This window comes from Sarcophilus harrisii, chromosome 3, assembly GCF_902635505.1.
Source record: "Sarcophilus harrisii chromosome 3, mSarHar1.11, whole genome shotgun sequence".
Lineage (NCBI taxonomy): Eukaryota > Metazoa > Chordata > Mammalia > Dasyuromorphia > Dasyuridae > Sarcophilus > Sarcophilus harrisii.
Window position 1 is genome coordinate 597,944,399 of NC_045428.1, and position 123,869 is coordinate 598,068,267.

At 34.5% G+C, this 123,869-nt stretch overlaps 4 protein-coding genes across 4 annotated transcripts in view; all 4 read left to right on the forward strand.

Moving 5' to 3' along the window:
• Window positions 1–14,337: 14,337 nt before the first annotated feature.
• LOC100916364 (vomeronasal type-2 receptor 26-like) lies at window positions 14,338–31,352 on the forward strand. The gene is made up of 6 exons (XM_031961711.1): window positions 14,338–14,561; window positions 16,258–16,549; window positions 17,083–17,886; window positions 24,117–24,344; window positions 27,940–28,063; window positions 30,451–31,352. Exons 1-6 carry the CDS (start codon window positions 14,338–14,340, stop codon window positions 31,350–31,352), a joined length of 2,574 nt encoding a protein of 857 aa, XP_031817571.1.
• Window positions 31,353–39,908: 8,556 nt separating this feature from the next.
• On the forward strand, window positions 39,909–49,565 carry LOC116422907 (vomeronasal type-2 receptor 26-like). The gene is given in 7 exon segments (XM_031963316.1): window positions 39,909–40,163; window positions 40,705–41,072; window positions 41,074–41,213; window positions 41,216–41,457; window positions 44,101–44,328; window positions 46,407–46,530; window positions 48,661–49,565. Coding segments are annotated over 7 exon segments (2,262 nt in total).
• A 19,421-nt stretch (window positions 49,566–68,986) lies between these two features.
• LOC100923774 (vomeronasal type-2 receptor 26-like) lies at window positions 68,987–78,801 on the forward strand. Its single transcript, XM_031961712.1, has 5 exons — window positions 68,987–69,256; window positions 69,781–70,584; window positions 73,451–73,678; window positions 75,721–75,844; window positions 77,861–78,801. Exons 1-5 carry the CDS (start codon window positions 69,002–69,004, stop codon window positions 78,799–78,801), a joined length of 2,352 nt encoding a protein of 783 aa, XP_031817572.1. The 5' UTR covers window positions 68,987–69,001.
• A 21,735-nt stretch (window positions 78,802–100,536) lies between these two features.
• The window catches only part of LOC111720229 (vomeronasal type-2 receptor 26-like), a 31,590-nt gene continuing 8,257 nt past the window's right edge, over window positions 100,537–123,869 (forward strand). Inside the window, exons 1-2 of the mRNA XM_031963330.1 lie at window positions 100,537–100,824; window positions 101,374–102,177. Coding sequence (XP_031819190.1) covers window positions 100,570–100,824; window positions 101,374–102,177 — 1,059 coding nt within the window. The 5' untranslated portion in view covers window positions 100,537–100,569. The remainder of the gene's footprint in view (window positions 100,825–101,373; window positions 102,178–123,869) is intronic.

Below are 123,869 nucleotides of genomic sequence, written 5' to 3' on the forward strand. Positions count from 1 at the left end.
GCACCAAGACAAGAAAAGACAGGACCTAATGTATACCATGTTGGGAAGCATTGATATTCAACAGGAATTAGAAATTCCTTCAATATTGAAACTGTTACCCAAAAGCTCAATACCCTGGAATAGTTCCAAAACCATGCTACTACATGGAATACTACAAAGGAAATGGAATCATGATATAGTCCCGGTAAAATACACTGGAGTTGGGAAAGAGCAAGAATCTTCTTAAGACTTCCTAGCAAGTTAGTGACAAAGAAGATCTTATCCTTGCCTGCACAGAATAACAAATAACTATTAGACATTTACAGGATCTCCGGGTCTATTCAGAGCATACTGATTATATTTAATTCTCATGGGTTTATACCTAGACAAATGTGGTGTCTCCTGGATCATTAAGATGAAGAGTGCTGAGAAGAAAACTGTAATGACTAACTTCATGCAGAGCTGTAAATCTCCCTCTATTCCTATCAATGTAAAAAGTTCTCCAGAGATCCTGGTTGTATTTGCTGATCTAGTTACTGTGCCAATTGATAATGAGATAAATGAAAACTGATTTGAAGGATGGATCTGTCCTAAGAATTTTATTCAACTAGAATCCTATGTCTTGTCTGTAGGTCATAGTACCTATACCTTACAGATGATCTCTTTACGTGAAAAGATTTCTAATGGAGACAAGGCTTATCATTGTGCTCAGTGAGGTCATGATTCTCTCTATAAGGTGATCACTAGACATTAGAATATTTGTGCTGTCATTAAGGCTTCTAAAAATACTGATTATAAAAAGGGCTTTTCTTAGAGGTTATACTTAAATGTACAACTGCGAAAATAAAACTTAAGAATCTATGAATTCAGACCTCCTGCTGCAGCCCTTCATTAGCCCTCCCAATAAAAGTGAAAAATTGCTGGGAAAATTGGAAAGCAATATGGCAGAAACTGGACATAGACCAATTTTTTACAAAGTTTTACAAAGTAATGATAAGTTATTAAATACAATTTACAAAGATAAAAATAAATACATGATCTAGATATAAGGAGAGATTTTACAAGAAAATATTTGTATTTTCATAGAACATATTGCTTATGAACTTGTGGATGAGGAAAAATTATGAATAAATAAGAGAGAACAAGATTATGTATAAAATGGATAATTTTTAAAAATACATTACACTAACAAAATTTTTTGATCAAATAAAACAAATATACCTAAGATCAGAAGAAAAGCAGAAAATATGGGGAAATTTTTGTGGACCTTTTCTCAGACGAAAACATAATGAACTTTGTCATATCTATAAGAGGATGAATCATTCCCTAGTTGATAAATCATGAGAGGATATGAACATGCAGTTGGACAATGAAGAAATCAAAACAATTTTATAATAAAAAAGGTTCTCAATAATTACATATTAGAGAAATGCAAATTCAAACAACGTTAAGGTATCACTTTACACTGATCAGATTGGCTAAAATGATGGAAGGGGAAAGTGACAGAAGTTGGTATAGATGAGGAAAAAATGGGCCACTGCTTCATTGTTGGTAGAATTGTGCACTGATCCAACCATTTTGGGGAACAATCTGGAATTATGCCCAAATATTTATTAAACTACCTTTACCTTTTTATCCAGCAATACTACTACTGTGTCTATTTCCAAAGAAGATTAAGGAAAAGAAAAAAAAACCCTCATATGTTCTACAATACTTATAAGTACATTTGTGGTGGCAGAGAATTAGAAATTCCAGGAATATCCATCAATTGGGTAATCCCTGAACAAACTGTGGTATATGATGAGGGCCTGCCATGGTAGGTAGTCCTAATGCTAGTGTCTCTCATGTCATGCAATCACTTTTAAAGTTCATGAGAGACCTTGAGAATCTTCTTGTATTACTCCACCCTTCTCCTATGAAAACACTTTCAAATGAGATCTTATCTATAAACTTAAGACCTATACAATAAACCTAAGCAATAGACAGTTAGAAGCTAATGTTGCTGAAAATGTCTCTTGTCTTATTAAATCTTCAGAAGATTCCATCTCTGGGACAGGTTCACATAGGACAGGAACCAGGAACAAGAACAAGTTTCCAGCTCTAATTGGAGAGCCAGAGCTACGGGAGAACAATGGAGACCTTGTAATTCTGCCCCTTAGACCTATTTCCTATTCCCTTTTGTTTTTGTCTTGGAAGCAGTTTGGCATGGAGTGCAGAGAATCTGAAAGTCTGGTTACAAATCCTATTTTCTGATACATACTGGCCATATGACCTTGTGCTAGGGTATTCATCTCTCAGTGTCCCCAAGAGGTCTATAATGTTACTTATCTTATGTACAGTAATCAAGAAAGGCTAGCCACAAAGGTGTAAAGAATAGAATCAGAGTAATAAGAAGCTGTACAGTAAGCTGTTTGTGCTCACGCTCCACCCCCCAAAAAAATCTTCAATCAGATTTAGAAGACAGAAAAATCCCTGATGTGGGAAATCCATTAAAAATTCACAGAGAACCAGTTTTCCAGATTAACATATGGAGACAGATATCAGAGCCTGTAAAATGATGTCTGGCCAAGTGTTCTCCATGCGAAGCCAAGATAGACTGTATATCTGGGCAAGAAGAAATCCCCACTCACACTGGCACTGCCAATCCCAGGAATATTTGTCACCAACTACAAACCATTCAGTAGACTGAAAGTGAATCTGGGGTCAGGAAGGCCTGATTTCAAAATGTGCTTGTGATCCTGGACTGTTGGAATCCTACTGTCAACTCTGGACAAATCGCTTAACCCCTGTTTTTCTTAATCCACATGCGAAGGAAATAGGAAACCACTCTATAACTGCCAAGAAAATATAGTTAGAGGTTTACTTTCTCAGGGGTAACATTCTTAGAAAATGCTCCCAAAAATCAATGTTGATAAATTAAATCTAGAACATAGTTTTGGCTTCCCTCAACCATCAAAATCTCTGGCTAAAACTACTGAAAATACACTTTTATGTATATAAATTTTACCACAAAACATTAATTCTGATGTGTACTTACCCAATTCTGATATGTACTTACCTAAATACAATAACCATGAAAGATACTTTATAAAATAGAGGACAAAAAATACAAGTTTTAACAGGCAAAATGCTTTTCTTACTAAAATTCCCTAGCATTCAGGAAATTTTTCTGCTCCCATCTCAATGAAGAAAAAATAACATGATTTCAGACAGAATTCATTTTTCATGATACACAAAATCTGCTTTGTCACAAAAATAACACAGAAAGACTTTTAAAAGCATTGTCTCACTTGAGCCAAAGGGAAACATAGCCTAGAGAGAGAAAGAGAAAAAGAGAGAGGGAGAAAGAAAGAGAAAGAGGGAGAGAGAGAGGATGAGAACAAGGGGGAGGGAGAGGCGGATGGGGAGAGGGAGAAAAAGACGGGGAGAAGGAGGGTGGTAATGGAATGAACCTATACAATGTTTTCAAGAAATCATCAAGGAAAACTACCCTGAAATCCTAGAATTAGAAATAGGGTAAAATAGTCATTAAAAAATCCACTGGTGATCTAAAAGATGCCACATAAAGAAAACTCCAAGGAACAGTGGAGTTAATTTCCAGAATTAACAAGTCAGGAAGAAAACATTGCAAGCAGCCAGAAAGATATAGTCCAAATATCAAGAAGCCACTGTCAAGATTATCTGGGATCTAGCTTCCATATTAAAGGATTGAAGCGACTAGAATATGACATTTCAGAAGACACAGGAGCTTAGACTACAGCAAAAGTGAGCATTATTTTTCAGGGAGGGAAATGGACATTCAATGAAAAAGAGGTTTTCAATCATTTCTAATGAAAAGATCAAAGCTGAAAAAATAATTTGATTTTCAAATACAAGACTTGAAAAAGAATTGTCTCACTTGAGCCAAGGGGAAACATAGCCTAGCACAAGTTCGATGCAGGATATCTAGCAGTAGATTCTTGGTCAAGGCCAAAGATCAGCAGCAAAGGTCACCCTAGAAGGGTAAGCAGAAAAGGAAAATATATGTTATTTGAAAATTACACTGTTTATATTCTTATATGAAAAGATAATAGTTGTAACTCTTGAGAATTGTATCTTTGCTAGGGCAGATAAAAAGGAATATCAAAATGGAGGTGTGGGTATAAGTTGACTTTGATATGATACTATAAAAAAAATTAAGTGGTGGGAAAAGTTTGTACTAGAAAAGGGAAGGACATAAAAAGGGGTAAATTAAATGGTATGAAGAGGCACAATGAGACCAACCCAAGGACTTCATCAAGAAGGCATGACACAGGAGAATGGGATAAACTCTCCCATAAAACAGAAGCCAGTAGCAGAGTGAAGTAAAAGCCAGAAAACTACAATATGTGGTCTACAAGAAACACTTTTGAAGCACAGAGACACATAAAATAAAAGTAAAAGACTGAAGCAGAATATATTATGTTTCAGCTGAACTATTAAAAAAAATAGGGGTAGCTATACTTATCTCAAACAAAACAAAAACAAAAGTAGATCTAATTAAAATGTATAAGGAAGGAAATCACATCTTGTTAAAAGGCTACCCTGGAAAATGAAGTAATAGCAAAACTAAACATACATGCACCAAGTGATATAGCATCCAAATTTTTAGAGAAGCAAAATGAGTTGTAAGAAGAAATAAACAGAAAAACTATACTAGTAGAGGATTTCAACATATTTTATTTGGAAACATCCTTTGGAAGTATTGGTTATCCTTCACTATTCATATTTATTCTAAGATTTTTATTTTTGTCCCTTTTCCACTAAGAACCTTTCATTAATTGAAAAAATATATAATTTAAATTAAAAAGGAAGGTGAGAATACAAGAAACCATTGCAACTCTATCAAGAAGGCATACAAAACAAATTATTTTCTCTCTTCAAAAAAGTTACTAAATAGATATGTATTGAATAATCAATCAAATCAAATGCTAAGTGGTTACTGTGAATTAGGCATTACCACACAAACTGAATATATCAAAATAAAGTGAAAAGAATCACTGCTTTGAAGGACATCATACTGTCATCATATATGTTGTAATTAATGTGAATATTGTAGAGAGTTTTTTAAACAAAAGAACCAGAAAAATTATCCAGAAATAGAAATATTAGTCTTTATCAATTATGAAGACATGGCTATTCTATTTTATAAATGATGCACAGTTCCAAAGGATTCATGATGAAAGATATTCTTCACTTCCAGAGAGAGTGATAAATTTTGATGATGGAATAACAATAAATACTCAGACATATTACATTTGGAAATGACAAATGGATAACTTTGTTTTGCTTTACAACACATATTTGATGCAAAAGTTTTTTTTTCTTTCTTTTCCACTGGGGAGAAACAAACTACAGCTCTCTCAGTGAAAGAGTTGGATATTCCAATGGACTGCAGTTCAATAAATATCAATAAACAATAGGGTCATATGACAAGCCATATCATTTTCTGAATTATAGTAAGAAGTGCATTTTTGAAAAATAAGATGATAATCTAATGGTTTGCTGTGATAATCAGACAAATTTTGCAGCACTGAGTTCATTTTTAGTGCCACAGTTGAGATTGAATATTGATAAGTTAGAGAAAGTCAGTAAGAGTCCATGTAGGATACTGCAGTGTCCTGAGTCCAAGTCAAAGAATATTGCAAAGACATAGATAAATATTTGAATAAGGCATAGGTTCTAAGAAAAAATTGATGTTATGCTCTTTAAAAGCATGAAAATGAAGATGTAACAACTGAAATTCTCCCATTAAGTACTTCCCATTATTGATCCATCCAAAATAGTGGAACAATAACTCATCAATTTAATTCTTTCAAGGTGGAAGTTAAAGATTGTTAGGCTCAGGAATTTTCTTCAGAAAGTTGTCAAATAAATCACACTTAACTAAGTTCCACTTTCATTGGGAATGAAATACAATTAAATGATATCTCAGGAAAGAAATACAGTTTCCCACAGAATGGTAACTAAAGCAAGTTGTGTCAAAGTGTCTCTTCAGAGTAAGTCAAAGATAGTAATTAAAACTAAGGTATCTGAAATCTCTCTGAGTTAATTTACTCTCTGAGTTAATTAAATTTGAACTCTTTTGAGAACACTACAACTAGCTGAAGGATTAGAATGAATGTCAATGTGTTATGCTGGCAGAAATATTGAATTTGAAATCTAGATACCAAAATTTGTATTCTAACCTAGGGTATAGGATGTGTTCAAGAAAGTCTAAGATTTCTAACATGAAGGCTGCTAAGCCCTTTACAGAGATAATTTCCATCTTTTGTGTCCATCCAATCCATCTAACTCTTACCTTTGGCTCCAAGAAACTAATATGCACAATGGCCACATTTTGATAAATCATTTCATCAGATGGGCTAAACCAGATTGAGGGTAACCAAAGGGTCTCACACCCTATAGTGATTTAGGGGCGTGTCTACTCTAGAATATGTAAAGATTTTCCCTGGTAGAATTGGTGAATGAGAACAATTTGTTCCAATGATCATGAAGGAAGATGAAGCAGATGTTGTGGAGCACTTAAACTTGGTTAGACATCGAAGACAACAATGTCATCCACTCCCATCTCAAGGCATCACTAGTCATTTTGACTTTTCCTGCCAATGGACTATGGTGGGTTAAGAAGAGGGAGAGAGGCTGATGACATCATGCAACTCTGCCTCACTTAAATCCAATTTATGTATGAATCAAAAGACATCACACATATAATTTTATCATTTCTACTGCTCACTTTCATATGTGAAGAAAGGGTTACAAAAGGTGCCCTAAAATTATCTTGCCCAATTTCCCAATCCTGACCTCATTACCTTGGCAGGCAGGGATCCTGCTCTGCAATCAAGACACTAAAAGATGTACAAACCTTCTGGAAATTGACTCCTCTCCCTATTGGTACATGGAATGTGCATACACTTATAACAAACAAAACAAACAAAATCTAGTAGACCTAAAAGAACAGCTCTTGTGAGAGAACTTGACAGAGCCACCTGGAGTGAAACATGGCTGGAAAATTTAAGGCCACCTTACTGAAGAGTTAGATACAAATGCTTCTGTTAGTGGCTGCAATGAAAGTGAGCACCATGCAACTGGTATAGATTTTGCGATCAAAACTCATCTAGTAAAAATGCTTGCATGCCTACCAAAAGGAGTGAACTACAAGCTCATGACAATGCAATTGCCTCTTGCAAGAAAACACCATACAATCATCATAGCCTATGCTCCCATTATGATAAACCCTGACGAAGTCAAAAAATATTTTTATGAAGATCTGGAGAAACTTGTCATCAATATGCCAAAAGAGGACAAACATAATTCTGGATGATTTTAATGCTAGAATAAGCTCAGAGTATCAGACATGGCAGAGAATTCTTGGAAGAAATGGAGTTGGAAACAGTAACTGCAATAGCCCCTATGTGTGGTGTTCTCTTCTTTTGTAAAATATATGATGGTTCTGTGAGAAGGTTTCTCGGGGGAGGTTTTCTGGAGGCAGCCTTAGTTTCAGTTCAGAGTAATAATCACTTCAAATGCAGCCAGCTGATAAAATCCAAACATTTATTTTCTCCTTTCAAGTCTTATCTCCTTCCTTGGGCCCGGTTAGCTTTCTTAGAGGCTTATCTCACTCCTTGGTTCCAAAAGCTCTTGCAGCTTGTCTTTTAGCTCTTCCAGCTTCTGCCTCTAGCTCAACTCTGACTCGTAGCTTCTCAATCTCAAACTGACGCTCCCCTCTCAATCTTTTCAACTTGAACTCTCCTGACTGAGCTTAGCTGTTTTTATGCTCTTTTAGAGGTATAAACTCAAAGGTTGATCCTCTGAGAGTGGGATTATGGGAGGTGTAAATTTGGATATCTCATACTGAACCCTGAACTCTTCCAAACATGTGAACTAATGTGTGAACTCTCAAAGGTGTTAACTTAAGCATTGTTTCTACCAATTCCATTGAGTTATCACCTTGTTTCAAGTTCTGGCTCATAACAACTATGGGAGACTGTAATGTTCTCTTTGGTTTGGTTTTTTGGGAGTCTTTGAGGGCAGCCTTCTTTTCAGTTCAGTAATCACCACACAAGTAGCCAGGGGTTAAAATCCAAATCCTTTATTATCTCCTTGCCTGGGGCCCGGGCCAGCTTTCTTGAGGTCCTCCTGAATATGTATTGGTTTTTGTGGGGGAGGCAGGAGGACCACCATGATCTCCGTCTTCCCTAGTTCTGATTCTGGCTGAATTTGTCCAAGCTTATATGCTCTCTTATCATAGGTGTGAATCTTATAGAACTATATTAAGTACTAATTAAGTACATGTACTGAACTAGAGACCTATTAAGTCAATTCCACTGACTTAATGCCTTGTAAGAATCCTTTGCTCCAAGTTAAGAGTTCTGGCTCATATCAGAAGACTTGTGCATCTCATGACCTTCTCAACAATACTGTATTCAGATTATCTAAATGCAATACAACTTTGTGGATAATTTAATAGATGATGTAATCATAAGAAGAATCAGACAGAATGTGAGAGTGACCAAGGCAATATGTATTACAGTGTGCTGGATCGATCATAGACTTATCTTCTCTAAACTGAATATTCACATTCAATAAAAGTGACTACCCAAGGCAAAAAGACTCCTAAAAGAATTAATATTAACAGATTATAGTGCTTCTCTGAGAGGGAACAGTTTGTTGCCAACTTCAAGGGTAAATTGACCTAACACATATATGGCAACAGTGAAGCAGAAAGAATTGGCAGCTTTCAGAGATTTGAACAGCATTGCATTTGCTCAGCTCATCTGATTCAAAACATGCAAACATCAAGAGTGGTCTGATGAAAATGATAAGGAAATTCAGAAGCTGCTAGGAAAAGGAGAATTCCATAGGATGTACCAGCAGGATGATTTATCTATCTCTAACAAGGGTAGTATTCAATTTCATCAAAAGTAAAATACAATTGAAACTTAGCGAGAGAGAGTCAGAATTCTTGGCTCAGTAAAAAGGCAGATGAAATTCAGTTTTATGCTGGTAGTAAGAATCCAGTGCACTGAAGGCTATTTATGGGCCAGAGATTTATGTGTTTTCCAATTACTCAGTACTTATTGTGTCACACTGATTGAGTGATAAGGACATGATCTAGAGAGATGGGCTGAACGTTCCATAATGTTCTCAGCAGACACCATCAATGTTGAAGCTGTTGACCATTTACCTCAAGTTGAAATCATTCACTCCTTAGCTGAAGTTCCTACTGAAAAAGAGGTTTTGAATGCTATTAGGCTACTTTCATGTGGTAAAGCACCTGGTAGTGACTCGGTTCCAGATGAGATTTACAAGGTTGGGGGGGAGGGCAAGGCATTGCTCATATAAAGGCTGACTGAAAATTTTCAGATTATATGACAAGAGGAATTGATGCCCCAGGAGTTCAGGGATGCTGATTGATTGCCATTGTCTATTTTTATAGAGTTAAAGGGAATAGATTGTCCTGTGACAATCACAGGGAGGTCTCTCTCTTAGTCATTGCTGACAAGATTTTTGCCAGAGTCCTCCTAAATAGGTTGATCCTACACCTTGAAAAATGTCATCTACTTTAGAGCCAATATGGCTTCAGAAGGGACCGAGGAACAGTCAATACGGTGTTTACTGCCTAATTGTAATATCTGGGCTAGCTCTCTGGAGGGCCTCAGGATCATTCAGAATCAGGATCAGTCAAAGTCCTTGGTCTTTAGGAGGAGAAGTGAAGGAGCCAGGCAAGCTGTAACGTGGCTTGTCAAAAATGGATCCTGGACTCTGGAGTCTGGAACCTGGAGTCTTTCCTGCTGAGCATGCTGTGGCAGAGAGGTTCTGAATCTCTCCCTTAGCCCTCTAATCCTTCCCTACAATTATCTGACCACAACACATTCAGCAGGTGCCAATCCTGAGGAGAAGCATCACATTACTATTTCATCTAAGTAGAGCCATTGTGTCACATTGGGTAGGTACTTAGCCTTATGTACTCTGCTATCTTAGATTCAAGTACACCTTTTCAGAGTTCTAGCCCTCTGCAATCTTTCCAGCCCTCTATACCTGATAATTAACTCCAAAATAAATTTCAGGAGCAGAACAGAAATCTATATACAACATTTGAAGATTTTCCAAGGCCTTTCATATTGTCAGTCATGAGGGATTATGGAAAATTATGTCAAAATTTGATTGCCCAGAGAAGTATAGGAGGTCAATTTCATGATGGCATGCATGTCTGGTTTCTAGACAATACACAATGGTCTCAACCTTTTCCAGTCATCAATGAAATAAAACAAGACTGTGTGCTTGCTTCCCTGCTTTTTAGTATGATGTTTTCAGCCATGTTGTCAATGATATGGAATTAAAGTCAGCTACCATACTGATATTAACTATTTCAACTTGAAAAGGCTATGAGTAGGAAAACTGTTAGCATAATTTGCTATATCAATAACCAAACTAAAAATAATCATATGATTATCTCAATAGATGCAGAAAAAGCATTTGATAAAATCCAGCACCCATTCCTATTTTTAAAAAAACTAGTGTATAGGAAGAAATGGACTTTTCCTTAAAATGATCAGTAGCATCTATTTAAAACCATCAGCAAGCATCATATGTATTGTGTACAAACTAAGACCATTCTAAATAAGACAGGGGTGAAATAAGATTGCTTACTATCCACATTACTATTCAATATTGTATTAGAAATGGTATCACTAAGGGAAGAAATGAGGAAAACAAATTATCACTCTTTGCAGATGATATGATGTATACTTAGAGAACCCTAGAGAATCAGCTAAAAAACTACTGGAAACAATTCATAACTTTAGCAGAATTGCAGGATGCAAAATATATCCACATAAATCATCAGCATGTTTAGATATTACCAACAAAGTCCAGAAGCAAAAGATACAAAAAATTCCTTTTAAAATAACTGACAATAATATAAAATATTTGGGAGTCTATATGGCAAGGCATCTCAGATCTGTGGAGAAGGAAGGGATTTGTGACCAAAGAAGAATTAGAGTTCATTATTGAACACAAATTGAATAAATTTGATTTTATTGTTAAAAAATTTTTTTTTCAAACAAAACTAATTCAGGCATCAAAGGTTCTAATAAAGACCTAATTTCTAAAATATATAGGCAACTGACTCAAATTTATAAGAATTCAAGCTATTCTCCAATTGATACTGGTCAAAGAATATGAATAGACAATTTTCAGATGAAGAAACTGAAACCATTTCTAATCATATGAAAGCTTTTCTAAATCACTATTGACCAGAACAATGCAGATTAAGACAACTTTGAGATATCACTACTTATCTCTCTGGTTGACTAAAATGAAAGGAAAAGATAATGAGAAATGTTGGAGGGGATGTGGGAAAACTAGAACACTAGCGCATTGTTGGTGAAATTGTAAACAGATTTAACCATTTTGGAAAGCATTTTGGAACTATGCCTAAAAAGTTATTAAACTGTGCATACTCTTTGATCCAGCAGTGCTTCTATTGGACTTATATGCCAAAGAGACCTTAAAGGAGGGAAAGGGGCCACATGTGCAAAAAAGTTTTTGGCAGCCCTTTCTGTAGTGGTTAAAAACTGGAAACTGAGTAGATGGCCATCAGTTGGAGAGTGGCCAAATAAGTTATGGTATAGGAATGTTATGGAATAGTATTGTTATATAAGAAACAATCAGCAGAATGATTTTGGAGAGGCCTGGAGAGACTTACATGAACTGATGCTAAGTGAAATAAGCAGAACCAGGAGATCACTGTACATAGCAACAACAAGATTATATGGTGATCAGTTCTGATGGACATGGTCTCTTCAACAATGAGATGATTCAGGCCTGTTCCATTGATCTTGTGACGAGAACCATCCACACCCAGAGAGAACACTGTGAAAACTGAGGGTGAATTGCAACACAGCATTTCACATTTTTGCTTGTGGTTTGTTTGAATTTTATTTTCTTTCTCATTTTTATCAGATTTTTCTTGTGCAAGAAGATAATTTTATAAATATGTATGTCTATTTTGAATTTAACATATATCTTTACCATGTTTAAGATACATTGGATTACATGCCATCAAGGGGAGGGGTGGCGAGAAGGGAGGGAAAAATTGGAACATAAGGTTTTTCAAGGGTCAATGTTGAAAAAGTTATCCTTGCATATGTTTTGAAAATAGAAAACTTCAATAAAAATAATTAATGTCAACAGATTAGAGACCTTCTCTGAGAGGGAACAGTTTGTTGTCAACTTGGAAGATAAATTGAGTTAACACACAGTTGGCAACAATGGAGCAGAAAATGAGTAGGCAGCTTTCAGAGATCTGGTGAACAGCAATGCATTTACTCATCTGAGTCAACACTCGCAAATATCAAGACTGGTTTGATGAAAATGATGGGCAAATTCAGAAGCTAATAAATGAAAAATGAGAACTCCATAGACAATAACAGCAACTGTAACTTGACTCTAACATAGTGTTGTCATTTTGGTCCTCTTCAAGTACAAATGACAACAACCATCCAATCTATTATGGAAACATGGACAAGTTCTTTCTCCCTTCTGTGCTTAGTTATTTTATCTTTTAAATGAAAGTGGACTGGTATGGAATAAACCCATTATACAAAAGTACTGTAGAAATATAAATCATTTCATTTTAACTTTGGCCTTCCTGTTTCTTGTTTTTAAGCTCCCTCTTCTTCCCTTTCTTCTACATCTTTATGCTTCTCTACATTAGTATAATCATCACAAACATCATTATTCTGCCAATTTTCTACTATTGATCTTCTATTCCTTCTCATTTTCTTTCTAATTTTCTTTTCTTTCTTTCTTCTCTTTTTTTCCTTTGCAGAGATTATTCTCTTACCCATCTTATTTATCATTATATTAGCTATCCTATCTAGCTTTGTAAAAAAGGTACTTCCAACTACAAGGGGCACAATGCTCCTCATCAAAACTATGTTGTGACATGACTCCTAAGACTAAATATTATGGGCACATCCACAACTTTAGTAGAAGAGAATTCTCACTCAGTGCAGTAGGGAAATATATGAAATAACTAGTGTGGCCTTTCTATCCCAATTGGTTTGAAATTTCAGACATCATCATAGCTCCAAATGGGAAAACATCTATTATTTTCTTACAGCTTTGTTCACAGTAGAATGAAAAATCCTTTAGGAAAGGAAATATTGGGATTTTCATTTTTGGATTCCCAGGATTATACAATTTAAGATTAGTCGCTAGACTTATAATTTCATTGGTATAAAGTCTCTATAGAAAAAAATCCATCTACCAGTACAGTAGTAACTTGTTAATAAAATTTTAGTTTACTAAATTGTCAAGTTCAAGTGAGTCATTTCATTGTACCACTGATCTTCAAAGTACATAATTTTATGGCTCTTATGTAAATGGATATTTATGAGCTTGTGTTTCCTGGAGTAGAATTGAGACAAGACGCTTGCTTCAAAATTAGGCACTGAACATTAATGGACTACTGGAGTAAAAGATGAGTTCTACAGCAGAACTTGTTAGAAATCACCCCTCCAGTGACCAAGTGGAGAGAGGTGTGAGGCAATAAGTGCCAAAAATAATTTTCTATGTGCTGTTGGAAGAACTAGTGACAAAATAATTTGTCCAGGACATATGTCAGAGAACATTATTTAGAGAATAATTACAGGCTGCAGTGCTTCCTGATTTAAGGATATGGGGAAAAGAAGCTTGGTCACTTAGTCAGTACCACTTTCTGACCTTGTCACCTGTCATGGACACTACTCTGATGCACCGGAGTGGTTACCCAGGTTCCTACACAGTTTCTGACATGTTATCAAATTCTCTTGTTTTTGGAAGTATTACAGGGTCTCTTACCCACTTGTTACCAATTCTCAGTGCTGATAACAGAGTTTGGAAGGGGAACTGAGAAAAACATATTTTTCACTCAGACACAGGGACACAGGTGCAGAGTTGCAAGCAGCAATGTCCCAAGAGTCCATCATGGACTAAGGTCCCTCTCCTATGTTGAGAGATGAAAACACAGGATCCTATCCAAATAGATTAGCAAAGACATTTTAATGATCCTTTAACCAGGGCAAATCGCCATAAATACACTCTGGCATGGCCAGCAATGTCTCTGTTTTAGATATGAGCCAGAGCCATATTACATGCTGTCTCAAAACTATGAGGGTCAGAACAAAGCCTGAACAGTTGCTCAAGAAAGAAACTGTTCTGCAGGAAACTTTTCTCTTCCCAAGACACCTGAAGCTGCTACAGATGCTGCTGCCCTGCTTCCTTCACAGCACAGCACAAACTTGGCTGAAAAGCAGGTGTACCTTGAGTAGGAGCTGGAGAACAGTCTCCCTGATGTTCTTCAGGCTTTTCTTCTTTCTGCTTTTGCAGCTGCCATTGTCTGTGGGCAGGGAGCAAGGGACTCCATGCCACCTAGAAAGGTCTTTCAGCCCCACATACTTCAGAGATGGGGATCTTGTTGTTGGAGGATTTTTTCCTTTACTCATACATAAAGTGCCCACATTTAAATATTGGAAAATGTTTTGGTTTCGTCCTCAATATAATAATGAAGATTATAAGTAAGTATTTAATCTATTTTTAAATAACTTTTTCAATTATCAAGTATTTTTTCTCTGTATCACTTCTTACTGGGAAAAAAAAGAAAATTCCTTGTAACAAGTATAATCAAGGAAAAAACTTCCAGAATGGTCAAATCTCAAGTGAATGTGTGATTTTATACATCAGTCCATCAGCTTTCTATAATAATATTGAAACCTTCTTCATAATCAGTCTTCTGCAATCATTGTAGATTATTGCATTGCTGAGAGTTTGTAAGTGTTCTGGAGATGTTTGTTTTTTACATTATTGCGGTTAAAATATAAATTGCTCTTTTTATTTTTCTCTCTTCATCTACATCAGTTCCTACAAATCGTGTGATGTTTCCATGAAATCATATTGCTTCATTTTCAGTAGAATAATGGCATCAAATTAGATCTACATATCACAATTTAATCAGCCATTCCATAATTAAAAGGCAGCTCTTTCATGTCCAGATCTTTGACACTTCTCAAAGAAATGCCATTGTTTTAATTATACTCCTTTCTCCATTTCTTTTTTTAATTCTTTGAAGCACTATTTCTACAAAAGATATCTATAACTCAATGACTTTTGGGCCACAGATGGAAACTGCTTTCCAGAATGCTAAAATAATGAATAACAGTACAATAATCAATTAACAGTACAACAATGTGACAATTGCCTTACTATTTCTCTCTTTTCTGGTAATTATGTCAATCTATTGGTTGCAAGGTTGAGTTCCAGAATTGGTTTTCTTTTTATTACCATACTTATTTGCCATTTTGAACATTTTTATAAATCTTAGGATACCTTGAATTTCTTATTTTGATACTATTCAAATTCTTTGACAGTTCATCAAATGAACAACGGTACTAGTTTTTTAAAACAAGAAACAATTTCTTTTATATTTTGGAAATAAAAACTTTTTTAAAAAAAAGCATAATAGAAATACTTTTCCACTTAACTCTTTAGCTTCTAGTCTTGGTTTTAGTGGATTTGTGGGGGGCAAAAAAAGATTTATTTAAAATTTTAAATAACCAAATAATCAACTTCTCTTCTATATGCCTTCTTTGATCATAAATTCTTTTCAATGCTCAAAAGTAATTTTTTCCTTAGGTGCCCAATTTTTATAATGTTGTTTTTATATATTAATTATGTATCTATTTGGAGATTATTAAGATCAATTAATAATAATAATTAATAAAAACACATGAATGACCTATTTCTATAGAATTGATGTCTGGTTTTCCCAACATTACTTGTCTTATTTTTTTCATTTTTTTGTTACTCCATTTTTTGAAAATTGATTTTAAATTTGTCTTACTTATCTAAAGAATTTGGTAGTTCTTAGAGGAACTCCTTATGATGTTTGGAAATGAACTAGGAGCTGGGAGATAGCTGCTCTGGTGGTTTAAATGTGTTGATAATTCTGAATGAAAGTGGGAGAAAATTTCTCATATATATCCTAATGCCCTCAGGTCCAAATACAACAAAGCTGGTAACTGAGATATTGCTAGCAATAGAGTGAAATACTCAGAATATCTTAATATGAATACGAAGATAATAAAAAGGTAGGTTGACCTAAAAATGAATCTTCATATGACTGGTGATATTCTTCTTTGAAAAATTCCAATTCCTTTATAGGGTTGTAAGAACCAAAAATATTCCTTGTCCCTGATAATCTCCCTCCTACTTCAGGTGGCAGCTCAAACACTATTATCAAGTCCTGGCTTTTATGTTTGCTATAGAAGAAATCAACAGGAACCCGAATCTGTTGCCCAACATTTCTTTGGGATTTCATGTCTACAATGCTTATCACAATGATGAGAGAGCCTTGGAGAGTTCCCTCATGTGGCTGTCAGGCCAGGGACAGACCATTCCAAATTACAGCTGTGAAAGGCAGAGAAAGTCTGTAGTGGTGATTGGAGGAGCCACTAGTGAAATGACTTTCTCCATGGGAACTCTACTGGAGCTCTATAAGCTCCCACAGGTAGGAAATCAGAGGCTTAATTTAGCTTATGCTTGTTGGAGGGCAGAGGCAGGTCTTTGAGGATCTGCCACTTGAAATGCAAATGTCAACTATCTTTGGGAAATTCTGGTGTCTAATTTACCTTTCTATTGACTCTCAGAGATGAAAAAGATAATGCAGAGTTTGAGGACATCAGATTTATTAGCTTTATCATATTAGATTTTTAAAAATAATGAAATGAAATCTTGAAAATATTTATTAAGCATCTAATATTTTCAAGTCCTTAGAATCAATGGTAGGGATAAAGGAAGTAAAAATACAGAACAAGCTTACACCTGCTTCAGTGAGGTTAGGTTTGATGAAGGAGATGACCCTTGCATGGAGGTCTGTATGATCAGAAATACTTTACAGACAGAAATGAACAATGAGTCCATTCTAGATAGAGGAATATGAGGAGACTAGGTTCACATGGGGTGGGGGAGGAGAATCTTTTTTTTTTTTTTTTACAACAAATGCATTAAAATGAAAAATACCCTTGTTTGGTTCCTTTTCAGATCAGCTATGGTCGCTTTGATCCACTCATAAGTGACCCACTTCAGTTTCCTTCTGTTTATCAGATGGCCCCCAGTGACACCTCTCTTCCCCTTGGCATGGTCAGGTTAATGCTTCATTTTAAATGGACTTGGGTGGGTCTTGTTGTCTCAGATGATTCAAGAGATGAGAAATTCCTCAGGGACCTTCAAGAAGAAATGGCCAGAAATGATGTCTGTGTGGCCTTTATAGAAAAGATCTCCACTAGTTATTCATTAAATGCAAAATTGTATCAAACTTTTATATTCAGGATATTTCGTTCTACAGCAAATGTGCTTGTCATTTATGGAGATACAAATTCACTTCTGAGCCTGATGTTTACAAAAAATCCTTATGTCCTTGTAAGAAGAGTGTGGATCACTACCAGTCATTGGGATGTTGCCAAAAAACCTGGTTATATCTATTTTGATAATTTCCATGGGGCTCTGATATTTTCAGATCAGACAAGTAGGATTCCTGAGTTCAAACATTTTCTGAAAACTGTTAACCCTGCCAGATACCCAGAGGATATTTTCCTTAAGAACTTTTGGAACTCGGGTTTTGGATGTGTATATAAACATGGAAAGGAAGGTGAAGGTATCTGTTCACTAAATGCCTCTTTAGACACAATACAGCTGAGCTATTTAGACATCACTATGTCTGACCAGAGTTATACTGTCTACACTGCTGTGTATGCTGTGGCCTGGGCCCTTCATGAGATGTTCTTGGTGAGATCGGAAATGGAATCCAATGTAGATAGGAACAACAGAATTGTTTCCCTTCATAAGGTAAAGTTCCTCCCTTCATAACAGTGATACCCAAATCTCTGATTCTTGACTTGCAATGTTTATGTATTTATTTGTTTGCTTGTTTGTTTTTTTAACTGTTTTTTTTTAAATAAAACTTTTAATTTACAAAACACATGCATGGGTTTGGATCCATTTACAGTTCCACCAACAATGTATCAGTGTCCCAGTTTTCCCATATCTCATCCAATATTTGTCATTATCTTTTCCTGTCATCTTAGCCAATCTGACAGGTATATAGTGTATCTCAGAGTTGTCTTAATTTGTATTTCTCTGATCAATGGTGATTTGGAACACCTTTTCATATGAATACAAATAGTTTCAATTTTTTCTTCTGAAAATTGTCTGTTCATATCCTTTGAACATTTATAAATTGGAGAATGGTTTGATTTTGTATAAATTACAGTCAATTCTCTATATGTTTCTTTATCAGAATCTTTGAATGTAAAAATGTTTTCCCAGTTTATTGCTTCCCTTTTGTTCTTGTCTGCATTAGTTTTGTTTGTATAAAATTTTTTTAACTTAATCAAAATTATCTATTTTGTGATCGATCTCTAGTTCTTCTTTGGTCATAAATTCCTTCCCCCTCCATAGATCTGAGTGATAAACTATACTAAGTTCTTCTAATTTCTTTATTATATCATTCTTTATGTTTAGTCATGAACCCATTTTGACCTTATCTTGGTATACGGTATTAGGTGTGGGTTAATGCCTAGTTTCTGCCACACTATTTTCCAATTTTTCCAACAGTTTTTGTCAGTGAATTCTTAATCCAAAAGTTGGGGTCTTAGGGTTTGCCAAGCACTAGATTACTATTGTCATTTATTATTTTATCCTTTGAACCTAACCTATTTCACTGACAAATACTCTGTTTCTTAGCCAGTACCAAATGGTTTTGGTACTCTGCTTTATAACATAGTTTTAGACCTGATCCAGTTAGGTCACTTTCATTTCCTTTTTTTCATTAATTCTCTTGGAATTCTTGACCTTTTGTTCTTTCAGATGAATTTTATTGTTATTTTTTCTAGGTCAATAAAATAATTTCTTATGAGTCTGATTGGTATAGTATTAAATAAATATATTAGTTTAGGTCATATTGTCATCTTTATTATATTTGCTCCATACTATACAAGAGTACATGAAATTTTTCCCATTGCTTAGATCTGATTTTATTTGTGTGGAAAGTGTTTTAAAACACTTTCTAATAATATTTTTATTTTATTTCTAATAGTTTTTTTAGTTAATTATCTAGGGTTTTCTAAGTATACCAAAATATCATCTACAAAAAAGTGATAATTTGTTTTCTTCATTCCCTACTCTAATTCTTTTCATGTCTTTTTCTTATTGCCAAAGCTAGCATTTCTAATCCAATATTGAATAGTAATGGTTATCAGGGTAACCTTGTTTCACCCCTGATCTTATTGGGAATGGTTTTAGCTTGTCCCCATTACATATGATGCTTGATGATGGTTTTAAATATATTCTATTGATTATTTTAAGGAATAATCCATTTATTCCTATACTCTCTAGTGTTTTTAATTTGAATTGATGTTTCATTTTATCAAATGTTTTTCTGCATCTATTGAGATAGTCATATTTTTTGTTAATTTGGTTATTGATACAATCAATTATGCTAATAGTTTTCCTAATATTGAATCAGGCTTGCATTCCTGGTATAAATCCTACTTGGTCATGGTCTATTATTTGGGGATGATTTTCTGTAATATTTTGCTAATATTCTAGTTAAGATTTTTGCATCAATATTCATTAGGGAGATTGGTCTATAATTTTCTTTCTCTGTTTTCATCCTACCTGGTTTAGGTATCAGTATCATGTCTGTGTCATAAAAGGAAGCTGGTAGGAGTCCTTCATTCCCAATTTTTAAAAAGTTTATATAGTATTGGAGTTATTTATTCTTTCTATGTTTGGTAGAATTCACATATAAATCCATTTGGTTGTGGGGATTTTTTCTTAGCAAGTTCATTAATAGCTTGTTCTATTTCTTTTTCTAAAATAGGACTATTTATGTAATTTATTTCCTCTTCTGTTAATCTGGGAAATCCATATTTTTTGTAAATATTCCTCCATTTCACTTAGGTTATCAAATTTGTTGGTATAAAGTTGGGCAAAGCAACTTTTAATTATTGTTCTAGTTTCTTATTCATTGGTGGAAAGTTTTCCCTTTTCATTTTTGATATTAACAATTTGAATTTCCTCTTTCCTTTTTCTAATCAAATTATCCAAGGTTTATCTATTTTGTTGGGTTTTTCATAAAACTTTTAGTTTTATTTATTATTTATTTATTAATTCAATAGTTTTTTTACTTTCAGCTTTATTAATATTTCCTTTGATTTTTAGAATTTCAAGTTTAGTATTTGATTGGGGTTTTTTAATTTGTTCTTTTCATTGATTTTCTCTTTATTTTATGCAAGTAGTCCTCTGGAGATATAAAATTTCCCCTTATTATGCTTTGACTGCATCCCACAAATTTTGTTATGTTGTTTTATTATTATGGTTCTCTTGGATGAAAACTGTTTTCCTGTTTCGCCCATCCATTCTTTAGAATGAGATTATTTAGTTTCCAATTACTTTTTGGTCTATTTTCACCTGGCCTTATATTGCAGTGATTTTTATTACATCATTATCTGAAAAAATGCATTTACTGTTTTTGCCTTTCTGCATTTGATTTTGAGGTTTTTATGGCCTAATACATAGTCAAATTTTTCTATATAAGTTCCATGAACCACTGAGAAAAAAGTAAACTTCTTTCTGTCTTCATTTAATCATATCCAAAGATCCATCATACCTAACTTTACTAACATTATGTTTACCTCCTTAACTTCTTTCTTATTTATTTTGTGGTCCAATTTATCTAGTTCTGAGAGAGCAAAGTTGAGATCCTCCACTAGTATAGTTTTGCTGTCTATTTTTTCTCGCATCTCTCTTATGTTCTCCTGTAGGAATTTCATTATCTATCATACCCTTCACTAAAATATAGTTTCCTTCCTTATCTCTCTCTTAATTAGATCTATCTTTGCTTTTACTTCATCTGAGGATTTGCTAATCCTGCTTTTTTTCTTTACCTGAAGCATAATAGATTCTGCTCCAGCCCTTTACCTCCACATATCACTATGCTTTAAATGTGTTTCTTGTAAACAAAACATTGTACAATTCTGGCTTTTAATCCAGTCTGCTATTCACTTCCATTTTGTGGAAGAGTTCATCCCATTCACATTCACAGTTAAAATAACTAATTCTGTATTTCATGCCATCTTATTTACCCGAGGTTATGCTTTTCTCTCTCCTCTCCCCCTTCCCTCCTGCCCAGTAGTTTACTTTTGATGACCATCTCCCTCACACAGTCCCCCCTTTGTAGCCCCTCCCCTTTTTTATACTTTTCCCCTAATTCTTCTGTTTTCCCTCCTATTGGTCTGTTCACCAAATGTCTCTTTAGAACACTGCATTTGAGGTATTTAGACATCACTATGTTTGACCAGAGTTACACTGTCTACACTGTTGTGTATGCTGATTTGCATTCAGAGACAGAACTGTGGGGACTGAATATGGATCACAACATAATATTTTCTTCTTTTTTGTTGTTGTTTGCTTGCTTTTGTTTTTTCTCATTTTTTCCCTTTTTGATCTGACTTTTCTTGTGCAGCATGGTAAGTGGAAATATGGATAGACTTGCACACAGTTAACATATATTTGATAACTTGCTGTCTAGGGGAGAGGAACAGGGGGAAGGGAGGGAGAAAAATTTGTACCACAAAGTTTTGCAAGGATGAATGTTGAAAGCTATTTTTGCATATATATTTTTTAAATAAAAAGCTATTATTTAAAAAAAGAATTAGGATCAGTGTTGGATCTCTGTGACAGGACGCATGACTGAGAATCCAGATCAATTGATTCTTGAGAATCTTTGATGAAGAAGATGTAAGGGAAGGGAAGAAGCATCAACACTACAGGTGCCATTTCTGCACCAGGGCCTGAGGAAATCAGAACCAGGTGTCTCTATTACCCTGTCAGCCTTAGTGATTCCATGGCATCTTAGTATAAAGGAGAGAACTCTTGTTCTAGTCACAAAAGCTGGATTCAAATCTTGCTTCTGAAACTTATTCCTCAAGTGCCATTGAACAAGTAAATTTATTTTTCTAGGAAAGTTGAATGAAATAGCCTCTGAAGTCCTATCCAGATTTACAGCTAACTTTTTTTCTTTTTCTTTTGCAAGGCAATCAGAGTTAAGTGACTTGCCCAGGGTCACACAGTTAGTAAGTGTCAGCTGTCTGAGGCTGATTTAAACTCAGGTTTTCCAGATTTCAGGCCAGTGCTCTAGCCACTGCACCACCTGGTTGATCCTTTCAATGTAAAGTTGAAGGTAAAAAGTTAAATCTCAAAAGAAAGATTTATATATTGACTTTTCTAAAATATAAGCTCCTTCAAAACAAATATTTCTCTTGTTTTGTGTTTAGTCTCCAGTACTAGCATGATTTCTAGGCTACTTGGGAGGCACTTAATAGGTGCTTCTTGATTAAAAAGCATCATAACTGTCGTATAGATTCTTATTTCTTCTATCTCACAGTCATCATTTACTGAGCTGCCAATCAATATACTAATAGACATTTAGAATGGTCTATCAAAGAAAAGTATTATGGTATACAATAGATAGATGAACACAAAGATTAAAAAAGGCTTTAGTCTCAAAAACTTAACAATAGAAGAGGTAACAAATATAAATGTATATATATGCATATTATTATGTAGACATATATAATTATATATAGTGAATATATTTACAAAATAAAGGCCTCATATATCGATACACACTATTTTAACTATATGTACAAATTATGTATATGTACAAAATAAATATAAAAATAAATAATACAAAAATATAAATACCAATAAATACAAGAAAATTAAGGAAAGAAGTCAATTATCAGTAAAACAACTTTCCTAAAGAACAACACATTTTGTCAATATGCTGAAAGAATTGCTTGTGTTTAACCTATAATGTATTGCTTGCTGTTTTGGGGAAAAGAGAGTCAATGACAGAGGGAGAAAAATTTGGAATACAAGGTTTTGCAAAAGTAAAAGTTGAAAACTCTTTCCTTCTATTTGGAAAAAATAAAATACCAATTTAAAAAGCATCTTAACATGTCCCTCCCTAACCCAATATGATAATATACTCATGGCTAGAAACCATAAATGGATGCTTATGTCTTCTAAGAGAAAATATCCTCAGCTCAGAATTAAAACTCCTATACTATGTGATTCCAGATTTCCAAACTAATTTTACACTCTGTCTCTTTAACATGTTATGTTTCAACAAAACTGCCCAAATAGATGTACTCTGAATTAAGATCATATCAGCCAACTCCATAATTTTACACAGGTACTTAAGCCTGAGACACATTGCTACCTCACTTTTGACTCATAGCATCTTTAGCTTGCCTGTAGGCTCAGATTCTGTGCTCTCACTTTAAAATCCTTTCTCAATTCACTTTTCAAATCAGATAATATTGGTAAAAATTATATATAAAAAATCCATTGCATGTAAAAAATGCTATATAAATACTTATTCTTTCCCTTCAAATTTGGTAGTATTTTCTTCATGGAATCATACTGCATTTATTTTTCTGATTCAATGATGATCCTTGAGGGCAAAGAGTTATTATTTTCATTTTATATCCAATATCAATCATATCTATATTATTTCATTTTATATCTACATTTTATATATTTTTTATATTATTCAAGCTCAATGCTTTGAATAGAGTGGGAACTTAATAAATGGTTATAAGGACTTGTAGGATTGTACTGGAAAAAGTCTAATTAATTATATGGATTAACTGTGTAGCATCCTACTAAACAATACTATATGCTCACTTTTTGTACCTTCCTTCTCAAACCCACTCTCATCAAACAGAGAAAAGGAGGCCTTTCTGGATTTTTTCAGCAGGTTGAAAAATTCCTGCTTCCAGCTTGAGATTTGGCTCAATCTTCTACCCTGGAGGGAACAGTTGAGTTCCTTGTTCTGTTATCCAATTTATTAGCAATCCATCCCAATTCTGTGACAATTGAAAAATCTTAGGAGTATACAATCCCTCCTCTTTCCAAGACATTGAAGCAAATGTAAACAGCACAAAAATTAGAAAACATCTCTAAAAGAATCTAGTGGTGATCTTTCAACTTATTTTCTTCACTTTCAGCTCCATTACTTTCTGAAGAATATCCAGTTTAACACTAATGCTGGGAAACTGGTGGTCTTGGATAAGAAGAGGAAGTCTCTGGCAAACTATGATATTCTCAACTATGTGACTTTTACCAATGATACTGAAGTCTTGATAAAAGTAGGAGAGTTTACTCCTCAAGCTCCACTTGGCCAAGATTTCACCATCCAAGAGAAGGCCATTACGTGGCCCAGATGGAATAAAAAAGTAAAGAATGATTAAAATGTTGGTTTTATGAAATCTGTAAACATAAGAAAAAAAGTCTATTGGAATAATCACTAGCATATTTTCAAACCTGGGGCAAATTTCATAAAATCTGCTTGAAAGAAATAGCTTGCAAATCAAGTTTTTTGGTATGAATTCATTTAAGCTATGGTACAGGAAAAGGTCCCAAGATACATGCCCCTTTGGGTGAAGAGTCCATGAAATAGTAACTGCATATTTAGAGCAGCAGGAAAGTGATATGGTCCTTGTCATCCAAGGGAGAGGAATCATGAACATTCTGGGACTTCCTTTAGATTAATTGATTAGTCGATTATATTATATTAGATTAATGATTCTTGGCCATTCGCTGCCAAAGTCTTAGCCATTTGCTGTCCTCTAAAATCTTTGGAACTCTAGAACAAAATTCTAGCTCTAGATCCCATTATTGGGAAAAATGTTTTCTTATGTCTATGTTATATCATGTCACATATTTATAAAGATACCAACTCCTTTTGTTAGATAGATTCCTTACTTTGGATAGGCAATGACACAATTAAAAGAAAATAAATGGTCAAAAAGGAAATCTGAGAATTCTAAAATTTTGATATTATGAAATAGGGCAAAATACCTGATCAACTTAGCATTAAACACTTAGTTTTATGGCGATATGAATAAACAAGTAAGGGAATGTAAAATTTGCTTAAATTAGGAAAAATCTAGCACTATTAGAGAGATTAATCTTTTCTTCTTATAAAATGCAATTCCTTTCTCTTTTATGAATTTATTCTTGTAAACATTCAAAAAGAATTTGCTAAAGACAATGTTTGGGGACATAAAAAGATAACATCAATATCCTTCTCATATGGCTCCTTGTTCTTGGCTTTATACAAAATGTTATGAACTCAAATATAATTGCTCTGAATGTATAGCTAGGAAAGTTTCAAATTTAGGTTTCAGTAGGGCCCTCTCCTGACTTTACTTTACATCACTAATCTCTTTGGGATTGAAGCAAAATTTTGGTTCTTGGAATCATTTGTGTGACCAAAAAGTATTTGTACTTTCTGTTAATAAGGAGGTAGAGGAACTTGGAGAAGGAGCTGAGATTTTTCTCAGGACTTCCTTCACTCTAAAGTTTTTCCTCCAAAATGTGTGTAGAGTTGATCATGCTCCTGACTTCTCCCTTATCTGCTACAGCACAACCTTGATTGTTCTCATGAGATGCATGCTGAAATACCAAGCTTGCTCCAGCTTCTCCACTACTGGACACTCAAAATCTTTATTCCTAAAAAAAATCTACTGCCTTTTAATTCCTAAATCCCTAAAAATCCCTAAAAACAAGAGATTTAAATGAATCAAGGAAACAGATAAGTACTCTTTATACTCAGTTTTGAATGAATTTCATAATGTTCTTACTTAAGAAGGGTGATCACTTTTAAGTGGGAGGAATAGCCAATGAAGCATAACATTACATTCTCCATCCATACAACACATATGGAAAGAATTTCATTATTTGCTGTTCTGAGGAAATCCACTGGAGTATATTTCACAAAGTCTCCAGTTTTAAAACTCAAATAAATTCTTTAGTGACTTAGGGAATGGGTTCATCATCCTTTTTTAATACTTCTCAAGTACATTGTACTAAAAAGTCTTAGGTAAAATCTCTGTAGTTATTGTAATATGATCATTAGCATTTTTCCTTTCCAGAAGATTTTTAAATCTTGGAATGAACAAACTATAACTCCAAGACTGTGGTTTTTGTCCAATCACTCAGTCTTATCAAAGCATTTGTGACCCTATGGGATGTAGAACCTAAGCCCTACTATCCTCCCCTACCTCTCAAGTTGAACCAATTCTAGAATTTTTTTCCATTTATCCATCTTATCTTCTGCAATCACTTTCTCCTTTTGACTTAATCTTTCATGATAGATTTCAGAAATTATTCTAATAAGTCTCTTACTATGTGGCTTCACCTTCATTATTTGTACTTCCAAGTAAATAACTTCAATTAATTTTTGTAAATATTGACCAATATGATCTTTTTGCTGTCTCAAGGACGTTCAAAACTCTTCTCTAATATCGTCATTCAAAAAAGATTTTTCCATACTGCTATTTTCTTTATAGTTCCATTCTCACAGTCATCCATTGTTCCTGGGGAAAAATACAATTGTAAGTACACAGATTTATGCTAAAAAGGTAATATCTCTGCTTTTTATATGCTGTCTAGATTTTCCTTTCCAAGCAAGGAACCTCTTTTAATGTCATCATAGCGGTTACCATCTGTGGCAATTATTGAACTAAAGCACATAAAATGTGTTACTGCCTCCATTTTTGTCCCCATATTTGAAAGGAAATGATGAAACTAGTGATAAAGAACTTGGATTTTTAGTTAGTTGTTTGATTGATTTTGTTGAGCTTCAAAGCAATTTTCTCACTATAATCAAGAAGCTTCTTAATTCTGCTTCCCTTTCTGTCATCAGAAAGTCATTGTCTGCATATCTGAGATCTTTGAAATTTCTCCTGAAAAATTTGATTCCAGCTGTTGTTTCATCCAGTAAGGCACTTTTCATGACTTTCTACATATAAATTAAATAAATAAGGAGAAAGTATACAACCTGATCATAATCTTTTCCAATCTGAAAGTAATTAGTTGTATCTTTTACTTCTTGGTGCACATTCATGTTTCTTGGGCTGCAGTAGGATGATTTCGTACTCCCATCTCATTGAGGACTTCTCACATAAGTTATGAGTAACACAGTCAGTATAAATGAAGCAGACATGCTATGGTTGATTTTTCTGGAACCTTCTTCCATTATCCATAGTCTATGAATCTTGGCAATTTGATCTCTAATTCCTCAATTTCTTTTGAAAACCAGTCTTCTCTTCTGGTAATTCTGCACTTGCTGTTGAAACCTTACTTGAAAGATCTTCAATATAACCTTGCCAACATGTGACATGAATGCAGTTGCTCAGGGACTTGAATTGTCTTGGAATTGCCCATCTTGAGAACTGACATGTAAACTGATGTTTTCATTCTTATGTCCACTATTGTGTTTTTCAAATTGGCTGTCCTACAGTGTCCAGCTTTTTAAGAGCCACATCTTTCAGAATTTTAAATAGCTTGGCTAGAATTATATTACTTTCTCTAGCCTTATCATTAGCAGTGCTTACTAGGGCAGCTAGGATTTCATTCTCCAGAATACCTGGCTCTTGAGAGTAGCCACAACGTCATGGTTATTGATGATGTTAATACCTTATAATATACCTTACTTATATAGTTCCATTGTGTGTTCTGTTTCTATTAAATATGTAACATTTTATCTTTTATCATGTTCATATTGGCATGAAACTCCCTTGGTAGCTCTAATTTTATTAATGAAATCTTTTATCCTATTCATTCTATTGTTTTCTTCTCTTTGCATTGCTTCTTTATGAAAACCTCACCCAGGTTGCTTTGACCCTAATATCATTCTCTATTCTATAATTGAGAAGAAATCCAGCTCCTCAGATTTTTAGTTATGTGGGTTCCTTTTGCAAGGAAATTGATGCAAATTTTGTCAGAATGACTGTCTCAAAAGCCTTTGGATACTTCCTTGTGCAGCCTCCTCAGTCCAGATGCAGTAAAGTCTGTGGTCCTGGATTTCAGAAGAAAGCCCAGGAGGGAAGGCCTTTCTGCTGTTTTAACTGTGACCCCTGCCCAGAGAGGCACATTTCCAACCAGACAGGTAAGTCTATGAGGACACTTGTTCTCCTTCAGCAAACATGAACCTAGGGTAACCAACTGGAGCTGAGTAGGTCTCCCACTTGAGGGAAGGCACAGGATACTTATTACCCATGGAATATGGTATCCAGAGACCAAGGAAAGTCTAGAAAAAAGATCAGAACAATCAAGAATATTGACTGTCCAAAGTAATCAATATTAGAGAGATATAGGGATCCACAAAGTAAGAATTTTGGCCAAATTTCTCTGTACTTTGCTCAGGGAGAGATAGCTGAAAAGAGCACCTATCTACACAGATGCCATACCTTTATAGGAATAAGGAATTTCAAATGAGACTTTTCCATCAAGACAGCAGTGATGAAATACAAATACATCCATACTAATTTAAGAGAAGAGAAATATGAAGTAACAATTATTGATGAGGGCTGGGACTCCAGCGAGGACACTGAGTTGCAGTTCAGTGCATTTTTTCAATTCATCTGAACTGTTTCTCCTGGATTTTTACCTCATATGGTGCACAATGGTTGCCAAGAAGGCATCAGTCTACCTATCCCAAACCCTTATGTTACTCAGAAAATTACCTATCTTTCTACCAATGATCTGTTTTAAGCCCAGACCTAAACTTACTCAACACAAAACTATGATTTTGGGGAAGATGCAAGTAAAACTTTAAGATACTTTAAGCTATAGAACCTGAATATATGTAGGCAGAAATTTGGGTTATTACTTCTGACAAAGGGGGAAGGATAATAATGGATAAAATTAAAATAGCCAGACCTAGAGCAATGCCAACAAGAACAAGATCTCTGTGAAGGAAGATCTTGCAGTCGTACTTGATCTATAGAGTATTCTTGCTTTGGGGTTTGTCCTCTAGCACTAAACAAAGCAAATTCGGTCCCTCCTCCAGGCACAGTAGATTTCTTTATATCACACCAGCTGTCTTCTCCAGGTTAAAAATGTTCAGATTCCTTGATTCCTATCCTTACAGCATTCATAAGTGATGCCTAAAAAACTCCAGGGTCATCTAAGGAAAACCCCAAAGACTTTACGTCAACAAATAGATGTATATAAATAGGTCATCAATATGCTAAGCATCAACAGGAAAGACACACAACCAAGGTCTTTAATTGGTGTAAGGGGGCATCTCTCCATGCAGAATTCTAGAAAAACTAATGCCTTCAGAACAACAAAAGAAACTAAGAGAGAGAGAGAGAGAGAGAGAGAGAGAGAGAGAGAGAGAGTAATGAGCTGAGGTTTGAGCTGATGCACTGAGGTCCCAAGTACATGAGGCTAGATAGTAATTGGGCTATACTCTATTAATATACATGATTGGATAAAGAATGGTCCCTGCCCACTCTCCGTGCAAGTCCTGATGTGTTGTATAGGAAAATGACGATTTTGGTGGGTGGAGGCAGAGAGAGAGGGAAGAAGACAAGCTGGGAGAGATTGGGCTGGGTTCGAGACTCCGAGCTGCTGGTTGTGTGGCTGCTGGTCGAGCTAGCTTCTTGACTCAGCTGCACACATTCCTATCGCCGATTCTCTTCCACCTCCGATCCTTCTTCACTGAGAATAAAGACTGACGATTTTCCCCTAACCTGAATTCCTGTCTCGTGCTGATCTTAAAATACACGTTCTTAACAAGAGAGAGAAGAGAGAGTGCTACAAGTTCTCTAACAGAGAACCTTTAAAAAAGATTATTGTCCGGGTCCAGGAAATGAATTCAGCAATAAATTGATTACCTTACTTTGTCACATGGAGCTGTCATATTTATAATTCTTTTTGTTTTTCATGATACTAAGAATAATACATGTATTTAAAATATTTTTATATTATATATAAGAGCTATCATGTATGTAGTGGCTACCAAGCAGATGAAGTAGAGAAGGAAGTACTGGACCTGCAGTAGGGAAGGCATCTTCCTGAGTTCAAATTTGGCAAGTCACATAACCTTGTTTACCTCAGCTTCCTCATGAGGAAAAAAATTAGGCTGGAAGAAGAAATATCAAATACCAAATAACATTATCTTTGCCAAGAAAACCTCAAAGGTGGTCACAAAGAGTCAGTCACAACTCACAATTACTCAAATTTATTTAAGTAAGATTCACCAAACTCTTTCCATTTATGTGAAGTAGGTACAATTATTATCCCCATTTTAAAACTGTGATATCAAAGCATAAAATTTACTAACTCAGCATCACAAAGCCTCAAACCAATCTGAAGCAGAATTCAAACTCAGGTCTTCCAAGTCTTGTGTTCTATCCACTGATACCAGATTCTGATCCCCATGGAACCAGATGGAGCCATTTGTATTATTTCCACAAATATTATTGGCCCACTGAAAGGGAAGTTTTGCCGTGGCTGAAATATTGAGACTTTGTTTGTTCTCTTCAGATGCAGATCAATGTGTGAAATGCCCTGAAGATCAATATCCCAATCACCAGAGGAATCAATGCCTCCCAAAAATGGTGACCTTCCTAGACTATGAAGAGCCCTTGGGGATGGCCTTGGCTTCTATAGCTGTTTGTTTGTCTCTCCTCACAGCTCTGGTTCTCTGGGTCTTTGTGAGGTACAAAAACACCCCCATAGTCAGAGCCAATAACAGGGATCTCAGCTACATCCTCCTCATCTCCCTTTTCTTCTGCTTCCTCTGTTCTTTGCTCTTCATTGGTCACCCAACAGCAGCCCATTGCCTTCTCCGACAAACAACCTTTGGAGTCATGTTCACGGTGGCCGTCTCCACTATTTTGGCCAAAACGATCATTGTGATTCTGGCCTTCAGAGCCACCAGACCAGGCAGCAGGAGCAGGAAATGGATGGGATCCAGAGCACCCATTTCTGTTGTTCTCTTTTGCACCTTGATTCAAGGCATGCTCTGTGGAGTCTGGCTGCTGCTCTCTCCCCCATTCCCAGAGGCAGACACACACTCTGACCACGAGCACATTATCTTGGGCTGTAATGAGGGTTCCCTTATTGCCTTCTATTTTGTCCTGAGCTACATGGGAGTCTTGGCCCTGGCAAGCTTCGCTGTGGCCTTTTTTGTTAGAAATCTCCCGGACACGTTCAATGAAGCCAAGTACATCACCTTCAGCATGCTGGTGTTCTGCAGTGTCTGGGTCTCCTTCCTCCCCACGTACCAGAGCACCAAGGGGAAGATGATGGCGGCCGTGGAGATCTTCTCCATCTTAAGCTCCAGTACTGGCTTGCTGGCCTGCATCTTTATCCCCAAATGCTATGTGATCCTTCTGCAGCCCCACAGGAACATCAAGAAATCTTTAAAGGATAATAAGTGTTGAGTGCAGAATTATTCTGAAATGTTCTGCAGGATTAATAACATGTAATACAATCCTGGTTGGATTTGCTGATCTAGTCAGTGTGTCAATTGATAATGAGATATATGAAAAGTGGTTGAAAGGATAGATCTGTCCTAAGAATTTTATTCAACTAGAATCCTATGTCTTGTGTGTAGGTCATGTTACCTGTACCTTACATATGATCTCTTTACATGAGAAGATTTGTAATGTAGACAAGGCTTATCATTGTGTTCAATGAAGACATAATTGTCTCTAAAAGAGGGTGATCACTAAATATCAGAATATTTTTTTCTGTCACTAAGGCTTCTAAAAATGCTGATTGTGAGAAGGGCTTTACCAAGAACTTATACTTAAGTGTACAATAGGGGAAATCATATTGGAAATAAAACAGGGATCTATGAGTAACACTTCTTGCTGCAGCTAACCCTCCTAATAAAAGAGACCTCAATAGATCTCCACAATTTCATGATATTCTCAAAGCCTTCTAAATGTAATGAATTGTTCTCTGAAATCCTATTGCTTGTCATTTCCCCCCAAAAAATATTGCACTCCTATACCATTTCTGTATTTCCACACTTCCATACCTTCTTCAGGCATTCCCCATTTGATTGGTAACTCCTTTATTCTGGTTCTTTGCTAACACAAAATGTCTAATTCTAATATTTTGGTAACTGTTGGAGTTTACTTCTATAATTCTATTTTATGCATCTAGCTGAGAGAGTGCCTGGACCTACAAATTCTGGGTTCAAAGTGAGTGTCTAACACTAACTAGCCAAGTGAACCTGTGCGAATCACTTATCTTATTTCTGTTCTACCAACCAGAGCTGATGTTAAGACTCAAACAAGACAATATTTGTAAAACTCTTTGGAAGAATTACATTACTGTGGAAATGTTAATTATGATTTTTATTATTATTCTTTGGGTCATAAGTTGCCTGGTAATGTCAATAGTCTAACATAATGAACAGTTTAGTCATTTTTTTATTCAAATTGAAAATAAGAACTGAAGCCATTAGTTTTAATGGGTAAGCACTGAGTTCAGAATTAGGAAGACTACCTCAGGTGCTCCCTAGCTTTGTGACCCTGAATAAGGAACATCTTTTCTTGCCTCAGTTGTAGCATCTTCGGATTGGGGAAATTCTTTTCTCAGTGGTTCCTATGGTCCCATCCAAAGTTTATTCTGTGTTCCCATCAAAAGAGTGTTGAGATGTCTCTTTCTAGAGCCTCTTGTAACATTCCAAGAAGAAGGCCTAGCAAAACCAAATCGGGAACTGTGCTAGTGAGGTATATTGTGCACTTAAATATAAAGATACAAATCTGAACAGATCAGGGGTTGTGTAACAGACAAAAGAAAAAGATCTTACTGATCTTGTGTTCGACCAATACAAAGGCCTTATCTACAGGACCAGGATAGAATAATCACTATAAAATGCTAGAAACTCTGAAAAGCAGTCTGGTAGAAACCATGTTCAGTCACATATTTGCCATCACATACTCAGATTTTTCCCTTGGTAAAAGGGTCACCTCAACCAAGAGAGGGAAATCTTGGAGAAGGTTGGTTTAAAGGAATCGTTAGTGCAAAGTTCATCTCCAAACAAGGGATGGAGAGAATCACAGAAAATCAAAAGGGCAATTTTCATCACATAAAAAAACCTTATGAATCTAAAATTAAAAGAGAAGCAACTGATTTCTAACAGGTTTACTGAAAAAAGATTTTGTACCTAAGATGGATACAGATTATAATTGGATAGATGAAGAAGAAATACAATAGATGTATAGCCAAAAGATACAAACAGGCAATTAAAAAAAACAAAATGAAATGATTAAAAACCCTATTTTAAAAATTAAATATAATCTAATATAAAATATAATTAGATTCTTAGGTTGGGAAAAGGGATAAGAAAAAAGAATCACAAATATTAGAAGGAATTTATCTTGTTTGACAGTATATTTCTTATTTTTTTTTTCTTTTCAAATGTAGGAGAGCAGAATATGGGAATAAAAAATACAAGTTAATATAAAGGTCAAGGTTAACTTAAAAAAAAAGTTCAAGTAATATATTTCAAATCACTAATAATTAAATGAAGCAATGAAAGTTCTACCTTGCACCCAGGAGAAAAGCAAAGATGTTAAAGAGTGAAATTGTTGAAAGGGCTATGGGAACATAGGTGGTGGATGAAATTGTGAAGATCAAAACATCAGAACATTGTGCACTCCCTTTGACTCAATGATAACACTTGAAGAAATATTCCCTTAAGTCAACAACAGAGAAAAAGGACCAAAGTGAACAAAATTATTTATACCTTAGTGTCTTTTGGTAAAGAACTGCAAACTAGGCTGTTATGGTCTTCAATAGGACAATGGCAAATTTTGTTATATGAAGTGGAATGTAACATAAAAAAGTCAATTTTTAAAACATAGCAAAAAGGCAAAAATCAGTAAAAAGAAAATTTTCAAACATCAAAATAAACCAAACCCTAACCACATAAAGTTACTGTATCTACAGGAAAGATCAGAACACAAACCCAAAAGAGGATAGCAATGGCAAAAGGCCCATATGTAAAACCTCAAAGGGAAGTATAAATTTTTCTAAATTTAAAATGATTATCATGGAAGAGCTAAAAAAGGATTTTTAAAATCATTTAAGAGAGGGAAAAAATTGGGAAGTTAATAAGAACAACGTAAAGGAATTATAAAAAAAATAAACAGCTAGGAAAAAGAAGTAAAAAAAAATTGATTGAAGAAAACAACTCTTTAAAAATAGATTTGGAAAAATGGAAAAATATATGCTAAAGAAATTAATTCCTTACAAAAAGAATTAATGAAATAGTAAAAAGAGTACAATCAAACAAATGGCAAATACAACTGAAATTTTAAATTTGACAACTGAAATTATCCTATTAAGTACTTCCCATTGTTGATCTATCTAAAATAATGGAACAAGAGCTCATCAATTCACTTCTCTCAAGATGGAAGTTAAAGCCTGTGAGCCTCAGGAATTTTCTTCAGAAAATTCTCAAATAAATCACACTAAACTGAATTCCAATTTCATTGGAAATGAAATATAACTATTTCAGGGATGACAGTTTACCACAAGATGGCAGCCAAATCAAGCTCTGCTAAAGCATCTTCAGAGTATTTCAAAACTAGTAATTAAAACTAAGATACCTACAATCATATTTAATCTCTGAATTAATCAAATTGGAACTCTTTGTAGAATGCTACAACTAGCTGAGGGATCTGATTGAAAGACAATGTGGCATGCTGGCAGAAATAATGAACTTGTAATCCAGACACCAAAATTTGTATTCTATCCTGAGGTACAGGGCATATTCAAGGAAGACTAGTACCTCTGATGTGAAGATGGGCCAGCCCTTTATAGAGCTTTTCCCATCTTTTGTGGCCACTAGATATACTTAACTCTCACCTTTGGATCCAAGAAATTATCATGCACAGTGGCCACACCTTGATAAACCATTTCAGCACATGGGCTAATCCAGGTTGAGAGTAACCAAAGAGTCTCAAACCCTATGGGGATTTAGGGAGATATTTACCCTAGACATGTAAAGATTTTTCCTGGCAAAATTGGGGAATGAGAACAATTTGTTCCAATGGCCATGAAAGCAGGTGAAGCAAATGTTGTGGAGCACTTCAACTTGCTTAGACATCAAAGATACCAAGGTCATACTTCATCTTGAGTCATCACCAATGATCTTGACTTTTCCTGCCACTAGTTGATGGTGGCTTTAGAAGAGGGAAAGAGAGGGTCTGATGACATCATGCAACTCAGCTTCACTTAAATCCAATTTATACATGAATAAAAAGACATCACCCATACCATTTTAACATTTCTACTGCAATGTGAGGAAAGGGCTAGAAAAGATGTCCTAAAAATTATCTTCTTACCTAGCTCTGACCTAATTACCCTGGCAGGCAGGGATCCCACTCTGCAGTCGATTCACTAAAAGATGTACAAAAGCTTCTGGAAGCTGACTCCTCTCCCCATTGGTACATGGAATGTACATACACTTATAGATGACACAAAAGCTCTTGTGAGAGAACTCAACAGATATCACATATTATGTTGTGGTTCATAGATTGTTATAACTACTTACTGTTTAATATTAATATATAGTTACAAGGTAACAATGGAATATACATTATATAACTTAGTGACAATGGATGTTATTGTAACTCTAGCATAAAGAGTATATAAACCTATTTTTTTCAAATAGTTTATGTAGTATTTGAAGTTAATTGTTCTTTCAACATTTGGTAGAATTCACATGTAAATCCATTTGGTCCTGAGGATTTTCTTGGGGAGCTGATTAATAGCCTGTTCTATTTCTTTTTCTAAAATGGGACTATTTAAGTAATTTATTTCCTCTTCTGTTAATCTGAGCAATCTATATTTTTGTACATGTTCCTCCATTTCACTCAGGTTATCAAATTTATTGGCATAAAATTGGGCAAAGTAACTCCTAATTATTGCTCTAATTTCCTCTTCATTAGTGGAAAGTTCTCCCTTTTCATTTTTGAGACCAACAATTGATCTCCTCTTTCCTTTTACTAATCAAATTAACTAAAATTTTATCTACTTTGTTGGGTTTTTCATAAAACCAACTTTTAGATTTATTTATTAATTCAATAGTGTTTTTTTACTTTCAATTTTATTAATTTCTCCTTTTATTTTTAGAATTTCAAGTTTGATATTTGATTGGGGTTTTTTAATTTGTTCTTTTTCTTGTTTTTTTAGTTGCAAGTCCAATTCATTGATCTTCTCTTTCTCTATTTTATGGAAGTAAACATCTAGAGATATAAAATTCCCCCAAATAACTGCTTTGGCTGCATCCGACAAATTTTGGTATGTTTTATCATTGTCATTTTCTTGGATGAAATTATTTATGTCTATGATTTGCAGCTTCACCCATTCATTCTTTAGGATGAGATTATTTGGTTTCTAAGTATTTTTTGGTCTATTTTCTCCTGGTGCTATATTGCATGATTTTTATTGCATCAGCATCTGAAAAAAATCCATTTAAAATTTCTGCCTTTCTCCATTTGATTTTGAGGTTTTCATGTCTTAACTCTTAGTCAATTTTGATTTAGGTTCCATGAATGGACTATGCTGTCACATGGCTCCTGAGACTAAACGTTGTGAGCACATCCACAGCTTTAGTAGAAGAGTGTAAAGTTCCCTTCTCTATAATATGATCATTCTTTGGGAACACGTTTCTTGGGAGACTTCTGGAGGCAGCCTTAGTTTCAGTTCTGTGTAATAATCACCTCAAATGCAGCTCAAATTCCCTTTCTTTGCTCACAGTAGAATGAAAATTCCTTTGGTGCAGGAAATATTAGGATTTTCATTTTTGGATTCCCAGGCCTATACAATTTATTTCTAGCCATTAATTCTAATACAATTTCAGTGTTATAACGTCTTCTCTAAAGGAAAAAATCCATCTGTCATTACAGTAAGAAGTTGTTAATAATAAATTTTTAGTTTACTAAATTGTCACAAGTTCAAATGAGTCATTTCATTGTTTCATTGATCTTCAAGGTATGTAATTTTATGGCTTTTATAATACTGCAATGATATTATATAGGCTTGTGTTTGAGGAACAGAATTAGGAAAGGATGCTTGCTTCAAAAGTAGACAAGCATTGACTTGAGGGACTGAACATGAAGGGACTACTGGAACAAAAGATGAGTTTTTCTGTAGCAAAACTTGGTAGAAATCACCCTCCTGTGAACAAATGGAGAGAGATATCAGACAATAAGTGCCAAAACTAATTTTCTCTCTGCTGCTGAAAGAATTAGTGAAAAAATACTTGGTCAAGACATGTCAGAGAACATTATTTGGAGATTAATCTAAGGTTGCAGGGCTTCCTGATTTAAGGATATGGGGGAAAGAAGCTGAAATCATCTAAAGCTTGGTCACTCAGTCAGAACCACTTTCTGACCTTGTCACCTGTCATGGACGCTACTCTCATGCACCAGAGCAGTTACCCAGGTTCCTACAAAGGCTCTGACATGTTATTAAATTCCTTGCTTCTGGAGGTATTACTGGGTCTCCTGCCCACATGATACCAATTGTCAGTGCTCAGAACAGAATTGGGAAAGAGGACTGAGAAAAACACATTTTTCACTCAGACACAGAGACACAGGTGCAGAGTTGCAAGCAGCAATGGTCCCAAGAGTCCATCATGGACTAAGTTTCCTCTCCTGGGTAAAAAGATGCACACACAGGATCTTAACCACATAGACCAGCAAGGACATTTCAATGATCCTTTAACCAGAGTTAATCGCCATAAATACTCTCTGGTCTGGCCAGCAATGTCTCTGTCTTAGCTATGAGCCAGAGCCATGCCACATTCTGTCTCAAAACTATGAGGGTCAGAGCAAAGCTTGAACAGTTGCCCAAGAAAGAAACTGTTTTGCAGGAAAGTTTTCTCTTCCCAAGACACCTGAAGCTGCTACAGCTGCTGCTGCCCTGCTTCCTCCACAGCACATCACAAACTTTGCTAAAAAGCAGGTGCACCTTGGCTAGGAGCTGGAGAGCAGGCTCCCACATGTTCTTCAGGCTTTTCTTTTTCCTGCTTTTGCAGCTGCCATTGTCTGTGGGCAGGGGGCAAGGGACTCCATGCCACCTAGAAAGGTCTTTCAGCCCCACATATTTCAAAGATGGGGATCTTGTTGTTGGAGGATTTTTTCCTTTATTTTTACATAAAGAGCATACATTGAAATATTGGAAACTGTTTTGGTTTCATCCTCAATATAATCAAAAAGACTATAAGTAAGTATTTATTCTGTGTTTTAAGTAACTTTTCAAATATCAAGTATTTTTTCTCTGTATCACTTCCTATTGAGAAAAAAATTCCTTGTAACAAATAAACATAATCAAGAAAAAAATTCCCAGAATGGCCAAATCTCAAATGAATGTGTCATTTTGTATGTCAATCCATCAGATTTCTATAATGATTTCAGTACCATCTTCATTATTAGTCCTTTGCAATCATTGTGGATTATTGCATTGCTGAGAGTTCTTAAGTGTTCTGGAGATGTTTATTTTTACATTATTGCTCTTAAAGTATAAATTGTTCTTGTTTTTCTATCTTCATACTACATCTGTTCTTATAAATTATGTGATGTTACTATGAAATTATATTGCTTCATTTTCAGCAGAACCATGGTATTAAATTAGATCAACACATCACAATTTACTCAGCCATTCCATAAGGAAAAGGCAGCTCTTTTTGTCCAGATTGTTGCCACTCTTCAAAAAAATGCAATTTTTTATTTGTACTCCTTTCTCTCTGTATTTTTTAAATCTTTGAAAACAAGTTATACAAAAGATATCTATAAATCAATGATTTTTTGGGTATAGATACAAATTGCTTTCGAGAATGCTAAAATAATTAATAGCTCCATTAAAAGTACAATAATGTGACAGTTTCCTTACATTCCCTTACACATTTCACTATTTCTCTCTTTTCTAGTGATTATGCCAATCTGATGTGTGAGAGGTTGAGATTCAGAATTGCTTTTCTTTTTATTACCATATTTATTTGCCATTTTGAACATTTTTTCATGAACCTAAAGATACCTTGAATTTCTTATCTCGATAACTTTCTATTTAAATTCTTTGACAATTTATCACACGGATAATGGCATTAGTTTTTAAAAACATAAAACAATTTTATAATTTGGAAATGAAAACTTTTAAAAAATAAGCATAACAAAAACATTTTTCCAGTTAACTCTTTGGCTTTTGATATTACTTTCATTGGATTTGTGTGTGGGGGGGATTTATTTTAAATTTTAAAAAACCAAAAATTTCTGTATTAACTTTTTTTCTATGTGGTTTCTTTGGTCATGGATTCTTTTCAATGCTCAAAAATAATTTTTTCCTAAGGCCCCAAGTATTTTATACCTTAATTATGTGTCTGCTTGGAAGCAATATTAAGATATCAGTACCAATTAATAATAATAATTAATAAAACCACATAAATGAGCTATTTCTATTAAGTTGATGTCCAGTTTTCTCAATATAATTTGCCACATTTCTTCACTTTTTTATTGCTCCACTATTTGAAAATTTATCTAAATTTTTCTAATTTATCTAAATGATTCGGCAGTTCTAGAGGAACTGCTCATGATGTTGGGGAGTGAAGTAGGAGCTTGTAGACAGCTGCTGTGGTGGTTTAAATGTGGTGATAATTCTGAATGGAAGGAGGAGGAAATCGCTGGTATAGCTCCTGATGCCCTCAGGCCCAGATAGAACAAAGCTGGTAAAAGCTTAGGTAATTGAGACTTTGCTAGCAATAGACTGAAATATTCAGAATTTCCTAATGCCATTACAAAGAAAATAAAAAGGTAGGTTGACCTAAAAATGGACTTTAATATGACCGAGGAAATACTTCTTTGGAAAATTTCCAATTCCTCTTTAAGGTTGGTAGAACCATATATATTCCTTGTCCATGATAATCTCCCTCCAACTTCAGGTGGCTGCTCAGAAACTATTATCAAGTCCTGGCTTTTATGTTTGCCATAGAAGAAATCAACAGGAACCCAAATCTCTTACCCAACATTTCTTTAGGATTTCACATCTACAATGCTTATCACAATGATGACAGGACCTTGGAGAGTTCCCTCATGTGGCTGTCAGGCCAGGGACAGACCATTCCAAATTACAGCTGTGAGAGGCAGAGAAAGTCTGTAGTGGTCATTGGAGGATCCACTTCTGAAATGACTTTCTGCATGGGAACTCTACTGGAGCTCTACAATCTCCCACAGGTAGGAAATCACAAGTTTAATTTAGCTTATGCTGGTTGGAGGGCAGAGGCAGGCCTTTGAGGTTCTACCAGTTGAAATACAAATGTCAGATGCCCTTGGGGAATTCTGGTGTCTAATTTTCCTTTCTATTGATTCTCAGAGATGAAAAAGGTAATGCAGAGTTTGAGGACATCAGATTTATTAGCTTCAAAATGTAGAATGTAGCATATTTTGACTTTAAAAAATCAAGAAATTGAAACTTTAAAATATTTATTAATTATCTAATATTTCAAGTTCTTAGATTCAATCATAGTCATACACAATAATTAAAATACAGAACATGCTTACACCTGTTTCAGCTAGGGCAGATTTGATGAAGGAGATGACCCTTGAGTGGAGTTCTGTATGATCAGAAATAACTTAACCAGGCAGAAATGAAGAATGAGTTGATTTTAGATAGAAGGGGACGAGGAGACTGGGTTCACATGGGGTGGAGTGGGAGAATCTTTTGTACAGGTAACTCATTAAAACTGAAAAATAGTCATGTTTGGTTCCTTTACAGATCAGCTATGGTCTCTTTGATCCACTCATAAGTGACCCACTTCAGTTTCCTTCTGTTTATCAGATGGCCCCCAGTGACACCTCTCTTCCCTTTGGCATGGTCAGGTTAATGCTGCATTTCAAATGGACTTGGGTGGGTCTTGTTGTCTCAGATGATTCAAGAGGTGAGAAATTCCTCAGGGACCTTCAAGAAGAAATGGCCAGAAATGATGTCTGTGTGGCCTTTATAGAAAAGATCACTGCTAGAAAGTCATCAAATAAAGATTTATATCAATATTTTGTAGTCAGCATACATGTTTCTGCAGCAAATGTGTTTGTCATTTATGGAGATACAAATTCACTTCTGAGTCTGGTGTTTATGGAAAACCAATAAAGAAAAGGGGATCATCATACTGGATATTACAAAACCTGGAATTTATTTTGATAATTTCCATGGGGCTCTGATATTTTCAGATGACAAGAAGATTCTGGGTTAAAGATTTTCTGAAACTGTTAAACCTGCCAGACACCCAGGGATATTTTCCTTGCTTTTGAACTAGCTTTGGATGCCCTTGACATGGAAGGAAGAGAGGGAGTCTGTTCACCAAATGATCTTTTAGATACCCTTGAGTTTGGTCTTTAGAAAACATTATGTCTGAAGAGTTAACGTTACACTGGTTTGTATGCTGTGGCCTGGGCCTTCATGGATGTTCTAGGAGATCACAAATGGAATTAGATAGATGGAGACAACAATGTTTTCCTCCCAGAAGGTAAGGTTCCTTTATAAAGTGACAAAATTCTATTCTTGACTTGTAATATTTAGAAAAGAGAAGGATTACTAACTCAGATCCATCTTTTTTCAGTGAGGTTTTACAGAAGACCAGGATATTTTACCCTTTCTTGTATTTCAGAATTAATTTGAGGAATGTAGCTCTTTCAAAAATGAAGGGATCAATTAATAGATTGAATGGAGAGAATTTGCATTCAGAGAGATACCTATGGGGACTGAATGGATACAATTGTATTTTCCTTTTTTTTGTTTTTACTTACCTTTTTTTCCTTTTTTTTTTTATCTTATTTATTTTGTTCAGGGATGTGTGGAAATATGTATAGAATTGCATTTAACAATTTTTCATTACTTGTGTGGGGGGAGAAACTGGGCAAAAGAAAAAAATTTACAAGGTTTTGAAGGATGAATGTTGAAAACCTTTTGTTTGTTTTTTAAAATAAAACTATTTTAAAAAGAATTGGTAGTTTATCCCTGGAAATGAGGATTGGGAACCAATTCCGTTTCCTGAGTGTCTTTTGAAAGGAAGTGGGAAAAGAAGGAGATAACACTAAGATGCCATACCTTGACCAGGGAGAAAGTCAGAAAATCTGTTTCCTAGTTTTAGTTTTCCATTTAAGCTTAGACAATGGAGAGAGCCCCAGAAAAACCCTATTGAAAATTATTTCAATGCCATTGAATAAAGAATTTATTTTCCTAGGGAAATAAAAAAAATGAAATAGCTTGAGGTCCTTTTTCCATTTGTTTAACTTTTTTTTTCTTTTTTTTTGTCATAAGAGATGTGACTTGGCGGAACCACACAACTGTCTTAGGTTGATTTAAAAATGGTTTTAAATCCAGTCCAATTCTAACAGACCACCTGATTAATCCTTGTAATATAAAGTTTAGCAAGGAATGTTAAACCTCAAAACAAGGATTTATATATTGACTTTTATAAAATATAAGTTCCTTCAGAAGAGGGATTTCTCTTATTTTGAGTTTAGTCTCCCACACTAACATGATGTCTAAGGTATTTGGAAGGCACTTAATAGGTGCTTCTGGAATGAAAAGTCTCTTGAATCTTAATTATCCAATTAGATTCTTATTTCTTCTATCTCCCACTCATCCTTTTTTGAGCTACTAACTAATCATCAAATAGGCATTAAGAATGGTTCTACCAAAAGATAAGAAATATGGTATACAATAGAAATAGGAATTTAAAGATTAAGAAAATCTCATTTGTCTCAAAAATTTAACACTAGAAGAGGCAACATAAATATTTTTATATAGACATATATAATTATCTGCATTTATTGTAAATATATTAACAAAATAAAGGTTTCACATCTTATATACATACATAGTGTTTTACCTGTATCTATAAAATAAATATAAAAATATATAAAACAAAAATATAAATATCAACAAATACAAGAAGATTAGGGAAAGAAGCCAAATATCAGCAAAATAATCTTCCTTAAGAATTACACATTTTGTCAATATGTTTCAATAATTGCTTATGTTTAACCTATAAAGTATTGTTTGCACTTTGGAGGACAAGGGAGATCAGTGAAAGAGGGAGAAAAAATTGGAACACAAGATTTTGCAAAGATAAATATTTAAAACTCTCTTTCCATCTATTTGGGGAAAAAATACAAACTAAAAAGCATCTTAACATGTCCTTCTCCTAACACAATATTATAATACACTCACAGTTAGGAACCATAAATAAATTCTTATATCCTCTAGCAGAAAATAGCCTCAGCTTGGAATTAAAGTGCTGTAAAGTGTGATCCCAAATTTCCAATCTAATTTCACACTCTACCTATTTAACATTTTATATTTCAGCAAAATTTAAAATTTTATGTTTCTGAATTAGGATCCTATCATGCAACTCCATAATTTTAAATAGGCACTTAATCCTAAAACACATTGCTACCTCACTTCTGCTTCACAGCATGTTTAGCTTCCTATAAGTTCAGATTCTGTCTTCTCACTTAAAACTCCTTGCTCGATTCTCTTTTCATATCACATAATATGGGTAAAAAAAATTATATATGGAAAAAGCATTGCATATAAAGAAAGCTATGTAAATACTTATTCTTTCCCTTCTAATTCAGTAATATTTTATTCTTCATGGAATGATATTGTATTTATTTTTATGATTCAATGCTCTGTTATCCAGAGGATTGTAAGCTCCTTAATGGCAGGAGTTATCATTTTTATTTTACATCTTAAAGAAATCAAAGCTCAGTGCTTTGAAATAATAAATCGTCATAAAGGCTTTTAAGACTGTACTGGAAGCAATATAATTAATTATAGGGGTGAAATGTGTATCACCCTACTTATTTTAAACAATACTAGATGCTCTCTTCCTGTACCTTTGCTCCCAAACCCACTCTCATCAAAGAGAGAAAAGGACTTTCTGGGTTTTTTAACAGGTTGAAAATTTCTTACTTCCAGCTTGAGATTTGGCCCAGTCTTCTAGTTCTGTTGTCCAATTTTTTACCAATCCATTCTAATTCTGTGTCAAATGAAAAATCTTAGGATTATACTCCTGCAAGGAATTGAAGAAAAAAATAGCAGAGAAACTAGAAAACATCCCTGAGAGAATCTAGTGGTGAACTTTCAAATAATTCTCTTCACTTTCAGCTCCATTTCTTTCTGAAGAACCTTCAGTTTAACAATAGTGCTGGGAAGCTGGTGGTCCTGGATAAGAAGAGGAACTCTGTGGCAAACTATGATGTTCTCAACTATGTGACCTTTAGCAACGATACTGAAGTCTTGATAAAAGTGGGAGAGTTTATACCTCAAGCTCCACTTGGCCAAGATTTAAAAATCCAAGAACATGCCATTACGTGGTCCACGTGGAATGAAAAAGTATAGAATGATCAAAATGTTGGTTTTATAAAATCTGTAAACATAAAAATAGCCCACCAAAATAGTTAGTAGCATATTGTAAAACCTAGGGCATATTCCACAAAATCTGCTAGAAGGAAACAGCTTAGAAATAAAGTTTTTTTGGTACGTAATGAATGATGATCATTAGCAGTTATGATCATTAGCAGTGGAACTTTTAAATCTTTTAAAGAAAAAACTACCACTCCAAGACTGTGGTTTTTATCCAGTCACTTATAATTTACTAACCATTTGTGATCCCATGGAATGTAGATCACCAAGCCCTTCTCTCTTCCCCTACCTCTCAAGCTGGACCAATTCTAGAATTTTTTCCATGATGTTATTTATCCATCTCACCCTCTGCAATCCTTTTCTCCTATTGACTTAATCTATCATGATTTTAGGGATTTTTCTGAGTTTCTCAGTAAGCAGCTTCAAATTCATTATTTGAAATTCCAAGTAAATAACTTCAATTAGGTTTGTAAGTATTGACCAATTTGATCTTTTTGCTGCCCTAAAGTCTTTCAAAAATCTTGCTTAGTATCATGATTCAAAACTGATTTTCCATCATGCTGTTTTCTTAAAAGTTCCACTCACAATGTCATACACTGTTCCTGGGGAAAAATACAACCATATGTATACAGACTTTTGCTAAAAAAGTAATATCTCCACTTTTTAGTATTCTGTCTAGATTGTCCCTTCTAAGGAGGAAGTCTCTTTTAATGTCATCATAGAGGTCACCATCTGTAACAATTTTTGAACTAAAGCACATACAATGTTTTATTGTTTTTCTATTTTTGTCCCCATATTTGAAACAAAGGGATGGAACTAGTCATAAACATCTTGGGTTTTTACTTAGTTAGATTGATTTTGTTGAGCTTCAAAGCAGTTTTCTCACTATAATCAAGAGGCTTCTTGATTCTTCTTCTCTTTGTGTCATCAGAAAGGTGATGTCTGAATAACTGAGATGTTTGAAATTTCTCCTGAAAGTTTGATTCCAGCTTTTGTTTCATCCAGTCAGGCATTTTTCATAAAATATTTTTCATATTTGTTCTACATATAAATTAACTAAATAAAGAGAAAGTATATAACCTGATCATAATGTTTTTCCAATCAGAAAGTAATTAGTTGTTGCATGTTTAGTTGTATCTTTAACTTCTTGGTCCACATTCATGTTCCTGGGGCTGCAGTAGGATGATCTGGTACTCCCATCTCTTTGAGGACTTCCCACATATGTTATGAGTTACATGGTCAATGTAAATGAAGCAGATATGCTATGGTTGATTTTCCTGGGACCTTCTTCCATTACTCTTAGTCTATGAATCTTGGCAATTTGATCTCTAATCCTTCTTTCTCTTTTGAAAACTAGTCTTCTCTTCTGGTAATTCTGCACTTGCTGTTGCAACCTTTCTTGAAAGATGTTAAATATAAACTTGCCAACATGTGAATGAATGCAGTTCCTCGGTGACTTGGATTGTCTTGGATTTGTCCATCTTGAGAACTGACATGTAAACTGATGTTTTCATTCTTATGTCCACTATTGTGTTTTTCAAATTGGCCATCCTACAGTGTCCAGCTTTTTAAGAGCCACATCTTTCAGAATTTTAAATAGCTTGGCTAGAATTGTATTTCTTTCCCTTGCCTTATCATTAGCAATGCTTACTAGGGCAAATATGATTTCATTCTCTAGATTACCTGGTTCTTGAGAGTAGTCACAACCTCATGGTTATTGGATAGTTCCATGGTGTCCTACTTGTATTAAATACAGAACATTTTGTTTTTTATCATGTGCATAATTACATGAAACTTTCCCTTACTAGCTCCAATTTTCTTTATGAAATCTTTTATCATTTCCATTCTACTGTCTTCTATTTCTTTGCATTGCTTCTTTATGAAAACCTCACCCAGGTTGTTTTAACCCTAATAGAATCTCTCTTCAACAGTTTAGAAGAAATATAACTCCTAAAGACTTTAGTTATGTGGGTCCCTTTTGTAAGAAAATTGATCTAAACTTTGTCAGAATGACTGTCTCAAAAGCCTTTGGAATATTCCCCATGCAGTTTCCTCAGTCCAGATGCAGTAAAGTCTGTGGTCCTGGATTCCAGCAGAAAGCCCAGGAGGGAAGGCCTGTCTGCTGTTTTAACTGTGACCCCTGCCCAGACATGCACATTTCCAACCAGACAGGTAATTCTGTGAAGACATGTTCACCTTCAGCAAACGTAGAGCTAGGGCAACCAACTGAAGCTGAATGGATGTCCCACTTACTGTAAGGCACAGGAAATATATTAATATTCAAATATAGTATCCAGGGACCATGGGAAGTCTAGAAGAAAAGGCAGAATGATCAAGAATATTGAAGGTCCAAAGTGTTCAATATTAGGGAGATAAGAGGGGGTTGAGATTAGGAGTTGAGACTCCTAGTTGAGACTAGGAATTTTTTGTCAAGTTTCTCTGTACTTCAATTGTTCAGAAAGAGGTTGCTGAAAAGAGCACCTATGTACACAGATTTCTCAAACCTATATAGGAATTAAGAGATTCAAGTGAGTCTTTTCCATCAAGACAGAAGTAACAAAATACAAATGCTCTCATGCTAATTTAAGAGAAGAGAAAGATGAAGTGACCATTCACAATAACATGGTTATTGAAGAGGGCTGGGACTCCGGTGAGGGTACTGAGTTGGAATTCAGTGAAATTTTCAATTCATCTCAGCTGTTTCCCCTGGAAGTTTACCCATTTGACGTACAATGATTGCCAAGAAGGCATCAATCTACCTATCTCAAACACTTCTGTCACTCAAAAAACTACCTGCCTTCCTACTACACAATGATCTGTTTTGAAGCCCAGACCTAAACATACTCAACACAGAACTATGATTTTGGGGAAGATGCAAGTAAAACTTTAAGATACATTAACCTCACAAAGCTGCACACATAGGCAGAAATTTGGGGAATTACTTCTGACAAAGGGAAAAGGATAATAAGGGATAAAATTAAAATAGCCAGACCTAGAGGAATGCCTACAAGAACAAGATCGCTGTGAAAGTAAATCTTGTAATAGGACTTGATCTGAAGAATCTTCTCAATTCCCAGCTTGCTTTGGGGTTTGTCATGTAGCACCAAACAGAGCAAGTTTGATCCCTCTTGCAGGTACCGTAGGTTTCTATACATCACAGCAGCTGTCATGTTCCTTCAGAAATTTCTCTTGTCCAGATTAAAGATGTTCAATTTCTTTGATTCTATCCTTACAGAATTCATAATTGATGCCTAAACAAATAAGTGTCATCTAAAGAAAACCCAAAAGATTTTATGTCAACAAATAGATGTATAGAAATAGATCATAAATGTGCTAAGCATCAACAGGAAAGACACACAACCAATATCTTTAACAGGTGTAGCAGGGCATCTCTGCATACGTTGCAGAAGAAGTCCCGAACAACTGATGCAGTTAGAACAATAGAATCATTTTAGTGTAAGAAGGAACCACAAAAACAGAGAGTTACCAGCTCTCTAACAGAGAACCTTTAAAAGGATTATTTTCCAAGAGCAAGAAATGAAATCAGCAGTAAACTGATTACCTTATTTTGTGACATGGAGCTGACACATTTATAATTCTTGTTGTTTTTGATACCAAGAATAATAAGTCATGTTTAAAAGGTACTCTGTGAATTTTATACATACATATGTACATATATATATATATATATATATATATATATATGTACATATGTATGTATAAGCTAGCATGTATCTAGTAACAATCTAGTAAATGAAGTAGAGAATGAAGCCCTGGGCCTGCAGTAGGGAAGGCATCTTCTTGAGTTCAAATTTGGCTTCCACACCTGCTAGCTTTGTGACTAAGGGCAAGTCACATAACCTTGTTTACCTCAGCTTACTCATCAGGAAAAAAATAGGCTGAACAAAGGAATGCCAAGTACTGCCAGTATCTTTGCCAAGAAAACCTCAAATGTGGTCACAAAGAGTCAGTCACAACTCACAATCACTCACATTTATTTACTATTTTAAGATTTGCCAAACTCTTTCCATTTATGTGAAGTAGGCACAATTATGATCCCCATTTTACTAACTATGATAAAGAAGTACAAATTAGGTAATTGATTAACCCATAATCTCAAGGCAATCTGAGGCAGAATTCAAACTCAGGTCTTCAAAGTCTTCTGTTCTATCCTCAGATACCAGATTGTGATCCCCATGGAACCAGATGGAGCCATTTGTATTATTTCCACAGATATAATTGGCCCACAGAAAGAGAAGTTTTACTGTGGCTGAAATATTGAGACTTCTTTGTTCTCTTCAGATGCCGATCAGTGTGTGAAATGCCCTGAAGATCAATATCCCAATCAGGAAAGGAATCAGTGCCTCCCAAAAATGATGACCTTCCTGGACTATGAAGATCCCATTGGGATGGCTTTGACTTCTATAGCTGCTTGCTTGTCTCTCCTCACAGCTCTGGTTCTCTGGGTCTTTGTGAGGTACAAAAACACCCCCATTGTCAGAGCCAATAACCGGGATCTCAGCTACATCCTCCTCATCTCTCTTTTCTTCTGCTTCCTCTGTTCTTTGCTCTTCATTGGTCACCCAACAGCAGCCCATTGCCTTTTCCGACAAACAACCTTTGGAGTCATGTTCACGGTGGCCGTCTCCACTATTTTGGCCAAAACCGTCATTGTGGTTCTGGCCTTCAGAGCCACCAGACCAGGTAGCAGGAGCAGGAAATGGATGGGAAACAGAGCCCCCATTTCTGTTGTTCTCTTTTGCACCTTGATTCAAGTCATACTCTGTGCAATATGGCTGCTGCTCTCTCCCCCATTCCCAGAGGCAGACACACACTCTGACCATGAGCACATTGTCCTGGGGTGTAATGAGGGCTCCCTCATTGCTTTCTATTTTGTCCTGAGCTACATGGGAGTCTTGGCCCTGGCGAGCTTTGCCGTAGCCTTTTTTGTCAGAAATCTCCCTGACACTTTCAATGAAGCCAAGTTCATCACCTTCAGCATGCTGGTGTTCTGCAGCGTCTGGATCACCTTCCTCCCCACCTACCAGAGCACCAAGGGGAAGATGATGGTAGTTGTGGAGATCTTCTCCATCTTAAGCTCCAGTACTGGCTTGCTAGCCTGCATCTTTATTCCCAAATGCTATGTGATCCTCCTGCAGCCCCACAGGAATATCAAGAAATCTTTAAAGAATAATATTAAGGCTTGAGTGCAGAATTATTGTGAGTTGTTCTCCAGGACTAATAACATGAGATTTTAAACAATCAACTCATAAGAATCTTGCTTCTGATTGTTCTAGTGAAACCCATACAACTTCTGCATTTACTAAACAAGAGCTTCTTGCCTATCCCCCACAGTTTCAAAAACACTTTCATTAGGTCTTCAACTTCATGGATCTGATGATGGCATCTTTCAGAATTTTCTCTCCTTTTGCACATTGAATTCATATTTGAATTACAGAAATTCTTCCATGACTTCTTCATGAACACCTGCTTCCTTAACCTTTCTTCATCCAGAAAATATAATCTGTGCCAATTTTTTTTTAAAAAAAAGATTGAATTTGGGGTATAAGTACAAATTTTTTTTACTATCAGATGATGGGAATATACCATTTGTCCCCCCAGTTATTGGCCACACCCAACCACTAATGATAACTTTTTTAATTACTCATTTACCTCTCTTTACATGGGAGGGCTCTGGTACAAGGTATTTAAAATTTTAACTTACAATAAGATTGCTCTTACTAATCAGCTTCTAGACTAAAGATTTCTACTTATTGTATTAGAGAATATTCTGAATGGAAAGAGGAACGCTGAATCATTCTACTTTTCATGATTCTTACATGTCATTCCCTCAGAATGACTTTCATTTGATTTACGTACCTTGGCATCCGGTTTAATAATTCAGGTGATGGTTTTTGGAACTCTTGCTTAGCTGTGGTGGTTTTCTGAAATTGCTAATCAAATAATGCTGGGGAGGATTCTGGAAACATGGTGGAGTAGGTTAGTATATTTTAAGATCTGCCGATTTCCCCAAAAATGCAACAAATTTTCACTTCAGGGAGAACATAGACTTATGAAAAACCAGAAAGTAAAACCAGAACAGGGGAATCCATTGAAGCAACCAGAAATGATCTGTACAAAGACCTGGGGCCAGGATTAACCTATGGGATGTGCAAACACCTCCAGGTTATCTCTGCAGAAATGTCAAGTGTAAATCCTCATGATTAGCTACATGTGGCTTGAGACTCAGCAGGATCCATAGAAACTTTTACCTCCTGAACTCCTTGAGTAGTCTGGATTTGAGTCCAAGTAAACTGAGCAAACCTTGTCTGATTAGGAATGCCAGGCCCAGATGTACTGCAGAGCAACCCCTGGGCATGAAGGAATCAGCACAACTGGAGAGCAGAGGCAGAGGGGCCAAGGATACTGTTGGCTGCAGGCACTTACAGAAGGAAAGAGCTCTTGGTTTGGGGTTCCAGGTCAAAGGGGAGAGCTGAAGGGCTGGTTCAATATTAGGAAAACTATCAGTATAATTGGCCATATTAATAACCAATGTAACAAAAACCATATGATCATCTTAATAGATGCAGAAAAAGCATTTGATAAAATCCAACATCCATTCCTCTTAAAAACACTTGAGAGTATAGGAATAAATGGACTTTTCCTTAAAATAATCAGTACCATTTATTTAAAACCAGCAGTAAGCATCATATGTAATAGGCCCAAACTGCAACCATGCCCAACAAGATCAGGAGTGCAACAAGGTTGCCCACTGTCGCCTACTATTTAATATTGTATTAGAAATGCTAGCTTTGGCAATAAGAGTTGAGAAAGAAATTAAAGGAATAAGAATAAGCAATGAGGAAACCAAATTATCACTCTTTGCTGATGATATGATGGTATACTTAGAGAACCCCAGAGATTATACTCAAAAGTTATTAGAAATAATCTATAACTTTAGAAAAGTTGCAGGTTATAAAATAAACCCACATAAGTCATTAGCGTTCTTATATAGCACTAACAAAATCCAAAGTCAGAGTTACAAAGAGAAATTCCATTTAAAGTAACTACTGATGCTATAAAATATTTAGAAATCTATCTGCCAAGGGAAAATCAGAAACTTTATGAGCAAAACTACAAAACACTTTCCACACAAATTAAATCTGATCTTACCAACTGGAAAAACATTAAATGCTCTTGGATTGGGCAAGCAAATATAATAAAGATGACAATACTACCTAAACTAATCTATTTATTTAGTGCTATACCAATCAGACTCCTAAAAAACTATTTTGATGACCTAGACAAACCTAGGGGTTTGTTTTTCATTTAGAAAAACAAAAGGTCTAGAATTTCAAGGGAATTAATGAAAAAAAAATCAAATGAAGGTGGCCTAACTGTCCTAGTTCTAAAATTATATTATAAAGCAGCGGTTACTAAAAGCATTTGGTATTGGCTAAGAAATAGACTAGTTGATCAATGGAATAGGTTAGGTGCAAAGGACAAACAGCCAATAACTTTAATTATCTAGTGTTTGGCAAACTCAAAGACCCCAGTTTTGGGGATAAGAATGCATTATTTGACAAAAGTTGCTGGGAAAATTAGAAATTAGTATGGCAGAAACTAGGCATTGACCCACACTTAACACCATACACCAGGAAAAGGTCAAAATGGGTTCATGATCTAGGCATAAGGAATGAGATTATAAATAAATTGGAAGAGCATAGGATAGTTTACCTCTCAGACCTGTGCAAGAGGAAGGAATTTATGACCAAAGAAGAACTAGAGATCACTATTGACTACAAAATAGAAAACTGATTATATCAAATTGAAAAGTTTTTGTACAAACAAAACTAATGCATGCAAAATTAGAAGGGAAACAATAAATTGGGAAAACATTTTTACAGTGAAAGGTTCATAAAGGCCTTATTTCCAAAATATATAGAAAAGTGACTCTAATTTATAAGAAATCAAGCCATTCTCTAAATGATAAATGGTCAAAGGATATGAACAGTCAACTCTCAGATGAAGAAATCAAAATTATTTCTAGCCACATGAAAATATGTTCCAAATCATTATTAATCAGAGAAATGCAAGTTAAGAAAACTCTGAGATACCAATACACACCTGTCAGATTGGCTACAATGTCAGGGAAAGATATTGTGGAATGTTGGAGGGGATGTGAGAAAACAGGGACACTGATACAGTGTTGGTGGAATTGTGAACACATCCAGGCATTTTGGAGAGCAATTTGGAACTATGCCCAAAAAGTTATCAAACAGTACATACCCTTTGATCAAGTAGTGTTTCTACTGGGTGTATACCACAAAGAGATACTAAAGAAGGGAAAGGGACTTGTATGTGCCAAAATGTTTGTGGCAGCCCTGTTTTTAGTGGCTAGAAGCTGGAAAATGAATGGATGCCCATCAATTGGAGAATGTTGAGTAAATTATGGTATATGAATGTTATGGAATATTATTGTTCTGTAAGAAATGACCAGCAGGATGAATACAGAGAGGACTGGTGAGACTTACATGAACTGATGCTAAGTGAAATGAGCAGAATCAGGAGATCATTATATATCTCAACAACGATACTGTATGAGGATGTATTCTGATGGAAGTGGATTTCTTCGACAAGGAGAAGATCTAACTCAGTTTCTATTGATCAAGGATGGACAGAAGCAGCTACACCCAAAGAAAGAACACTAGGAAATGAATGTAAACTTCTTGATTTTTGTTTTTCCTCCCTGGTTATTTATACCTTCTAAATCCAATTCTCTCCAAGCAACAAGAGAACTGTTTGGTTCTGCACATATATTGTATCTAAGATATACTGTAACCTCTTTAACATGTATAGGACTGCTTGCCATCTGGGGGAGGGGGTGGAGGGAGGGAGGGGAAAAATCGGAACAGAAGTGAGTGGAAGGGTTAATATTGTAAAAAATTTCCCTGACATGGGTTCTGGCAATAAAAAGTTATTTAAAAAAAAGTCGGGGGGAGATCTGAAATTTGAACCACTGTCCCATGATTAGAGATGCTTACACTACAGAGGTGCTTAAAATACCTCTTATTTTTAAAAAATGAAACAGCAAAGATGAAAGAACCCCACCCCAGAAACTTACTATGGGAACAAGGAAGACCATTGAAAAAGGTTCTAACCCAAAGCTAAGTAACATGAAATAGCTTTCTGAATAGAAAGAATTTATAGAAGTGAAAAAAAAGAATCTAAAAATCAAATGAAAGACAGTGAAAAAAACCTTTTAAAAATCATCCAAAGAGGCAGCTAGGTAGTGCAGTGCATAGAGCACAAGCCCTAAAGTCAGGAGGACCTGAGTTCAATTCTGATCTCAGATACTTAACACTTCTTAGCTATGTAATCCTGGGCAAGTGACTTAATTCCAATTGCCTCAGCAATAAAAAAAAAAGAAAAGAAAAAGAAAGAAAGAAAAAACTATCCAAGAAAAATAAGATTATGAGGGAAACGTTAACCAACTAAAATAGAAGAAACAGAGACTTAAAGATGAAAATAACTTTTTGACAATTAGAATTGGGCAAGGGGAAGCCAGTGAAGCTTATGAGAGACCAAGAAATGAAAGAAAAATTATAAAAAATGAAACAATAGAACAGGATATGTAACACCTTATAGAAAAAAATAACAGATAAGAAGAACAGATCAAGAACAGAAAATATTAGAATAATTGAATTCCTTGAAAGTTGTGACCAAGAAAAGAATCTTGACACAATAATGCAAGAAAGAATTCAAGAAAATTTTCCTGGAGTGATAGAATAGAAGGGGAAAGTAGAAACAGGAAAAATCCACCAGTCACCATTTCAACAAGATCCTTTGTGGAAAATATATAGGAATATTGTTGATAAAATTTTAAACCACCAGATGATAGAAATTTTGCAAGAAACAAGAAAAAGCCAATTCAAATACATTGGAGCTGCAATTACACTTGTACAGACTTAGCAGCAGCCACAATAAAAGACTATGGTTCTGGAATCATATCTAGCAACCCTCAAAAGAACTGAACTTGTGGCCAAAAAATATCACTGCAACAAAATTCTGTGTAACATTGAATGAGGACAAATGGACCTTCAATGAACTTGTAGATTTTCAGGATTTTCTATACACCAAAATCAAAAGAAATTTCCTATCAATTACCCATGTGTGGGGAGAAGTTAAGTAATAGCAAGGCAAATTAAGAAGAATTAAAGGAAAGAGTTAGCAGAGGATAGGAAACATATGTGTGTGTATTAGTGGGCATGGAGGGGGCGGAGTATATGTGTGTGTATGTGTATGTATGTTGCTAAATATGGAAACAAATATTTTCTTTCTTAACTATAGGCTCATTGAGGTGGGGAAAAGAAAAAAGGGGAGGGAGAAGAATAAAATTAAAAAGGTATGCAGCAGAGAAAAAAAGAACAATTTACAAGAAAGGAAAGAAAAGTTGGACATTCATGAAATATACTTTCTTCTACTATTATATATAAATATATATGTATGTCTATTATATATATATGCACTTTCTTAAACTGGTGATTTGTTATATTTTGAATCCTCCCTGATTTTCTACTAGGCACATGAAAATGTTCTCTTTTGTTAAAATAATAAAATAAAATCTGATATCCATAATGAAAACAAACAAACAAACAATGCTACCCCATCAACCAATAGACTTGTGATGGAAAGAGCCAGCTACATCCAAAGAGATGACTGTGGGGACTGAATGTGAATCACAACATTATATTCACCTCTTCTTTGTTTGTTTGATTTTTTCTTTCTCATTTTCCCTTTTTGATCTCAGTTTTCTACTGCAGCATGATAACTGTGGAAAAATCCAGAGAAGAATTGTACATATTAGATGACATGCTATCTAGGAGAAGAAGTGGCAGGAAGAAAGGGAGAAAATTTAAGAACACAAAGTTTTGCAAGAGTGAATATTGAAAATTATCTTCATGAATTTTGAAATAAATAGGTATTGTTTTTAAAAAATGTTCACTGTTGATCCATGCCAAAGAATGGAGCAATCACACAACAATTCTGTTCTCTCAAGATGGAAGTTATTAAAGTCCCCATTTGCCTCAGGAATTTTCCTTACAAAGTTCTCAATTACATCACACCCATTCAAGTTCCACTTTCATTGGGAATGAAATACAATTCAATGATATTTCAGGAATGAAATACAATTCTTCCTAGAATGGTAGTTAAAGTGACTTGCTACAAAGTGTTTCTTCTCAGTGTTGTAAAGATGATCTAAGGTTACTGCAATCATATTTAGTCTTTGATTTGATGTAAGCTAAACTTTGTTTGGAATACTTTAATAAGCTTAAGGACCTGATTGACAATCATTATGGCATGATGGAAGAAATACTGAACTTGTTATCATGACATCCAGATTCAGATTCTGCCATGGAATAATTGCTGTGGGAAGATGAGCAAGTTTTTTCTTCTTCTCAGTCTTACTTTCTTTTCTGTAAAATGAGAGTAGTGTTACCCTAGTTAAGTTACAGGATTATTATGGCACAGGCACAATTTACAAAAGAAGTTCCATACAAATGTAAATAACTTCATGATATCCTTTTGCATCATTTTCCTCTTTTTATGCTCTTCCCTCCCCTTCTTCCTGCATATCTATTCTTCTCCACATTTTTAGTGTAATCATCATTATCCAATTCTTTTCCTGTAAATTATGTTCTCCAATTTCTTCTCTTTTTCTCTCTACTTAAATTCTTTTCCTAGTTTTCTTGATCTTAGTTTTCCTCATTTTTCTTCATTTTGCAAAGGTTATTCTCTCACCCTATCAGATTTATCATGACATTACTTACCCTACCCGGCATTGTAAAAGCTACTTCTGGCTGCAGGAAGCACAAAACTCCCTCATCAAAACTATGCTTCAGAATGACTCTCAAGGTTAAATATTATGAGCACATCCATGATTTAGTAGAAGTAAGATTATAAAACACATCCATGTGACTTTACTGCCAAATTAGTGCCAAGTTAAAGCATCTTCCCTGCTCCAAACAGAGAAGCATCTATTTCTTCTTATAGTTTATTGACAGTAGAATGAAAACTCCTTTGGGGCAAGGTCTATTGGGATTTTAGTCTTTAAATCCCCAGGTCCTGGTATAGAGAGTTTAGGATTAACCACCACAACCATAATTTCTTTGTTGTAAAGTTGTCTCCATTAAGAAAACTCCATCTGCCACTGCAGGAGTCGGTTGCTAATAAATTTTTAGTTTATTGAATTGTCACAAGTTTAAATGAGTCATTTCATTCTATCAGTGATCTTCAAAGCATATAATTTATGGCACTTGTGTATCTGAAATGATATTTTAAGGGGCTTTTGATTTAGGAACAAAATTGAGATATAATATACCTGGTGACAGTCATTGACCTTAGGGCAGACTATTAAGGGACTACTGGAACAAGAGATGAGTTGTTCTGGAGCAGAACTTGTTAGAAATCACTATCCAGTCACCAAATCCAGGGCATTGTGAGGCAATAAGTCAGCAAAAAAAAATTTCTATATGCTGCTAGAAGAACTAAAAAATACTTAGAACAGGACTCATGTCATTGTTTAAACAATAATCCCAGGCTGCAGGGCTTCCTAATTTAAAAATATGGGGGACAGGAGGCTGAGATCATCTAAATTTTGGCCACCCACCCATTACCACTTTCTGACTTTTTCACTTCTCATAGAGTTTGCCCTGATGCACCAGATCAGAGCTGCGCATGTTCTCACACAGGTTCTCACATGGTATGAAATTCCCTGCCTCTGGAGAGATCACTGAGGCTCCTATCGTCTTGATACCAATTGGCTGTACTGAAAGCAGAGAAGTTGGGAAGGAAGACTGAGATAAGCAAGGTTTTTTCCTTGGACACAGGGGAACAGATGCATAGCTGCAAGCAGCAGTGCTCCAAATGTCCATCATGGACTAAGATCATTCTCCTGGGTGAAAGGGTTCAAAACAGGATCTTATCCCCTTAGGTTAAGAAAGACTTTCATTGAGCTTTCAGTCAGGGTAGCTCCTCATAAATATATTCTGGCACAGCCAGCACTGCTTCTGTCTTGGATATGGGCCAAAGTCATATCATGTTCTGTTTCCACAAGTTTGAGGGTCAGAGCAAAACTTGAACAGTTACTCAAGAAAGATACTATCCACCTGCAGGAGAGTTTTCCCCCTTCCCTAAAGATACTACAGCAGCACAAACTTGGCTAGAAGGGTGGTGATCCTTGACTGCAGAGCAGTCTCTCTGATGTTCTCTCTGCTTTTCTTCTTCTTGTTCCTACAGCTGGAATTCTCTTTGGGCAGGGAGCAAATGACTCAATTGTGCCTAGAAAGGAATTTCAGCCCCACACAGTACAGAGATGGGGATCTTGCTGGAGGATGTTTTCCTTTACTTATAAAACACATTTGTGTATTGGAAAATGTTTTAGTTTCACCCGCAATACAATACTAAAGACTATCAATAAATATTTGTTCTATTTTATTTTTTTAAAACTTTTCTCATTTATCCAGTGTTTTTTTTCTGTATCACCTTCAATATGCCATTGGAGAAAAAAGAAAATTCCCTGTAACAATTAAGCATGACATATCAAAGTACATTCTCACAGTAACCAAATCAAAGATGAGTGTTCTTATTTTGCTCATCGGTCCATCAGCTTTCTATAATGACATGGGTACTTTTTTCAGTCTTTCCCAATCATCGTGGCTTGGTGCATTGCTCAGAGATCTGAAGTGTTCTGGAGAAGTTTGTTTTTTACAATATTAATGTTAAAGTATAAATTGTTCTCCTTATTTTTATTGTCATAGTGCATCAGTCCTAACAAGCCTTGTGATCTTTCTACAAAATTATGTTGCTCCCTTTTTAGCAGCATAGTAGTATTCCATTAGATCTATATCACATAATTTGTTCAATTATTCCCTAATGAAAGGGCAACTCCTTCATGCCCAGATCTTTGCCATTATATAAAGAAATGCTACCTTTTCTCTTACAAATAGGTCCTTATACCTTTTTTGACTCTTTCAGGAAATTGTTACTCAAAATATGTCCACAATTCAGTAAAGTTTAAGCCACAGATAGAAATTATTTTCCAGAATGCTAAAAATAATTGATTAACTTATCAACAATAAAGAATATAACTGTTGCATTACATTCACCATACACATTTCTCTTTTGTGGCTAATTGTGCCAATCTGGTGAGTATGACATAAAGATTTAGAGTTGTTAGGGTTTTTTTCCTTGCATTGCTCCCATTTGGATCATTCATTTATATGTCTATATTTGTGACTCTTTAGTTGGTAAAGAGACTTTTAAAGCTTTTTAATTTTCAAAAAATGCGTGTGGATGATTTTTCAACATTAACCCTTTCAAAACCTTATGTTTTAGTTTTTCTCCTCTTCCCCCATCACCTGTCCTAGATAGCCAGTAATTCAAAATATGTTGAACATGATAAAAATATGTTAAACCAAATATATGCATATATATTTATACAATTATCTTGCTGCACACACACAAAAATTCAAATCAAAAAGGAAAAAAAATGAGAAAGAAAATAAAATGCAATCAAACAGCAATAAAAAGGAGTGAAAATGCTATGCTGTGATCTACACACATTTGCCACACTCTTCTTACTGGGTACAGATGGCTCTCTTCATCACAAGATCATTGGAACTGGTCTGAGTCATCTCATTATTGAAGAGCCACATCTTTCAAAACTGATCATCATATAATCTTGTTGTTGCCGTGTACAATCATTTCCTTTAAGATCTCTTTGCTGTATAAGCCCATTAGAAACACTGTTGCATCACAGCATACGCACATTTTGATGCCTCTGTGGGGATGCTTTCAAATTGCTCTTCAGAATGACTGGATCACGTCACAACTCTACCAGCAATGGATGAGTGTCCCAGTTTTCCCACATCCCCTCCAACATTCATCATTGTCTTTTCTTGTTATCTTGGCTGATCTGAGAGGTGTGTAGTGGTACTTCAGAATTGTCTTAATTTGCATTTCTCTGATCAATAATGATTTAGAGCACCTTTTCATATGACTTGAAATGGTTTCAATTTCTTCATTTGAAAAGTATCTGTTCATATCCTTTGACCATTTATCAATTGGAGAATGGCTTGAATTCTTATAAATTTGAGTCAATTTCTCTATATATTTTAGAATTGAGGCTTTTATCAGAACCTTTAACTACTAAAATGTTTCCCTTCTAAACTTGTCTGCATTAGGATGGTTTGTACAAAAACTTTTTAACTTAATATAATTAAAATTATTTATTTTTTGGTTGAATAATGAATGCTAATTCTTCTTTGGTCACAAATTCCTTTCTCTTTTACAGATCTGAGATGTAAACTATAATTTGTTCTTTTGCTTTGCTTATAATATCACTATTTGTGTAAATCCTGTACCCACTTTAACCATATCTTGGTATATGGTGTTAGGTGTGGTCAGTGCCTAATTTCTGCCACACTAGTTTTCCAATTTTCTCAGCAGCTTTTGTCAAATAGTGAGTTTTTATCCCCCAAATCTGGCATTTGTCAAACACTAGATTGCTATGGTCAATGACTGTTTTGTCCTCTGAAGCTAACTTATTTCATTGATTGATTAGTCAATACCAATTGGTTTTGATGACCACTGCTTTATAATATAGTTTTAGTTCTGGCATAGCTAGGCGACCTTCATTGGCATGTTTTTTTTTTCACTAATTTCCTTGAAGTTCTTGACCTTTTATTCTTCCAGAAGAATTTTGTTATTTCTTTCTAGCTCTGTAAAATAATTTTTGGGAGTTTGATTAGTATGGAACTGAATAAGTAGATTAATTTAGGTACTGTGGTCATTTTTTGTTATATTCAATCAGCCAACTCATGAGAACTTGATGTTTTTCCAAATCATTGGATCTGACATTATTTGTGTGGGAAGTGTTTTGTAATTGTATTTATATAGTTCCTGACTTGGCCTTGGCATATAGACTCCCTAATCTTTTATATTATCATCAATTACTTTAAATGGAATTTCTCTTTGTATTTTTTGCTTCTGGACTGTGTTGGTAAAAGGCAACTTTTTATTTAAACTTTATGAAGTTCATCAAATGAAAAATGGCACTTATTTTTACAAACATGAATCATTTTCTTCTACATCTTGAAAATTTTATTTTTAAAAAACAAGTGTAATAAAAACATTAATTATTAAGTATCTAATACTGTCAAATCCCTGTGTTCAATGTTAAGGATACAATGAAGCAAAAAGACAGAAAACACATTGTTTTCAGCTTGTGAAGTTTTGAAGAAAGATGCCGACAGGGTGGAGATCTAAAAGATCAGAAAATATGAAGGAAGATATTAAGAGAGGGTTCATTCTAGTTAGGGTTCAATGTGTAGTAATGGGATGGGGGAATCTTTTGCTACTCTAAACTCATTAAGCTGAAAAAAAGCCCATTGTTTGGTTTCTATTCAGATCACCTATGGTCTCTTTGATCAACTGCTCAGTGCCCCACTTCAGTTTCTTTCTATTTATCAGATGGCACCCAGGGATACCTCTCTTGTATGAGGCATAATCCAATTAATGTTGAATTTCAAATGGACGTGGGTGGGTCTTATTACTCAAGAAGTGAGAAATTCTTTGGGAACCTTCAAGAAGAAATGGTTGGAAATGATGTCTGTGTGGCTTTTAAAGAAAAGATCTTTACTAGTCGGTCATTCAAAGAGAAAATATTTTGTACAGAACATATTACTTTCTGCAGCAAGGGTGATTGTACTTCATGGAGAAACAAATTCACTTCTGAGCCTGACTTTGTCAAAAGCAAAGTCTAATGTTATTGTAAGAAGAGTGTGGATTGATAACAGTCACTTTGATATTACAAAAAAAAATCCTGTTGTATCTATTTTAATAATTTCCATGGATCTCTGATATTTTCAGATCAGACAAGTAGGATTCCTGGTTTCAAACATTTTCTGCAAACCATTAGTCCTGCCAGATACTCAGAGGGATATTTTCCTTAAGAACTTTTGGAACTCAGCTTTTGAATGTCCAAATAAACATGGAAAGGAAGATGAATGCCTCTTTAGACACACTCTATTTAAGCTATTTAGACATCAGTGTGTCTGACCAGAGTTACACTATCTATATACTGCTGTGTATGCTGTGGCCTGGGCCCTTCATGAAATGTTGGTGGTGAGATCAGAAATGGAATGCAACATAGATGGAGAAAACAGGGTTATTCAGCTCTGGAAAGTAAAGTTCTCCCTCCATAAGCACTGCACTGACACCTGTAATTTTCTTCTTGGTTCGGTTTCTTAGGGTCTCTGAAAGCAGCAATATCAATATTAAACATATATGCACCAAGTGGTGTAGCTTTTAAATTCTTAAAAAAAAAAAAATTAAGAGAGTTGCAAGAAGAAATAGACAGCAAAACTATGATAGTGGTAGATCTCAAACTTGCACTCTCAGAATTAGATAAATCAAACCACAAAATAAATAAGAAAGAAGTCAAAGAGGTAAATAGAATACTAGAAAAGTTAGATATGTTAGCTCTTTGGAGAAAACTAAATGGAGACAGAAAGGAGTACACTTTTTTCTCAGCAGTTCATAGAACCTATACAAAAATTGACCATATATTAGGACATAAAAACCTCAAACTCAAATCAGTAAGGCAGAAATAGTAAATGCATCCTTTTCAGACAACGATGCAGTGAAAATTACATTCAATAAAAAGCCAGAGGGAAATAGATCAAAAAATAATTGGAAACTAAATAATCGAATACTAAAGAAAGATTGGGTGAAACAGCAAATCATATACATAATTAATAACTTCACCCAAGAAAATGACAATACTGAGACGTCATACCAAAATGTGTAGGATGCAGCCAAAGCGGTAATAAGGGGAAATTTCATATCTCTAGAGGCCTACTTGCATAAAATAGAGAAAAAGAAGGTCACTGAATTAGGCTGGCAACTAAAAATGCTAGAAAAGGAACAAATTAAAAACTCCCAAACACTAAACTTGAAATTCTAAAAATAAAAGGAGAGATCAATAAAATTGAAAGTAAAAAAACTATTGAATTAATTAATAAAACTAAGAGTTGGTTCTATGAAAAAACAAACAAAATAGGCAAACCCTTAGTAAATCTGATTTAAAAAAAAGGAAAGAGGAAAATCAAATTGTTAGTCATAAAAATGAAAAGGGAGAACTTGTCACTAATGAAGAGGAAATTAGAGCAATAATTAGGAGTTACTTTGCCAACTTTATGCCAATAAATTTGATAAGTTAAATGAAATGGAAGAATACATTCAAAATATATAGCTTCCCCAGATTAACAGAGGAAGAACTAAATAGACTAAACAGTCCAATTTTAGAAAAAGAAATAGAGCAAGCTATTAACCAACTCCCTAAGAAAAAATCCCCAGGACCAGATGATTTACATGTGAATTCTACCAACATTTAAAGAACAATTAACTCCAATGCTATATAAACTATTTGAAAAAACAGGGATTGAAGGAGTCCTACCAAATTCCTTTTATGACTCAGACATAGTACTGATACCTAAATTAGGTAGGTTGAAAAGAGTGAAAGAAAATTATACAACAATCTCCCTAATGAATATTGATGCTCAAATATTAAATAAAATATTAGCAAAAAGATTACAGAAAATCATCCCCAGGATAATACACTATGACCAAATAGGTTTTATACCTGGAATACAGGGCTGGTTCAATATCAGGAAAACTATTAGCATAATTGATTGTATCAATAACCAAATTAACAAAAACCATATGATCATCTCAATAGATGCAGAAAAAGCATTTGATAAAATCCAGCATCCATTCCTAATAAAAACACTTGAGAAGATAGGAATAAATGGACTTTTCCTTAAAATAGTCAGGAGCATATGTTTAAAACCATCAGTAAGCATCATATGTAATGGGGAAAAACTGGAAACTTTCCCAGTAAGATCAGGAGTGAAACAAGGTTGCCCACTATCACCATTATTATTCAATATTGTATTAGAAACACTAGCATTGGCAATAAGAGTCGAGAAAGACATTAAAGGAATCAGAATAGGTAATGAGGAAACCAAACTATCACTCTTTGCAGATGATATGATGGTATACTTAGAGAATTACAGAGATTCTACTAAAAAGCTATTAGATATAATTCATACTTTAGCAAAGTTGCAGGATACAAAATAAATCCCCATAAATCCTCAGCATTTTTATACATCACCAACAAAATCCAACAGCAAGAGATAGAAAGAGAAATTCCATTCAAAATAACTGTTGATAGCATAAAATATTTGGGAATCTATCTACCAAAGAAAAGTCAGGAATTATATGAGCAAAATTACAAAATGCTTTCCACACAAATGAAGTCAGATTTAAATAATTGGAAAAATATTAAGTGCTCTTAGATAGGCTGAGCAAATGTAATAAAGATGACAAAACTCCTTAAACTAATCTATTTAGTTGGCGCTATACCAATCAGAATCCAAAGAAACTATTTGAATGACCTAGAAAAAAATAACAAAATTCATATGGAATACCAAAGGTCCAGAATTTTAAGGTAATTAATGAAAAAAATCAAATGAAGGTGGCCTAACTGTACCTGATCTTAAACTATATTATAGAGCAGCGGTCACCAAAACCATTTGTTATTGGTTAAGAAATAGATTAGTTGATCAGTGAAATAGGTTAGGTTCACAAGACAAAATAGTCAATAACTATAGCAATCTAGTGTTTGACAAACCCAAAGATCCCAACTTTTGGGATGAGAATTCATTATTTGACAAAAACTTCTGGGAAAACTGGAAATTAGTATGGCAGAAACTAGGCATGGACCCACACTAAACACTATATACCAAGATAAGATCAAAATGGGTCCATGATTTAGGCATAAAGAATGAAATCATAAATAAATTAGAAGAATATAGGATAGTTTACCTCTCAGACTTGTGGAGGAGAAAGGAATTTGGGACCAAAGAAGAACTAGAGATCTTTATTGAACACAAAATAGAAAATTTTGATTACATCAAATTAAAAAGCCTTTATACAAACAAAACTAATACAAACAAAATTAGAAAGGAAGCAACAAACTGGAAAACATTTTTACAATTAAAGGTTCTGAAAAAGGCCTCATTTCCAAAATATATAGAGAATTGACTCTAATTTATAAGAAATCAAGCCATTCTCCAGTTGATAAATGGTCAAAGGATATCAACAGGCAATTTTCAGATGATGAAATTGAAATTATTTTCACTCATATGAAAGAGTGTTCCAAATCACTATTGATCAGAGAAACGCAGATTAAGACAACTCTGAGATATCACTACACACCTGTCAGATTGTCTAAGATGACAGAAAAAAATAATGATGACTGTTGGAGGGGAAGCGGGAAAACTGCGACATTGATGCATTGTTGGTGGAGCTGTAAACGAATCCAACCATTCTGTAGAGCAATCTGGAATTATGCCCAAAAAGTTGTCAAACTGTGCATACCCTTTGATCCAGCAGCTACTACTGGGCTTATATCCCAAAGAAATACTAAAGAAGGGAAAGGGAGCTGTATGTGCCAAAATGTTTGTGGCAGCCTTTTTGTAGTGGCTAGAAACAGGAAAATGAATGGATGCCCATCAATTGGAGAATGGTTGGGTAAATTGTGGTATATGAATGTTATGGAATATTATTGTTCTGTAAGAAAGGAACAGCAGGATGAATACAGAGCAACTTGGAGAGACTTATATAAACTGATGCTGAATGAAGTGAGCAGTATCAGGAGATCATTATATACTTCAACAACGATACTGTATGAGGATGTATTCTGATGGAAGCGGATTTCTTTGACAAAGAGATCTAACTCAGTTCCAATTGATCAATGATGGACAGAAGCAGCTACATCCAGAGAAAGACCACTGGAAATGAGTGTGAACTATTTGCATTTTTGTTTTTCTTCCCAGATTATTTTTACCTTCTGAATCCAATTCTTCCTGTTCAACAAGAGAACTGTTCGGTCCTTCACACATATATTATATCTAGGATATACTATAATATATTTCACATGTATAAGACTGCTTGCCATCTAGGGGGGTGGAGGGAGAGAAGGGAAAAGTAGGAACAGAAGTGAGTACAATGGATTGTAAAAAATTACCCAGGCATATGTTCTGTCAATAAAAAGTTATAATAAAAAAAAAGGTACTTCTTCCTACAAGGAGCACAAAAGTCCTCATCAAAACTATGCAGTCATATGACTCCTGAGACTTAATATTGTGAGCATATCCACAGATTTAGTGAAAGAGAATTCCCACTCAGTGTAGTTGCAAGGTATATAACGCAACTTAGTGGGGCCTTCCTACTCCATTGACATGGAATTTCAAGCCTGATCTTAGATGCAAATGTGTTTCTTTTTTCTTTCCTCAGAGTAGAATGAAAATTCCTTTGCTGCAGGAAACATTGAGATTTTCATTTTTGGATTCCCAGGCCTATACAATTTATTTCTAGACATTAATCCTAATATAATTTCAGTTTTATAATATCTTCTCTAAAGGAAAAAATTCCATCTGTCATTACAGTAAGAAGTTGTTAATAATAAACTTTTAGTTTACTGAATTGTCACAAGTTCAAATGAGTAATTTCATTGTTTCACTGATCTTCAAAGTATATCATTTTATGGCTTTTATAACTGCAATGATATTATATGGGCTTGTGTTTTAGAAACAGGAATACGAAAGGATGCTTGCTTCAAAAGTAGGCAGGCATTGACTTGAGGGACTGAACATGAAGGGATTACTGGAATAAAAGATGAGTTCTTCTATAGCAAATCTTGGTAGAAATCATCCTCCTATGAACAAAGAAAGAGAGATATGAGACAATAAGCAACAAAAATAATTTTCTATGTGCTGCTGAAAGAATTAGTGAAAAAATACTTGGTAAAATCAGGTCAGAGAATATTATTTGGAGAATAACCCCAGGCTGCAGGGTGTTCTGATTTAATGATATGAGGGAAAGATGCTGAGATCACCTAAAGTTTGGTCACATTGTCAGGACCACTTTCTGACCTCGTCACCTGTCATAGATACCTCTGATGCACCAGAGCAGTTGCCCAGCTTCCTACAAAGGCTCTGATACATTAGTAAATTTCTTTGTTTCTGGATGTATTACTGTGTCCCGTACCCACTGATAACAATTGTCAGTGCTGAGAATAGAGTAGGGAAAGAGGAATGAGAAAAACACATTTTTCACTCAGACACAGAGACACAGGTGCAGAGTTGCAAGCAGCAATGGTCCCAAGAGTCCATCATGGACTAAGTTTCCTCTCCTGGGTGGAAAGATGCACACACAGGATCCTAACCATATAGACCAGCAAGGCCATTTCAATGATCCTTTAACCAGGGCTAATCGCCATAAATATGCTCTGGTCTGGCCAGCAATGTCTCTGTCTTAGATATGAGCCAGAGCTATATTACATTCCTTCTCTAAATGATGAGGGTGAGAGCAAAGCTTGAACAGTTGGTCAAGAAAGAAACTATTCTTCTACAGGAAAGTTTTCTGTTCCCAAGACACCTGAAACTCCTACAGCTGCTGCTGCCCTGCTTCCTCCATAGCACATCACAAACTTTGCTAAAAAGCAGGTGCACCTTGGCTAGGAGTTGGAGAGCAGTCTCCCACCTATTCTTCAGGCTTTTCTTTTTCCTGCTTTTGCAGCTGCCATTGTCTGTGGGCAGGGAGCAAGGGACTCCCTGCCACCTAGAAAGGACTTTCAGCCCCACATATTTCAAAGATGGGGATCTTGTTGTTGGAGGATTTTTTCCTTTATTTTTACATGAAGAGCATACATTGAAATATTGGAAACTGTTTTGGTTTCATCCTCAATATAATAAAAAAGTCTATAAGTAAGTATTTATTCTGTGTTTTTAAATAACTTTTCAATTATCAAGTATTTTTTTTCTCTGTATCACTTCCTATTGAGAAAAAAATTCCTCATAACAATTAAGCATAATCAAAAAAAATAATTCCCAGAATGGCCAAATCTCAAATGAATGTGTGATTTTGTACATCAGTCCATCAGCTTTCTACAAAGATATCAGTATCATCTTCATTATTAGTCCTTTACAATCATTGTGGTTTATTGCATTGCTGAGAGTTTGTAAGTGTTCTGGTGATGTTTATTTTTACATTATTGCTCTTATAGTATAAATTGTTCTTGTTTTTCTATCTTCATACTATCTCTCTTCCTACAAATTGTGTGATGTTGCTATGAAATTATATTGCTTCATTTTCAGCAGAACAATGGTATTAAATTAGATCTACATATCAGAATTTACTCAGCCATTCCATTAAAAAAAGGCAGCTCTTTTTGTTCAGATCTTTGCCACTCTGCAAAGAAATGCAATTTTTTATATATACTCCTTTCTCTCTTTATTTTTTAAATCTTTGAAGAACAACTTGTACTATAAATCAATGACTTTTTGGCCACCGATAGAAATTGCTTTCCAGAATGCTAAAATAATTAAGAGTTCCATTAAAAGTAAAAAATTTGATAGTTACCTTATATCCCCTTACACATTTCATTATTTCTCTGTTCTGGTGATTATACCAATCTGATGGGTGAGAGGTTGTAATTCAGAATTGCTTTTCTTTTTATTACCATATGTATTTGACACTTTGAACATTTTTTCATAAGCCTAAAGATACTTTGAATTTCTTATCTTGATAACTTTCTAGTTAAATTCTTTGACAATTTATCACATGGATAATGGCATTAGTTTTTAAAAATATAAAACAATTTTATGATTGGGAAATAAAAACTTTTTTAAAAGAAGCATATTAAAACAATTTTCCAGTTAAATCTTTGGCTTCTGATCTAAGTTCAATTGGATTTGTGTGGGGCAAAAAAAAAAAAAAAAAGATTTATTTTAAATTTTAAATAACCAAAAATTTCTGTATTAACTTCTTTTCTATATACCTTCTTTGGTCATGGATTCTTTTCAACGCTCAAAAATAAATTCTTCCTAAGCCCACAATATTTTATACCTTAAATATGTATCTATTTGGAGACAATATTAAGATATTTATATCAATTCAAATAATAATAATAAAATCACATAAATGACCTATTTCTATCAAGTTGATGTCCAGTTTTCTCAATATAACTTGCCTTATTTTTTTTTCATTTTTATTGCTCCACTTTTTGAAAATTTATCTAAATTTTTCTCATTTATCTAAATGATTTGGTAGTTCTTAGAGGAACTGCTTATGATGTTGGGGAGTGAACTAGGAGCTTGTAGAGAGCTGCTGTAGTGGTTTAAATGTGGTGATAATTCTGAATGAAAACTGGATGAAATCAATGGTGTAGCTCCTGATGCCCTCAGACCCAGATACAACAAAACTGGTAAAAAGCCTAGGTAACTGAGTCACTGCTAACAATGGACTGACATATTCAGAATTTCCTAATACCATTACAAACAAAATAAAAAATAGGTTGACCAAAAAGTGGACCTTCACATGACCAAGGAAATTCTTCTTTGGAAAATTTCCAATTCCTCTTTAAGGTTGGTAGAACCTACATATTCTTTGTCCCTGATAATCTCTCTCTTACTGCAGGTGGTTTCTCAGACACTATTATCAAGTCCTGGCTTTTATGTTTGCCATAGAAGAAATCAACAGGAACCCAAATCTCTTGCCCAACATTTCTTTGGGATTTCACATCTACAATACTTATCACAATGATGAGAGGATCTTGGAGAGTTCCCTCATGTGGCTGTCAGGCCAGGGACAGACCATTCCAAATTACAGCTGTGAGAGGCAGAGAAAGTCTGTGGTGGTCATTGGAGGAGCCACTTCTGAACTGACTTTCTCCATGGGAACTCTGCTGGAGCTCTATAAGCTCCCACAGGTAGGAAATCAGAGGCTTAATTTACCTTATGCTTGTGGGAGGGCAGAGGCAGGCCTTTGAGGATCTGCCAGTTGAAATACAAATGTCAAATACATTTGGGGAATTCTGGTATCTAATTTTCCTTTCTATTGATTCTCAGAAATGAAAAAGGTAATACAGAGTTTGAGGACATCCGATTTATTAGCTTTATCATGTAGAATGTAGCACATTTTCACTAAGAGACTTTAAAAAATCATGAAATTGAAATTTTAAAATATTTATTATTTATGTAATATATACAAATCCGTAGTAAAAATACAGAACATGCTTACACCTGTTTCAGTGAGGGCAGGTTTGATGAAGGAGATGACCCTTGAGTGGAGTTCTATATGATCAGAAATACCTTACCAGGCACAGATGAAGAATGAATCGGTTTTAAATAGAGGGGGATGAGGAGACTAGGTTCACATGGGGTGAGGTGGAAGAATGTTTTGTACAGGTAACTCATTAAAACTGAAAAATAGTCATGTTTGGTTGCTTTACAGATCAGCTATGGTCTCTTTGATCCGCTCATCACTGACCCACTTCAGTTTCCTTCTGTTTATCAGATGGCCCCCAGTGACACCTCTCTTCCCCTTGGCATGGTCAGGTTAATGCTGCATTTCAAATGGACCTGGGTGGGCCTTGTTGCCTCAGATGATTCAAGGGGTGAGAAATTCCTCAGGGACCTTCAAGAAGAAATGGCCAGAAATGATGTCTGTGTGGCCTTTATAAAAAAGACAACTGCTAGAAAGGCATCAAATAAAGATTTTTATTACTATTTTCTACTCAGCATACGTGTTTCTTCAGCAAATGTGTTTGTCATTTATGGAGATACAAATTCACTTTTGAGCCTGGTGTTTATGGAAAATCCTTATGTCCTTGTAAGAAAAGTATGGATCACTACCAGTCACTGGGATATTGCCAAAAAACCTGGTTATATCTATTTTGATAATTTCCATGGGGCTCTGATATTTTCAGATCAGACAAGTAAGATTCCTGGGTTCAAAGATTTTCTGAAAACTGTTAACCCTGCCAGACACCCAGAGGATATTTTCCTTAAGAATTTTTGGAACTCAGCTTTTGGATGTCCCCATATACATGGGAAGGAAGATGAGGGAGTCTGTTCATCAAATGCATCTTTAGACACCCTGAGTTTGAGCTCTTTAGAAAACATGATGTCTGACCAGAGTTACACTGTCTACACTGCTGTGTATGCTGTGGCCTGGGCCCTTCATGAGATGTTCTTAGTGAGATCAGAAATGGAATTCAGCATAGATGGAGACAACAGGGTTGTTCCTCCCTGGAAGGTAAGGTTCCCCTCTTCATAACAGTGACACCCAAATCTCTGATTCTCGACTTGCAATATTTAGAAAAGAGATAAGGGATTAGTAACTCAGCTCACATCTTTTTCAGTGAAGTAGCTCTGCACAGCAGACTCAGGATATTTTAGCTCATTTCTAGTCATTTCAGAATTAGGATCACCTCTGAGGGATGTAGCTCTTTTCAACAATGAAGTGATACAGATCCATTCCAATAGACTTGTGATGGAGAGAGCCATTTCCATTCAGAGAGATATCTATGGGGACTGAATGTGGATCAAAACATAGTATTTTCCTCTTTTTGTTGTTGTTCATTTGCTTTTGTTTTCTCTCATTTTTTTCTTTTTCATCTGATTTTTTTTTGTTCAGCATGATATGTGGAAATGTGTATAGAATGGCACACGCTTAACATATTTTGAATTACTTGCTGTGGGGGGGAGAGAAACAGGGGGCAAGAGAGGGGAAAAATTTTATCAAAGATTTTGCAAGGGTGAATGTTGAAATCTATTTTTGTTTGTATTTTTAAAATAAAAAGCTATTATTAAAAAGAAGAATTAGGATCAGTTCAGATCCCTGTGACAGGATGCAGGAGTGAGAATCGAGATTAAGTGGTTCCTGGGGGTCTTTGACAAAGAAGATGTAAGGGAAGGGAAGGAGCATCAACACTACAGATGCCATGTCTCCACCAGGGGATGAGGAAGTCAGAACCAGGCATCTCTCTTACCCTGGCAGTTTTAGCTATTCCATGGCAGCCTAGTACAATGGAGAGAACTCTTGTCTAATCAGACAAGTTCGATTAAATCCTGCATCTGAAAATTATTCCTCAGATGCCATTGAATAAGAGAATTTATTTTCCTGTGAAATAAAGCTAAATGAAATAGCCTCTGAGGTCCTTTCCACCTGTCCAGCTAATATTTTTTCCTTTTTTGTTTTTGCAAGGCAATGAGTTAGTGACTTGTTCAGGGTCATACACAACTGTCTCAGGTTGTTTTAAACAATCCAGTCTCTAACTACTGCACCACCTGATTGATCCTTGTAATATAAAGTTTAACAAGGAATGTCAAAACTGAAAATAAAGATTTATATATTGATTTTTATAAAAATATAAGCTCCTTCAGAACAGGAATTTCTCTTATTTTTAGTTTAGTCTCCCACACTAGCATGATGTCTAGGCTACTTGGAAGGCACTTAATAGGTGCTTCTTGATTGAAAATTTCTTGAATCTTAATTATCCAATTAGATTCTTATTTCTTCTATATCCCATTCATCATTTCTTGAGCTACTAACTTATCAATAAATAGCCCCTTAGAATGGTTCAACCAAAAGAAAAGTAATATGATATACAATAGAGATGGGAACTCTAAGATTAAGAAAAACTCATTGGTCTCAAAAATTTAACAACAGAAGAGGCAACATAAATGTGTGTATTTGTATATATATATGCATATTTTTATGTAGATAAATATATAAGTATATATATTTATGGTAAATATATAAACAAAATAAAGGCTTCATATCTTATATGCATATATAATATTTTACATGTATGTACAAATTATGTATATGTACAAAATAAATATAAAAATATATAAAACAAAAATATAAATATCAACAAATACAAGAAGATTAGGGAAGGAAGCCAAATATCAGGAAAATAATCGTCCTAAAGAACTACCCATTTTGTCAATATGTTTCAATAAATGCATATATTTAACCTATAAAGTATTACTTGCTGCTTGGAGGAGAAGGGAGATCAGTGAGAGAGGGAGAAAAAATTGGAACACAAGGTTTTGCAATGATAAATATTTAAAACTCTCTTTCCATCTATTTGAAAAAATAAAATACAAACTAAAAAAGCATCTTAACATGGTTCCTCTGAAAACCCAATATTATAATACACTTGTGGTTAGGAACCATAAATGAATTCTTATATCTTCTAGCAGAAAATACCCTCAACTTGGAATTAAAGTGTTTTAAAGTGTGATTCCAGCTTTCCAATCTAACTTCACAGTATATCTCTTTAACATTTTATGTTTCAACAAAACTGCCCAAATGGATGTACTCTGAATTTGGATCATAAAGTGCAACTCCATAATTTAACACAAGCACTTAAGCCTAAAACACATTGCTACCTCACTTCTGCTTCAGAGCATCTTTAGTTTGTATAGGTTCAGATTCTGTGGTCTCACTTAAAAATCCTTTCTCAATTCTCTTTTCATATCAGATAATATGGGTAAAAAATTATATATGGAAAACACATTGCATATAAAGAATGCTATGTAAATACTTATTCTTTCTCTTTTAATTCGGTAGTATTTTCTTCTTCACAAAATCATACTCTATTTAATATTCTGATTCAATGATCTATTATCCAGAGGAATGTAAGCTTCTTGAGGGTAAGAAGTTATCATTTTTATTTTATATCTTAAGGAACCAACTGAGTGCTTTGAATTAATAAATCATTATAGAGGTTTTTAGGATTGTACTGGAAGCAGTCTATAGGGGTGAACTCTATACCACCCTAGTACTCTAAACAATACTAGATGCTATTGGAACCTTCGTTCCAAACCCACTCTCATCAAAGAGAGAAAAGGCCTTTCTGGATTTTTCAATAGGTTGAAAAATTCTTACTTCCAACTAGAGATTTGGCCTGCTCTTCCAGCCTGGAGAGAATAGTTGGGTTTCTGGTTCTGTTATCCAATTTCTTAGCAATCCATCCTAATTCTGTGACAAATGAAAAATCTTAGGATTATATTCATTGCAAGGAATTGAAGAAAATAAACAGCAGAGGAACTAGAAAACATCCCTGAGAGAATCTAATAGTAAACTTTCAACTAATTTTCTTCACTTTCAGCTCCATTCCTTTCTGAAGAACCTGCAGTTTAACAATAGTGTGGGGAAGCTGGTGGTCCTGGATAAGAAGAGGCACTCTGTGGCAAACTATGATGTTCTCAACTATGTGACCTTTAGCAATGATACTGAAGTCCTGATAAAAGTGGGAGAGTTTATGCCTGAAGCTCCACTTGGCCAAGATTTAACCATCCATGAGCATGCCATTACGTGGTCCACATGGAATAAAAAAGTAAAGAATGATCAAAATGTTGGTTTTATAAAATCTGTAAACATAAAATATAGCCCATCAGAATAATCAGTAGCATATTTTCAAACTTGGTGCATATTCCACAAAATCTGCTTGAAGGAAACAGCTTAGAAATAGTTTTTTTTTGGGGGGGTGCATAACGAATTATGATCATTAGCATTTTTCCCTCCCAAGATTTCTAAATCTTGTATTGAACAAACTACCACTCCGTATTTGTGATGCTGTGGAATGTAGATCACCGAGCCCTTCTATCCTTCCCTACCTCTCAAGTTATAGCAATTCTAGAATTTTTTTTCCATGACATTATTTCTCCATCTCATCCTCTGCAAATTTTTTCTCTTTTTGATTTAACCTTTCATGAAGTTAGGGATTTTTCTGAGTCTCTCAGTATGCAGCTTCACCTTCATTACTTGAAATTCCAACTAAATAACTGCAATTACATTTTAAAATATTGACCAATTTGATCTTTTTGCTGACCCAAAGTCTTTCAAAAATCTTCTCTAGCATCATGATTCAAAAATGATTTTCCATAGTGCTGTTTTCTTAAAATTTCCACTCACGAAGTCATACACTGTTCCTGGGGGAAAATACGAGCATATGTATACAGACTTTTGCTCACAAGGTAATATCTCTACTTTTTAGTATTCTCTCTAGATTGTCCTTTCTAAGCAGGAAGCCTCTTTTAATGTCATCATAGTGGTCACCATACATAACAAATTTTGAACCAAAGCACATAAAATGTTTTACTATTTTTCTATTTTGTCCCCATATTTGAAACAAAATGATGGAACTAGTCATAAAGATCTTCAGTTTTTATTTAGCTGTTCAATTGATTTTGTTGAACTTCAAAACAGTTTTCTCACTATAATCAAGAGGCTTCTTAATTCTTCTTCTCTTTGTGTCATCAGGTATTGTCTGAATAACTGAGATCTTTGAAATTTCTCCTGAAAAACTTGATCCAGCTTTTGTTTCATCCAGTCAGGAATTTTTCATAACTTATTCATATAATTTAACTAAATAAAGAGAAAATATACAAGATGATCGTAATCTTTTTCCAATCTGAAAGCAATTAATTGTTTCATGTTTAATTGTATCTTTTACTTCTTGGTCCACATTCATGTTCCTGGAGCTGCAGTAGGATGATGTGTGCTCCAATCTCTTTGAGGACTTCCCACATTTATTATTAGTTACATGGTAAATATAAATGAAGCAGACACACTATGGTTGATTTTCCTAGGACCTTCTTCCATTACCCATACTCCATGAATCTTGGCACTTTTATCTCTAATCCCTCTTTGTCTTTTGAAAATCAGTCTTTTCTTCTGATAATTCTCCACTTGCTGTTTCTACCTTACTTTTAAGATCTTAAATATATCCTTGCCAACACGTGAATGAATACAATTGCTCAGTGACTTGAATTGTCTTGGAATTGTCCATCTTGAGAACTGACATGTAAACTGATCTTTTCAATCCTCTGCCCACTATTGTGTTTTTCAAATTGGCTGTCCTAAAGTGTCCAGTTTTTTAAGAGCCATATCTTTCAGAATTTTATATACCTTGACTAGAATTGTATTAGTTTCCCTAGCCTTATCATTAGTAATGTTTACTAAAGCAACGATGATTTCATTCTCCAGAATACCTGGTTCTTGAAAGTAGCCACAACATCATGGTTATTGGTAATGTTAATATCTTACTTATATAGTTCCATTGTGTTCTGCTTCTATTAAATACCGAATATTTTGTTTTTTATCATGTCCATATTTGCATGAAGCTTTCCCTTTGTAGCTCCAGTTCTCTTTATGAAATCATTTATCTTTCCCATTCTATTCTCTTTTATTTCTTTCCATTGCTTCTTTATGAAAACCTCACCCAGGTTGTTTTGACCCTAATAGAATCTCTCTTCAACAGTTGAGAAGAAACATAACTCCTAAAGGCTTTAGTTATGTGGGTCCCTTTTGCAAGAAAATTGATCCAAACTTTGTCAGAATGATTGCTCAGAAGCCTTTGGAATATTCCCCATGCAGCCTCCTCAGTCCAGATGCAGTAAAGTCTGTGGTCCTGGATTCCAGAAGAAAGCCCAGGAGGGCAGGTCTGTCTGCTGTTTTAACTGTGATCCCTGCCCAGACATGCACATTTCCAACCAGACAGGTAAGTCTTTGAGGACATGTTCACCTTCAGCAAAAGTGGACCTAGGGCAACCAACTGAAGCTGAATGGGTGTCCTACTTACTGTAAAGCACAGGAAACATATTAATATTGGAATATGGTATCCAGGGACCAAGGGAAGTCTAGAAGAAAAGTCAGAATGATCAAGAATATCAAAGGTCCAAAGTGATCAATATTAGGGAGATAAGAGGGGGCTGAGGAATTTTTTGCCACATTTCTCTGTACTTCAATTGTTCAGGAAGAGGTTGCTAAAAAGAGCAAATATGTACACAGATTTCTCAAACCTATGTAGGAATTAAGAGATTCAAGCGAGTCTTTTCCTTCTAGACAGCAGTAATGAAATAGAAGTGCTCTCATACTAATTTAAGAGAAGAGAAAGATGAAGTGACCATTCACAGCAACATGGTTATTGAAGAGAGCTGGGACTCCAGTGAGGGTACTGAGTTAGAATTAGGTGAAATTTTCAATTCATCTCAGCTGTTTCCCCTGGAAGTTTACCCATTTGATGTACAATGATTGCCAAGAAGGCATCAATCTATCTATCCCAAACACTTTTCTCACTCAGAAAACTACCTGCCTTGCTAGTAGACAATGATCTGTTTGAAGCCCAGACCTAAACATCCTCAACACAGAACTATAATTTTTGGGGAGATACAAGTTACACTTTAAGATACTTTAATCTGACGAAGCTGCACACACAAGCCGAAATTTGGGGAATTACTTCTGACAAAGGGAAAAGGAAAATAATGGATAAAATTAAAATAGCCAGACCTAGAGCAGTGCCTACAAGAACAAGATCTCTGTGATGGAAGATGTTGCAGTAGACCTTGATCTGAAGAATCTTCTCAATTCCCAACTTGCTTTGGGGTTTGTCCTGTAGCACCAAATAGAGCAAATTTGGTCCCTCTTCCAGGTACCATAGGTTTCTATACATCACACCAGCTGTCAGGTCCCTTCAGAAGTTTCTCTTCTCCAGGTTAAACATGTTCAATTTCTGTGATTCCTATCCTTACATCATTCATAAGTGATGTTTAAACAACTTAAGGGTCATCTAAAGAAAGCCCTAAAGACTATGTCAACAAATAGATGTATAGAAATAAAACATAAATATACTAAGCATCATTAGAAAAGACACACAATCAAGATCTTTAACAGGTGTAGGGGGGCATCTCTCCACACCATGCAGAAGTCTGGAAGAACTGATGTAGTTAGAATAACAGAATCATTTTATTGTAAAAAGAAATCACAAAAAGAGAACTACCAGCTTTCTAACAGAGAAACTTTACAAAGATTATTGTCTAAGAACAAGAAATGAAGTCAGAAATAAATGGATTACCATACTTTATGACATGGAGCTGACACATTTATCATTCTTGTTGTTGTTGATACCAATAATAATATGCTGTGTTTAAAAGGTACTCTGTGAATATTATTTATGTAAGAGCTACCATGTGTCTAATAGCTACCTAGTAAATGAAGTAGAGAAGGAAGCACTGGGCCTGCAGTAGGGAAGGCATCTTCTTGAGTTCAAATTTGGCTTCCATACCTGCTAGCTTCGTGACTAAGGGCAAGTCACATAACCTTGTTTACCTTAGCTTCCTCGTCAGGAAAAAAGTAGGCTAGAAGAAGGAATGCCAAGTACTGCTATTATTTTTGCCAAGAAAAACTCACATGTGTTCACAAAGAGTCAGTCATAACTCACAATTACTCTAATTTATTTACTACTTTAAGATTTGCCAAATCTTTCCATTTATGTGAAGTAGGCACAATTATTATCCCCATTTTACTAACTACGCTATAGAAGTACAAATTAGGTAATTGATTAACCCATAATCACAAAGCAATCTGAGGCAAACCCAAGTCTTCCAAGTCTTTTGTTCTATCCTCAGATACCAGATTGTGATCCCCATGGAACCAGATGGAGCCATTTGTATTATTTCCACAAATATTGTTGGCCCACTGAAAGGAAAGTATTGAAACTTGTTTTTTTTCTCTTCAGATGCAGATCAATGTGTGAAATGCCCTGAAGATCAATATCCCAATCAGGGGAGGAATCAGTGCCTCCCCAAAATGGTGACCTTCCTGGCCTATGAAGAGCCCTTGGGTATTGCTTTGGCTTCTACAGCCGCTTGCTTGTCTCTCCTCACAGCTCTGGTTCTCTGGGTCTTTGTGAGGCACAAAAATACTCCCATAGTCAGAGCCAATAACCGGGATCTCAGCAACATCCTCCTCATCTCCCTTTTTTTCTGCTTTCTCTGCTCTCTGCTCTTCATTGGTCACCCAACTGCAGCCCATTGCCTCCTCCGACAAACAACCTTTGGAGTCATGTTCACGGTGGCTGTTTCCTCTATTTTGGCCAAAACAATCATTGTGGTTCTGGCCTTCAGAACTACCAGACCAGGCAGCAGGAGCAGGAAATGGATGGGATCCAGAGCACCCATTTCTGTTGTATTCTTTTGCACCTTGTTTCAGTTTCTGCTCTGTGGAGTCTGGCTGCTGCTCTCTCCCCCATTCCCGGAGGCAGATACACACTCTGACCGTGAGCACATCATCCTGGGGTGTAATGAGGGCTCCCTCATTGCCTTCTATTTTGTCCTGAGTTACATGGGAGTCTTGGCTCTGGCGAGCTTCGCCGTGGCCTTTTTTGTCAGAAATCTCCCTGACAGGTTCAATGAAGCCAAGTACATTACCTTCAGCATGCTGGTGTTCTGCAGTGTCTGGGTCTCCTTTCTCCCCGCATACCAGAGCACCAAGGGAAAGATGATGGCGGCCGTGGAGATCTTCTCCATCTTAAGCTCCAGTACTGGCTTGCTAGCCTGCATCTTTATCCCCAAATGCTATGTGATTCTTCTGCAGCCCCACAGGAACACCAAGAAATCTTTAAAGAATAATGTCAATGCAAATTACCCTGGCATTTGTTCTGTCAATAAAAAGTTATAATTATTAAAAAAAAAAGAATAATGTCAATGCTTGAGTGCAGAATTATTCTGAAATATTCTGAAGAATTACTAACATGAAATTTTAAACAACCAATACAAATTTCTCTTGCTTCCAAGTGTCCTAATGAAACCCCAATGACTTCTTCATTTATTGAACAAAAGCTTCTTGACTATGCCCCATTGTTTCAAAACCACTTTCATTAGGTCTTCAACTTCATGAATCTGATAATGGCATCTTTCAGAGAAAGAGTATCAATACTACAGGTGCCACGCAAGTACAGGACATCCCTCCTTACCCTGATAGTTACTTTTCTGCAGCACAGTACAATGGAAAAAATTCTTGTTCTTGTCAGACAACCTGAATTCAAATCCTGCCTCTGAAACTTATTCCCCAGGTGCCACTTAAAAAGTTATTTGATTTTCATAGGCTTCATTTCTAAATTAATAAAATTTAGGGAAATAGCCTCTGAGATCCCTTCAAAATTTAGAACTAATTTTTTTTTAGCAAGGCATTTGGAGTTATGTACTTTCCAACAGGTCACACAGCTAGCAAGTGTCAAGTGTCTGAGGTGAATTTAAGCTCAGATCTTCCAGACTCCAATCCAGAATTCTAGCCAGTGTAACCTAGTGAGCTTTTCAGTATAAATTTTAACATGGGATGTTCAATGTCAAAACAAAGATTTACATACTGCTTTTCTACAATATGTCTTCCCTCAGAACAGGGATTGCTCTTATTTTGCATTTAGTCTCCAGCAATATCATCATACTTAGATTACTTGGGAAGTATATAACAGATGCTTCTTCTATGAAAAGCATTTTAATTGTCCTCTTACATTCTTATTTCTCCTATCTCCAAGTCATCATTTATGGAGCTGCTAGTCAATCAACAAATAGACATTTAGAATGGTTCTGCTAAGTGAAAAGTAGTACAATAGGCAAAGGAGATAAAAAGACAAAAATGAAAAAATAATCCTTGATCTCAAGAACTTTACAATGGAAGATGCAACATAGATAAATGTGTGTGTATATATATTTCTCTAAAGATATATATAACTATATATGTAAAACTGTGAATAGTTTTACAAACTTAATAAAAACATTTTATATATAATTTAAATACACAGTATTTATGTATATGTACAAAATAGTTATACAATATATAAGAAAAATTATACATGCCTGTAAATCTAAGATCTTTAGGGAAGGAAGGCAAATATCAACAAAATATATTTCTTCTCCTGACCTAATATGATGATGTATTCTTGTTTGGCAATCATAAACAATTCCTTATAACCTCTAATATATATAGATATAGATATTGATACAGATATTCTCCAGCTTATAATTAAAAATCCTGTACTTTTCAATTCTATCTTTCCAAGATAATTTCATATTGTCTCTTATAATACATTATATGTTTCTGCAAAACTGTCCAACTGGATCTACTCAAAATAATTTTCTTCTAACTAATTTTCTTCACTTTCAGCTCCATTCCTTTCTTAAGAAAATTCTCTTCAACAGTAGTGCTGGGATCCAGGTGATCTTGGATAAGAAGAACTCTCTGGCAAATTATGATATGCTCAACTAGGTGACCTTTGGTAATGATACTGAAATCCTGGTGAAAGTGGCAGAGTTTATTTTTCAGGCTCCACTAAGCCAAGATTTTATCATGTAGGAAAAGGCCATAGTGTGGCACAAAGGGAAAGGAAAGGTAAAGAATGACTAAAATGTTTATTTTAAGAAATGTGGAAATGTAATATAGCCAACCAAGACAGTCATCATGATTTTAATATTTATCTCATACCATGTCACTCATTTATAAATATACTAACTCCCTTCTGAGAGCTGAATTCTTTTCCTAGGAGAGGCAATGACACAATTAAAAGACAAAATTCACAGTCAACAAAGGAAATTTGACAAAAACATAAATTTTAGTATTATGGAATGGGACAAACTATGTGATCAAATTAGCAAAAACAGCTTAGTCACTTATAGGTTTTATGGTGATGAGGCAAGCAATTCAGGGAATGTAAAGTTTGTTTAAAAATTAGAAAATATGTGTGACTGAGGGAGAGACTGATCTTTTTTCATTATAAACACAACCCCCGTCTTTCTCATTCATTTACTCTTGTGCCCTTGCACAAAGAATTTGTTAAGGCTGGGTTCAATGTTTGGGACATACAACGATACCATCAACATCCTTTCATATGGTTCCTTTTTCTTGGCCTTAAACACAAAGGTATAAGCTTAAATATCATTGTTCTGAACATGTGGTTAGAAAGCTTTCAAGTTTAAACTACAGGCTCCTTGTCTAACTATATTTTTCATCACTTGGTCAGTTGTTAAAGTAAATTTACCTGCCTAGAAATATTTGGAAAACCAAAGAGCGTTTTAAATTTATACTCTCTATAGGAATAAATGGACTTTTCCTTAAAATAACCAATAGCATCTATTTAAAACCAGCAGTAAGTGTCATATGTAATGCGGACAAACTGCAACCATTCCCAGTAAGATCAGGAGTGAAACAAGGTTGCCCACTATCACCGTTACTATTTAATAGTGTATTAGAAATGCTAGCTTTGGCAATAAGAACTGAGAAAGATATTAAAGGAATAAGAATAGGCAATGAGGAAACCAAATTATCACTCTTTGCTGATGATATGATGCTATACTTAGAGAACCCCAGAGATGCTGCTAAAAAGTTATTAGAAATAATCCACAATTTTAGCAAAATTTCTGGTTATAAAATAAACCCACATAAGTCATCAGCATTCTTATATATCACTAACAAAATCCAGCAGTCAGAGTTACAAAGAGAAATCCCATTTAAAGTAACTACTGATAGTATTAAATATTTAGGAATCTATCTGCCAAGGGAAAATCAGAAACTTCATGAGCAAAACTACCAAACACTTTCCACACAAATTAAGTCTGATCTAACTAACTGGAGAAATATTAAATGCTCTTGGATTGGGTGAGCAAATATAATAGATGACAATACTACCTAAACTAATCTACTTATTTAGCGCTATACCAATCAGACTTCCAAAAAAACTATTTTGATGACCTAGAAAAAATAACAAGAAAATTCATATGGAAAAATAAAAGGTCAAGAATTTCAAGGGAATTAATGAAAAAAAAATCAAATGAAGGTGGCCTACCTGTACCAGATCTAAAATTATATTATAAGGCAGCGGTTACTAAAACTATCTGGTATTGGCTAAGAAATAGACAAGTTGATCAATGGAATAGGTTAGGTTCAAAGGACAAAACAGCCAATAACTTTAATTATCTAGTGTTTGACAAACCCAAAGACCCCAGTTTTTGGGATAAGAATGCATTATTTGGCAAAAATTGCTGGGAAAATTGGAAATTAGTATGGCAGAAACTAGGCATTGACCCCCACTTAACACCGTACACCAAGATAAGGTCAAAATGGGTTCATGATCTAGGCATAAAGAATGAGATCATAAATAAATTGGAAGAACATAGGATAGTTTACCTCTCAGACCTGTGGAAGAGGAAGGGATTTATGACCAAAGAAGAACTAGAGATCACTATTGACTACAAAATTGAAAATTTTGATTATATCAAATTGAAAAGTTTTTGTACAAACAAAAGTAATGCAGGCAAGATTAGAAGGGAAACAATAAACTGGGAAAACATTTTTACAGTCAAAGGTTCTGATAAAGGACTCATTTCCAAAATATATAGAGAATTGACTCTAATTTATAAGAAATTAAGCCATTCTCCAATTGATAAATGGTCAAAGGATATGAACAGACAATTTTCAGATAATGAAATTAAAACTATTACTATTCATATGAAAGAGTGTTCCAAATCACTACTGATCAGAGAAATGCAAATTAAGACAACTCTGAGATACCACTACACACCTGTCAGATTGGCTAGAATGACAGGGAACGATAACACGGAATGTTGGAGGGTTTGTGGGAAAACAGGGACATTGATACATTGTTGGTGGAATTGTAAATACATCCAGCCATTCTAGAGAGCAATTTGGAACTATGCCCCAAAAGTTATCAAACTGTGCATACCCTTTGATCCAGCAGTGTCTCTACTGGGCTTATACCCCAAAGAGATACTAAAAAAGAGAAAGGGACCTGTATGTGCCAAAATGTTTCTGGCAGCCCTGTTTGTAGTGGGCAGAAGCTGGAAAATTAATGGATGCCCATCAATTGGAGAATGGTTGAGTAAACTGTGGTATATGAATGTTATGGAATATTATTGTTCTGTAAGAAATGACCAGCAGGATGAAGACAGAGAGGATTGGCGAGACTTACATGAACTGATGCTGAGTGAAATGAGCAGAACCAGGAAGTCATTATATACCTCAACAATGATACTGTATGAGGATGTATTCTGAAGGAAGTGGATTTCTTCAACAAAGACAAGATCTAACTTAGTTTCAATTGATCAAGGATGGACAGAAGCAGCTACACCCAAAGAAAGAACAGTAGGAAATGAATGTAAACTGCTTGCATTTTTGTTCTTCTTCTCAGGTTATTTATATCTTCTAAATCCAATTCTCCCTGAGCAACAAGAAAACTGTTCAGTTCTGCACACATATATTGTATCCAAGATCTACTGTAATCTATTTAACATGTATAGGACTGCTTGCCATCTGGGGGAGGGGTGGAAGGAGGGAGGGGAAAAATCGGAACAGAAGTGAGTGCAAGGGATAATGTTGTAAAAAATTACCCTGGCATGGGTTCTGTCAATAAAAAGTTATTTAAAAAAATAAAAATAAATAAATTTATATTCTCTATTAACAGGGAAGTAGAGCAATAAGGAGAAGAAGCTCACAATATTTGGGGACTTCTCTCACTTCAGGGTTTTTCCTCCAAAAAGTGGAGAGCTGAAGATCTTCCTGATTTCTCCTTTCTCTGTCACAGCTCAGTCTTGATTTTGCTCTTAAGAGGAACACTTGGATACCAGCTCCAGTTGCTCTAGTTCTAGACCCTTGGAATCTTGGACACCCTTGGAAAACATGACAGCTTTGAAGAAGAAGGAATAACCAACCTTTACACTCTCCACATACAAACACTCATGGAAGTGTTAATATTTGTTGTCCGGAGGAATTTCACTGGGAGGTTTTTGGAAAAATCTATGATCTACAAAACTAAATAGATTCTTTAGTGACTTTGGAAGTGTCTCCAGTCATCTTTTTTAAGACTTTTCAAATACATTTTAGTAAAGAGTCTATAAAAAGTCACTGTTTTATAATTTATAATTAATTATATATAGCATATATAATTATAATATAATTTATAATTAATTATAAAAATTAACATTTTCCATATGTACCATCCATTATGTACCATCTGCACTAAATCTCTGGAGGATCTCGGGACCAGCCCAAATCCTTGACCTTAGAGGAGGAGTGATGAAGCAGGGGCCCACATGGATGTTCAAATATGGAGTCTGTTCATTTCAAATTCTCTCAGCCTTAAATACCTTAGTTCCATAACATCACCCCAGCACACTGAGCATGGGCTAACTATAAGCACCTTGCTATTATTATGTGAATGCCTCTTTCCTGCAAGTACCTCTGCTTCAAGTAGAACACAGGTTACCATACCCCTCCCCCATGCCCCTGATTTCTCAGGAATGCTAAGATGATCACAAGGGGAGATGAGAGCCAAACCAGATATTGTCAGCAGATTCTCTCTGGGTTGAATGGTCTTAAACATCACCAAGAGTTCCCCCATGGACTGGGACCCTCTACACTGGAAAAAAAATGATCTCCAAACACAGAACTCAAGAGAAGAATAAAAAGGTAAAAGGAAACTTCCTAGCTGTGTGATACTGGGCAAGTCACTTAATCCCAATTGCCTCAGCAAAAAAAAAAAAAAAAAAAAAAGTAAAAAAGAAAGAACTCTTGAGAACTATGTTTCTATTATGGATATATAAAAAAACTAAACAATATATGATTTTGTTGTGGTCCACAGATTGTTACAGCTACTTACTATTTAATATTAATGTATAGTTACAAGGTAACAATGGAATATACATTATGTAACTTAGTGACAATGGATGTTATTGCAACTCTAGCATAAAAAATATATGAACCTATTTTTTTTCAAATATTTTATAAAGAATTTGGAGTTAATTCTTCTTTTAATGTTTGGGAGAATTCACATGTAAATCCATATGGTTCTGGGGATTTTCTTAGGCAGTTGATTAATAGCCTGTTCTATTTCTTTTTCTAAAATTTATTTATTTAATATTTAAATAATTTATTTCCTCTTCTCTTAATCTGGGTAATCTATATTTTTGTATATATTCCTCAATTTCATTTAGGTTATCAAATTTATTGGCATAAAATTGGGCAAAGTAACTCCTAATTATTGCCCTAATTTCCTCTTCACTGGTGGAAAGTTCTCCCTTTCCATTTTTTAGACCAACAATTTGATTTTCCTCTTTCTTTTTTCTAATCAAATTAACTAAAAGTTTTTCTATTTTGCTGGGTTTTTCATAAAACCAACTTTTAGATTTATTTATTAATTCAATAGTTTTTTTTTTACTTTCCTTTATATTAATCTCTTCTTTTATTTTTAGAATTTCAAGTTTGATATTTGATTGGGGGGGTTTTAATTTGTTCTTTTTCTAGCTTTTTTAGTTGCAAGCCCAATTCATTGATCTCTTTCTCTATTTTATGCAAGTAAGGATCTAGAGATATAAAATTCTCCCTCATAGCTGCTTGGGCTGCATCCCACAAATTTTGGTATGTTGTCTCATTGCCAGTCTCTTGGATGAAGTTATTAATTATGCCTATGATTTGCAGCTTCACCCATTCATTTTTAGAATGAGATTATTTAGTTTCTAAGTACTTTTTGGTCTATTTTCTCCTAGCCTTATATTGCATGATTTTTATTGCATCATGATCTGAAAAAAAATCCATTTAATATTTCTGCATTTCTCTATTTGATTTTGAGGGGTTTATGTCCTAACTCTTGGTCAGTTTTGATTTAAGTTTTATGAATGGCTGAGAAAAACTATTCCAATGCTATGCAATTTTTTTAATTGGGAAAGAAGGACTCCTATCAAATTCCTTTAATGACACAGACATGGTACTGATACCTAAACCAGTTAGAACAAAAACAGAGAAAGAAAATTGTAGACCAATCTCCCTAATGAATATTGAAAAAAATCTTAAAGAAAATATTAACAAAGAGATTACAGAAAATCATCCCTAGCATAATACATCAATGACCAAGTAAAATTTATACCAGGAATATAAGGCTGATTCAATATCAGGAAAACCATTAGTATAATTGACTATATCAACAACAAAATTGACAAAAATATATGATTATCTCAATAGATCCAAAAAAGCATTCAATAAAATCTAACATTCATTCCTATTAAAAACAATAGAGAGTATAGGAAGAAATGGACTTTTCTTTAAAATTGTCAGTAGCATCTATTTATCACTCTTTGCAGATGATATGATGGTATACTTAGAGAACCCTAGAGAATCAACTAAAAAACTATTAGAAATAATATACACTTTAGCAAAGTTGCAAGATACAAAATAGATCCACATAAATCATCAGCATTTTTATACATCACTAACAAAATCCAACCGCAAGAGATAGAAAAATAGAAATTCCACTTAAAATAATTGTCGATCATATAAAATATTTGAGAATCCATCTGCCAAGAGAAAGCCAGGAACTCTATGAGCAAGACTATAAAACACTTTCACACAAACTAATTCAGATCTAAATGTCAAGTGCTCTTCGATAGGTTGAATGAATATAATAAAGATTACAATACTACCTAAAGTAATCTATTTATTTAATGCTATGCCAATCAAACTCCCAAGAACCTATTTTACTGACCTAGGAAAAATAACAGCAAAATTCATCTGGAAGAACAAAAGGTCAAGAATATCCAGGGAATTAATGAAAAAAAAAAGTGAATGAAGGTAGCCTAGCTGTCCCCAATCTAAAACTATATTATAAAGCAGTGGTCATCAAAACCATTTGGTAATGGCTAAAAAACAGAGTCGTTGATCAGTGGAATAGGTTAGGTTCACAAGACAAAATAGTGAATGACTATAGTAATCTAGTGTTTGACACATCCCAAGACCCCAGCTTTTGGGATAAGAATTCACTATTTGACAAAAACTGCTGGGAAAATTGGAAACTAGTATGGCAGAAACTAGGCATTGATCCACACTTAATACCATATATGAAGATAAGGTCAAAATGGCTTCATGATCTAGACTTAAAGAATGATATCATAAGCAAATTAGAAGAACATAGGATAGTTTACCTCTCAGATCTGTGGAGGAGGAAGGAATTTGTAACCAAAAAAGAACTTGAGATCATTATTGAAAATAAGGAAAGAATTCTTGAAAACTATATTTCTGTTATGAGTATACAGAAACTAGACAATGTATGATTATGTTGTGGTCCATTTATAGTGTTGTAGCTACTTACTGTTCAATATTAATATATAGCTACAATGGGAAAAGGAATATACATGATGTAATCTATAGACAACTTGTGTCACTGCAACTCTAGCATAAAGAGTATATAAACTGACTCTCAGATCAATAAACTAACTTTGAACTTCATTAATCAAAGTCTCTACCTCTTCTGGGTCATTCCTTCTTCTCAACGAGAACCTTGAGCTGGTCTCATTGTGCCTCTTTATATCATCTAATTTATGCTTTTTATGTCTTTACCTTTTCTCTTAGCACAAAGTTTTCCACCCCTTAATATTTTAATATCATGCATTGTTGGTGGAGTTGTGAACAGATCCAACCATTCTGGAGGGGCAATCTGGAATTATGCCCAAAAAGATATTAAATTGTGCATAGCCTTTGATCCAGCAGTGCTACTACTGGGCTTATACCCCAAAGAGATACTAAAGAAAGGAAAGGGACTTGTATGTGCCAAAATGTTTGTGGCAGCCCTGTTTTTAGTGGCTAGAAGCTGGAAAATGAATGGGATGTCCATCAATTGGCGCATGGTTGGGTAAATTGTGGTATATGAATGTTATGGAATATTATTGTTCTGTAAGAAATGACCAGCAGGATGAAGACAGAGAGGTGTGGAGAGACTTACATGAACTGATGCTTAGTGAAATGAGCAGAACCAGGAGATCATTATATACTTCAACAACGATACTGTATGAGGATGTATTCTGATGGAAGTGGATTTCTTTGACAAAGAGAAGATCTAACTCAGTTTCAATTGATCAATGATGGACAGAAGCAGCTACAACCAAAGAAAGAATACTGGGAAATGAATGTAAACTGTTTGCATTTTTGTTTTTCTTCCAGGGTTGTTTTTACCTTCTGAATCCAATTCTTCCTCTGCAACAAGAGAAATGTTCGGTTCTGTACACATATATTGTATCTAGGATATATTGTGACACATTTAACATGTATAGAACTGCTTGCCATCTGGAAGAGGGGGTGGAGGGAGGGAGGGGAAAAATCAGAACAGAAGTGAGTGAAGGGATAATATAGTAAAAATTTACCCAGGCATGGATTCTGACAATAAAAAGTTATAATTATTAAAAATATATATTTTTTAATATCATCATCAGTTGTACCCAAAACTCCTTTTTGATATTCCCTTTGATCTGCTCCAGCAAATTATATTTATCACTAACTCATCATTGATAGAGCTGCCAGCCAATTCACAAATAGGCATTCAGAATGGTTGTGCTAAATGAATAGTAATATGATAGGAAATAGAGATAATAGCACAAAGATGAAAAAATAATCCTTGCTCTCAAAAACTTAACAATGAAGGAAGCAAATAAATATTTGGGGGTATATATATATATACATATATATTTTCTATAGAAACATATAATTATATAAGTACAAATTGTGAATATATTTACAAAATAAATATAAAGGGTTTATATATCATTTAGGTACACGATAGTTATGTATATGTACTATATATATATATATATATAATATGTAATAAAAATTATACATACCATTAAATCTAAGGTCATTAGTAAAGGAAGACAAATATCAACAAAATAGATTTTTAAAGAATATCTGAACATGTTCTTCTCCTGATGCAATATGATAATGTTCTGTTGGTTGGTAATGATAAACAGCTTCCTGTAATATCTAAAAGAAAATAAAAACTCCCTACTTTGTAATTAAAAATCCTAATCCCTTTGATTCCATCTTTCCAAGATATTTCATACTATCTTAACATATATATGTTTCAACAAAACTATACACTTGGGTGTACTCTGGAATTCAAATTAATTTTCTTCACTTTCAGTCCCATTCCTTTCTGAAGAACATCCACTTCAACAATAGTGTTGGGAACCAGATGATCTTAGATAAGAAGAAGTACTCTTTGGCAAACTATGATATTCTCAACTATGTGAACTTTGGTAATGATACCAAAATCCTGGTGAAAGTGGGAGGGTTTATTCCTCAGACTCCACTGGGCCAAGATTTCTTCATCCAGGAGAAGGCTATAATGTGGCACAGAGGGAAGAGAAAGTTAAGATAAAATGTTGTTTTTATGAAAGCTGTAAATGTAATATAGCCAACCAAGAGAGTTATCAGGATTTTAATATTTACATCACATCATGTCACATATTTGTAAATATACTAACACTCTTCTCAGAGTTAGATTCCTTTCTTAGGACAAGCAATGACACAATTAAAAGACAAAATACACAATCAACAAAGGAAATTTGACAAAACATAAATTTTAGTATTATGGAATAGGACAAAATATGTGATCAAATTAGTATAAACATCTTAGTCACTTATAGGTTTCATTGTGATGACACAAGCAATTCAAAGAATGTAAAGTTTGCTTAAAAATTAGAAAATGTGTATGGCTGAGGGAGAGACTGATTTTTTTTTATTTTTATTTTTTATTTTTATTTTTTTTACTATAAAACACTGTGAAGTTCTTTAAAATATAAGAATTCTCTCTGAGAGAAAGCAGGTTTCTCGGAGAGGTTTTCTGGAGGCAGCCTTAGTCTCAGGTGAAATAAATAATTACTCCAAAATCACAGCCAGCTGATAAAAGATCTGAACTTTTATTGTGTCCTTCAATATAGCCCAGTTAGCTCAGACGCCTATCTCTCTGCTTGGTTCCAAGAGCTCCCTCCGAATGTCTCCATATCCAAAGGTTTGTCCTTCTGACTCCAGCCAGAACCAAGGTAGAAGATGCAATGAAATCTTGCAGCTTTGTCCTTGGCTTCTACCTCTTCTTTCTTCAGCCTCCAGCCAGCACCAAGGTAGAAGATGCAATGAATCTCTCTTGCCTAGAAGATAGGACTTGTAGGCTTTCTTGCAAAGTGCTCCTCTCCAACTCCTGGGAATGCTCCCAAGAAAAACTCTCTCAAGAAAACTCTCCCCAGCTCTAAGAGCTTCCTGTATATTAACTCCACCTTCTGGAGAGAGAGGGATTCTGGGTTATCTCCCAGAGTGCTCTCTGGACCTAAGGGAGGTGTGAATTCAGATATCTCTTTCTAAACCCTGAACTCCCAAACGTGTGAACTCCATTGAGTACTTACTTATCCTTCTAAGATCAAATCAATCATATTGAATCATGCCAAATTAGATAATTATTGTCTCTATCAATTCCAATGGCTGAACACTTTGTAAAGATTCCAACAAAACACAATCTCCTTTTCTCTCATTTATTTATTTATTTGTTTGTTTGTTTTCTGAGGCAATTGGGTTTAAATGACTTGGCCAGAGTCACACAACTAGAAAGTGTTTTTCCTCCAAAAAGTGGAAAGCTGAAGATCCTCCTGACTTCTCCCTTTTCTGCCATAGCTCAGTCTTGAATTTACTCTTAAGGGGGATGCTGAGATACTAGCTGCAGTCACTCTAGTTCTAGGCCCTTACAATCTTGGAAACCTTTGGAAAAGATGACAGCTTTTAAGAGGGAAGAATAACCAACCTTTACAATTCCCACATAAACCTATGGAAGTTTCAATAGTAGGTATGATGTTAATGCTTGTTATCCTGAGGAATTTCATTGGAGTGTTTTTGGCAAAGTCTATGGTTTCCAAACCTCAAATAGATTCTTTAGTGACTTTGGAAGTGGCTCCATCCATCTTTTTAAATACTTTTCAAATACATTTTACTAAAGAGTCTTTAAAAATCTCTGTGGAAAATTAATTATAAAAATTAATATTTCCCTCCTCAGAAGTTTTTAAATCCTATAATGAAAAATTACACTTAAAGTTTGTTTTCATGTGTGTTTGTCGCTTTTGCTTGACTGCCTTCTCCTTTTAGAAAAGACTTTTTTGGGATTTTCAAAATTATTCTTTCTGTTGGTAATTTGGTCGCATTCCCAATATTTGTGGGTTCTTGCCTTGCCCAAGAGCTAATTAGAGGTTGGAAAGTTAATTAGTTTTAGGGATTGTGGGAGGCCGGAAAGAAATTTTGTGTTGTGTCCTACCATCTTTGGTTTTCCATTTTTTTTAAAAAAAGTATTTCCTAAATAATTAAAAGTTCCTTCAAGTAATAACTTATACTTAAATATTTGGGAAGAAAAAATAATAAGTTTTAGAGTGAAGGTTTTTTTTTTAAATATGTTTATTTTTCTGGGAAGAGGTTTTTGGGAGTTTTTGGAGGAAATTTTGTTTCTGCCCTGAATAATTACCTAAATGAAGTAAGTTTTGTTAGAAGTTCAGATTTTTGTTGTTTTTAAAAGTTTGGTTAATTTTTAGAGGTTTATTTTCTCCCTTGGTTCCAAAAGAGTTTTACTTAGTTTTCCCTTGCTTGCCAATTTTTTTTCTTCCAAATATTTCCAGCCAGCATAATGGGTTATAATATGGAATGAATTTGCCCTTGCCCTTTGGAGGGGGTTTCCAGAGGATTGTGGGTTTGTGAGATTTCCTTTATAAGGACCCCACCAAGTATACCCAAATTCATTACTAGGGAAAAATTTTTTGTTATAGGAAAAATGGTTAAATTTAGATTTAAATTCATTGTTTTCAATTTTTTAGTACCTTTTTTTCAACCTGGGTTTTGGAATTATTTCCTTTTAGGATTGATTAATTTACTGTTTTAGTACTTTGTAAGAATTACAAAGAAGAGAATTTCACTAGGGGATGTGAGATATAAAAAATTTAGTGTGGTTTTTCCTACCAATTGGTTTGAAATTATGTTTGGATTGTAGATTCGGTGTGTTTTTTTCCTTTTTGTTTTTGTTAGTAGAATGAAAATTTTTGGTAGGGAAATATTGGGATTTTTATTTTTTTGATTTGGTTATAATAATTTATTTTTAAAGTTATTAATTTCTAATATATTTCAGTGTTATAAATATTTCTAAAAAAATTCATCTGTTAAATAGTAAGAAGTGAAGATAAATTTTTAAAGTTTTATTAAATTTTGTCATTGGTTCAAAATGAGTTTTCTATTGTTTCTTTGATTCTTTCAAAGTATGTAATTTTAATGGTTTTTTATATAAATTGGGAAGTGGATATTATATAGGCTTTGTGTTTTTGGAAAGAATTAGAAAGGATGTTTTGTTTAAAAAGTAGAAAGTATTGACTTTTGAGGGATTGAAATATGAAGGGATTACTGGAAAAAGATGAGTTTTTCTTAGAGAGTTTGGTAGAAAATTTCCCTGTGGAAAAAATGGAGAGAAATATTAAATAATAATGCAAAACCAATTTTTTGTGTTAAAGAATTAGTGAAAATACTTCCGGAATGTCAGAAGTTAAGGAGAATAAACCAAGGCTGAGGTTTTCTGAGTTAAGGTTATGGAGGGAAGTTGGAAATTACCCAAAGTTTGTTACTAAATTGGGAACTTTTGACCTTGGATATATGGTATGGGATGTTACTTTCTCAATTTGGAAGTTACTAGGGTTTTTAAAGGTTTATATTGGATTAAATTTCTTGTTTTGGAGGGGATTATTGGGCCTCTTTACTTGATGCCAATTGTCAGTGCTTCAGAAAGAGTTAGGGAAGGGAGGGAAAAGAAAAAATTTTTTACCAGACAAGAGAACATAGGTTGCAAAGTTTGGCAATGGTCCCAAGAGTCCATCGGACTAAAAGCCTTTCCTGTAACAAGATGCATACAAGGATTTTAATTACATAGATAGCAAGGGATTATTTCAAGGGATTCCTTTAAACCAGATTAATTTCTATTTTCTTGGTCTGGCCAGAATGCCTAATTTTAGATGGAGCCAGAGCTATGTTAATTCTGTCTCAAAACTATGAGGGTTTGGAAAAAGTTTGAAAAGTTGGTCAAGAAAAGAAACTATTCTTTCTGCAGGAAAGTTTTTCTTCCTGACACCTGAAGTTGTTAAGTTGCTGCTTAATTTGCTTCTCCAACAGCACATCACAAATTTTGCTAAAAAGCAGGTGGCAATTTTGGTAGGAGTTGAGAGGCAGTCTCCTTTTATATTCTTCAGGCTTTTTTTCCTTGTTTTTGGGTTGCCCTTGCTTGGGGGAGCAAGGGACTCCATGGCACCTAGAAAAGGTCTTTTCAGCCCCCAATATTTTCAAAGATGGGGATCTTGTTGTTGGAGGATTTTTTCCTTTATTTATACATAAAGTGGTTTGAACTTGAATATTGGAAAATGTTTTGGTTTTATCCTCGATACAATAAGAAAGACTATCGGTAAGTATTTGTTCTATTTTACTTTGAAATAACATTTTCTTTTTTATTTAATAGTCTTTAATTTACAGGATATATACATGGTAATTTTAATAATTAATTAATTCCAAAAACTCCTCTTGTTCCAATTTTTCACCTTTACCTTCCTACCCTCCCTAAATGGAGGATGACCAGTAGATGTTAAATTATATTAAAATAAACTTAGATACACAATAAGTATAATTTGATAAAAATTATTTTGCTGTTACAAAAAGAATTTGACTCTGAATTATTTAAACAATTAGCTTTTGAAGGAAATCAAAGATGCAGGTGTAAAATAGGGACTGGGAATTCAATGTAATGGTTTTTAGTCATCTCCCCGGAGTTCTTTTCGGGTATAGCTAGTTCAGTTCATTACTGCCCATTAGAAATGATTTGTTGATTCTGTTGGTTGAGGGATGCCCTTGATCCTGGACTGGCAATATCTAGTATTGTTGTTGAAGATATAATGATCTCCCTGGTCCTGGGTTTATTTCACTTAGCACGCCCGTTAAGTCTCCCAGGCCTTTCTTGAAATCATCCTTGTTGGTCATTTTCCTTAAGAACAGTAATATTCCATAAATTTTCAATATACCAACAATTTATTCAGCTACCTCCAACTGATGGACAATCCATTCAGTTTCCCCAAAGTTTCTAGCTACCTAAAAAGGGGCTGCCACAAAAATTCGTGCACATACAGGTCCCTTTTCCCTTCTTTATAATCTTTTGGATAAATCCCCAGTAGTAAACTGTTGGATCAAAGGGGTATGGCACAGTTTGATAAATTTTTTGAGTATAGTTCCAAATTACTTCCAAAATGGTTAATTTTCACACCCACCAACAAAAATCAATGTCCCAGGTTTTCCCACATCCCCTCCAACAATCATCATTATTTTTTCCTGTCATCTTTAGCCAATCTGAAGGTGTGTAAAGGGTATCTTAGAGTTGTCTTAATTTTGATTTCTGATTAATAATGGCCTTTGGAGCATCTTTTCATAAGACTAGAAATAGTTTTAATTTCCATCTGAGAATTGTCTGTTCATATCCCTTTGACCATTTTTCAATTGGAGAATGGTTTGATTTTTTTATAAATTTGAGAATTTTCATATTTTTGGAAATGAGGCCTTTATTGGAATTTTGACTGTAAAAATATTTTCCCAGTTTATTGCTTCCTTCAATCTTTGTTCAATTAAAGTTTTTGTTTTGTAAAAAAGCTTTTCAAGTTTGGTATTTTAATTTCGGGAAAATTTTTTTTTTGAGGTAAGTTGGTTTTAGTTTTTTTGGTTAAAACCTTTTTGGTGGAGGTTAAATATTTTTTTGGTTCTCTAATTTAATAATTTTTTTTTATTTGGCCTTTGGTCATAAATTTTTTTGCCTTTAAAGTGTCGGCGGTTGGGCTGGGGCCAATTGTTTGGTTTTTGGCCATTAATTTTTTTTCCCGGGCAATTTTTTACAAAGGTGGGTTTTAATCCAAATTTTGGATTTTTGGGGTTTGGTTTTTTAAGGTTAGTATTTTTATGGGTTTTATTCCCTTTTTTGGGAAAACCTTTAATTCCACTGGTTTTTTTTCCTTTAGGTTTACCAAATAAATTTTTTGGCGGCCTTGTTAGTTTTTTAGATCTGGGGTGGTGGCCATTTTTGATTTTTTTTTTTTTTTTTTTAATTTTGAAAATTTTTTGACCTTTTGGTTTTTTCCTTGTTTTGTTTTATTTTTTTTGGGCTAAATGGTTCCGGGGGGGAAGCTGATTGGGGTAAATTTTGCTTTAAATTTAAATGGAAGGGGTTTAGTTTTAATATTGTATTTTTTTTTTCTTGGCCCCATTAAGGGGCTTTAATATTTTCCTTGGTTGGCGGCCCCCTGGTGGTTGGTTGTTTTTGCTAAAAGGTTTGGCCCCTTTGGCGGATGGATTTTATTTTTAATTATGTGGTTTTTTGGGAATTTCTTGTAACTCTTTTGCTGTTGGTTTTTGTTTTGTGTTTGGGCGGTTGGATGGGCTTATGTTTTTTTTGGAAGTAAAGGGAATTTTTGGTTTTGTTTTTTAAAATAATTTTAGAGTTCCTGGGGTTTTTAAATTGTAAAAAGGAAATTTGGCCCCGATTTTATTTTTTTTTAGTTTTTTAAATGGTGGGGTTTTGCTTTTTTGGAAGGGGTGTTTTTTGGGGCCGGTTTTTCTGGGTTAAGTTTTTGGGAAGGTTTGGGTGGGTTTTTGGATGGGGGGTTTTGTTTTTTGGGGGTGGCAAATGGAAGGTATAAAAGTTTGGATAAAAGTAATTTGGGTTTCATTTGGCTGGGGAAAGTTTTTCTTGGTGGTTAACCTTTTGGTTTTTTTTTTTTAAATTTTGGGGTGGAAAGTGTTGGTTTGGTTTTTATGGTTTTTTTTTGGTTTTTTGTTTGGGTTAATTAGTTTGGGGGTGGTTTTGGGATTTTTTGTTTTTTTTAATTTGGTGAATTTTCTTGGGTAAGGAATTGGGGTTTTTTGCCTTGGTTTTAGTTTTTTGGTGTTGGGTGGGTTTTTTGCTAATTTTTCTTGGGCCCTTTTGGTTTGGGTTTTTTTTAAGGGGGGCTTTTTGCTTTTTTTTTTTTTTTGGGGGATTTTTTGGCTTGTTTTCTTGGTTTTTGGAAAGTTTTGTTTTATTTTTGGGGTTTTAAATTGGGTTTTTAAGAGTGGTTGTTTTATTTTGGCTTAAAGTTTTTTGGGTTTTAATTTTTTCTAAATTGGGGCTTTTGGCTGTTTTTATTTGTTTTTGTTGGTTTTGGTGAAATCTTTTTGGGGGTTTATTTTTGGAGGGTTTTTTGTTTTTTATTTTCTTTTTTGGGGTTTCAATGGGTTGGTTGGGTTTTAGGTTTTTTTTTTTGGTTTGGTTTTTTAAAGGTTTTGGGTTTTATAGGGGCTTTTTTTGTTTTTTGGTTTATTTTTCCTTTTTTTTTTGTTTTTTTGGGGTTTTTGGATTTTTGTTTTAATTGGAAGAGTGAAGTGTTTTGTTTTTGGGCTAAGTTTTTGTTTTTTTTTTTGAATTTTTAATTTGTTTGGAAAGGATGTGGTTTTTGGTGGAGGGGTTTGGTGTTTTTTTGGCTTTTTTTGGGGTTAAAGGGGTTTTTTAATTTTTTGGGGTTTTTTTTTGTTTTTTTGATTTGGGGTAAGGCGGCTTTTTTTTTTTTGGATGGGGGCCCTTGGAAGTGTGTTTTGGTTTTGGCTTTTATTTTTGATTTTGCCCTTTTGGGGGTGGTTTTTGGGGGCAGGTGTGGGTTTATTTTTGGATTTTTTTGGGGGTGGTTTTTCTTTTTGGTTGGTTTTGTTTTTGCTTATTTGGAAATTAAATTTGGGTTTTGGGTTTTTAAATTTTGGGATTTTTGTTTTTGCTTTTTAATGTTTTTAAATTGGTTATTTTAAATGGGTTTTTTTTGTAAATTTCTTTTTTTTGGAGTTTTTTTTTTTGGTTTTTTTTTTTTTTTCGGTTTTTAATGGGGTGAGAAGAAGTTTTTAAATTTTAAATGTTGGGCTTTTTTTTTTTTTTAATTTTTAAATTTGGTTGTTTTTTTTTTTAGGTTTTTAGGTTTTTTAGTTTTTTTTGTTTTTTTTTTTTTTTTTTCTGGTCAAATTTCTTTTTTTTTTTTTTTGATTGGTTTTATTGGGCAATGTTTTTTTTTTTTGAGTATAAAAGTTTAGTTATATTTTTTTGTTTTTTTTTTTGGTATTTTGAGTTTTGTTTTGGCCAAACAATTTTTTTTTTGGTTTTGGGTTTTTTGGTGGGTTGGGGTTTTGCTTTTTTTTAAATGCCATTTTTCTTGGGTTTAGTTTGGTGGGTTGTTTTTGCTGTATTTTGTTTTGTGTTTTTTTTTGGAAGGCTGTGGTTTTGTGTTTTTGTAGGGGGGTAAAGTTTTTGGGTGATTTTGCTGGGGTTTTGGGGGGAAATGGTTTTTTTTGCGGGGTTTTTTTTTTAATTTGGATAGTTTTAAAGGCAAGGTTTTTGTTTGTTTTTTTTTTTTAAAGGTGTTTTTGGGGTTTTTTTGCCTTTGTTTTTTATTTTATTTTTTGGCATTTGGTGTTTTTCTTTTTAGTATTTGTGTTTTTTTTTTTCCGTGGAAAGTTTTAAAATTTTATTTTTCTAGATTTGCTTTTCAAGTTTGCTGTTTTTAGTGGGTAGATAATTTGTGTTTTTTTTTTAGTTTGTTTTTTTTTTTGTTTTTGTTGGATTTTTTAATGTTTTCAAGTATTGTTGTTTTACTTTTGTTTGGGGTTTTACTTTTAAAGTTGTTTTTTTTTAGTTTTTTTTTTTTTTTGTTTCATTGAGTTTTTTTAAATGTTTGTTTTGGTTTTGTGGTTTTTTTTCTTTTTTATTTTTTTTAGTGGTTTGGTTTTTTTTTTTTTTTGATTTTTGCTTTTTTTGGTGGTTTTTTGTTTTTTCCATTTTTGGGCTTTTGTTTTTTGTTTTTTTCCATTTGGCATTTTATTTTTCTTTGAGATTTTTGGGTTTTTTTCAATTTCTTACTTTGTTTTTGCATTTTGGGGTTTTTAATTTTTCATTGTGGTTGTGTTGTTGTTTTTTTGTGGGTGGTTTTTTTCTTTTTTTATTTTAACTTTTTTATTTTTAAGGTTCTTCTAGGTTATGTGGGGGAGGGATGGTTCTGATGTATTTTTTTGCTGTTTGGAGGTCTCTTCTTGGTTTGCTGGACCTGCTTCTTTTTTCTGATAGAAGCTGTGATTGTTCTTTTCATCTTTTTTTCCAAAGTTTTGTTTTAGGGTGGTCTCCCAGGCAAGGGGACTTAAGCCTTTCTGCAGAGTAGGAAAGAAAAACCGATTTCCCGGCCCGAGGTATGGGAGTGTTTTAGAGTTTTCCTTCCCCAACAAGGAAGTGGATTCGGCATGGGGAGCTTACAAAACTGCTTTTAGTAGGGCTTGAGTATTATCGATTGCCCTCGGCTAGAGACAATGGTGGGCCCAGGTTTGGGAGCTCCTTTGGGAATTGTGGAGTATTTAAGTAGCTTGGATCAAGAATGGGAAAGCCCAAACCTGCCCAGCGTCTCGCCTGATGCAAACCGGCCCCGGAAATTTTATGGTCAAAGCCGAGTTCCCCCTGCGGATTGAAGGGCAACCCGGCGTGTCCTCCTGCCGTGAGGACCGCAACTGCCCCGGGAAAAGCACCTTCCTTGCGGAAGGGGATGCGCGGCCAGCTGTGTTCGGCCTTCACCCTCGGTTTGAGAACCCCGGAACCTAATTTCCTCTCCCAGTTCCATCTCCCCTGGCCCTGGAACCAACCTTTTTGGGAGACTTAGATTTTCCCGGTGAGTTGTTGTACTTCTTATCTTTACGAATTGTAGAGCCAAGACTATTTTTGAGGTTCGAATAATAGATAAAGGGTAAGAGAAGAGCTTAGAAAGACGCGTGTGTCTTCTCCGCCATCTTGGCTCCGCCCTGAAATAACATTTTCAATTATCAAGTATTTTTTCTCTGTATCACTTCCAATTGAGAAAAAAATTCCTTGTAACAATTAAACATAATCAAAAACAAATTTCCCAGAATGGCCAAATCTCAAATGAATGTGCTTTTTTGTACACATGTCCATCAGCTTTCTATAATGATATCAGTACCATCTAGATAATTAATTCTTTGCAGTCATTGTGGATTATTGCGTTGCTGAGAGTTCTTAAGTGTTCTGGTGATGTTTATTTTTACATTATTGCTCTTAAAGTATAAATTGTTCATTTTGTTTTTCTATCTTCCTACTACATCTGTTCCTACAAATTGTGTGATGTTACTATGAAATTATATTGCTTCATTTCCAGCAGAACCATGGTATTAAATTAGATCAATACATCACAATTTACTCAGCCATTCCATAAGGAAAAGGCAGCTCTTTTTGTCCAAATCATTGCCACTCTTCAAAAAATGCAATTTTTTATTTGTACTCCTTTCTTTCTGTATTTGTTAAATCTTTGAAAACAAGTTATACAAAAAATATCTATAAATCAATGACTTTTTGGGTATAGATACAAATTGCTTTCAAAAAATTAATTATTAGCCCATTAAAAGTACAAAATGTGAAAAGTTTCCTTACATCCCCTTACACATTTCACTATTTCTCTCTTTTCTAGTGATTTTGCCAATCTGATGTGTGAGAGGTTGAGATTCAGAATTGCTTTTCTTTTTATTACCATATTTATTTGCCATTTTGAACATTTTTTCATGAGCCTAGAGATACCTTGAATTTCTTATCTCGATAACTTTCTATTTAAATTCCTTGACAATTTATCACACAGATAATGGCAATAGTTTTTAAATACATAAAACAATTTTATAATTTGGAAATAAAAACTTTTTTAAAATAAGCATAACAAAAACGGTTTTCCAGTTAACTCTTTGGCTCCTGATATTAGTTTCATTGGATTTAGGAGGGAATTTATTTTAAATTTTAAAAAACCAAAAATTTCTGTATTAACTTCTTTTCTATGTAGTTCCTTTGGTCATTGATTCTTTTCAATGCTCAAAAATAATTTCTTCCTAAGGCCCACAATATTTTATATCTTAATTATGTATTTATTTGGAGGCAATATTAAGATATTAATATCAATTAATAATAATAATCAATTAAACTACATAAATGACCTATTTCTATCAAGTTGATGTCCAGTTTTCTCAATATAACTTGCCTTATTTTTTCATTTTTTTATTGCTCCACTATTTGAAAATTTATCTAAATTTTTCTCATTTATCTAAATGATTCGGTAGTTCTTAGAGGAACTGCTTATGATGTTAGGGAGTGAATTAGGAGCTTGTAGACAGCTGCAGTAGTGGTTTGAATGTGGTGATAATTCTGAATGGAAGAAGGAGGAAATCTCTGGTATAGCTCCTGATGCCCTCAAGCCCAGATACAACAAAGCTGGTAAAAGCCTAGGTAACTGAGAAATTTCTATCAATAAATATACTGAAATATTCAGAATTTCATAATACCATTACAAAGAAAATAAAAAGGTAGGTTGACCTAAAAATAGACTTTCATATGACCAAGGAAATACTTCTTTGGAAAATTTCCAATTCCTCTTTAAGGTTAGTAGAACCATACATATTCCTTGTCCCTGATAATCTCTCTCCTGCTTCAGGTGGATACTCAGAAACTATTATCAAGTCCTGGCTTTTATGTTTGCCATAGAAGAAATCAACAGGATCCCAAATCTCTTGCCCAACATTTCTTTGGGATTTCACATCTACAATGCTTATCACAATGATGAGAGGACCTTGGAGAGTTCCCTCATGTGGCTCTCAGGCCAGGGACAGACCATTCCAAATTACAGCTGTGAGAGGCAGAGAAAGTCTGTGGTGGTCATTGGAGGAGCCACTTCTGAAATGACTTTCTGCATGGGAACTCTACTGGAGCTCTACAAGCTCCCACAGGTAGGAAATCACAAGTTTAATTTAGCTTATACTTGTGGGAGAGCAGAGGCAGGCCTTTGAGGATCTGCCAGTTGAAATAAAAATGTCAAATACATTTGAGGAATTCTGGTATCTAATTTTCCTTTCTATTGATTCTCAGAGATGAAAAAGGTAATACAGAGTTTGAGGACATCAGATTTATTAGCTTCATCATGTGGGATGTAGCACATTTTGACTAAGAGACTTTAAAAAATCATGAAATTGAAACTTTAAAATATTTATTAATTATCTAATGTTTCAAGTTCTTAGATTCAATCATAGACATACACAATAGTAAAAATACAGAACGTGCTTACACCCATTTCAGCTAGGGCAGGTTTGATGGAGGAGATGACCCTTGAGTGGAGTTCTGTATGATCAGAAATAACTTAACCAGGCAGAAATCAAGAATGAGTCAATTTTAGATAGAAGGGGATGAGGAGACTGGGTTCACATGGGGTGGAATGGGAGAATCTTTTGTACAGGTAATTCATTAAAACTGAAAAATAGTCATGTTTGGTTCCTTTACAGATCAGCTATGGTCTCTTTGATCCATTCATAAGTGACCCACTTCAGTTTCCTTCTGTTTATCAGATGGCCCCGAGTGACACCTCTCTTCCCCTTGGCATGGTCAGGTTAATGCTGCATTTCAAATGGAACTGGGTGGGCCTTGTTGCCTCAGATGATTCAAGAGGTGAGAAATTCCTCAGGGACCTTCAAGAAGAAATGGCCAGAAATGATGTCTGTGTGGCCTTTATAGAAAAGATTACCACTAGAAATTCATCAAATAAAGATTTATATCAATATTTTGTATTTAGCATACATGTTTCTTCAGCAAATGTGTTTGTCATTTATGGAGATACAAATTCACTTCTGAGCCTGGTATTTATGGAAAATCCTGAAGTCATTGCAAGAAAAGTATGGATCACTACCAGTCACTGGGATATTACCAAAAAACCTGGTTATATCTATTTTGATAATTTCCATGGGGCTCTGATATTTTCAGATCAGACAAGTAAGATTCCTGGGTTCAAAGATTTTCTGAAAACTGTTAACCCTGCCAAATGCCCAGAGGATATTTTCCTTAAGAACTTTTGGAACTCAGCTTTTGGATGTCCCTATATACATGGGAAGGAAGATGAGGAAGTCTGTTCACCAAATGCATCTTTAGATACCCTGAGTTTGAGCTCTTTAGAAAACATGATGTCTGACCAGAGTTACACTGTCTACACTGCTGTGTATGCTGTGGCCTGGGCCCTTCATGAGATGTTCTTAGTGAGATCAGAAATGGAATTCAACATAGAAGGAGACAACAAGGTTTTTCCGCCCCAGAAGGTAAGGTTCCCCTCTTCATAACAGTGATACCCAAATCTCTGATTCTTGACTTGCAAAATTTAGAAAAGAGATAAGGGATTAGTAACTCACCTCACATCTTTTTTTAGTGAAGTAGCTCTGCACAGCAGACTCAGGATATTTTACCTCATTTCTAGTCATTTCAGAATTAGGATCACCTCTGAGGAATGTAGCTCTTTTCAAAAATGAAGTGACACAGATCAATTCCAATAGACTTGTGATGGAGAGAGCCATTTGCATTCAGAGAGATACCTATGGGGACTGAATGTAGATCACAATGTAGTATTTTCCTCTTTTTGTTGTTGTTTAATTACTTTTGTTTTCTCTCATTTTTTTTCTTTTTTTATCTGATTTATTTTGTTCAGCGTGATGTGTGGAAATATGTATAGAATTGCACACACTTAACTTATTTTGGATTAATTGCTGTGCGGGGGAGAGAAACAGGGGGAAGGGAAGGAAAAATCATACCACAAGATTTTGCAAAGATGAATATTGAAAACTATTTTGGTTTGTATTTTTTAAATAAAAAGCTATTATTAAAAAAAGAATTAGGGTCAGTTCAGATTCTTGTGACAGGATGCAAGAGCGAGAATTGAGATTAACTGTTGCCTGAGTGTCTTTGACAAAAAAGATGTAAGGGAAGAGAAGGAGCATCAACACTACAGATGCCATGCCTCGACTAGGGGATGAGGAAGTCAGAACTAGGCATTTCTTTTACCCTGGCAGTTTTAGTTATTCCATGGCAGCCTAGTACAATGGAGAGAACCCCATTTATTAAATCCTGCATCTGAAAATTATTCCTCAGATGACATTGAATAAGAGAATTTATTTTCCTAGGAAATAAAGGGGAAAAAATGAAATAGCCGCTGAGGTCCTTTCCAGCTTTCAAGCTAACTTTTTCTTTTCTTTTCTTTTCTTTTTGCAAAGCAATAAGAGTTAAATGACTTGCTCAGGATCACACACAACTGTCTCAGGCTGATTTAAACTCAGGTTTTCCAGAATCTGGTGCAGTCTCCAACTACCGCCCCACCTGATTGATCCTTGCAATATAAAGTTTAACAAGGAATGTTAAACCTCAAAACAAGGATTTATATATTGATTTTTATAAAAATATAAGCTCCTTCAAAACAGGGATTTCTCTTATTTTGAGTTTAGTCTTCCACCCTAGCATGGTGTCTAGGCTATTTGGAAGACACTTAATAGGTGCTTCTGGAATGAAAAGTGTCTTGATTCTTAATTAACCAATTAGATTCTTATTTCTTCTCTCTCCCATTTTTTTTTCTTTAATTAATCAACAAATAGGATTTAGAAATTTTTCTACCAAAAGATAAGAAATATATTAAAAATAAAATAGGAATTTAAAGATTAAGAAAATCTCATTTGTCCTTTAAAATATAACAGTAGGGAGAAAATAAAATTTTTTATATTGAAATATATTTATGTGTATTTTTAAAATATATTAAAAATTAATTTTCCTTTATATATAAAAATATTTTACCTGTATCTACAAAATAAATATAAAAAATATATAAAACAAAAAATATAAATACAAACTAATACAAAAAATATTAGGAAAAGAAGCCAAATATCAAAGCAAAAAAATCTTCCTTAAGAATTTATAATATTTTGTCAATTAAAGTTTCAAATAATTGTTTGAATTTAAAGGTTAATGTTTTGCACTTTGGGGATTAAGGGAGATTGGTGGGAGGGAGAAAAAAATTGGGCAAAGGGTTTTGAAAGACAAATATTTAAAAAACCCCTTTTCCATCAAATTTGGAAAAAAAAATAAAACTTAAAAGCATCTTTAAATAAGTCCTTCCCAATTGAATATTATAATTATATTCATATTAGGAACCAAAAATAAATTCTTATATCCTTCTAGGAAAAGAGCCTCAGCTTTGAAATTTAAAGTGCTTAAAGTGTGAATCCCAATTTCCTTCTAACCACATTCTACCTATTTAAATTTTTGTTTTGGGCAAAATTCCCAATTTGACTTGAAATTTAGGACCTTAATATGGAACTCCAAAATTTTAATAGGTACTTGCTTAAAAAATTGTTACCCTTAATTCTGCTTTTGGTTCCTTTTAGTTTCCTATAGGTTTCCAGATTCTCGCCTTTTACCTGACTTCTTTTCAATCAGATAATATTAAAAATTTATATGGAAAATGATTATAAAGAATGCCATGTAAATACTTATTTTTTCCTTCTAATTAGCAGTATTTTTATTTTCATGGAATGATATTGTATTTATTTTTTATGGGATCCAATTTCTGTTATTCCAGGAGGGAATGTAAGCTCCTTAAATGGTGGGGAGTAATTTTGTTTTTTATTTTTATATCTTATGGAATTTAAAGTTTAAATATTTTAATTTAATAAATGTTATTAAAGGGTTTTAGGATTTAAATGAAAGTTAAATTATTTGTAGGGTGAAAAATGTCTATCACCCTTTATTTACTTCTAAAAATAACTTAGATGCCTCTCTTTTTGTACCCTTTTGTTCCCAAACCCACTTTTATCAAAGAAGAAAAGGACCTTTCTGGTTTTTCATAAGTTGAAAATTTTATTTAGGGCTTAAGATTTTGGCCCAGCTTTCAGCCTGAGAAAACAGTTGAGTTTCTAGTTCTGTTATCCAATTTCTTGGCAATCCATTCTAACCTGTGAAAAATGAAAAATGTAGCATTGAACTCATATGGAATTAAAGAAAAAATAGCAGAGGAAATTAGGAAAAAATCCCAGAGAGAATTAGTGGTGGAAATTTTCAACCAATTCTCTTCACTTTCAGATTCCATTTCTTTCTAAGAACCTTCATTTAAAATAGTTGGGGAAGTCTGGTGGTCCTGGATAAGAAGAGGAACTCTGTGGCAAACTATGATGTTCTCAACTATGTGACCTTCAGCAATGATACTGAAGTCCTGATAAAAGTGGGAGAGTTTATACCTCAAGCTCCACTTGGCCAAGATTTAAAAATCCAAGAGCATGCCATTACGTGGTCCACGTGGAATGAAAAAGTATAGAATGATCAAAATGTTGGTTTTATAAAATCTGTAAACATAAGAAAATAGCACATCAGAATAGTCAGTAGCATATTGTGAAACATGGGGCATATTCCACAAAATCTGCTCTAAGGAAACAGCTTAGAAATAGTTTTTGGTGCATAATGAATTATGATCATTAACATTTTTCCCTCCCAAGATTTTTATATCTTGTAAAGAAAAAACTACCACTCCAAGACTGTAGTTTTTATCCAGTCACTCAGTCTTTACTATTTGTGATTGCATGGAATGTAGATCACCAAGCCCTTCTCTCTTCCCCTACCTCTCAAGCTGGACCAATTCTAGAATTTTTTCATGACATTATTTATCCATCTCATCCTCCGCAATCCTTTTCTCGTTTTGACTGAATCTATCATGATTTTAGGGATGTTTCTGAGTCTCTCAGTAAGCAGTTTCACTTTCATTATTTGAAATTCCAAATAAATAGCTGCAATTAAGTTTTTAAGTATTGACCAATTTGATCTTTTTGCTAGCCCAAAGTCCTTCAAAAATCTTGTTTAGTATCATGATTCAAAAATGATTTTCTATCGTGCTGTTTTCTTAAAAGTTCCACTCACCATGTCATACATTGTTCCTGGGGAAAAATACAATCATATGTATACAGACTTTTGCTAAGAAGGTAATATCTCCGCTTTTTAGTATTCTGTCTAGATTGTCTTTTCTAAGGAGGAAGCCTCTTTTAATGTCATCATAGACGTCACCATCTATAGCAATTTTTGAAACAAAGCACATAAAATGTTTTACTGTTTTTCTATTTTTGTCCCCATATTTCAAACAAAATGATGGAACTAGTCATAAAGGTCTTAGGTTTTTACTTAGTTAGATTGATTTTGTTGAGCTTCAAAGCATTTTTCTCACTATAATCAAGAGGCTTCTTAATTCTTCTTCTCTTTGTGTCATCAAAAAGGTATTGTCTGAATAATTGAAATGTTTGAAATTTCTCCAGAAAAACTTGATTCCAGCTTTTGTTTCATCCAGTCAGGCATTTTTCATAACTTGTTCTACTTATAAATTAACTAAATAAAGAGAAAGTATACAACCTGATCATACTCTTTTTCCAAGCGGAAGCAACAATTAGTTGTTGCATGTTTAGTTGTATCTTTTACTTTTTGGTCCACATGCATGTTCCTGGGGCTGCAGTAGGATGATCTGGTACTCCCATCTCTTTGAGGACTTCCCACATATGTTTTGAGTTACATGGTCAATGTAAATGAAGCAGACATGCTATGGTTGATTTTGCTGGGAACTTCTTCCATTACCCATAGTCTAGTTACCCATAGCACTTTGATCTCTAATCCCTGTTTCTCTTTTGAAAACCAGTATTCTATTCTAGTAATTCTGCACTTGCTGTTGCAACCTTAATTGAAAGATCTTAAATATAACTTTGCCAACATGTGGATGAATGCAGTTCCTTGGTGACTTCAATTGTCTTGGAATTGTCCATCTTTAGAACTGATATGTAAACTGATCTTTTCAATCCTATGCCCACTATTGTGTTTTTCTATTTGGCTGTCCTACAGTGTCCAGCTTTTGAAGAGCCACATCTTTCAGAATTTTAAATAGCTTGGCTAGAATTGTATTAGTTTCCCTAACCTTATCATTAGTAATGGTTACTAGGGCAATGATGATTTCCTTCTCCAGAATACCTGGTTCTTGAAAGTAGCCACAACATCATGGTTATTGGATAGTTCCATGCTGTTCTACTTCTATTAACTACAGAACATTTTGTTTTTTATCATGTCCATATTTGCATGAAACTTTCCCCTAGTGGTTGCAATTTTCTTTATGAAATCTTTTATCTTTCCCTTTCTACTGTCTTCTATTTCTTTGCATTGCTTCTTTATGAAAACCTCACCCAGGTTGTTTGGCCCCTAATAGCATCCTCTCTTCCACAACTGAGAAGAAATCCAACTCCCCAGGCCTCCCCAGGCCTTTAGTTATGTGGGTCCCTTTTGCAAGGAAATTGATTTAATCTTTGTCAGAATGATTGCTCAAAAGCCTTTGGAATATTCCCCATGCAGCTTCCTCAGTCCAGATGCAGTAAAGTCTGCAGTCCTGGATTCCAGAAGAAAGCCCAAGAGGGAAGGTCTGTCTGCTGTTTTAACTGTGACCCCTGCCCAGACAGACACATTTCCAACCATGCAGGTAAGTCTTTGAGGACATGTTCACCTTCAGTAAACGTGGACCTAGGGTAATCAACTGAAGCTGGATGGGTGACCCACTTACTGTAAGGCACAGGAAACATATTAATATTCAAATATAGTATCCAGGGACCATGGGAAGACTAGAAGAAAAGTGAGAATGATCAAGAATATTGAAGGTCCAAAGTGATCAATATTAGGGAGATATGAGGGGGTTGAGATCCACAAAGTAGGAATTTTTTGCAAAGTTTCTCTGTTCTTCAATTATTCAGAAAGAGGTTGCTGCAAAGAGCACCTATGTACACAGATTTCTGAAACCTATATAGGAATTAAGAGATTCAAGCAAGTCTTTTTCATCTAGACAGCAGTAATGAAATAGAAATGCTCTCAAACTAATTTAGGAGAAGAGAAAGATGAAGTGACTATTCACAGTAACATGGTATGGAAGAGGGCTGGGACTCCAGTGAGCGTACTGAGTTGGAATTAGGTGAAATTTTCAATTCATCTCAGCTGTTTCCTCTGGAAGTTTACCTATTTGACGTACAATGGTGGCCAAGAAGGCATCAATCTACCTATCCCAAACACTTCTGTCACTCAGAAAAGTACCCGTCTTCCTGGAACACAATGATCTGTTTGAAGCCCAGACCTAAACATACTCAACAGAGAACTATGATTTTGGGGAAGATGCAAGTAAAACTTTAAGATACATTAACCTGACAAAGCTGGACACATAGACAGAAATTTGGGGAATTACTTCTGACAAAGGGAAAAGGATAATAAGGGATAAAATTGAAATAGCCAAACCTAGAGCAATGCCTACAAGAACAAGATCTCTGTGAAAGTAAATCTTGTAATAGAGCTTGATCTGAAGAATCTCCTCAATTCCCAGCTTGCTTTGGGGTTTTTCCTGTAGCACCAAACAGAGCAAGTTTGGTCCCTCTTCCAGGTACCGTAGGTTTCAATACATCACACGAGCTGTCATGTCCCTTCAGAAGTTTCTCTTGTCCAGATTAAAGATGTTCAGTTTCTTTGATTGTATCCATACAGAATTCATAATTGATGCCTAAACAACATAAGTGTCATGTAAAGAAAGCCCAAAAGATTTTATGTCAATAAATAGATGTATAGAAATAGATCATAAATATGCTAAGCATCGACAGGAAAGACACACAACCCAGATCTTTAACAGGTGTAGCAGGGCATCTCTCTACACGTTTCAGAAGAAGTCTGGAAGAACTGATGAGTTAGAACAACAGACTCACTTTAATGTAAGAAGGAACCACAAAAAAGAGAGCTCTCAGCTCTCTAACAGAGAACCTTTAAAAGTATTATTGTCCAAGAGCAACAGATGAAATCAGCAATAAATTGATTACCTTATTTTGTGACACGGAGCTGACACATTTATATTTCTTATTGTTGTTGATACTAAGAATAATATATCATGTTTAAAAGGCACTCTGTGAATATTATACACAGATTCATATATATGTATGAGCTAGCATGTATCTAGTGGCTACCTAGTAAATGAAATAGAGAAGTAAGCACTGTGTCTGCAGTAGGGAAGGCATTGTCTTAAGTTCAAATTTGGATTCGACACCTACTAGCTACGTGACTAAGGGCAAGTCACATAACCTTATTTACCTCAGTTTCCTCATCAGGAATAAAATAGGCTGAAAGAAGGAATGCCAAGTACTGCCATTATCTTTGCCAAGAAAACCTCAAATGTGGTCACAAAGATCCAGTCACAACTAACAATCACTCAAATTTATTTACTATTTTAAGATTGGCCAAACTCTTTCCATTTATGTGAAGTAGGCACAATTATTATCCCCATTTTACTAACTATGATATAGAAGTACAAATTAGGTAATTGACTAACCCATAAGCACAAAGCTATCTGAGGCAGAATTCAAACTCAGGTCTTCCAAGTCTTCTGTTCTAGCCACTGATAACAGATTCTGATCCGCATGGAACCAGATGGAGCCATTTGTATTATTTCCACAAATATAATTGGCCCACTAAAAGAGAAGTTTTACTGTGGCTAAAATATTGAGACTTCTTTGTTCTCTTCAGATGCCAATCAGTGTGTTAAATGCCCTGAAGATCAATATCCCAATCAGGAGAGGAATCAGTGCCTCCCCAAAATGATGACCTACTTGGACTATGAAGATCCCATTGGAATGGCTTTGGCTTCTATAGCTGCTTGCTTGTCTCTCCTCACAGCTCTGGTTCTCTGGGTCTTTGTGAGGTACAAAAACACCCCCATAGTCAGAGCCAATAACCGGGATCTCAGCTACATCCTCCTCATCTCTCTTTTCTTCTGCTTCCTCTGTTCTTTGCTCTTCATTGGTCACCCAACAGCAGCCCATTGCCTTCTCCGACAAACAACCTTTGCAGTCATGTTTACTGTGGCCGTCTCCACTATTTTGGCCAAAACCATCATTGTGGTTCTGGCCTTCAGAGCCACCAGACCAGGCAGCAGGAGCAGTAAATGGATGGGAAACAGAGCCCCCATTTCTGTTGTTCTCTTTTGCACCTTGATTCAAGTCATACTCTGTGTAATATGGCTGCTACTCTCTCCCCCTTTCCCAGAGGCAGACACACACTCTGACCGTGAGCACATCATCCTGGGGTGTAATGAGGGCTCCCTCATTGCCTTCTATTTTGTCCTGAGCTACATGGGAGTCTTGGCCCTGGCGAGCTTCGCCGTGGCCTTTTTTGTCAGAAATCTCCCTGACACTTTCAATGAAGCCAAGTTCATAACCTTCAGCATGCTGGTGTTCTGCAGCGTCTGGATCACCTTCCTCCCCACCTACCAGAGTACCAAGGGGAAGATGATGGTTGTCGTGGAGATCTTCTCCATCTTAAGCTCCAGTACTGGCTTGCTAGCCTGCATCTTTATCCCCAAATGCTATGTGATCCTCCTGCAGCCCCACAGGAACATCAAGAAATCTTTAAAGAATGTCAAGGCTTGAGTGCAGAATTATTGTGAATTGTTCTGCAGGACTAATAATATGAGATTTTAAACAACCGACCCAAATTGATCTTGCTTCCAAGTGTCTTAGTGAAACCTAAACAACTTTTGCATTTACTGAACAAGAACTTCTTGCCTATAAACCATTGTTTCAAAAACATCATGGATCTAATGATGGCATCTTTCAGAATTTTCTCTCCTTTTCCACATTGAATTCATATTTGAATTACAGAAAATCTTCCATGACTTCTGCATGAACACCTGCTTCCTTAACCTTTCTTCATCCAGAAAATACAATCGGTGCCAAAAATTTTTTTAAAAGATTGAATTTGGGGTATAAGTACAAATTAGTTTTGCTAGCAGATGATGGGAATATAACTACCATTTGTCCTCCCAGTTATTGGCCACAACCAACCACTAATGATAACTTTTTTAATTACTTATTTACCTCTCTTTACATGGGATGGCTCTGGTACAAGATATTTAAAATTGTACCTTACAATAAGATTACTCTTATTAATCAGCTTGTAGACTAAAGATTTCTACTCATTGTATTAGAGAGTATTCTGAATGGAAAGAGGAAACCTGAATCACTCTACTTTTCATGATTCTTATATGTCATTCCCTCAGAATGACTGTCATTGGACTTATGTACCTGTTGGCATCTGGTTTAATAATTCAAGTGATGTTTTTTGGAACTCTTGCTTAGCTGTGGTGGTTTTCTGAAATTGCTAAACAAATAATGCTGGGGAGGATTCTGGAAACATAGTGGACTAAGTTGGTATATTTTAAGATCTGCTGATTTCCCCAAAAATACAACAAATTTGCACTTCAGGGAGAACATAGACTTATGAAAAGACAGAAAGAAAAACCGGAACAGGGGAATCTATTGAAGCAACCAGAAATGAACTGAACAAAGACCTGGGGCCAGCATTAACTTATGGGATGTGCAAACACCTCCAGGCTATCTCTGCAGAAATGTCAAGTGTAGATCCTCATGATTAGCTACATGTGGCTTGAGACTCAGCAGGATCCACAGAAAATTTCACCTCCTGGACTGCTTGAGTAGTCTGGATTTGAGTCCAAGAAACTGAGCAAACCTTGTCTGATTAGGAATGCCAGGCCCACATGTACTGCAGAGCAACCCCTGGGCATGAAGGAATCAGCACAATTGGAGAGCAGAGGCAAAGGGGCCAAGGATACTGTTGGCTACAGGCACTTACAGAAGGAAAGAGCTCTTGGTTTGTGGTTCCAGATCAAAGGGGACAGCTGAAGGGCTATTTCAATATTAGAAAAACTATCAGTAAAATTGGCCATATTAATAACCAATGTAACAAAAAACATATGATCATCTTAATAGATGCAGAAAAAGCATTTGATAAAATACAACATTCATTCCTTTTAAAAAGATTTAAGAGTATAGGAATAAATGGACTTTTCCTTAAAATAATCAGTAGCATCTATTTAAAACCAGCAGTCAGCATCATATGTAATGGGGACAAACTGCAACCATTCCCAAAAAGATCAGGAGTGAAACAAGGTTGCCCACTATTGCCGTTACTATTTAATATTATATTAGAAATGCTAGCTTTGGCAATAAGAGTTGAGAAATAGATTAAAGGAATAAGAATAGGCAATGAGGAAAGCAAATTATCACTCTTTGCTGATGATATGATGGTATACTTAGAGAACCCCAGAGTAATTAGAAAAAATCCACAACTTTAGCAAAGTTGCAGGTTATAAAATAAACCTACATAAGTCATTAGCATTCTAATAGATCACTAACAACAGTCAGAGTTAAAAAGAGAAATTCCATTTAAAGTAACTACTGATTGTATAAAATATTTAGGTATCTATCTGCCAAAGGAAAATCAGAAACTTTATGAGTAAAATTACAAAACACTTTGCACACAAATTAAATCTGATCTAACCAATTGGAAATATATTAAATGCTCTTGGATTGGGCGAGCAAATATAATAAAGATGACAATACTATCCAAACTAATCTATTTATTTATCGCTATACCAATCAGACTCCCAAAAAACTATTTTGATGACCTAGAAAAAATAACAACAAAGTTCATATGGAAAAATAAAAGGTCAAGAATTTCAAGGGAATTAATGAAAAAAAATCAAATGCAGGTGGCCCAGCTCTAGAAGATCTAAAATTATATTATAAAGCAGCGGTTACTAAAACCATCTCGTATTTGCTAAGAAATAGACTAGTTGATCAATGGAATAGGTTGGGTTCAAAGGACAAAACAGCCACTAACTTTAATTATATAGTGTTTGGCAAACCCAAAGACCCCAGTTTTGGGGATAAGAATGCATTATTTGACAAAAGTTGCTGGAAAAATTAGAAATTAGTATGACAGAAATTAGGCATTGACCCACACTTAACACCATACACCAGGGTTCATAATCTAGGGGTTCTAGGGGATCAAATTGGGTTCATGATCTAGGCATAAAGAATGAGATTATAAATAATTTGGAAGAGCATAGGATAGTTTACATCTCAGACCTGTGGAAGAGGAAGGAATTTATGATCAAAGAAGAACTAGAGATCACTATTGACTACAAAATAGAAAATTTTGATTATATCAAATTGAAAAGTTTTTGTACAAACAAAACTAATGCAGGCAAGATTAGAAGGGAAACAATAAACTGGGAAAACATTTTTACAGTCAAAGATTCTGATAAAGGCCTCATTTCCAAAATATAGAGAGAATTGACTCTAATTTATAAGAAATTAAGCCATTCTTCAATTAATAAATGGTCAAAGGATATGAACAGACAATTCTCAGATGAAGAAATCAAAACTATTTCTAGCCATATGAAAATATGCTCCAAATCATTATTAATCAGAGAAATGCAAATTAAGAAAACTCTGAGATGCCACTACACACCTGTCAGATTGGCTAGAATGACAGGGAAAGATAATGTGGAATGTTGGAGGGGATGTGAGAAAACAGGGACACTGATACATTGTTAGTTGAATTGTGAACACATCCAGGCATTCTGGAGAGCAATTTGGAACTATGCCCAAAAAGTTATCAAACTGTGCATAAACTTTGATCCAGCAGTGTTTCTACTGGGCTTATAACCAAAAGAGATACTTAAGAAGTGAAAGGGACCTGATTGTGCCAAAATGTTTGTGGCAGCACTGTTTGTAGTGGCTAGAAGCTGGAAAATGAATGGATGCCCATCAATTGGAGAATGGTTGAGTAAATTGTGGTATATGAATATTATGGAATATTATTGTTCTGTAAGAAATGACCAGCAGGACGAATACAGAGAGGATTGGCAAGACTTACATGAACTGATGCTGAGTGAAATGAGCAAAACCAGGAAATCATTATATACCTCCACAACGATACTGTATGAGGATGCATTCTGAAGGACGTGGATTTCTTCAATAAAGACAAGATCTAACTTAGTTTCTATTGATCAAGGATGGACAGAAGCAGCTACACCCAAAGAAAGAACACTAGGAAATGAATGTAAACTGCTTGCATTTTTGTTCTTCTTCCCAGGTTATTTATATCTTCTAAAACCAATTCTCCTTGAGCAACAAGAAAATTGTTCGGTTCTGCACGCATATATTGTATCCATGATCTACTGTAATCTATTTAACATGTATAGGACTGCTTGCCATCTTGGGAAGAGGGTGGAGGGAGGGAGGGGAAAAATCGGAACAGAAGTGAGTGCAAGGGATAATGTAAAAAACTACCCTGGCATGGGTTCTGTCAATAAAAAGCTATTTAATAAAAAAAAAAAAGAAAAGAAAAAAATTAAAAAATAAAATAAAAAGGTATGCAGCAGAGAACACAAGAACAATTTACAAGGAAGGAAAGAAACGTTGGACATTCATGAATATACTTTCTTCTACTATTATATATAAATATATGTATGTCTATTATATATATATATATATATATATATATATATATATATGCACTTTCTTAAACTGGTAATTTGTTATAATATATTTTGAATCTTCCCTGATTTTCTGCTGGGCACATGAAAATGTTCTCTTTTGTTAAAATAATAAAACAAAATCTGATATCCATAATGAAAACAAACAAACAAACAATGCTACCCCATCAACCAATAGACTTGTGATAGAAAGAGTAATGGAAAGAGCCATCTACATCCAAAGAGATGACTATGGGGACTGAAGGTAGATCACAACACTATATTCACTCTTGTTGTTTGTTTGATTTTTTTCTTTCTCATTTTCCCTGTTTGATCTCATTTTTCTACTGCAGCATAATAATTGTGGAAATATACAGAGAACAATTGTACATATTGGAGTATATGATATCTAGGAGAAGAAGTGGAGGGAAGAAAGGTAAAAAATTTAAGAACACAAAGTTTTGCAAGAGTGAATATTGAAAACTATCTTCATGAATTTCAAAATACAAACGTATGGTTTAAAAAAATGTTCACTGTTGATCCACGCAAAAGAATGGAGCAACCACACAATGATTCTGTTCTCTCAAAATGGAAGTTATTAAAGTCCCCATTTGCCTCAGGAATTTTCCTTACAAAGTTCTCAATTACATCACACCCATTCAAGTTACACTTTCATTGGGAATGAAATACAATTCAATGATATTTCAGGAATGAAATACAATTCATCCTAGAATGGTAGTTAAAGTGACTTGCTACAAAATGTTTCTTCTCAGTGTTGTAAAGATGATCTAAGGTCACTGCAATCATATTTAGTCTTTGATTTAATGTAAGCTAAACTCTTTTTGGAACACTTTAATAAGCTTAAGGACCTGAATGACAATCATTATGGCATGATGGAAGAAATACTGAACTTGTTATCATAACGTCCAATTTAGATTCTGTGCCGGAATAATTGCTGTGGGAAGATAGACAAGTTTTTTCTTCTTCTCTGTCTTACTTTCTTTTCTGTAAAATGAAAGTAGTGTTACCCTAGTTAAGTTACAGGATTGTTATAGCACATGTACAATTTCCATACGAGTTGTTCCATACGAATGTAAATACCTTCATGATATGCTATTGCATCATTTTCTTCTTTTTAAGCTCTTCCCTCCCTGTCTTCTTGCATATCTATTCTTCTCCACATTTTTAGTGTAATCATCATTATCCAATTCTTTTCCTGCAAATTACTACTTATTATTACAATATGACCACTTGCCATAATGTGATATATCTCTACACTAGCAGAAACAAACCAAGCACCCTTTGACCTAACTGAAGGAGAGTCTGAACTAGTGTCTGGTGTAAAATACGCCAATTTCTTCTCTTTTTCTCTCTATTTAAATTATTTTCCTAGTTTTCTTGACCTTAGTTTTCTTCATTTTTCTTCATTTTGCAAAGGTTTTTCTCTCACCCTATCAGATTTATCATGACATTACTTACCCTAACTGGCATTGTAAAAGCTATTTCTGCCTGCAGGAAGCACAAAACTCCTCATCAAAACTATGCTGAAGAATGATTCTCAAGGCTAAATATGATGAGCACATCCATGATTTAGAAGTAAGAGTATAAAACACATCCATGTGACTTTAGTGCCACATTGGTTTCAAGTTAAAGCATCTTCCCTGCTCCAAACAGAGAAGCATCTACTTCTTCTTACAGTTTATTGACAGTAGAGTGAAAACTCCTTTGGGGGAAGGGCTATTGGGATTTTAGTCTTTAGATCCCCAGATCCTGGTATAGAGAGTTTAGGATTAAACACTACAATCATAATTTCTTTATTGTAAAGTCATCTCCTTTAAGAAAACTCCCATCTGCCATTGCAGGAATCTGTTGCTAATAAATTTTTAGTTTATTGAATTGTCACAAGTTTAAATGAGTCATTTCATTCTATCAGTGATCTTCAAAGCATATAATTTATAGCACTTGTGTATCTGAAATGATATTTGAGGGGCTTTTGATTTAGGAACAAAATTGAGATATAATATAGCCGGTTCAAAATTTGACAGTCATTGACCTTAGGGCAGACTATTAAGGGACTACTGGAACAAGAGATGAGTAGTTCTGGAGCAGAACTTGTTAGAAATCACTATCCAGTCACCAAGTCCAGGGCATTGTGAGGCAATAAGTGACCAAAAAACTTTTCTATATGCTGCTAGAAGAACTAAAAAATACTTGTGACAGGACTCGTGTCATTGTTTAAACAATAATCCCAGGCTGCAGGGCTTCCTAATTTAAAGATATGGGGGACAGGAGGCTGAGATCATCTAAATTTTGGCCACCCACCCATTACCACTTTCTGACTTTTTCACTTCTCATAGAGTTTGCCCTGATGCACCAGATCAGAGCTGTGCATGTTCCCACACAGGTTCTCATATGGTATGAAATCCCCTGCCTCTTGAGAGATCACTGAGGCTCCTACCATCTTGATACCAATTGGCTGTACTGAAAGCAGAGAAGTTGGGAAGGAACACTGAGATAAGCAAGGTTTATTCTCTGACACAGGGGAACAGATGCATAGCTGCAAGCAGCAGTGCTCCAAGTGTCCATTATGGACTAAGATCCTTCTCCTGGGTGGAAGAGTTCAAAACAGGATCTTATCCCCTTAGATTAAGAAAGACTTTTCAGGGAACTTTCAGTCAGGGTAACTCCTCATAAATATATTCTGGTATAGCCAGCACTGCTTCTGTCTTGGATATGGCCCAAAGCCATATCACGATCTGTCTCCACAAGTGGGAGGGTCAGAGCAAAACTTGAATAGTTACTCAAGAAAGACACTGTCCACATGCAGGAGAGTTTTCCCTTCCCAAGATCCTTGAAGATACTACAGCGGCACAAACTTGACTAGAAGGCTGGTGGTCCTTGACTGCAGAGCAGTCTCTCTGATGTTCTCTCTGCTTTTCTTCTTCTTGCTTCTACAGCTTCAAGGCTCTATGGGCAGGAAGCAAGGGACTCCATTGCACCTAGAAAGGACTTTCAGCCCCACACAGTACAGAGATGGGGATCTTGAGGGAGGATGTTTTCCTTCACTTATAAAACACATTTATGTATTGGAAAATATTTTGGTTTCACTCTCAATACAATACTAAAGACTATTAATAAGTATTTGTTCTATTTTATTTTTTAAAAACTTTTCTCAATTATCCAGTATTTTTTTCTGTTTCATCTCCAAAATCCCACTGGGGAAAAAAGTTCCCTGTAACAATTAAGCATAACATATCAAAGTAAATTCTCACAGTAGCCAAATCAAAGAAGAGTGTTCTTATTTTGCTCATCAGTCCATCAGCTTTCTATAATGACATGGGTACTTTTTTCAATTTTTCCCAATCATTGTGGCTTGGTGCATTGCTCAGAGGTCTGAAGTGTTCTGGAGAAGTTTGTTTTTTTACAATATTAATGTTAAAGTATAAATTGTTCTCCTTGTTTTTATTGTCATAGTGCATCAGTACCTACGAGCCTTGTGATGTTTCTACAAAATTGTGTTGCTTCCTTTTTAGCAGCATAATAGTATTCAATTAGACCTATATCACATAATTTGTTCAATTATTCCCTAATGAAAGGGCAACTCCTTCATGCCCAGATCTTTGCCATTACATAAAGAAATGCTATCTTTTGTCTTACAAATAGGTCCTTATACCTTTTTTGACTCTTTCAGGAAATTGTTACTCAAAATATGTCCAAAATTCAGTAAAGTTTAAGCTACAGATAGAAATTATTTTCCAGTATGATAAAAATAATTGATTAACCTATCAACAATAAATAATATAACTGTTGCATCACATTCACCATACACATTTCTCGTTTGTGGCTAATTGTGCCATTCTGGTGAGTATGACATAAAGATTTAGAGTTATTAAGGGTTTTTATTCCTTGCGTTGCTCCCATTTGGATCATTCATTTATATGTCTCTATTTCTGACTCTTTAATTGGTAAAGAGACTTTTAAAGATTTTTAATTTTCAAAAGATGTGTATGGATGATTTTTCAATATTAACCCTTTCAAAACCTTATGTTCTAGTTTTTCTCCTCTTCCTCCATCACCTGTCCTAGATAGCCAGTAATTCAAAATATGTTGAACATGATAAAAATATGTTAAACCCAATATATGCATATATCTTTATACAATTATCTTGCTGTACACAAAAAAAATCAAATCAAAAAGAAAAAAATGAGAAAGGAAAAATAAATTTAAATCAAAAGGAAATAAAAAAAAGGAGGAAAATGGGTTACTGTGATCCACACTCAGTTCCCACACTCTTCTCACTTGGTACAGATGGCTCACTTCATCACAAGATCATTGGAACTGGTCTGAGTCATCTCATTGTTGAAGAACCGCATCTTTTAGAACTGATCAACATATAATCTTGTTGTTGCCGTGTACAATCATTTCCTTTAAGATTTTTTGGAAAGCCTTAGGAAACACCTTTCAATCCCCAGCGGTATGCCAGTTTTCCTTTCATTTTCAAATTCTCTTCAGTTTCTTTGGTCACTTCACAATCTATTGGAAAGGTGGGTCCCAAGTTTTCCTTAAATCCTCTAACAATTATTTGGGCCTTTTTCTTTGGGTTTCAATTCCTTTCAATCTGAAAAGGTGTTGTTAAAGGTTTACCTTGGGAAGGTTGTTCTTAAATTTACAATTTCTTGTTTAATAAGGAATTTAGGGCCTTTTCAGAAATTTTGAAAAGGTTTTCCAATTTTTCCTTCTAAAATGTCTTTAATTTGGTTTTAAGAAAATCTTTTAATTTTAATAAATTTAAATTTTTATGGGGTTTTTTGAATTGAGGCCTTTTCCTTTTTCAAAATTTTTCCCACTTTAAGGGTTTCCTTTAAATTTGTCTTTTTGTTTGTTTAAAAATTTTTTAAATTTAATATTTAAAATTTTATTTATGGTTTTGTGTAAATGACTTCTAAATTTCCCTTCCCCTTTTTGTCAAAATTTTTTTTTCCCCAAACTGGAGAGGTAAAAACTTATAAATTTGTTTCTTTCCTTTTTTTATAATATAACTATTTGTCAAACTAAATGAAATTAAATCTTTTAAATATATTTTGGTATAAATTTTGGTGTTTCCTTTCCTTAATTTTGAAATTTTCCTTTTCCCCAGAGCCTTTTCTTTTTTAACCCTTAAAATTAATTTTAGTTTATTTTTGGCCAAAATAGATTAATTAGGTAATTGGCTTTTTTTTTCTAAACCCCTAACTTATTTATTGACTGATTTGATTTATTTGTTTAATTAAATCCAAAATTTTTATAATTAACTCTTTATTTAAATAATTTTTGATTCTTTTGGCATAAGTTAAAAATAACTTTTATTTTTTTTCATTAATTTCTGAAAATTTGGACCTTTTTTACCCAAATAAATTATTTCTTTCTAATCTTTAAAAAATTTTTTTTTAAAAGGAAATGAATAAAAAATTAATTTTAAGGTTAATAATGGTCAAATTTTTTAATTTAAATCAAATAATGAAGAAAACTTGTTTTGTTAATTCAAAAAGATTGCCCTTTAATTTGTGTGGAAAATGTTTTGGGTAATTTATTATTAAAGTTCCTGGATTGGGAACCTTTGGATAAACCCCAAAAAAACCTTTTTTTTATCCAATCATTTTTTTAAATGAAAATTTCTTTCTATTTCTTGGCCCTGGGACCAATTTTTTGTTAAAAGGGTAACCTTAATTTAAATTTTGGCATTATCAAAAGGAAAATTCCTTTTTTTAAAAAAATTCCAAATTTTCTTCATTCCTTTAAAATTTTTATTTTTAAAAAAAAATTTGTAATAAAAAAATTTAAAATTATTAAGTTATTCTAATACTTTGTCAAAACCCAAAGTTAATGTTATTGAATTAAATTGGAAGTAAAAAGGAAAACCAAAAAATACATTTTTTCAGGCCCTTTGAATTTTAGAAAAGATGGCCCAGGGTTCCGGTTTTAAAAATTTAGGAAAATTAAATTTGAAGAAAAGGGTTTTTCCTTAAGTTTTAAATTTTGGAAAGTAAAATGGGAAATTGGGGAATCCCTTTAGCACCTCCATTTGTTAAAAGGCACTGTTTGGTTTCTTAACCAGATTACCTTGGTCTTTGATTAATCCCGTGGCCCACCTTCAAAATTTCTTTTAATTTAAATAATGGCAACCCAAAGGGAAACAATTTTTATGAAAGGCCATGACCAATTAACCGAATTTTCCTTTGGCTGGTTTTGGGGTCCTTAACAAGAAACAAATTCTTTGGGAACCTTAAAGAAAAATTTTGGAAAAAGAACCCGGGTGGCCTTTTAAAGGGAAAGGATCCTTTTAAACTTGGCGGCATTCAAAAGAAAATAAATTTTGAAAGAATAAAAAATTAGTTCCAGAAAAGGGATTGTAACTTTCAAATGGAGAAAAAATTCAATTTTTCCTCAGCCTGGAACTTTTCAAAAACCAAAAGGGCTAAAATGAAATTTAAAAGAGGTGGATAGAAACCAAAGTAACTTCTTTTAACCACACCAAAAATGGTTAATCTAATTTAAAAAACCAGGAGGGAAATTTTCCAAAATAAATAAATAATTCCCTTGGTTTAAAAAATTTTGGCAAAACCAATTAAAAATTTTAAATACCTAAGATAATTTTTTAAGAACTTTAACCAAATTTGGATGAAAAAACATAAAAGGGAAATTTTAACAAATTTCTTTAGATCCACTTTATTTTAAGAAATAGAAGGTCAAAGGATTAACAAAATTTCTAAAAATGCTAGAAAAGGGCCTTTTCCTTCAAAAAATTGTTCAAATGGTGAGAATAAAATTGGAAAAGCAAATTTAATTAAAAAACAAGGGTTTATTAAACCCCGAAAAAAGCCCCTTATAAATTGATTGAAAATTGAAAAGAAAAATTTCCGGTTGGTTTCCTTGGGGGTCCCCTGAAGAGGAAATTAACAATTAATTAAAATTTTGCCCAATTTAGTAATTTAAATTTTAAAAGGAAAAATTAAAAAGCCTAGAAAAATAGAAGGAAAACTAAATTTTGGAAGACCAAACCTTGGACCAGAATTTAATTAAATTCAAACCAAATTTAAAAGAAAAAATTAAAAGGCAAATAAATATTTGAAAAAATGGAGAAGGATTAAATTCCTTTTGAAAGAAAAAACTAAAATGGAGGTTGAAAAGGAGTAAAAATTTTTTCCACCAATTCCCTAAGAATATTACAAAAATTGAAATAAAATATTAGGGAAAAAAAACGAAAAAATCAGTGGAAAAACTTAAAAGTAAGGTTTTTCCAGGAAAGGATTGCAATTGAAAATTAATTACAAAAACAATAATAACCAAAAAAAAAAACCTAAATAATCCCAATAGGAAGAAAAATTAAAAACAGAATTCCAATAAAAACTTTAAAATAAAAACTTTCCCCAAAAATTGGGTGACATATATTTAAAACGTCATAACCAAATGTTGGGGAAATGGAAACCGCAGATTTGGGGGAAATTTTCCAATCCCTTAATTCCTATTGGATTAAAAATTTGGGAAAAAAGGTCAAAAGGATTGGGAACAAAAAATGAAAGGAAACCAAATTAAACTTCCTTCAAAATAAACTTTGCCAAAATTCTAAAAAAAAAGGAAATAATTCAATAAAATTTTGAAAGTTTAAAAAAGCAAAATTAAATTTAAAACTAAGATTTTTAGAAAACCAAAAAATTTAAAACCCAAGAAATCAAAGGGAAAAAAAAAATAACTTTTTGATAGCATAAAATACTTGGGAATCTATCTGACAAAAGAAAGTCAAGAATTATATGAGCAAAATTACAAAACATTTTCCACACAAATAAAATCAGATTTAAATAATTGGAAAAATATTAAGTGCTCTTGGATAGGCTGAGCGAATATAATAAAGATGACAATACTCCCTAAACTAATCTATTTAGTTAGTGCTATAACAATCAAACTCCAAAGAAACTATTTGAATGACCTAGAAAAAATTACAAAATTTATATGGAATAACAAAAGGTCGAGAATTTCAAGGGAATTAATGAAAAAAAAATCAAATGAGGGTGGCCTAGCTGTACCATATCTGATACTATATTATAAAGCAGTACTCACCAAAACCATTTGGTATTATCTAAGAAATAGATTAGTTGATCAGTGAAATAGGTTAGGTTCACAAGACAAAATAGTCAATAACTATAGCAATCTAGTGTTTGACAAACCCAAAGATCCCAACTTTTGGGATAAGAAATCATTATTTCACAAAAACTATGGGGAAAACTGGAAATTAGTATGGCAGAAATTAGGCATGGACCCACACTTAACACAATATACCAAGATAAGATCAAAATAAGTCCATGATTTAGGCATAAAGAATGAGATCATAAATGAATTATGGGAACATAGGATAATTTATCTCTCAGACTTGTGGAGGAGGAAGGAATTTGGGATCAAAGAATAACTAGAGATCACTATTGATCACAAAATAGAAAATTTTGATTACATCAAATTAAAAAGCCTTTATACAAACAAAACTAATAAAAACAAAATTAGAAAGGAAGCAACAAACTGGGAAAACATTTTTACAATTAAAGGTTCTGATAAAGGCCTCATTTCCAAAACATATAGAGAATTGACTCTAACTGATAAGAAATCAAGACATTCTCCAATTGATAAATGGTCAAAGGATATGAACAGACAATTTTCAGATGATGAAATTGAAACTATTTCCACTCATATGAAAGAGTGTTCGAAATCACTATTGATCAGAGAAAGACAAATTAAGAAAACTCTGAGATACCACTACACATCTGTCAGATTGGCTAAGATGATGGAAAAAATAATGATGAATGTTGGAGGGGATGTGGAACTGGAACATTGATGCATTGTTGGTGGAGTTGTGACCAAATCCAACCATTCTGCAGAGCAATCCGAAACTATGCCCCAAAAGTTATCCAACTGTGCATACCCTTTAATCGAGCAATGCTACTACTGGGCTTATATCCCAATGAGATACTAAAGAAGGGAAAGGGATCTGTATGTGCCAAAATGTTTGTTGTAGCCCTGTTTATAGTGGCTAGAAACTGGAAAATGAATGCATGCCCATCAATTGGAGAATGGTTGGGTAAACTGTAGTATATAAATGTTATGGAATATTATTGTTCTGTGAGAAATGACCAGCAGGATGAATACAGAGCAGCTTGGAGAGACTTATATAAACTGATGCTGAATGAAGTGAGCAGGACCAGGAGATCATTATATACTTCAATAACGATACTGTATGAGGATGTATTCTGATGGAAGTGGATATCTTCAACAAGAGAAGATCTAACTCAGTTCCAATTGATCAATGATGGGCAGAAGCAGCTACACCCAGAGAAGGAACACTGGGAAATGAGTGTGAACTGTTTGCATTTTTGTTTTTCTTCCCAGATTATTTTTACTTTCTGAATGCAATTCTTCCTGTGCAACTAGAGAACTGTTTGGTTCTGCACACATATATTGTATCTAGGATATACTATAACATATTTAACATGTATAAGACTGCTTGCCATCTAGGGGAGGGAGAGAAGGGAAAAGTCAGAACAGAAGTGAGTACAAGGGATAATGTAA

What these genes read in the sequence shown, in the direction of transcription:
- LOC100916364 (XM_031961711.1), top strand. Translation starts at nt 14,338, where the DNA reads ATGTTCTTCAGGCTTTTCTTCTTTCTGCTTTTGCAGCTGCCATTGTCT. An exon ending in GAATTGTTTCCCTTCATAAG is followed by an intron (nt 17,887 to 24,116) that starts GTAAAGTTCCTC and finishes CTTCACTTTCAG; the next exon opens with CTCCATTACTTTCTGAAGAA. An exon ending in GCACATTTCCAACCAGACAG is followed by an intron (nt 28,064 to 30,450) that starts GTAAGTCTATGA and finishes TGTTCTCTTCAG; the next exon opens with ATGCAGATCAATGTGTGAAA.
- LOC100923774 (XM_031961712.1), top strand. Translation starts at nt 69,002, where the DNA reads ATGTTTGCCATAGAAGAAATCAACAGGAACCCAAATCTCTTGCCCAAC. An exon ending in AGCTCTATAAGCTCCCACAG is followed by an intron (nt 69,257 to 69,780) that starts GTAGGAAATCAG and finishes GTTGCTTTACAG; the next exon opens with ATCAGCTATGGTCTCTTTGA. An exon ending in GCACATTTCCAACCAGACAG is followed by an intron (nt 75,845 to 77,860) that starts GTAAGTCTTTGA and finishes TTTTCTCTTCAG; the next exon opens with ATGCAGATCAATGTGTGAAA.